General features: G+C 32.0%; 7 protein-coding genes and 2 long non-coding RNA genes across 18 annotated transcripts in view; 5 read left to right on the forward strand and 4 right to left on the reverse strand.

Annotated features, from left to right (window-relative positions):
- Positions 1-6304: 6304 nt before the first annotated feature.
- On the reverse strand, positions 6305-38861 carry LOC134720730 (katanin p80 WD40 repeat-containing subunit B1-like). 3 transcript variants are annotated; one of them, XM_063583191.1, is made up of 21 exons: positions 38674-38861; positions 30317-30447; positions 29612-29729; positions 28927-29027; positions 28054-28095; positions 26400-26483; positions 23486-23601; positions 22929-23000; positions 22441-22591; positions 21966-22019; positions 21466-21521; positions 20815-20877; positions 20037-20209; positions 19309-19359; positions 18885-18932; positions 17676-17797; positions 15367-15525; positions 14962-15038; positions 13472-13546; positions 12433-12549; positions 6305-8613 (listed from the first exon to the last, which is right to left on the reverse strand). In XM_063583191.1, the coding sequence occupies exons 1-21, from the start codon at positions 38702-38704 to the stop codon at positions 8481-8483; spliced, it is 1974 nt and encodes a 657-aa protein (XP_063439261.1). In that variant the 5' UTR covers positions 38705-38861; the 3' UTR covers positions 6305-8480. The 3 variants fall into 3 exon arrangements, with proteins under 3 accessions (XP_063439261.1, XP_063439262.1, XP_063439263.1); XM_063583192.1 differs by lacking the exon at positions 18885-18932; XM_063583193.1 differs by lacking the exons at positions 18885-18932; positions 19309-19359.
- A 57-nt stretch (positions 38862-38918) lies between these two features.
- On the forward strand, positions 38919-41917 carry LOC134720732 (UPF0598 protein CG30010-like). Its single transcript, XM_063583194.1, has 3 exons — positions 38919-39086; positions 40354-40402; positions 41220-41917. The coding sequence occupies exons 1-3, from the start codon at positions 38970-38972 to the stop codon at positions 41666-41668; spliced, it is 615 nt and encodes a 204-aa protein (XP_063439264.1). The 5' UTR covers positions 38919-38969; the 3' UTR covers positions 41669-41917.
- A 1676-nt stretch (positions 41918-43593) lies between these two features.
- LOC134720734 (GPI mannosyltransferase 1-like) lies at positions 43594-78486 on the reverse strand. Of its 2 annotated transcripts, none has more exons than XM_063583197.1 (7): positions 78387-78486; positions 48741-48838; positions 48075-48256; positions 46596-47125; positions 45692-45950; positions 44997-45098; positions 43594-43776 (listed from the first exon to the last, which is right to left on the reverse strand). In XM_063583197.1, exons 3-7 carry the CDS (start codon positions 48237-48239, stop codon positions 43621-43623), a joined length of 1212 nt encoding a protein of 403 aa, XP_063439267.1. In that variant the 5' UTR covers positions 48240-48256; positions 48741-48838; positions 78387-78486; the 3' UTR covers positions 43594-43620. The 2 variants fall into 2 exon arrangements, with proteins under 2 accessions (XP_063439267.1, XP_063439268.1); XM_063583198.1 differs by lacking the exon at positions 78387-78486 and adding an exon at positions 50491-50503.
- LOC134720735 (uncharacterized) lies at positions 50561-58134 on the forward strand. 5 transcript variants are annotated; one of them, XR_010107782.1, is made up of 3 exons: positions 50561-50584; positions 57430-57536; positions 58001-58134. It is a non-coding gene; the product is annotated as an uncharacterized LOC134720735 (long non-coding RNA). The 5 variants fall into 5 exon arrangements; XR_010107784.1 differs by lacking the exon at positions 50561-50584 and adding an exon at positions 53186-53215; XR_010107781.1 differs by lacking the exon at positions 50561-50584 and adding an exon at positions 53332-53459.
- Positions 70706-76688, forward strand: LOC134720733 (protein asteroid homolog 1-like). Its single transcript, XM_063583195.1, has 2 exons — positions 70706-70810; positions 74428-76688. Exon 2 carries the CDS (start codon positions 74448-74450, stop codon positions 76638-76640), a length of 2193 nt encoding a protein of 730 aa, XP_063439265.1. The 5' UTR covers positions 70706-70810; positions 74428-74447; the 3' UTR covers positions 76641-76688.
- A 1676-nt stretch (positions 78487-80162) lies between the features above and the next one.
- On the reverse strand, positions 80163-92620 carry LOC134720736 (zinc finger protein 507-like). The gene is made up of 2 exons (XM_063583199.1): positions 92534-92620; positions 80163-88908 (listed from the first exon to the last, which is right to left on the reverse strand). The coding sequence occupies exon 2, from the start codon at positions 88854-88856 to the stop codon at positions 84699-84701; it is 4158 nt and encodes a 1385-aa protein (XP_063439269.1). The 5' UTR covers positions 88857-88908; positions 92534-92620; the 3' UTR covers positions 80163-84698.
- Positions 92621-98277: 5657 nt separating this feature from the next.
- On the forward strand, positions 98278-99498 carry LOC134720756 (uncharacterized). The gene is made up of 2 exons (XR_010107786.1): positions 98278-98694; positions 99422-99498. It is a non-coding gene; the product is annotated as an uncharacterized LOC134720756 (long non-coding RNA).
- A 6211-nt stretch (positions 99499-105709) lies between these two features.
- LOC134720743 (E3 ubiquitin-protein ligase AMFR-like) lies at positions 105710-132338 on the reverse strand. 3 transcript variants are annotated; one of them, XM_063583214.1, is made up of 18 exons: positions 131926-132337; positions 130457-130549; positions 129376-129540; positions 126967-127119; positions 124242-124282; positions 123437-123569; positions 122644-122777; positions 121591-121701; positions 119838-120028; positions 119103-119218; positions 118391-118516; positions 117525-117590; positions 114537-114674; positions 113265-113334; positions 112397-112494; positions 111792-111916; positions 110856-110978; positions 105710-109965 (listed from the first exon to the last, which is right to left on the reverse strand). In XM_063583214.1, the coding sequence occupies exons 1-18, from the start codon at positions 132247-132249 to the stop codon at positions 109689-109691; spliced, it is 2484 nt and encodes an 827-aa protein (XP_063439284.1). In that variant the 5' UTR covers positions 132250-132337; the 3' UTR covers positions 105710-109688. The 3 variants fall into 3 exon arrangements, with proteins under 3 accessions (XP_063439284.1, XP_063439283.1, XP_063439285.1); XM_063583213.1 differs by having other exon boundaries at positions 112388-112494; XM_063583215.1 differs by lacking the exons at positions 112397-112494; positions 113265-113334; positions 114537-114674 and having other exon boundaries at positions 131926-132338.
- Positions 132339-132663: 325 nt separating this feature from the next.
- The window catches only part of LOC134720749 (epimerase family protein SDR39U1-like), a 13834-nt gene continuing 2318 nt past the window's right edge, over positions 132664-144179 (forward strand). The window contains exons 1-5 of the mRNA XM_063583234.1: positions 132664-132770; positions 137368-137474; positions 138039-138124; positions 139075-139196; positions 140673-140819. Coding sequence (XP_063439304.1) covers positions 132755-132770; positions 137368-137474; positions 138039-138124; positions 139075-139196; positions 140673-140819 — 478 coding nt within the window. The 5' untranslated portion in view covers positions 132664-132754. The remainder of the gene's footprint in view (positions 132771-137367; positions 137475-138038; positions 138125-139074; positions 139197-140672; positions 140820-144179) is intronic.

Genomic DNA, 144179 nt, shown 5'->3' on the forward strand with positions numbered 1-144179 from the left:
AGATAACTCCTATAGAAGGGAGATAATCAGGTTATAATTCATTGTTGAAGTGGTTGATGAATTTAAAATTATAGTCTCTGACTGATGAACTGAAGGACTACTACACATTGTAATGTTTAACTTGTTAATTTTTAAACTTTGTAAAATTGTATAATTAGACGCCAAACAGCACAATTATACTTATGATCACAATAGTATGTGTGCCTGAATGAATAAAATTATATTTTTTGAAAATAAGAGACTTTTGTAGTTCATTCTTCCCAGTTTAACCCCCAATTTAAGGATCATACATGCTATAAAGAACAATGATTATTTAAATCAATGTGGGAGAAGAGGATTTGTACCCTAATCACACAGTCACATAAACAAAATTGTCTTTTCCCTTTCGTACACAGACAAATTGGATTCTTCTTACTACTTTACTGTAATTTGAGTATTTCTATCATATTTTCTTTCCTTTATCAATTTTTCCTGCCTTGAATTATCTGGGTATATTGACACAACACACTTTTAGGGCTAATGCAGGATAACACCTCTTGGGTCACAAACTTGTGTTAAAATATTGCCTCAGGTCACCATAGATATAGGAAGATGTGGTGTGAGTGCCAATGAGACAACTGTCCATCCAAATAACAATTTATAAAAGTAATCCAGTATAGGTCCGTTTGTCAAATCATATTGTCAGCATAGTATGGTCAACACTTCATGTCAGAGTAACTAAATATAAAGACTTACATGGTATCAGAAGAGTAACATTCAACAAATGTTGAGTTACAAATACTCACTAAAAAATGGCCAAAGTTCTATAACTTTTGAAACCAGATGCCCTGCAGGGCGCAGCTTTATGACCGCAGAGGTCGAACTATGAACAGTTGGGGCAAGTATGGACACAACATTCAAGCTTGATACAGCTCTGAATTTGGATTGTGATTAAATAGTTGACACTACATAGGTTTCTGACACAGGATGAATGTGGTGTAAGAACTTAAGCATAAAAACTTAAAAATTTTAAATTTGACATTTACCTATTATGGTCCAATATCCAAAATCTAAATACATGGTTAGATTCAGTATATCAAAGAACCCCAAGAATTCATTTTTTGATGAAATCAGACAAAGTTTAATTTTGGACCCGTTTGGACCCTAATTCCTAAACTGTCGGGACCAAAACTCCCAAAAACAATCCCAACTTTCTTTTTTGTGGTCGTAAACCTTGTGTTAAAATTTCATAGATTTCTATTAATTATACTCAGTTATTGTGCGATAACCAAGATAATTGCTTATTTGGGCCCTTTTTGGCCTCTAATTCTTAAAGTGTCGGGACCAAAACTCCCAAAATCAATCCTAACCTTCCTTTTGTGATCATAAACCTTGTGTTCAAATTTCACAGATTCCTATTTACTTAAACTTAAGTAAGAGTGTGAAAACCAAATGTTTTCGGAAGACGACGACGTCATACCAATATAAGACAAATTTTTTTTAATATTTGCGGTTGTATAAAAATTTCAAAAAATAATGTCAAACAAAAACAATTTCACACTTAGCATACTAGTTGTTCAGTCATATGGTTCCAGGATAGTAGCTTTACAAGGATAAATTGTGCTACAACACCATCTTGGCCATAGCTGTAGAGTGGTCAACTACATATGATGCTTGGCATTCCTACCAAGTTTGAAAGGATTACATTTTAAAACAGTCTAAAAGGAGATCTCCACTAATTCTAACAGGTAGAATAGCAGATGGACAAAGACTTTTATTGTGTCCTATCTCTTTTATATGGTCATAATTGGCATAGGACAAAACAATGAACTCTTCAAACTTTCAACAGTCGGTAAAAATGTTATTACAGTATATATCTAAGCTGCTAAAATGCGCTAAAGTACATCTTTTTATATTTGCCAATACAATATTTTTTCAATGTTTAGGCTTTTTACTTAATTACGGACAAGTTATGCATTTGTCTTAAATTGTGCAACTTGAAAGGTTTTCAGGTAATTTGTGACTTCAGAACTTGCATGTATCGATTCACATATTATAAACCACAAATGACTGAAATAAACCAGACGAACTGAAATGTACAATCATGCACTGCTTTGAATACCAAGGTTACTACAGAACTCTCCTACAACTTTCTAATGTTCTGCCTCAGGATAATTCAAATATAATTGCAGAAAATCGACATCAGATTTCATCCATTTAAGGTTCTTTAAAGGGAAGATTATTTCATCCTCCAGGAAATATGAAGATTTTAAACTCCTACTATAAAGCACTGTTGATTACAGTGCAATATTTATGTTCAACCAACAGCACAAGTGATAACATGACCATAAATAACTTTAAGGGAGCAACCCTTTAACTTGAAGGAGGGGGTATTATGTTTTTTGTCCATTTTGTCAGAAAAAAATATTTGTGAACATTTTTTTTTTAGTTTGTCAACTCTAAGACTATCAATCTAATTATTTTTGTTCAAAATTTAATTAATACTATTAGTTACAGAGAAAATTGCTATTCAGAATAATGTTTTTTTGTCATCTGCTAGATCAATATTTTTTTCCCCATCAAGTTGGGGATCAGAATATTATTATTTATCGGACCACATATGAATTATCACATTGTGATTGGTTAAACGCCGTCACGTGGTGACCCCCTATGAGACCGTATGGGGTTAGTAAGTTTCATATGGGGTTTGTGACGCGTTAATGGCGACATCATCTATTAATGTTGTTGTGTTTCATTGTTTATTTTTTCAACAAAACGCCGCAGAAATAGTCCAGCGTCCGATAAATTCGTTATACTGTTAACTACTGACCCCTACGGGTCCATAGAGGGTGAATAAAATTCATAGGGGACTCGGCCTCCGGCCTCGACCCCTATAGATTTAACTAACCCTCTATGGATCTGTACGGGGTCAGTAGCGAACCATATAACTTATTATAGAAGCTCACCTGAACCGATATGGTTCACTTTGCTGCTCATAACTCGCCAAAGTGTAAAAAATCTCATAAGGCAGGTCAACATGACAAAGGAAAGATTTAGTTTAATTCTCTATTTAAATACATATATATTGGAATCTATTGCTAACCTTATAAGGAGAAACATAAAAATAATATAGATGGTTCAATGAAATAAAAAAAAATTCAAAAGGAGAAGTTTTATCCACTAATAAACATAACTGATCTTTGGTGTTTTTGTGGCGGTCAATGTTTTTTTGGCGGGGAAGTTGGAATGTCCATACAAATAAACATATGTTTTGGTTATTTTATCAACTTATTATTTCATAAGAAAAGAAAAATCACTACAAAACCATATAAGGTATCAAAAAAGTATGTACAGGATGTACGGATCTTAAAACGTGTGTATATCACAGCTTTCATATATAAACCCTGCATGATAGTAGGTGTTAACGTCATGCCTACTGACCACAATCATGTGTTACACATATTAGTTGTACTATTATTTGTTTTATTGGACATAAAAATAAAAATCTGGCATACACGTAAAAGTTCCTGAGCTAAAAATATCATATTGTCGCATGGTGAATCCTTTTTTTGAAGTTTGTTGAAAATGATACAGTATCTTAAAACGTGAATATACCACAGCTTTCATATATAAACCTTACACGATTACATCGTAGGTGTTAATGTCATGACAACTGACCACAAACATAAAGAAGAACAATATTTGTGCGCTATTATTTGTATTCTGTGGACATAGTATGTGAATCTTGCATGCACTATTTAAAAGTTCTTGAGCTAAAAATATCATATTGTCACATGTTGCTTCCTATTTTTAAAGTTTGTTGAAAATGATATGGATTGAGAGGTTTCAAACATTGTAGGTAACAAATCAATAGAAAAACATGCAGAAGGTATTGAAAAGTGTGGGTAGTGAAATTACAAATCAGCACAATATTGGAAATTTACAAATCCTCTTTTACAGTTGTTATACAACATAGAAGGTCATTTAAGTATACACAGTAATACATGAACACATCATCTTATTGTGCATGTATTTTCTTGCACATCTTTTTTTACTGTCCCCTTTCTGTAAACCATTGCTTATATTTCGCTGCTCTTCAGAAAACATATGACGACATTGATAATAATGAGACTTATTAATATTCAAATTCTTCAGTTCCAAAATTTTAGTTCTTGCTGTTTATTTTACTGTTAAGGTCATGTTTCACAATGGCCGATCTAAAATTTTTAAAGTGGGGGCCCATCCCGTCACGCTTCAGTGATTCCAAGTTTTTTTTCTCAAAAGGCCCACTCCCTAAATCCGCCTCTGTGTCAGTTACCACTTTAAATTAAATGTTCAAGTCATCTGTAATAGAAGCACACACAAATAAAACAACTATGAATAATCATGACAACTTCAGTAGGTGAAATTTAGTGCGAGTTTCATGTTCAATAAACAGCCTTGTAAATCCCAACATCCTGTATTCCGTAAAAAGAATTCCCAGATCCTGAAAGGATCAATCACGAAATCCCAAGCTTATACACATCTGATATCCGATCCCAATGTCCTGAAAAAGGTCCTGAAAAAGGTCCTGAAAAAGGTCCTGCTTCCCCTCATATAAAGATCAAACTGGATTTAAGATCAGAATAAAATGACATGTTTTAGTTTGATGTATTTTCCATGTTGTCCATCCGAGGTGATATCAAATTCTTCAATATAAATCTAAATTGAAAGAGGCAATTTGAATTAAATAGTCAGGAGGATTCATTTGTTTTCATGGGTACAAATTTAACGGATCAAGGAAAACTAACATATTTGTGGATATCTAATTTCGTGGTTTTGCAGAAGTCTGCATACAAGCCTTAAGAATATTTGTTATTCGTTGAACATTTAATTTCGTGGTTAACCCAGTACCCATGAAATCCACAAAAATTAGTATCCAACGAATGATAATGAATCCATAGTAATTAGTCAGAAGGATTAATAAAACAACAAAAGCTTTCACTCTTTTATTTCTGTAAGACAAACAAATAATTAATCATACATATTCCAGGCCTTGGTCCATTCAACAGATGCATGATGTTTGTACCCTCTCTCAATTCAATATGTCATTATACAAGACCAAATTAAAGCATGTGATAATAAATATAATTCCCTTAACACCATACTAGGCAACACTACTGAGATTGGTACATGTGCCATTTATAGGACTAACAATTAGGTCAATAAAACTCAAGTTGACATCTGGTAGGGTACCATGAAGTCAACTTTTCAACCTAAGCAATTCTGGTTTAAATACCTGAGCATTATAGCAATCTTAACAGATTTTAATAGGGACGAGAAGATATTAGAGATGAATTATAAGGAACTGGCTAAAGGTTTTTTGAAATTGCAATAACAAATACCTATAAAAGTTAACAATTTGTAAAATATACTAATTTTGTGGTTTAGATGTATGAATGACAAAATCATAAACGATAATAGTCATAGTTTACTTAACAGCAACGCCTACCAAAATATCACTCATGTTATTTTAAGTAAATGAACTCAACTAACCTTTTGATAAAATATCAATAAAGGGGAAATTGTCAAAACAAAAGAATATCAGTTTTGAAAACTGGCTGTCTTATTTTATTTTTAAGCAAATCTTTAATAACGAAAAATAACGAAAAATATAGGATATTCCACTTTAAAATAAGTTGGACCAAGCATATCTTTTCCACTAAACTGGACAAAAACATCTGTAGCAATAAAATGAAAAGATGTGGTGTGATTGTCAGTGTGACAATTATCTATTATATTGGCAATAAAGTGAATGTATCATCATTTAAGCAGCTATAGGTCACCATACATCTTCATAAAGTAGTATTTAGTACAAGTTACACAGAAACTTTGAAGGCTTGCATGTATACAAGTCTTGAAATCGCTCAAAAGTACACTGGACACGTGTAAATATACATATATATAAATATTTATACCACACAGCATGCATAATAATTAATAGATTATTTTCTTATTACCGACTTTAACTCTTAAGAGTATATAATTTTAACTGATAAAATTTCTGTGATTGGACAAGCTGGAACTCAAAAGAAGTAAAATCATTCTTACAAACCAATGCAATTTTGGGGGGAAATTAAATGTTTTATGTTTCTATACAGGATGAAATCATTAGTACAGATTTTTCTAAAGCATGATTTTACTTCTATGGGTTGCTCTTACTTTACTGAGTACCAGAAAGTCCTACCTCAGAGTAGGTAACCTGTTGAAACAATTATCAGTTGTGGATCCAAGGAGAACTTTCCCTTTTAAAAATGGCTGGATCCGCCCCCAACTATATACTCTAGTGTTGAAAGTCTGTAATAGGTTAATAATTATTGTAAGTAAAAATATGGTTTCTCTAGTTGTGTATATTCTGGTGGAATGAAAGACATTGAGCACTTATTTCCACATTGGATTCTACAGCACTGTATAAAATAAAAATTATTTCCAAAATTTCTATAACATGCACATTTTACTTAATAAAATTGTCTATATATTGCTTTGCAATAAATACTTCAAAATATATACATTCGTGTTTCAAAAAAAACATAATACACAACAGTGACAAATACAACCATGTGTACATATATCTTTATATCGTGGAAAAATCTAAATGTTGCTATAACAATTTGTACAAAGTTTGTATCAATTAAACATGGCACATACACATTTAAACATTTACCGTTTGAATAGAATTAACATGAAGTGTTTTTAAAGGTCAGTTTTAATTACAAGAAAACAAAAACTAGATTTCTTAACCATTTTGTAAACAAAGGGAAATTTTGCCCTCAAAATAGACAAAGAGTAATTATAAATAAATCACATCCTTGTATGACCTCTTTGACTCTATAATATCAAATCAAAGGCATAACTTAATATTTCACATCTATTAACAAGATTTGTTCTTCATATTTGTTTATTATTTTGTTGCTTTCAAAATTCGACTTGTAAATTTGATTCATGTTTTCTTGTTATCAAACATGACCATAAAAAAAACATACACAAAGGGAAATAACTGTGCATAGCAATTCGTCAAGCAGTCATTTAGTTTAACAGTTACAAAATAATAAAACAAATATATTCAAATGAATGGTTTGAAATCAACTGAATAGTACAGCAAGCTTGATATGTTTTATACAATGTCTGGAATGAAAGTTGTTTAATTGTAAAAGGATTGGATTTACAGTTATAATTCAAAACAAAACAAAAATCTACAGGAAAATCAAAAAGAAACCCAATTTCTACAAAAATTTACATGAAAAAATGATTACAAAAAACTACAGTAAGTCAAATGTTCTGGTTCATTATTTTGTTAGAGACTATCAAGCAATGTCTTCTAGGTCTGCTATCAATTGTTAGAAAGAAGACACTAAGACATGTTGTTTTCCTTTTGTATTCAAAAGACTAGAAAAGGGTGTACTGTACACACATCAGATAGAAAGTAACAACTTTATATATCAGCAAGAGTTTGGCATTTGATTGGTTGTTAAAATCTATCCTATTATAAGTGTTGGCACTTAAAGCTAATATATATTTCTTTCCTATTGAAGTATAAAAGTAGAGTTCTATCATCTTTTTGCATAAAATAAAATAGCACTAATTGTGTCTGTATAAAGCTTTTAATAAACATAAAAATGGTTTGTAACGATAGCATTTCACCATGCAAGGACATACCAAAGGGTAAAATGTTCAAATAATAAATGTCTGTTACAACTGTCAATAGTTCACTAACTTTTCTACAGAAATTAAGTGCCTTTTGACAGCAATGCTGTCACATTATAATCTATCCAATGAGAAATATACATATTCCAACATTTTCAATCTTCTTCTTGAGGAAATTCAAACCTCTAATGCCCCTCGTCTTTAAAAATTCAAAAGCCATTCAAAAGACACTCAGGGTAATGTGTTGTATTGGAAACTAAATCAAATGATTCCTTTTGGACACCAATCAATATGCAAATCATAACAATAGAAATACATGTATACTAGTAAGCAAAAACTAATGAAAGAGATTCATGGAAACACTTCACCTCCATACATATTTCCTTTAAACATGTTAGTGTCATGTGTCAGAGCTATTTGAGTTCACCAGCTATCAAACTTTTAAATAGTTCTCCTATAATCGAAATATGTCAATTGAAAATATGTATCAGGTTGAAGCATTTGTTGGAATAAGCATCTAGAATTAAAAGAGAAAATTAATGAGATGATTCATTACAAAGCACACAACCATAAATATAGATAAATGTATTGTTCTAATGTTCTCTTTGTTCACTGGCCATACACATTCTTCACTTAATGGATCATGTGATCATAGAATGGTACAACAGTTTTGATTGGATGATCGCTGAAGATAACCATATGAACTGACAATGCCATATCACCTGTGAGACTGTTACCCAACAGTCAAATATGATTGGTCAATACTGAGCTGCCCCACCAATGGCTTTCATACACTATAATTTACCATAATCACTTCTTTAATCCATAGTTGACATCAGGATTTGCACTTCCTTATAAAGATTTCCTAATTTGCCAGATACTGATTGTTTCTTTTCTAATGTTATTCTTATCTCTGACAAAAAATTATAACAAGCATTGCACTTCTGTATTCTGAAAAAGAAAAATCAAATAATATGATTGCTTATATCAGAAGTAAAAACAAAATAATTAACACATCTTTTTAAACTGATAATCTGAAAAAGCAAAGTACACTGCATCTAATCAAACACTACCAAGAACAAAATTCTATCCTTTCAAAATCAAAACATAACAATTTTTGTTCTTCTTAGAATTATTAATTCAGTGCAATCAGCAAGCATTCAATTCAGATTTGCTGTAAAAACTAGATGTGTAAATTAGTCGAAAATTTTCAAAAAGTCCAATCGGAAAGGAGTAAGTTGGGTAAGGGCCATATTTGGCCCCAATTATAAAGTTCATAGTAACAAGACAATACATGTTTTAAGTTGCCTGTAAGACATGTTAGAAAGTTAAACAGAACAGTTTTTGTCAAAGTTTAATTCTAACACGTTGATTTTTACATCCAAAAAAGGTCAAGATAAGGGATTTTGGTGAAATTTGACAAAATCAGCTGGATTTCAACCAAATAAAGGACCAGGAAACATAGAGAGGAGGCGTTGACAAGCTTAAGATTCAAATAAGACATGTGAAATGTCTTCACAAACATTTTTTTTAAAGATCTTTGTTGTCGACGTATGCGCTCTATGGTTCCTGTCCAATAATCTATGGAAATTTAGCCATTTTCATTGATTTTTTCGTGAAAAATCAACATTAGTACAACTTGTGACGTCATAATGAAACGCAGAAACATAAAATTTTCAACAAAATGGTTTATATCGTAGCTAGTCAATGTATTAGCTATACTTTATGTGATATTGGTCGATAAATCCGAAATTGAAATTTACGCTAAAAAAGTGGGCCATTTTAGGACCTTATCGAACATACTCCTTTCTGCAAAGATCAATGGAGTGGAAAGTTGACTTATCATGGTAAACTCACATACTAAAACTAGAGGCTCTCAAGAGCCTGTGTCGCTCACCTGTTACTGTATTTACTGATGTCAGTCATCTTGGTTGGTAGGTTGGGTCATTAGACACTTTTTTTAATAGATACCCTAGTTATGATTGTGGCCAAGTTTGGTTAAAAATGGCCCATAGTTATAGAAAAGAAATTTTTGTACAAGTTACAAAAATGACGAAAAGTTGTTCAATATTGACTATAAAGGGCAATAACTCCTTAAGGGGTCCTCTAACAATTTTGATCATGCTGACTTATTTGTATATCTTATTTTGCTGAACATTATTGCTGTTTACAGTTTATCTCTATCTATAATAGTATTCAAGATAATAACCAAAAACTGCAAAATTTCCTTAAAATTACCAATTTTAGGGCAGCAACCCAACGAGTTGTCAGTTTCATCTGATAATTTGTGAGGGAATAGATCTTATTCTGATGGACATTTACATCTTGAAAGATTTACCCTAAATGGATATAAATCAATCAAAGAGCTGAATAGCTCTGAGGGGAAAGACGGCCCTTGTTTCTATTTAATTATGTTTTTGGAAAGGTGGTGTATCTTTTGATAGTTTTCAAATGAAGAATGAAAAAGAGAACAGCTAGAACATGTAGAAAGGTTGACAATATTGAAATCAATTGTTGTTTATGTAATTTCATTTCCTTAGTTTAGGATTCAATTTGGACCAATGGAAGAGATCTGCATCTTCTAAATCTAAACATTTGATTAAAGTTGATAGCTAATTATCTAAAACTCAACTGAATTCTGTAATTTCACAACAACTACAATATTTTTTGAAATTGTGATTGTGTACCACTGAACTGCAGGCTAGGGCCATTTTCCATTTTTTGTGACAGTACTCTTGGATTTTTAAGTTTTTTCTTTAGAAAGTGTGGACTGAAAAATCTATTCAGTTTTAAATTTCCATTGTTAAAGTTCCGAGTTACAACTCTCATCACAGGGAAACAGGTACTAATAAAAAAACAATATGAGTGATGTAAACTGTGTGAAGCTTGTTTCCAAATCTTAATTTTGAAATATTTGTAAATAATAAATATGTTTAAACTACAAAATGTAAATTTTTTTTTTTTTTTTTTTTTACCATTTCAATGATTATGTAGGTACACAAAAATTTAGTTTTAATAGAAGACTACTAATCCAATGAAATGTCACATTTGAAGTGATTAAATACATTAACTTTTATTTTAGTGGATAATTACTCATCAATTGAGGTGCTCCTGAATTGGAGGAAGATTCTCAGAATGTTTATAGAAAAAAGTGGTCTCACTAATTAGCGACAAGAAGAATTTTAGCGACAAGAAGCGTCAAGAAGAATAATTTTTTCTTGTCGCTAAATAGTCTTTTGACGCTTCTTGTCGCTTTTTGACGCTTCTTGTCTCTAATTAGTGAGACCCGAAAAAAGTAATAAAATTGTTTCTTTCCCCTGTCTCATGTAACCCCACAATCTTTGTTTATTTTGAAAGTTGTTGACCTAAAAATTAAAGTATTGTATGTTGATGTTTAAATCATCTACAGTAAAAAATATTATGTTTAGATTTAACAAATACAAATTTGTTATTAGTGCACGATCTCTAAGAATGATTTAAATAACCAGTGAACTTGTAAAGGATATCCCTGCTTCTTCCAAGAATGACGTCACTATAAAATACAATGTAGGTTGGATATATTTAGAATATCTCGTCATACTAATTTTTCCGGATTGTAAAAATAAACGTTTATAGTGTAAAGGAGAGTTCAAGATACGATAATTTCGTGAGAAACAGAAGGGAAATGTGTAAAAAAGTGTTTAAAGTCAAACTATTCATTTCTAGGTCTCCTTCTCTGCAATCTAAGTAAGATTTGTTGGGGGTTTTCCACACTATAACATGTATAAAAACAAAATGAATGATGTGAGGGAGTGTCACTCTGGTCAACCCCATAGGGGATTGACGGCTTGAAGCCGTTTTTCCCCAAAAACTGCATTTTACCACTATGTTCTAATTTTAGCCATGTCGGCCTTTTTGTTTGGTAGACGGGGTCATCGGACACATTTTTTAAACTAAATACCCCAAGGATGATTGTGACCATGTTTGGTTAAATTTGGCCCAGTAGTTTCAGAGGAGAAGATTTTTGTACAAGTTACAAAAAATGACGAAAAGTGGTTAAAAATTGACTATAAAGGGCAATAACTCCTTAAGGGGTTGACTGACAATTTTGGTCATGTTGACTTATTTGTAGGTCTTTCTTTGCTGAACATTATTGCTGTTTCAGTTTATCTCTATCTATAATAGTATTCAAGATAATAACCAAAAACTGCAAAATTTCCTTAAAATAACCAATTCAGGGGCAGCAACCCAACAACGAGTTGTCAGATTCATCTGAAAATTTCAGGGCAGATAGATCTTGACCTGAACAACAATTTTACCCCTTGTCAAATTGCTCTAAATGCTTTGGTTTTTGAATTCTAAGCCAAAAACTGTATTTTACCCCTTTGTTCTATTTTTAGCCATGGTGGCCATCTTGGTTGCATGACCAAGTTTGGTTAAATTTTGCCCAGTAGTTTCAGAGGAGAAGATTTTTGTAAAAGTTTATGGACGACGGACGCAGGACGATAGACGCCAAGTGATGAGAAAAGCTCACTTGACCTTTCAGGTCAGGTGAGCTAAAAAACAGATCAGTATGAAAAGGCATTTTAAAAAAAAGACTTTATGGTGTTGTGGTAAGCACATTGGATTACTAACACAAAGGTTCCTGGTTCAATCCAAATCCATGAAAATTTCAGGGACTGAACTGCTGTATGTTAAACACTGTTTGCATTTTAGCTTAAATTACACATTTTTTTTCTCTAATATTCAAACTGATATTTATCTATGTTAATGAACATATGTTTATCATACCTTTCTTCTCTTGATAGATCAACACCTATACTTGGCGCTGATGTAATATTTGACTTTATCACAGGTCCAAAGTTTCTAAGTATAATCTTTAAGGCATTACAAGCAGATTCTGCATGGCTTAAAAAATAAAGGAAAATACACAGGTTTAAGCAATTGCATTTAAATGAAAGTGTTTTTCAAGGATTACAAAATGATATATTGATTCTAAAGAAGTATCTTCGAGGATCTACTGCTTTTTGTTTTCTCAGGGGGGAATAGCTGAAGAAGTCAATCTACTGTATCACTGAACAGGTCCTCCTTTTTTCATTAGTATCACTTATCATGGAAAAGTCAATTCTTATTATTTTCTTCTTTTAATTCAAGTTTATTGCATCACAATTGTTTTTTTCCAGATATTTTAAACTAGACACATATTTCTGGCAGAATACTATAGATGAAGTATTTTTAGCAATCAATTACCCAATATATAATTTTAACAAGAATGTGTCCATAGTACACTACTCATACCATAATTTTCTAAGGCTAGTTGGAGTCAAAACTCTAGTTTGGCATTAAAATTAGAAAGATCGTTTCAAAGGGAATTTTCTATGGCTAGTTGGAGTCAAAACTCTAGTTTGGCATTAAAATTAGAAAGATCGTTTCAAAGGGAATTTTCTATGGCTAGTTGGAGTCAAAACTCTAGTTTGGCATTAAAATTAGAAAGATCGTTTCAAAGGGAATTTTCTATGACTAGTTGGAGTCAAAACTCTAGTTTGGCATTAAAATTAGAAAGATCGTTTCAAAGGGAATTTTCTATGGCTAGTTGGAGTCAAAACTCTAGTTTGGCATTAAAATTAGAAAGATCGTTTCAAAGGGGACTTGTGTACTAAGTTTCAAGTTGTTTGGACTTCATCAAAAACTACCTTGACCAAAATTGTTAACCTGAAGCAGGACAGACCATTGAACGGACGGACAGATGGATATACCAACGAACAAAAATGTTTACAGAAGAGATATGGAATTATGGAAATGACCAAGATTTATATCTCATATTTTTTACCTTTCATATTTACTGTTAAGGAGATCTTTAACCTGAGGTAATAAACTGCTACACAGATCTAAATTCCATAATCCCCTAAACAAACAAAAAACAAAAAAATTTATTAATGCAATGTAGATGAATTAATGTTTATATTATCTTAGTAAGAAACAGAACAAAAAACAAAAGTAATATTAAAATAAATAATGTGAAACCTCTGTGTGTGTGGGATTTTTCCCTGTTTTGAAAACCGATTAGGCTGTTTTCTGCAGTTTTTGTTGGGTTGTTGTCTCTTTGACATACCGTATTTGGGCATGTATAGTCCGCACTTTTTTTCCTTAAATATGTAGTTTGTACAAGGGGTGCGGATTATACACAACTGTAGACGGTTTTTCGAAATTTATAAAAAAAAAAAAATTTTTTTTTTTTTTAAATTTCGTTTTTTTCTGCATTAACAATGTATATTGGAGATGTTTATTGTATTTACTTCATTTAATTCTTATTCTTTTTTAACTTTTCTTTTAAAAATTGATTATTAAAAGTAAAGGTGTGACATCCTGCATAGGTAATCAAGAGAGGTAATTAAGGATTATGTATGGGTGTGTAGCAATTAAATAATGATGTCAAGTTTTGACAGGTGTTAAATATTATAATCCCAGGCAATAAAACAACATGATCAATGAAAAGATTATATAAGATTAAATAGTTTTAAAATTTTGATTACTGCTAATCAATTTAGATAAATGTTTGATCTCTGTTTTCTTTTGTTCCATAATATTCAATTTATTTCTGTTATATTATATATCAGCTTGGACATACTTAGACAAATGTTGATTTTAAAATGAATCTTTTGATTAATAACTACTTATATAAAATTATTAAATATTAATTACCTGATGAAAAGTTCTACCATTTCATTTTTTTTATGAAATAAATAAAACATAATTATTTTTTTTATATGAAATACATGGAGAATAGGTCTCTTTCAATGGATTTTTACAGTGAACTAGACTTTACAATATTTTTTTTTTTTTTTTTTTTTAACAAAACTTTTTTTCTCGATTTTAAGGGGATGTAAAGGGGGTGCGGACTATACATAAATGCGTACTATACACGGCCGAATACGGTATTCCACATTTTCTCTCTCAATTTTATAATGTGAAAATGTTTCCAAGCAAGTTATCTTTATTTCATCTTTTTGATATTCTGCACGAGAACCTGGTTTTTCCCCCCTTCTATTATATGTTAAACTATAATGTGTGGTGGCTAGTCTTGGATTTGTCTACAACCATATGAACCACAAAGAATTTCTCATTTATCCACAATGATAGTTGTTTGATCTGACAGTAAATCATTTTCAAAATCAAAGGGGAAAAGACTATGTGGTATGAGCTTTGCTCTTTGTTGAAGGCCGTACAGTAACCTATAGCCGATAATTTCTGTGTTGTGTGAAGAGCTGTCTCAATCGCAATCATACCATATCTTTGTATATTAATGTAATGTATACTTACGTTTTTAAATTAAGAACATTTAATAAGTCTACTATCACAGAAGGGTCTCTCATTGATATTGCTGAGTCTAAGGCTGTCTGAAAATAGAAAAAAAGTCTACCATTAGGGGTTTATATGGGGAGGAAAATGGTTAAAATTTTAACTTCATTCCCATGGACTATCTTAAGTATGTATTACCTTTTAACTACTTTATGTTAGGTTAAGATCAAAATAAAAATAAATTATCAAAATTTAATGAGAATATGCACTGCATATACAAGAAATAGTGAATTGTTGAAGTGACCTGAAGATTAAAAATTTAGTCTTTAAGTCATAAGACAAAATCAAGGACAAAGTTAAAGAGCATTGAGGACCCAAAATTTTGATAGGTTTTCCGAAATAAAATATTGTTCCAGAATACTGTACCTTTGTGTTGCCTGAAGTCCACATGGCTCTAACAATTTGTAAATTTTTACTCCTTGAAGACATGACAGCAGACATTGCATCATGTCCATTTTGAATTGTCTGTAATACACTTTCATCTGTCACAAATGTAGATTTTTTGTTTCCAGGTTGTTCAGATTTCTGTAAATAAATGGATTATTATAGATATTTTTTTTCATGGTTAATTACAAATGAAACCCTTTTGTCAAATTGAATCTAATAACATAGTCTACACAAACTTGTGAATGTTGTTAGTTCACAATTAAATGGGAACCAGTCCAATATTGTGTATTCTTTATTATTCATAGAGAACAAAAATATTTGTAAGTAATGGTAAACTACACATGTGAGCCTTCAACAAAATACAATTTTGTAAATATCTGTTCCAAATCTTATATTGACCTTAATGATTATTCCCATGGTGAAATGTTTATGTTGTACAAAAAAAGATTGCCTATGCTTTTGGCCAAAAACAAGACTTTCGAGTTATGTCCTTCACAGTAAAAGTTCTTCGTATATGCTTGCCTTGATGACGTCATAAACCAGAAAGTGAGGATCGCCTGTATCCCTGCACAATTATAATACAGCAAGCGTGATTATAATTCTGATAGATAAACTAGAAATAATGTTTGTTTTTTAGATACTTAATCTTAATTCCCTAATCAGCTATTGACAGCAGTGCTGATTATCAATTATAAGAATTTAATTTGCCAAATAATTCATGTAATATATCTTCATATTTTTTATTCACTCACTCAACATTGGAAGGAAGTGACAATGCCCCTAAACACATGATCAGGGACTAAAGTTAACGCTCGGCCGGGGCGCCCGAGGCGACCAGATTTTTTTGGCTGGGCGAATATATTTAGTCATCATGGTCGCCCAGCTGGCGACTGTAAAAAAAATGAAGTAAATCCCATTTGTACCCTTTCCCTTGCGATATTAACAAAGACTGTTCCCAAAAGGAAACCTGTTTGTCTTATCAAAGCGATATAGAAATATAGAGTATTTCCGAAAACCAGTAGGTTATTTTTAATAACTGAACCCAGTCGAATAGCTATGTTTTCAATCCGGAGTCACGATGTTGCATATATATACCTTCTTCTTTCCGCATGTTTTCTTAGTTCTGCTAAATTTTCTACGATAATTTCATTATTGAACAGTGTTTTCTATTTTACTGTTCAATAAGCATCGTGAAAGGGATGTTTTCTTATTGTCCTGTGAGTCATTACAAGCCCGTGTTAGACGGTAACTTGTCCCTGAATCGCTTTTTACAAAAATATTTGATAAAAAAACGAAATTTAAAATCTCGTAAATAAAAATCCCAATATCTAGTTTGATATCCAATCTTCATTAAAAACTTATTGAAAAATATATTTTGATCAACACTATTAGAGGATGGCTTGGATTGAGATAATATTTAATGTTTAAAGAAAGAGCCATATTGTCTAAAGGACAACAGGAAGTTGAAAATTTGAAGGGAGATAATTTTTATAGGAAATAACCTAAAATAAATATTGTCAAATCTTATGATACATTTCTGGTGGCAATAATTCAAATATTATAATGGTTACCACAGAAAACATTTTCAAGACTACAAGTAGGATTTCACAATAAGGCTTCATTAGAAAAACTAGTTTGTTTCATACCATGAACATACATTTAAAGAAGAATCAAAGAAGTTTGTATTTGAACATATATGAAGACTACTTCCTGTTTTACTTCTTGTATGAATGATCCTCCTTACGTGGGAGCACTTAACAAATGTACAAGTTTGTAAACATAAACATCAAAATGATTTACTTTGCTTCATGGTATGATAATTTGATAAAAAAAAAAATCTGACTGGAACCAACATCAAGAACATATTAATTTCTGAATAAGGTTTAAATACAACTAATGTTTTCCAGCTGAGCCTATAGCTAGCAATATTCAAGGTAATTTATACAAAGTATCCTTACAATCCCGGTTATTGCCCTAAAGTGCCCTTTCAGAAAACTAGCACCCTTCTGCCCTGAGATTTAAGCTGGAACACTGTTAGTAAGTATATACTAAGTAATTTTCAGTTTTGTTTTATTTTAGTATAAAGATTAGTGGGCTCCTAAAATTTTAAGCGGGCCCCTGAAAAAAATATCTTAGGGGCCCAGCTGGCCCCTAGAGAAAAACAGTTAAGTTTAGTCCCTGATGATTGATGTTTACTTAAACCAAAGTTTTTGATAAATGCAACGAACTTAAAATAAGTCTATTTAAAAACAGAAATGTTATAGCAGTATGATAAAATATATACTTACAGGTAGAAAATCTTGAGCAGATATGGCTGAGTTTTCTGGAGGTTCTCTTGGAGATTTTATCTGTCTTGTCTGTTTAGATACAGCTTTTGGCACTGGTTTAGAGGACTCCGATTCTTTCTTACCTAGAAATGAAATGGTTACTATTAATACAAACAGGACTAAAATTGCCCCAATTCTTCACCTAAGCTGCATTCACTTAATTTGACATCATATCAGCAATATTGGAAAGAAGAATTTGTGAAAAACAATAATAAACTTAAAGAAGAATGTGTCCAGGGGACACAAAATCAAATGGCTCACTTGTAATATCAGCAAATACATCATTATCATTTTTTCAATTTCCAAATGAACAACTGTGAAAATTATGTCACCTCAAAAGTCCATAATTTAGAAACTGGATCAGTGCTTGGTGGTAATAAACATGGTGTACATGTTTCATAATATTTGGTTGAGGCAAAGTAAAACTACAGTGCAGAAACAGCAAAATTCCATAAATTTTCTATTCCTGAATCAACATAACTCTAGAACGATGAAAGTGAAGTAATCAAAATTTGAACTTGAACTGTGTTTAGTGATAATTAACATTGTGTTTAAGTTTTATAACATTTGGTGAAATTATTTTTTCTGAACCAGGGTTAAAACTTAATGCTTACATCGCCTAGAGGCAAACAGAACCTTGCTTCTATTTCTATTCTGTTCTTTAAAAAGAAATATTACTTTGAAATCTGGTAAACATTTAAGAGCTATTCCAAAATTTAACTTGGAAGACAGCAAAAGTTTCAATCTATACAATTGTTATTGAAATGTAAAGTGTTATTGCTTGAAGACATGTTTCAAACCCACTTACGCTTATTTTTTGATAGATCATGACTTCAACCCCCCCACCCCCAAAACACACAGAATTGATTCTGGAATAGCTCCAATACATTTCAGGGCACACAACTAGAAATTCTAGACAGCATCTGTTTTGTTATTCTGTCAACTGTTTTGTTATTCTATCAACAGTTTTGTTATTCTGTCAACTGTTTTGTTATTCTGTCAACAGTTTTGTTATTCTGTTAACAGTTTTGTTATTCTGTCAACAGTTTTGTTATTCTGTTAACAGTTATTCTGTTAACCGTTTTGTTATTCTCTCAACAGTTTTGTTATTCTCTCAACAGTTTTGTTATTCTGTCAACTGTTTTGTTATTCTGTTCATGCTTAACTTACTAGGTGTTTTTTTGACAGGCTGTTTTGGAGCAGGTTCAGGCTCGGGTGCTAAAACAAACATACATATACATAAAGTGCAACCAGAAACATTCAAATTGAATAGATATATCATAGACTTGCATCATTCAGAGGAAAAAATATACAGTCACCAAAAAACAAAATAAGAAACAACCTAAAAACTAAATAAAGAAGGTGTCATTGCAAAACACATGCAAAATGTTTCTACATGCTTTTTCTAGCTTTGTTTATGAACCAATGATTCACTCTTTCAAACTGAGGCTTAGATTTTTATCCTATAGCAAAAAAACTTCAGAAGATCAATACTAACAGTCTTAAATTTTTGTGATCTACAGAAAGTACATTAAGTGTTAAACGACATAAAATAATAATCGTTGGTTTGTTTGTCGTTCTAAGTGTAACTCACTAGTTTTTCTGGCTGGTGGTGGTTTTTTAACTGGTTCTGGTTCACTGGGTACTGAAATTAACATTTTTCACTGTATATAGGTAAGTTTGCTTTGAAAATTTACTTGACTTGTTTTCTATATATTACAAATTGCATAAAATTTATAATGATTTCAATATAAAGCTTATGAATATTTTGATAAGAAGCTTTCTGTTCTCTACTGGACATTCAGATATAAATAAAAAAAGATTTTCAATTTTCTATCTTATTTCAGGAAAAATTAAATGTAATTGAAATTTCTTGTGAATTCTCTTATTTTTACATCAAATCATTTAAGAGAAAAGGGTCTCTGTCCTCAAGAGAGGTCTAATCAATTTCTATATAAAATCTTTTACCTAAGAAAATGACTAATAAACTATAAATAATGTTACACATATTTTTAAGAAAGATTTCCCTAAAGTATCTGGGGAAAATTTATTCCATTAATTCTGCTATTAATCACACAGTATGAACTGGCCAATGCATCACTTACATGCAAATATAGGATTAACTATATCATGCTTAACGAATAATACAAACATATCAAAATATATTAAAATAAGGTCTATTAATTCAGGAAGAATCACCAGGATCCAAATACCATCTTAATCCTATTATTAGAACAAGGAAAACTAATTTTAAGCATGCTTAAACGAAAGAAATAGTAATTCATATTTTTCTACTTGAAATTAAAAGCATATCTTTAGTACCATCTTCAGGAGGTGCTGGGAATGGTTCCACTTTTCGTGTAGGTGACCTTGTGATGCGTGACTTTGGTTGGAAGATTTCTCGGTAGTCCTCTGGATTCTTTATATCAGCAGTAGATGTCTCTTTCTCATCTTCATTATCATGTGTTGGTTCTTCAGCTTCTTCTTTAGGAACACTAAAATTAAAAGAACTATAATTCATTAAAAAAAGTTCAGGATAATTCATTGAAACACTTGCATAAATGTAATCTTATTGGTTGAGCAGGATGTAGCTCCTTATGTATTTTTACCCTCTTTGTGCCTGTTATGAATGCTCTGGAGTTCACGATAAGACATTAAGCACTTGCATATATGTAATCTGATCTGATAGAGCACAATGTAGCTCCTTGTTAAGGTTTTCTCGCTTCATGCCTGTTAATGACAATTAATTGGAATATTGTAAAGTCACACAACTGTAATTTGTCAATTATTTTACTCCAATCTTAATGCTGACGAGAATTATTGGTTTGAATTCTACAGAATCCATAAGATCAAGAATTAGTTTGATGCTTATCCTTTGTATTCTCTTTACACCATTCTGATTTTCATTTGATATAATGCTATTCATTCAAAAACTGACATTTTAAAATTAAATTCATATATTTTAGCAGCTAAGAAGTCAGCAATAGTAAAAATATGAGATTTCCTTCTATACCCCACCTGTTTGGAAGGGAGACAACTATTGTAAAGGAAATGATGAAATAGTGAATTGAAGTACATAGCACCAATCCACACAACTAACCTTGCCTGTCTTGAAGACTGTGTGGGTGGTCTTTCTGTTATAAAACTTTTTCTGTTATGACTACTGTAAACATACATAACATAACATAATAAATAAATGTTTTTATCATTGATGCAAATTTGTGACTTGTGAAAACTAATATTAACTATAGCACAGTAAATACATAATTTAAGAACTCTCATTTCAATTAGCTGGCACTTATACTTAATTCAAATGGTAGTCCCATAAATAATCGATAATGATGACACCATGATAATAAACCATAAATAAACAATGTACAAGGAAGTCACAATGAGTTGGATTTTTAACATGCATAATGACAAATTAGTCTGCAGGAGGATATGTCATCCAACCTGTGTTTGCTATTACACATATATCAGTGTTGTTGAAAATGCAGCAAATAATGATTTAAAAGTCTTTGTTATGAGGCATCCAGAGTTTGGACTCTTGGTGGTTCTCCAATTCTAGACAAGCTTGTTTCTGCTAGACCATTATGGTGGTAACTTCAGTAATATATTCCCTTTTGTCATAAATAAACACTTTACTAATAAACATTGATAAATAATGACTTTTTTGGAATTTAATTCATTCTTTTTCTGCTTTTATTACACTATTTAATCCCTTATGTTAAAAGGTCTTCATATTTTGTACCTGTTAAGTTGCTGTTGTCCTTCCTGGTTAGGCACACCACCAAATGGGTGAACTCTCTAAAATAAAAATATACAAGGTAACATTTTATTACATGTTAACAGTATTACAATAATACAAAACAATATCAGATGAAACACTTTATACTGGAATGTTCCTATTTTTACATAGCTGTGTAACATTTGGATTTAAATCTAACATGTGAGCATGAAGTATAGAGACCACATGAAATACATTTTCTGAAGGCTATTTTCAAAATATTTGTGATACCAGATTTTTTTCTCCTTATTTTTCATTAACAAATACATGAGTGTAAAAGATATTTTGAAACAAAAAAAAATAGGCTGTAGATGCAAGTACTTGAAACGAAATTAACATTTTATCTCATTTCATTTGGCGATTTGAAAGTCTTTACTTTTGTTTCTGAAAAAAAAAAATTTACATTACAAGTAAGCCAACAAGACTTGATTGTGTTTTAAAGTACAGAATATGACGACCCTTACCTGTACATCTACAACATAACATGAGACATTGGTCTGTGAGAAGGAAGCTCCTATCTGCAATTAAATACAATCAGTAAAATAGGAAATCATAAAAAGTAAACAACCAATGCTGAAAAACAAATGACAAGAACAGATACTTATTGTAAAGTCAACTTTATAGGAAATTATTTAGACCAGAATTAGTTTTGGGGAAAGCAAGTTGTAGCAGTGACACAAATATTTATTGTTATACCATAACAATTTTGTTAGAAAATCAGTCTCCTCAATACAATGACACTATGCCATGAGTCAAATCAGATGGCTAGAACTATAGGTGTACGTCAATTTGCGTTAACTTCATATATCTAAATTCTCTTTTGTAAAAACCATATAACAGTACATTACAATGATTTAGAATTTAAAAATTGAAATTATACAGATATATCATTATTGAATCAGGAAATAAATGAAACTTAGACAATATAATCAAACATACTAATTGGTTCTGTGTGAGTGTTATATCTGCCACATCTCCCCAGGATATAGGTATAGAATCGTGACACTCTGATGGCTCCCAGCCATAAACTTTCAACAGATCTTTACCACCACTAAACAAACAGGATCCGTCAGGATGAAATGCCATTGATCTGCAAAGGAAAATAAAAGCACAATGAATACTGTGATTCAGCCAATTTGGTAGCTAGTCTTACATTTTTTCTGATCATACTTTCAAGAATTATTTTGTTATCTTCATTTCCATAATATTTCTGTACTATTTCTATTCTATTGTCAAAAGATGGAGAATTTTGCAATATTGATGTAGTATTTCAATTGAAGTCACTTTAAGATTTTTAACATGTTTTTTAAGAAACGTTAAGTCTGAAATTCAAGGATTTTGACAAGAATGTGTAGCATATTATCATATGCCATTTATAATAACTGGCTTAATAATTTCTTGAAAGAGGCATTTATACCAGTATTTACCTGATTGGTGTAGAGTTACCATCTGTTGATGAGACCATACTAAATGTTTCTAAATCCCAAAATTTTATTGTTCTGCAAAAATAAAGTAACTTATGTTAAGCATAATCACTATATTTAAATTCAGGTATTATTTAGTAAATAATTAAAACTGATTTTACAATGAAAACAAAGAAAGATTACAAATTATCAAGTTCAGTTAGGGAATTGATTCACATTAAAAGTAAGCTTACTAAAAAGAGTAAAAAATATTGTACTTTTGTACATTTCTTTTCTTTTTCTTTTTCTGTAATTTTAATGCCACCTAAGCACTGCTTCTGGGCTAATTCATGATGGCTAGTTTTTATTGGTGGAGGAGTGCCTGTACAATCATAAACTTTCAAAAACATATTTTCAATGTTTAAACTTTATATGCTTGAGTATTCCAAAATTCCTTATAACATTAATAAACAGATAAAGAAACTGCTAAAATACAGTATTAGAAATTTCAAAGAATTGCTCTGTGGCCATTATGAATTATTCTGAATTAATTAACAATGAATATATGTAATCATACTTACTTATCTGAGCTACCTGTGCCAAGTAATAATTCTTTAGGATGGAACTCTACAACATTAACTGGACCACAGTGTAAATTCAGAGTCGTTAATACTTTCCCTGCTGTTAGGTCCCAGATCTATGTAAATATAAAACAAACATATTATGAACATAGATATAGGAAGATGTGGTGTGAGTGCCAATGAGACAACTCTCCATCCAAATAACAATTTAACCAGATGCTCCGCAGGGCGTAGCTTTATACGACCGCAGAGGTTGAACCCTGAACGGTTGGGGCAAGTATGGACACAACATTCAAGCTGGATTCTGCTCTAAATTTGGATTGTGATTAAATAGTTGACACAGCATAGGTTTCTGACACAGAATGAATGTATTCAAATGAACTTAAAATTTTTGTTTTCTCTTAGAGCAATTCACTATGCTGTTGAATATTAATCCTCTCAAAAAAAATGTTTGAAGAAATTTTCTTTTTATTTATGAAATTTCAAATGAGAAAAATTTAACCCAATTTTTTATTCACATCCCCCTTTCCCTTATTCCAAAACTAATTTCAATTAAAATATTCTAATGGAGTTTACAACAATTACTACTCATTTAAATACATGATGTAAAAAAACTGCTTGTTATCACTGAATGGTAAAGATTATTTAAATTTATCAGTTGGTAGTAAAAAGTGAATATACATTGTATATTGTATATAACAAAGATTTAAGTTGATTCTGGACAAAGAAAGATAACTCCAATTAAAAAAATTCTTGCAGATATTTCTTGCTTACTATACTGGACAAAGAAAGATAACTCTTAATTAAAAAAAATTTTGCTATTTCACAATATTGTGAAATTAGATATGTCTTGCCATTGCACAATACTGTGCAATTGAAAAGACTTGCTATTGCACAATACTTAATATAATAATTTAAGATCCTGTTTTGGACCAACTTGAAAACTGGGCTCATAATCAAAAATCTAAGTACATGTTTAGATTCAGCATATCAAAGAGGCCCAAGAATTTAATTTTTGTTAAAATCAAACTTAGTTTAATTTTGGACCCTTTGCACTTTAATTTAGACCAATTTTAAAACTGGACCAAAACTTAAGAATCTACATACACAGTTAGATTTGGCATATCAAAGAACCCCAATTATTCAATTTTTGATGAAATCAAACAATGTTTAATTTTGGACCCCGATTTGGGCCAACTTGAAAACTGGGCCAATAATCAAAAATCTAAGTACATTTTTAGATTCAGCATATCAAAGAACCCCAAGGTTTCAATTTTTGTTAAAATCAAACTAAGTTTAATTTTGGACCCTTTGGACCTTAATGTAGACCAATTTGAAAACGGGACCAAAAATTAAGAATCTACATACACAGTTAGATTCGGCATATTAAAGAACCCCAATTATTCAATTTTGATGAAATCAAACAAAGTTTAATTTTGGACCCTTTGGGCCCCTTTTTCCTTAACTGTTGGGACCAAAACTTCCAAAATCAATACCAACCTTCCTTTTATAGTCATAAACCTTGTGTTTAAATTTCATAGATTTCTATTTACTTATACTAACGCTATGGTGCGAAAACCAAGAAAAATGCTTATTTGGGTCCCTTTTTGGCCCCTAATTCCTAAACTGTTAGGACCGAAACTCCCAAAATCAATACCAACCTTCCTTTTGTGGTCATAAACATTGTGTATAAATTTCATTGATTTCTATTTACTTTAACTAAAGTTATTGTGCGAAAACCAAGAATAATGCTTATTTGGGCCCTTTCTTGGCCCCTAATTCCTAAACTGTTGAAAATAAAACTCCCAAAATCAATCCCAACCTTTATTTTGTGGTTATAAACCCTGTGTCAAAATTTCATAGATTTCTATTAACTTAAACTAAAGTTATAGTGCGAAAATTAAGAAAATGCTTATTTGGGCCCTTTTTGGCCCCTAATTCCTAAAATGTTGGGACCAAAACTCCCAAAATCAATACCAGCCTTCCTTTTATGGTCATAAACCTTGTGCTAAAATTCCATAGATTTCTATTCACTTTTACTAAAGTTAGAGTGCGAAAACTAAAAGTATTCGGATAACGACGACGACGACGACGACGCCAACGTGATAGCAATATACGACGAAAATTTTTTCAAAATTTGCGGTCGTATAAAAAGTAAACCATTATAGGTTAAAGTACGGCCTTCAACACGGAGCCTTGGCTCACACCGAACAACAAGCTATAAAGGGCCCCAAAATTACTAGTGTAAAACCATTCAAACGGGAAAACCAACGGTCTAATCTATATAAACAAAACGAGAAACACGTATATATTACATAAACAAACGACAACTACTGTACATCAGATTCCTGACTTAGGACAGGTGCAAATATCATGAACATGTACATTTAACCTTCCAGACAAAGTACTTTCATTTTCCATTTCAATTCTGTAGTAAAGCACACTCAACTAAAAAGGACAAATGGATATACAATGCATGTTAAAATGTCTTGGTTTAAATAGTGTTGTTTTTGTTCTTATTAAAGGAATTTGGTGTAAATGGTAGTACCTTTGGTAAATTTAATTCATAACTTCATTGCCTATACTTGGAGGGATAAGGAGCTTCACATATTGTTACAAACAATGGTGTAATGTTGCCAACCATAAGTTGACTTCTAGATATACTTTCTTATATTTAATAAATATAAGAACTAATTGGTGTTGGCTTTGCTCATTGTTGATGGTGTCCATAGTGACCTTTAGTTGTTAATCTATGCATCATTTGGTCTTATGTGAAGAGTTGTCTCATAGGATATCATACCACATCTACTCTAATTCATAATAAAGGTAAATAAATAAGAATAACTATACCTAACAATCATATGGACCATTTGCCATTTCTCATCTTTATCAACTAGATTTAATCTTTACTAACCTTCACTAGTCCATCAGCTCCACCAGAGGCTATTAATTTACCATCTGGACTGAATCTTAGGCAATTTACACAATCTGTATGACCCTAGAATAATCATTTTGCCAAATAAAATTAAATTTGAAAATAACTTTCATTTAATAAAATATTGACGCATACAATGAGACAACAATCTCTAACATGCAAATGACTAAATAATAAACATTAAATATGTGGATAATTCCTTTAATTTAAAACTTATTACTCTAAACATGCTTTTCTTCTCGAACTAAAAAGCAAAACTTGAAGTTTAGCTCTGCCAAACCAAATGCATGTACTTAGTCAGGAATGACAGTTGTTTTCCATTCGTTAGCTGTGTTTTCCACTTTTAATTTTGCCATTTTGTAAAGGACTTTCTGTTTTCTGTTCAGTCTTGCAGTTCTGTATTTTTGTTATTTTACTTTTATGCCATATAGCTCTCTACAGTGTAAAGTACAAACTAATAAAAAATACCAATTACATTCTAATAACACAAAAAAAACAAAAAATCTATTATAATAAAATTGTTTTTAGGTGTGGATATAACTGCTACTACATTTTAAAGATAAAGCTGTATGACAATGATGAATGTATTTTAGGCTGATTTTTTACCCAGGAATAAAACACATTAGTAATGCTATATTATTACAGTATTTTGCTGATCAATACACAGTTTAACCTGACAATAACAAAGCACTGCAGACAGTTGTATAATTTTTTTTTTATCATTGACCGACAGTCATTATTAAAGCTTAGTGAGGATACTATAAACATAAAAATTTGTGTTTTGGATAAAAAATAAACATTTCCATGTGAAACTCACCCGTGACGACTCATCCTAAATTTAATTTTATGTAATATACATGTTTTGATTTTAAACTAACACTTTTTATAGTGATATATTAGAAAAAATCTTTGCTTAAAAAATGTTATTCTTTATTTCAGTAAAGTTGTGTACATTATTTTTTTAATTTTAACAGCTTTCTCCTTTTAAGCTCTAAATACTATAAATAATATGCTCAGGGTACATATGACAAACATATCCTAATATTATAGTTTACACTTTTCTATATAAAGAACAAGCTTTTCTATATTTTACATTTGGTACTACTAAACTTCATAAATAACAAGATAACAAAAAGTTGTAATTTGCATTTCATTTTACGTTTTGTTAGTACACTGTATATAGCATTCTCTTTCTATTTTGTTTTCTGTTTTGCTTGTCAGTGCTTATGGTGTACTATGTATAAGATATACTTGTCGCCTGCTATGTATAAGATATGATATTTCATTTTGTTAGGATAAAATCTACATCTTTGATCATCTTTGGTCCATCTTAACAAGGGTCTTTTTTCCATCATGCAGGTTCAATATGCTGTTACAAAATCTAATGCATTCTGGGTAATATTTTCAAAGAAGTACACCAAGTTGTTGTGATTGGTTAAAAACGAACTATGTGGAAATCCATCCAATGGCATTAATTTATTTTCATATTGGTGTACGAAAAATGAAATCACCCAGTCCTTTAGACATCTGGTACCTTTGATTGGCTAGTTCGTAAATGACAGAAGAACTAGTAACTTACCAAAGGAAAATTTCATATAACCTTAATTACTAACCAGTGGTTCAGATAACTTACCTTATAATTATATATACAACCTTTTCTTCTTATATCCCACAACTGAAAAATAACAATACAATTTTGCAGTTATAAATTAAAACTGAATTTCTATCCCAATACATATAACTTGGACAGGTATGTGTATAGAGATGTTAAAAGTATGTATCTTTTCATCAACTCATTTAGTTAAATTGTTTATAACTTCTTGCATTTTTTTAAAATTCATATCTGTCAAAGAAAATGATAAACAATTTATTATTACAATCACAATGAAAAGAAAATAAGAAAATAATAAAGAGAATTCTTCATACATGAAATACATATCTGTTTACCAGTTTTTATTTGTTTTATCATGAATGAAACATCTGTTTTGAAGCTAATATGACTTAAACCTCTAAATCATACTACACAATATCAACTACTTTTTGAATGGATATAGCGGGTTATTTTCATGGGTGTAAAATTTCCAAATTTTCATTAAGTAAGGTATACAAAATATTTTGGCAGTTATTATTTTGGCGGATTCAACCCTTTATCAATACCTTTGCATGTTCACTTAAATTTGATGAAATTTATTTTGGAGATTTTTTTCAATCCGCGAAATAAGCAAAAAGTAAAACCCTGCGAAAATAACCTGCTATACAGTAATGGATATAACTGAGTGTATCCATTGACAGGTAAATCTAATCTGAATTAATGTTTACAATTTGTATAACACAACAGACAGGACATACTTTGACCTTATTATAATGGTTTACTTTTTACAAATTGTGACTTGGATAGAGAGTTGTCTCATTACCACATCTTTTTATATCTATAAATGTATGAAAATAAATCAAATTCATTTCTTTCAAATATTAAGTGTATTACCTAATACAATTCAAAATTTACCTTAATATTGAAGTCTAATGACCCAGAGGCTGCATAATCACCATATGGATGGAAATCTAAACTACGGATACTTGATTTGTGACCAGTTAATGTCCTTATAACTGTAAATACAAATGTTGGTAGTGTAATTAAATGACAGAAATCTTTGTCTGAATATTTACATTGACCCTTTGTCAAAGTTATAAAAAATTCAAAAAAAATTCAACCACATCTTGATCAAAATAATTATAGTAGAATGACACTAATTTTGATCACTGAGAAGCTTAATTTTTTCTTTAACCATATACATGATCAAAATATTCAGTAAATTTTACAGAGTTATCTCCCTGTGGTGTTATGTGTTATCATCTTTACATCCTCAGAAGAATTGTAACTGTATTAAATGGAATAAGCAATGTATTTGTTTGTGTGTATTTTATAGTTTTTTATGCATGTTCTGTGCAATATTTTAAATTTATGTAACAAACAATACTTTTAAACTAATGTACAAATAAAATGCAATACTTTCAACCTCTAGTTCCTGTTTAGTGTGAGTAAAGGCTCTGTGTTGAAGGCTGTATTTTACCTACATTGTGTATAATGTTTGGGTTTTTTTTACAAATTGTGACTTGGATAGGAAGTTGTCTCATTGGCACCCAAACCACATTTTCTATATCTATAATATTGCAGCTTTAAAGAATTTTACTTTTAGCTTGTTCCAGATCCCAGATTTTGAGAGCACCAGACATGGAGCCTGCCATTACCATTTCTTCATCAGGACCAAATCTGACACTCTCCACAGGGGTTGTATGACCTGTCAGGCTCTGTAAAATAAAATATAGATATATATTCAATATAGAAGAAGAAGAAGAAGAAGAAGAAGAAGAAATATTATTCTTTTACAAATATAATAATCAATACAGTATACATAGTTACAAACACAAATAAGAAACAACAGTTTTCAAATCCCTCTCTGGCGTGTAAAATTTATCTCTATTGGCCAATAGAATCTAACTAAAATGTTCATAAAATTTGGCTTCGGGTCTGTAGATTCTAAAGTTTATCATGCACATGATGAAGACTAACCATCTTCTAACAGTGTACTTGAAATTTGCTAGATTAGACAAAACAAATTACAATGCACCTTCAATACTCAAATTAATGTCATTTATATATTTCCCATTTTTGTAGCTATGTCAGAGTTCCCCCTGATAAAAAGAAAATCCACTTTAAATGTTCTGTGCAGATTTAGAGATTTTTTGGCATCTATTAAAAATTTCAATATCAGCCGCTACCAAATTCTTATATTTTAAAGATAAACCCTTAAATCTATTGTCAAATACAAATGTACTAGTCATTTCTTTTAGAGTACTAGCTGAAAGAGTGTTCTGAGTACAATTCACATCATTACCATAATGCAATTTGGCTTTCCAACTGCCCATAGGTTTACTTTACGATCCTCCCCGCCTGTCACCAAAACTCGCCCAGATTTCTGTCCTAATGCTAGGCAATTGACATTGGCACTGTGAGCCACAAACTCTTCTACAAACAAAATTATATGAAAAGTTAAGCAAAGTGTTGTGCATTATGAAAGTTTATTACAAAATCATAACAAGTAAACTGCGAGCTACTGCTCACTGATGATACCCCCGCCGCAAGTGGATAATATTAATAGTGTAAAAATATGCAAGTGTTCGGTAAACAGGAAGTTGTCGAGTGATGAATCTGAAAACGCATCACACGGTAAAGCTGACTTATATAAATCCTGAAACAAAGTTTCAGAAATCCTTGTAATGTATTTCCTGAGAAAAATGTGACGAAAATTTTCAACTTGGCTATCATGTGTAAAATCGTACAAGTGTTCAGTAAACAGGAAGTTGTCAAGTGATCAATATGAAAACGCATCACACGGTATAGCTGACTTAAGATAAACCCTGAAACCAAATTACAGAAATCCTTGTATTGTAGTTCCTGAGAAAAATGTGACGAAAATTTTCAACTTAGCTATCATGTGTAAAATCATACAAGTGTTCAGTAAACAGGAAGTTGTCAAGTGATCAATCTGAAAACGCGTCACACGGTATAGCTGACTTAGATAAACCCTGAAACCAAATTTCAGAAATCCTTGTATTGAAGTTCCTGAGAAAAATGTGACGAAAGTTTCATGGGACGGACTGACTGACGGACGGAAGGACGGACTGACGGACAGACAGAGGTAAAACAGTATACCCCCCCCTTTTTTTTAAGCTGGGGTATAATTATTATTATATACATGTACATGTACTTGATACACATGTAAAAATGCTCAATAACCTTGCATCCTGGCCTTTATTCAATTAGCCTGTTTTCATACACTAATGACATTCCTAACAAAATTCCTGCTTGGTCAGGAAGTAACTGTATGGCTCAGATTATTTTTTTCTTTCTGTTATTTTGTTTAATAATTGTTTTGAAACTAGAACAATCATCAAAGAAAAAATCTTTTCAATTTTTCAGTTTTATTTCTGATTTTTCAGGGAACTGTTTAATTTTAACTTCACAGAAAAAATGTATTACAATCCCCAGAAGAATTCTGAATACAGCATATAAGAAGTTGTGTCCAATTGGTCAACATAACAATCTCCTTTAATAACCCTGCCCTATAAACAGTTTACAGTCTGTACAAATAACCACAAACCCTCTACATGATGTACAACATGTACAACCAAGGCCAGTAAAGAGTTTAAGTTAGGCTAGAATTATTTTCTGAAGTACAAAAACAGCCTCACAAGCCACAACCAGATGCTCTGCAGGGCACAACTTGATACAAATGCAGAGGTCGAACCCTGATGAGTTGGGGCAAGTATGGACACAACATTCAAGCTTGATACAGCACTGAATTTTGATTGTGATTAAAAAGTTCACAGAGAGTAGGTTTCTGACACAGAATGAATGTAGTCTCACCGTCTAAAAACTTCAAAAATTTAAAAAACACATTTTCCAATTATGGTCCAACATCCTAAATCTAAATACATGGTTAGATTCAGCATATCAAAGAAACCCAAGAATTCAATAATTCAAGAAATCAAATAAAGTTAAATTTTTGACACTTTAGAACTCAATGTGGACCAATTTTGATAAAGGGGCTCAAATATCAAAAATTTAAATACATGGTTAGCATATGAAAGAACCCCATAAATTCAAGTTTTGTTGAAATCAAACAAATTGTTGGCATGACACGGGTTATGTTCTTCTCATATATGTTATGATGGTATGATACTAAACCCCTAACGGGAAGGATTGTGCCTGATGTTCATATGATGAAATCATAATCTATCAGTCAGTTTAATTGAAGTCTGGAGCTGGCATGTCAGTTAACTGCTAGTAGTCTGTTGTTATTTATGTATTATTGTCATTTTGTTTATTTTCTTTGGTTACATCTTCTGACATCAGACTCGGACTTCTTTTGAACTGAATTTTAATGTGCGTATTGTTATGCGTTTACTTTTCTACATTGGTTAGAGGTATAGGGGGAGGGTTGAGATCTCACAAACATGTTTAACCCTGCCGCATTTTTGCGCCTGTCCCAAGTCAGGAGCCTCTGGCCTTTGTTAGTCTTGTATTATTTATTAATTTTAGTTTCTTGTGTACACTTTGGAAATTAGTATGGCGTTCATTATCACTGAACTAGTATATATTTGTTTAGGGGCCAGCTGAAGGACGCCTCCGGGTGCGGGAATTTCTCGCTACATTGAAGACCTATTGGTGACCTTCTGCCCTTTTTTTTTTTATTTGGTCGGGTTGTTGTCTCTTTGACACATTCCCCATTTCCATTCTCAATTTTAAAGTTTAATTTTGGACCCTGATTTGGACCAACTTGAAAACTGGGCCTATAATCAAAAATGTGTAAGGGTTCCACAGAACCCAGTGTCTCGCCTACTTTTGCTGAAAATCGCAGGCTCAACAAAAATGAGGAAAAAAATCAATAAAAATATTCCTCTTGATACAATCTTTTGATTGTAAGAAGCTACTGTCCAAGTTTGGTAAAAATCCAGCATAGTTTATAAATCTAATAAATGCTTTAAAAACTTTAACTGCAGACTTTACACATATTTAATGTTAACTGAAAGAAAATCTAAGTCCATTTAAAAGAAAAATATGGAAAAAGTGGATTTTTTTTTTTCAAAATTTATTTCTGGATACTATCTAATGATCATAAATAAGCTTCTGTCCAATTTTGGTACAAACCCACGATTGTTTAAGAAAGTTATTAAAATATCAAAAACTTTAACCACAGAGTGAATGTAATGTTTCCACGCAGAAAAACTAAGTCCATTAAAAAGTAAAATATGGAAAAAATGGATTCATTTTTTTACAAAATTAACTTCTGGACAAATATATCATTTATTCGTCAATTTGTTTTCTCTCTGTTTGTTATGATTTAACAAATATGGCTGCTCATTAAATGTCGTGTTTTGAAGCCGAGTTTTACCGATTGTCACCTTATAGTAAACAAATCACCAAAAGCATGGGTATTGAGCACGTGTTTAACATGTATAATCAGATATTTGTTTATTTCAATGGCAGATCCATGCGTATTGTGGTCACCGGATTTTTACGAGGAGGGTTACACTCAGGTCACTATGCATAGGGAAAATATGTCGGCGAATTGCTTCCTGGAAGCAAGCAATTAAAAATAAGTAAACTTCTTCTAAATGTGAACAAATTAAAGAATTTTCCTCAGAAAAAAGTATATGTACATAAGTTGTATAATGGAAACTATCCATTTAGTTATAAAAAACATATGCATTCTTTTTTTTAATTTGAGGTTTCATATGACTTTAAGAATCTAAATACACAGTTAGATTCGGCATATCCAAGACCCCCATTTATTAAATTTTTGATGAAATCAAACAAAGTTTTTTTAGGACCCTTTTGGCCCCTAATGCCTAAACTGTTGGGACCAAAAATCCCTACCTTCCTGTTGTGGTTATAAACCTTGTGTTTAAATTTAATAATTTCTATTTACTTATACTAAAGTTATTATCTGGAAATCATCCGTCTTCGGACGACGACGTGATTTCAACCAAATTCTTTTAAATTTTTGCAGTCTTAAAAAAATTAAGGAACAAATGATTCAAGCTGGTTAGGGCATGATAAACTTAGGTTAAGCTTCTTGTTTGTCATCTAGAAAACTAATTTTATCCTAGTTTATATAACTTTTGTTATATTACTTTATACAGTTTCACAGGTATAATGCCAAAACTCAACTAAAATGAGAGGAAAAAATAACATCTATTAAAACAATAGATGTTATTTTTTCTACATGTTTATTAGAGTCAGCAAATATTTATAATTGAATGTTAAGGATGAGCTATTTTTTTTCTGTATTAAATTGTTATATAAAATATAACATACTAAATAACTAATGGTATACAGTTAACACCCTTGATTGTTATCTTTTGTATGCTACATTTTTGTTGTCATCATTGTGACAAAGGTAGCAAATTTTCTGCTTCATTAAATATATATTTAACTCAAGGGCTGTAATAAAAATATCTCATAAATTTACGGGTAAAATTAATTTTATCGTTTTAATGGTAAATATAACATTTAACTAGTGTTAAATAAAGGTTAGAACATGACATTTAAATTGAAAACATGAACATTAAACCAAAACAGCTTTGAATATGATGCTTTACACTAGAACAAAAGTACATGTATGTCTCCGCAAATCCATAGAAGATTGACCATCAATTTCCATGAATGAACAATAAAGTGTATCTGGTTTCTTGGAGTAACATGCCTATTTTAAGATACACATCAACAAAATCAGTTATTTTCTAGAAAAAGTGCAGGTATAATTCCACAATTTGTTATGAATAATAATCCAACAATATGCACTTCCACTATAATTAATAGAATATTCTTCAAATAAAAATATTCAATCTTGGAAAAGAGGGAGTTTAGCTAATAAAGTCTATTTGAAAAGTTAGACAAACTTGACTAAGATCAAGTACAATACCATGTCTTTTTAAGATATTTATCAAATAAAACTTTCTGGCTGGAAAACTGTCTTAGGAATGAATAGTAGTTATGAGGAATAACAGTGCACAATAAATGTGCGAATTTATCAAGTTTAATAAAATTGAGAACGGAAAAGGGGAATGTGTCAAAGAGACAACAACCCGACCAAAATAAAAAACAACAGCAGAAGGTCACCAACAGGTCTTCAATGTAGCGAGAAATTCCCGCACCCAGAGGCGTCCTTCAGCTGGCCCCTAAACAAATATATACTAGTTCAGTGATAATGAACGCCATACTAATTTCCAAAGTGTACACAAGAAACTAAAATTAAAATAATACAAGACTAACAAAGGCCAGAGGCTCCTGACTTGGGACAGGCGCAAAAATGTGGCGGGGTTAAACATGTTTGTGAGATCTCAACCCTCCCCCTATACCTCTAACCAATGTAGAAAAATAAACGCATAACAATACGCACATAAAAATTCAGTTCAAGAGAAGTCCGAGTCTGATGTCAGAAGATGTAACCAAAGAAAATAAACAAAATGACAATAATACATAAATAACAACAGACTACTAGCAGTTAACTGACATGCCAACTCCAGACTTCAATTAAACTGACTGAAAGATTATGATTTCATCATATGAACCTCAGGCACAATCCTTCCCGTTCGGGGTTTAGTATCATACCATCATAACATATATGAGAAGAACATAACCCGTGTCATGCCAACAACTGTTTTTAGAATAAATGTCTTTAGTTCCGACGCAAAGACCTTATCAGTGACTCAATATTAACGCCAAAATATGCAATCTTTAATGACTTGACAACAGTATCTTAATTATATCCCTTCTTAATCAGTCTATTTAAAGGTTTTGTAAGTTTCTGAGGTGAATACTGACACCTTTGTGCTTTATAAAGAATATTTCCATAAAAAATTGGATGTGAAATACCTGAACGTATAAAAAGTCTGCATGTTGAGCTATATTTACGATTGATGTCTTTATACCGATGATAAAATTTAGTAAAAGTTTTGACTAGTTTGTGATATCGAAAACCCTGGTGTAATAATTTTTCAGTAAAACATAAATTTCTCTCGTTAAAATCTAAAACATTGTTACAAACACGAGCGAATCGTACAAGTTGAGATATATAAACACCGTAAGATGGTGACAAGGGAACGTCACCATCTAAAAACGGATAATTAAGGATAGGAAATGAAAAATCATCCCTTTTATCATAAATTTTAGTATTCAGCTTTCCGTTAGTGATATAGATATCAAGATCGAGGAAAGGGCAGTGGTCATTATTAGTATTAGCGTTATTTAAAGTAAGTTCAGCAGGATAAATTTCATTAATATACATACTGAAGTCGTCATTATTGAGAGCCAAAATATCATCCAAATATCTAAAAGTATTATTAAATTTGTTTATCAAATGTTGTTTTGATGGGTCTTTGCTTATTTTTGTCATAAATTGTAACTCATAACAATACAAAAAGAGGTCCGCAATAAGTGGTGCACAGTTAGTTCCCATTGGAATTCCGATAATCTGATGATATACGGAATCCCCAAAGCGAACAAAAATGTTATCTAGTAAAAATTCAAGGGCATATATAGTATCAAAGCATGTCCAATTAACATAGTTTTTTTGTTTATAATATGTTCAAACTCTTTTAGGTCATTTTTTTGTAGCAATAAAGTTTATTGCTACAAAAAAATGACCTAAAAGAGTTTGAACATATATATTCACATTCTGATTTTTTGAATGCCCATTTAATTAGGTGTGTGAATTTTTTCTTAATGAGAATGTGGTATACAGGGTAGAAAAATCAAAACTTTGAACAGATTCAAAATCACCAATATGAGCATGCAATTTATCAAGTACTTCCAACGAGTTCTTGACACTCCAAAAGTAATTTATTCCACTATTTTCGAAGGCCTTATTTGAACAATTTATTATAAGGTTTTTAATTGTACCAAGTGTGCTGGTAAGAAGAATAGACAATTTAGTAGTTGAACAATGGCTTGAAGACGAAATAAATCTATATTTGTAAGGGGTTTTGTGTAGCTTTGGAAGCCAATACATAGTTGGGACTTCCATTGTATTTGGCTCTGCTTGTAAAGCGGTGGCTAAAAGTTTATGTTTGTTACAGATTTCGTTTTCTGAAAATGGAGTCAGTTGGAATGTTGGTGAATTGGTGATTTCCTTTTTCAGAACCTCAATGTAAAATGTACGTCAAACAATAATAATATTATTAGCAGCTTTATCGGCCGGGACAAAAACGAATAAATTTTATATTACTGGAATTTCAAAACCAAATATAAATATATTTTTTTGGCCAAAACATCAAGATAGAACGATTATGGTATCCTGTATCAATGGAGAAAATATGGAAAATTCTGAATAAATTGTACTAATTGTTTTCAAAACAAGCACATATTTAGGAGTTTTATAATACTGTTACATTTAAGATGGATTTTAAGAAAAAGTATACTGTTCAGATTATTCTAAACAGATTTTGCAATAAAATAAAACTAAAAAAATGCTTTCGGTTTCTTATGGTTTCCTGTGACGTTTAAAAAAAACTTTAATATAACATTGAAAATAGATTTTAAATATTAACATGAATCAAGTAACACCATGAACACTAGTAATGGTGTTTATTTATGCCTTTTGAATTATATTGTGCAAAATAAAGAAAATAAAGATTGGTTTCCTGTTTGGTTTCCTGTCACGTAAACGGTGAATCAAAATGTATTAATTTTTTCTCGATAAAACTAAATTGTTCCGTTCATACTATTCTAACACCAACACAACCCACAAAATAAAAGTTAAAATTTTAGAACTTATAAAAAAGGATACAAAAAGATTCCAAAGGCCGAATACCAAATTATGGTCCATATGTTTGAATTCTTTTAAATAAGTTTTAATATAATTATACCTATTTATCTTGAAAACTTGTTATAAAAACATTATCAACCAAGTTGTTTTATACTCATCTATTTTTCAAAGGACCTTTTTTTTTTTTTTACCGTAAACCTTTTACATTATAATAAAATTCTTACATATCTATATATATCTTTATTTTTGTTCCTTATAAAAATATTTTTTGGTGGGGCCGGATCGACTTTACATTGGGGCCTGATTGACTTTACATTGGGGCAGGATCGACTTGGGGCCAGATCGACCTGGAAGCTCCTGGGACCTTAAAAGTTTCATAACATTTGATTTAGGGAAACTAAAGTTAAACAGAAAGCACATAATTTCGGCATGAGTGGACAAAAAGGGTAAAATTTAATGCCCCTTCTGCTACAAGGGTGTCTTTAAAGTGCAAGAGATATTGCTCTCTCTCAATACAGGTCAGCTATTTATCGTCCCCTTCCGATGGAATACCTAAGTCTATCTTCTATCATTGTTTCTCAAGACCATTCTCACAAATGATGTCAATGGGGAAATTCAGCCCCTGAAATGTTCTCCACAGAGGATCGTACCAGGAACCTTTATGTTAGATGTCTGATGCACTTCACCACAGCTCTCCTGAAGAACTTGCTTCAGACAGAACAGTACAAATCTGATCATTCATTTCAATCACTTTAATCATCTGAATGTTACGGTTTGGGTCATCAGGGTTAAACTTACACATCGAGCAATGATCTGCTCTAAAAATGTATAATGTATTGAAGTGGATATGTTGAAAATTAACGATGTCATGTGGTAGCAACATAAATGTGTATCTAAAAACAGTTTTACATTAAACTTACGTAGCTTCCATGCTCTTTTAGTGTGAGACATTTTGTTTCTTATTTATGTATGCGATTAGATTACCACGTTTTAAATCTGAAATGTGCAAACAAAACGTTTTAAAAAGAAGAAATCCATGACTGTATTCGGAAATATGGCAATCGTTATTATTGAAGGCTAATATCAACAGACTTTTAATTGGTCTTCGAACAAACAGGAAGCCAAAAATCAGCGAATTGACAATCACGTAACAAATTAAAGTTATACTTCTACGCATGTGTAGTAAAAGTAGAAGCTTCCGATGTAAACACAGAAAATGATTTTTCGAAACATTTCACGTTTAACTTCGAAAAGATGTATCAGTTATATACAGGGTCAATCACCGGAACCAAAGATTCGAGAATACTTTTACTTTATAGATCATCATGGTCAAGTACGATTCATATCTGACAGAAAGAGAAGTCAACCGTTCATATCGATATAAAAGCAACTCTCCCCTCATACTCGCCCCAACTTTGAAATATATTCTACTTCTTAAAATCGAGTGTAAGTCATAGTACTGATGAAAAGAAGTTCAATGATGATGAAACATAAACGATGAAATCACCTACGGGAGAGATTTCAGGTTTTCTTGTCAATTCGCCCCATATTGCCGAATTGGCCAAAATTAGACAACTCGCCCACTTTCTTTGAAAATAAATATAAAAAGGAAAAATGACACAAACATTAACAACAATAGTAACTGTACGGCTTTAAACAATGAGCAAAGCCCATACCGCATAGTCAGCTTTACAAGGCCCTGATATTAAAGACAATGTAAAGGAGAAAACTAACGGCCTTATTTATGTAAAAAAAATGAAAGATGAACAGGTTGGGCTCAAGTCAGGAAAAGTGGGATATTCCCTTTCAGGGTACACCCCAGTTTTCTGGTGTAAAAGCTAAAGCTAATTTACAAGGACCAGTATGTCTTTTCACCTCCGAACCCAACTGAACACCTCAAAAGTTTATTGTTTTGTCTTTTATCGTTATATATGTGACTTAAATATAATATTCAAATTACTAATTCAACAAATCAGATGGTTAATTAAGACTCCAAATATCTACAGAAAACCGAAAGGGAGAGTCTATAACACCCCACTTTTTGAACTCTGCAGACCCCCATAGACACCTCTAATATATTTTTTTTTCATTTTGTTCCCTTCTATTAAATAGTTGTATAAGATAAGAGACAAATATCAAAATCTAACCAAGTACAGAGATCGAGGATACTTGAACTGATTACTAATTATGAATATATTTGAATTTTATTATTTTAATAACACACACAACATGCACAATGTAATCCGAAAGTGATGAATGATTATGAATATGGAGACGTTTTTCATTATATTGATTATCAATTTTAACATAAGAATGATGCCCATAAAAATAAAAAAAATGATTAAATTATATGTAATTTAATTTGTTTTATCGTTTTATTGTATAATATCACAATTTTTCTTAGTGGTTGTTGGTTTTGGAGGTGTTCGGTGGTGAAAAGACCCAGCCTACAGGGACACTCCTTTCTTTTATTAATCTTATACTATATTGTATGAAAGAGTATGTATGTGCTTATAAATATCCTGTAAACTGATTTGAATGTCTGTTTAGGTATTTTAAATATCTGTATATTGCTTAATTTGCTCATTTTCATTTTGTAGCTGTTCCTTGATGACGCTAGAATGAAGAACTTTACATCATGCTTCAAAGGTAATTTAAATAAGGAGAACAGGATTAGGAGTATACAGTCATAAGATAAGGAGATCTGGTATTTATATTGCTGAAGAGAAGACTATAGAGTTCAAATGATGTGTAATTAGCATTCAATCATGACCCACACTGCAGAGCCAGCTTTAGACAACATAAACATGAAGAAATGTGAAAAAAATCGAACAATACCAAACAACCAGTAAAATTCATAAACATATTGCAATGCATATTGAATAATGTGCTGTAAAAACTGTCAACAGAATCAAAAGGTCACCACCAAAAGCATGTAATTTATCTAGAACAAACAAAAAAATGATTACACTCCAAAAATAGTCAATTCCACTATTTTCATTTATTTATACATAAGTTAATGATAAGTTCTTTGATAGTAGTAAAGGAACTTGTTAATTTAGCACTGAAAGGTTGCGTATACTCTCAAACTAGTTTAAAAAAATTCTAAGCATTACACTTATTTTTTTTTGGTTGTCTATATGTCTTGCATGCAACTTATTTTAAAACAACCAAACAAAAATGAGGTGGAATTTTAGATTGTTACATGTGTACACTACAAATGATAATATTCACTAGCTAAGCTAGTATTCATACTATAACCTTTAAATGGTAAAGCAAAGTTTGAAATTTAAATGCATCACACTGTGCAATGTGATTGATTATAGCATGCTAAATTTTGGTTACATTTTGTATGAACTATGCAGTTGGTTTCAAAAATGTCAAAACAAATAATGTTTTTAAGTATTGTTTATATTTTTTTTTGAAAGGGTGAAATATCTAACTTATACTTTTTATATCTTTGCAGAAAAAGATTTTCTAGTGTTTTTCTTTAAAAGACTAAGAATGAATACAACAACCAGATATAAAGAAGATTTTCCTTATCTTTCTCTCTGTGGTCGAGAACGAAACTTTGTACGATGTGATGATCAGCCAATCGTTTACACCCATATCATACCTTCAAATAATGACAGTGAAAACGATCAGTTATCATATGGAGGTGCAGGACCTGCTATGACTGTAGAGTTTGAACCAGAGAAAATATGTATGTTACCGAATACTGGCCGTGTTTATTATCCAGCTATAGAAAAGCTTGGTGGTATTGGTTTGATCAAATCAAGTCTTGCTATTGATTTAAGTAAACATTTTGAATTTGGAAATGATGAGCATAATCCACCAACACATTTTAACTGGAAGAATCAAAAATATACTTTAACAAATGAATTGGTCAAAATGGTAGATTCTGAACAATCATAAATAATTGCTGTGATGTGTTTCTGTAATACAAAATGTACTTATTGATAAAAGTGGAATTACTTGAATCAAACTAGTTCAAGGAATTATTCAGTCTCTCAGTTTCTACAGTGAATGGATGATAAATCTATGTACTGATATGAAACAAGATGTTTGAAGAATGGTTTTTATCTGTGATAAAACTGGATAATATAATTATATGTATATTTATGAATGTTGTATTTTTTTTTCTTGAATAAATTTGAAGGTATACATTTTTTTTTTACATATGTGGATGAAAAAAAACGATCAATCCTGGATATGTTGCTTGTTATACTTGTTGCTAGACATAGGGACAGTTAATGTGGAAACTGTATATTTTAGAAGGTGCAGCACCTGGATGCTTCATACTTTTGTACATAGATGCCCTATGTTATGAAGTTTCCATCATATGTCCTTTGACTTTTCCTTGACCTTATTTTCATGGTTCAGCAACTTCTTGAATTTTTTTTAGATTTTTTGAATGTCACTGTAATTTCTTTCTTATGATTAATGGGATAACTATATCTAGTGTGTGTGTACTTGCAAGAATCTCATGCAAACATGACAGTTTTCATTGGACATCAACCTCATTTCATGGATCAGCAAATTTGCTGAAGATTTTGTGGTCAAGTCCGTATATGAGATACTAGTATATGCAATAGGTCTCCTATATTTGTTGTATGGAATGATTGTAAGGTGTACATGTCCAACTGGCAGTGTCATTTGACCTTGACCTTATTTTCATGTTTTAATAGTTGAGTTTTTGTGTTTTGGTAATTTTTTCTAATACTATATGCACAAGGTCATCTACCATTGTTCTCGTCATTGTATAAGAGTTACATACATTTTGAGGCAGAAAACCTAAATCATGGTTTCAAAAACAAAATAAAACAGACAGTCCAGGGCAACACTTAATTGACATAAACATAAAAGAAAAATATGTCCAGACACAGATGCAACCAATTGTGAATTCATCAATTTTCTATTTATAATGGGACATCACTTTTAAAACCGTAAAATGTTGCCACTCAAACTTGATCTGTGCACTAATATGCATTGTGTAGAAGTTTCATATGATTTAGAACAAACAAACTTCCAAAATAAAATACTTTAATAAACCAATGTCCATCGAACTTCGTCCTAAAGCCTGCATGTGATCATAGAACTTAATCTTCATCTTTTTCAGGTTACTAGAAAATACCTGGGTAAAATTGAGAATGGAAATGGGGAATGTATCAAAGATACAACAACCCGACCATAGAAAAAACAACAGCAGAAGGTCACCAACAGGTCTGCAATGTAACAAGAATTCCCGCATTTGGAAGCGTCCGTCAGCTGGCCCCTAAACAAATGTATACTAGTTCAGTGATAATGAATAGCATTTTTTGGCCTTTTCAATAAATCAAGTATAATTACCAATAAGAACATAAGTAATATATCAAAACAGCAAACAATTGGACATCCAGTTCAGAAACTGAAACAGCAGAACAGCATTTCAGAATGTTCATGTATATTGAATTGGTTTATCGCACCATTAAACATGTAAACAACAGATTTCTGGACGACATAATATGGATACTATGTATTTAAAAAAAAAAATCTGAATTTATCAGATAACATTGTAACCTCCATAGTTAGTAAAAATTGAAATGACATCAAAAACTCTTGACAACTTCCCAGGAAAAGTTTTAAAATGGTTCTCAATGGCGATCACACCACATCTCCCTATTTTTCTATTTGTAAGTTCAATCCACACTACAAATATTTAGCTGTACATAAGGCATGTTTTGAGAAACAATGCACATGAAAATGGAACTGTAGCTCATGTTAATTGATTCAGGCTCACAAATAGGAAACTACATCCGTCTTTTTGTGAGTGATCTTTTAAAATACATACATAAATCATAGGATAAAATATATTTTATTTTATTTTTTTAACGTGATTTATTATGATTAGGTTTGTAACTTTCTATTATGATAGCCATAATCCATATGTTGACCAGGAAGAATAATACACCAGCTATCCAGATATACAGGAATGTTGGTTGACCTTCAAACTCTAGATAGTATGCAAATAGTAACCATAAACCCTGAAAAAATAATTCAAATTGAACATTATAATTTTGTTTATCTTTTTACATTTTTATATTTTTAATGAAACTAGAACACACCCGTGTAATCGCGGGCATATACAGCTTGTGAACTGTTGTAGGATGATATTTTGTAAAAGATATTATGTATGGAGAATTACATAAAAGGTATCTCCCTTTTTCCAATATTTGTGTCCTTTGTGTTAAATTCAATAATATTCGTGTTTCTGGCCTACGACCACAATTCTTCTCCTTTGCAACAATGCTTCTTTTGGTAAAAGTCAAATCAAATTAAAAATTGCACCGTTTCAAACATGAAATAAATGTAACTGCTTATATATATACCCTTATTAGCCTAAAAAATATGCTTCTATGACAACCCATCAGTACTTTTTTTGAGAGCCTTATTAACATGCCAATGGTAGGATTTGAATCATGTATAAATGACTAATACCGACTAAGGCTAATTTGAGGGGTTGTTGATCGGAGGGGTCCTGATGCCGAAATCCCGAGATGCATAATTTAAAGAAATTAATATCCCGAAATCGAAAAATATATTCCCGAATCTCGTAAGGATCAATCCCCAAATCCCGAGCTTAAAAACAGCCGACCCAGACGCCCCGAAAAAGGTCCTGCCTCCCGCTAATCTCTACCTTACTTTCATTTTTGCCAAATCACTATATTCCCTTTTAACAATAAATTTTTATGCCTTAATTATTGGCATTATGTTTTCTAGTCTGTGAATCCCTCTGTTCGTTTTCGTTTGTTCGGTCGTCCATCCGTCCGTCTCGTCCATCTGTCCTACTTTAGGTAAAAGTATTTGGTCGAGGTAGTTTAAGATGAAGTTGAGCATGTTTTATTTATTTCAATATGCAAGTGGTATGACCCCTTAAATAGTAAACATTTCAAAGAAAACATTTCGGGCCAGGTGAGCTAAAAATGTTTCTGATTTATAGTTTTAGTTTCTAAAGGATTTTATAGGATACTCTTTTTGTGCTTATCTCTCTGTATTCATATTTGTGATGATTTATTTTACATTGATGATTTATTTGTTATAAGAAAAATCAAAGTATCACCTATTTACACAGATTTATATTACATTGCATTATACTTAGCTTCTTTGCACAGGTATTTTAAATAAGTCAAGTGCAAAAGATTGTGTTGCTTTTGCTGAACCAGCCCATGAGTCCATTTATTTCAATGTTTTTATTAATTCTTACTTGACTAGATATCCAACAGATAGCTGCAGTGGTAGCCTTTGAGTATGACATATATAGCTTTGGAATTACAACTGGCAAAACACTCAAGTACCATAAAAAATACTAAAATAAAATACAAGAAATACATATATTTTTTTCAAATAAATGAAGAAATAAAAGTATCTAAAATATAATCTATAAGTAGAGCACCATCAGAATTGGCAACAAATAAAAACATGACTTTTCATTACCAACAACTTAATTTATACAGTTTATATATTTATATATAGATTCAAAAGTTCTGACTTTACACCTATATGATCTATAATATCTTCTTTTTAAATTTGTTCTTTTTTATTTTAGAAATATTTGTTTTATGATTAATAGGCTACTGAGGTTCATAACTTTGTTGTTGAGGCTGACATTGAGCCTGCATGTCTGTTTGGATTAACTGGTTTCACAAATCATATTCTTAAGAAAAACAAACACATTTTGTACAAAGTAACCAGTTATCTGCAATGTCTCTCCTTACAAAGACAGAGCATTTTTTATTGCTTTAAACCAGCAAGGTACAAATATTTATGACATGTTCTCACATTGAGTTAAATCCTTCTCTAGCAAAAGCATATAACAAATCTGAAATAACCTCCAGCTGAAAAAACTTATGTTCATATTAAGATATAAACACAGATTCTAATAGGGAAATAAACTATTACCTGTGATGTGCAGACTTTGTTGAAGGTCACAAAGACAAATGTATTGAGGAACCAACATAGTGCCGTCTCCTGTCTGTACTTGATGGAAAACGTCACCATCAATATCAACTGCGGTATAAATGACAAAAGGCCAATTACAAGTGTATGCTCCGTTACCATTGTTAAGTATAACATGTAGAAATATACTGAAAAATTATGTCTTATGTCCCTCCTTGTTAAATGGTAAAAGTAAGTCTCATGTAGAAAATCCCAGCCATACCTACAAATTATAAAAATATCATATTATAGGTAAAGCTTTTACTACATGTTTCTAAGCTATGATAATCCTGTCGCATTTTTCGCAATTATAAAAACATTGCAATAATTTCTGAATTTACAGTATTTCAATATAAATACTGTCATATAAAATTGACAAGATTTCCATTGTAATATAAAAATGAGGAGATGTGGTTAGATTTCCAATGTTGAATATTTAAAACTTTTACATGTATAAATGAAAATCTGATGAAGCTGTAAAGATGTTGGTAAACCTCAAATAGGTCTAACAAAATATATGTAAATGTATGGGTATTTTTTAGAGAGAAAATATCTAGAAGTAGATCCGTCATGAAACTTTTGATAAGGATTAACTCACAAAAGTTGTTTGACTGCTGTATTATTGACATATAATCTATACATGTGTATCTCATTTCAATGTGGTAACATGGTAAAGAAGTTATACTATTATCTTTTTTTCTCATTTTATCAAAGAAATGTACATTCACTTGTTAAGGAAATAAAGCAAGATTCTTTCAAATCAATTACAGTGAGTTTATAAATTGTACCAGTAAAACTTGAGAATGTCAATACTGAAACAATACCCATTTCAATTTATCATGCTTTAATCAAAATGTATTGAACTTACCAGTAATAAAATGTTCCAGTTAATGCTAAAAATGTTCCTCCTGCAACACAGACAAATATGCACTTTCTTTTATTTGGCCATAAATCATCTGTTAACTTTGATACTAAATTTCCACTACCAACTTTGAAGGATTCTGGTTTCAAGTACAAATAAATTTGTAAAGCATACACAGCTGGGTAAATCTTAACATGGACTGATGTAGCATATATAATTGCTGCCATTACAACTTTATTTTCCTGTATTAGTTTCAGTGACAATAAAACAAGAACCGCCATGATAGATTCTGCATTTCCTCTGCTGGACACTGCAGCAGGGACAGGATTAAGAAGCCATAAACAAGAGCAGATAACTGCAACCTTTTCTTGAACTTTTTGTGATTTGCAAAGTAAGTATATCAAATATCCTGATATTATATCACATAAAACAAATATGATCTTTCCAAATAAAGGTGTTAAGGTGATGTTTGGCTGAAGTAACCATGCTAATAGTGGTGTATATCTGTATGTAGGTCGTAAGTAAGGCGACTGGTCCTGGTAAAAGAAAATAATTTATGTAAATTAATGAATCGTCAATATAAGATAATCTTACAATTTCTTAAAAGATAAAGTTTTACCCTTTGCATAACATTATATGGTCATAGCATGTTTACTTAAGAAGTGTATATCAAAAGCTAATGCAATATATGGGTATTGAACAAACCAGTTACTTGCCTAACATAATGTGTTGAACAGATTTTAATAGTGGATACAGTCATTTTCTCCTTTTTTGTGTCAGTCAAGATAATGATTATACAATTAATTTCATATACTAGAAGAGTATTAAAGTTATATTTACTAGCATAAGTAAATTTGTCAAATGATAATTTCTAATCAAGATTTGAATTATCTCCCCTTATAAGTTTTTCCAAAAAAAATACATCCCCTGCAACTCTCAAATTTTGGGATGTTAAAACGCCAAAACATTTTGAGGTTTTAGTGTAATAATTTTTAATAAAAAAATAACTTTTTTTCCAAAAAAACGGAATTCCACTATGCTCAAATGTTAAGTATATGTGCCAGTGTACAAAAGTGGTAAATTGACAATATTTTCAAGATATTGAATAATAAGATTTCTATTTTCTAGGACAATTAATTAAATATATACCTTATTAAAACTATAAAAGAGCAATGAAGTCAATGGAAATTGAAGAAAAAAGAAAATAAGACTTACTTTTATAATTTTTTAAAAATATGAATGACTAGGGGAGATAACTCTAACACCAACAATATTTATTTTGGTGTATAATGTAAATAAACAATGTGAAGGATACATGGTGACCTATTGTTTCCTCCTTCTATCTTATTTGTTCTCTTGCACAGAGTTGCCTAATTGGTAAGAAAACTGGGGTTTTTTTCGGTGTTTTCTGTGTTTCAAATATGTTCAAAATAAAAGATAAATGTATGAATTTTGTTAAAAAGAAGATTTTGTATTTAATTGTACCTTTGTCATAAACTCAGCAGCATCTGTAAAGACATAATAATCTACATCTGTGTATTTAACTATCTGTGTCCTGTCCTGCCACTCCCCGTAGAGAATCAAACATACTCGTAGGAATATTCCAATCACAAGTACAGTTTTTATGCCAACTGATTCAAGGAAACACATTTCATTGCTTTTACAATCTGAAATAAATCAAAATTTTTAAATTCAAAACAGTTGTGTGTTGGGTTGCTGTCTTCGCCTTATACACAATATATGTCATTTATATATATGTGTGCATTTTGTTTCCCTCAGGCTCTACACCATAATTATTGCTCTTTAAACTTCAAATTTTCATAGTCATACAAATAGACATGCTGTTTCTTATTTGGGGTATATTTCTTCCAGTATATTTCATTGTATTTTTCTTTCACTTTCTGACTTTTTTTGTGTTTTCTTGGTAAAGACAAATTTACTTCCAATAGAATACAAGACAAAATTTATGTTTTTTAAATGTTGTAACTGAATACATTGTATATTCCTAAAATTAATTTATATCTTTTCATATTTATACATTGTTAAAGTAACCAATCAGAGGAATCAATAATCATTTCCAAACATAGTTGGATACACATAGGTCCTTCATAAAAATGAATTGTGTATATATAACTTAAAGGCGATACAAACCTTCTTAAATTTAAACAACAGTTAGCCCTTGTGCTGTAATATTAATGTCATCCATGTTTTTGTTGACTTGTTTTTATGAATGTAACAAAATTCAACAGCTGAAAATATAAAAAAGGAAGATTTCTAACATATGGTTAAAGCAAACTGAAGTTAGAGAATGGACATGAATAATTCAGCAATTTTGCATTTAGAAGGGGCATAACTAAAGAAGGGCAAAATTGATGCCACCAAATTAATTTCAATCTTGATCTGTGTTGGCAATAATCATTGTGTATATGATTCATAATATTTGGGCATTTTGGATATACAGACGTAAGGACAAATGAACATAAGGAAAAGGGTAAAACTTAATGTCCCCACCGATACATCATAAAAACATATAAATACAAAAGGAGCAATCAAAAATGATGTGTCAAGTGTCAACGTATATTTGTTCCACCTAACAGAAGTTCCAGTGGAAACTTTATTATAAACAATGTCCTAATACCTGTACCTGATGGGAAAAATATTCTATACTATTTATTCCGTTAGGAACATCTACTGTAATATTTATTCCTGTGGAAGTAATATTCCAGAATATTTTTTCCATTTGGAACTTATATTATGAAGGAACTTCGATTCAGTGACAAAAGGATGTCAGACAACATCATGACAATAGACAAATAAAAACCAAATGCAACTAACAAAAAATGCAAATAGATGAAACACTATGTACACAGATAACAAGTCCAAATAATTATGACCTCTGGCAAGGCTATTTAAATTTTTTTTATTTCTTTCTGGGACGCCTTTGTCATAATTATTTGGACTAACAGTTACCTAAAGATTGACCCCTGACAAAAACAGGAGTGAACTAAGGTGCTCTTGGAACATTATCATGTCAAAATCTTCCTTAACTCACTGGTCATCATGGTCATATACAGGTCGGTACACAGTTATTTCGTAGCGCATTTCTTTGTATGTATGTACGTACGTAGATCCCTCTGTTTACCGAGCACCCCTCGAGAGCTGCGAGGGTACAGTGGAATCCTTGTACACTCCCTATCGGGATTAATGGAGATGTTTCACTAACTTATTTACAATGTTCAATATTTAAAAGGACAATCCCCACCAAACACCAGGGAGTGTTAGGACACCGGGCAGAGTCTGTTATTATGGTGGAGGAAGCGGAAGTACTCAGAGAAAACCAACGGGCTGCTCAGCAGGAACAGACAAACTAAAGAGATACCAGTAGATTGATCTCCAGGTCAAAGTCATCAGCAACTTAGACCAACTGAGGCCCCCGTAGTACCCATTCTAGTTTAAACTCCGGTCTGGGTACCAGAGATGTGTGAGAGGGTGAAAATCGCCTTTTATGATGTACTGATATTTTTAGCACCCCAAGTGAGAATCGAACTCGGGACCTTCAGCACTGTAGCCATCGGTCTTAACCACTAGACCACAAACTCTTTTAGACAATAAATGAAAATTGAAAAAAATTTCACCTGCGCTTTCTCAATAATATTTTCACAATGTGTTGTACTACTTTTGGGATAAATCATATCAAAACTATTGTAAATTTGATCGACTCTAACTCAAAATATTGACAATTTTGTCTTTTCAAAGCTTCTGAAGTGCTAATTTTTTAGATGTATTTTTAGGAACTGATTGTGTGTATTTTCACGGTAGTGTTCATTGTAAATGTTCAAATAACAAAATACACCAGTTATAAATGGAGACAATATAATATGTGTTTGTAAATGTGTAATACCTTTTCCCCCAACTTCGAGAGTGATAATATATATATCAAAACGTGATGAAAACCACTATAAGCACCACCGTTTGATTGGATTATCGTTTTTCTGGTAACCCGTCTTATGGTTGAGACAAGGTCTCAGTCATTTTTTGTTCGATTTATTTCTAGCTTTTAGATTGTTTCGGATCGAAAACTCGTAGTAATAGGGTTACACTAATGTCCTGACAATGTCCTGACAATGACCTGACAATGTCCTGACAGAAATGTAAATGCTTAATACTTTTTTATTATTGGAAGGATTTACTTGAAATTTGGAATCAAGCAAGATGAGAACTTATATTTAATAAATAAAATTAAAAAAAAATTAAAAAATATTTTTAAGAGTTAGAAAACTTGACCTGACCAACTTGACTTTGAAACTACTAATGTCCTGACCGATATGAAACGGCTAAAAAATGTTTTATTATTGACAGGATAGAATTCATATTCGATACCAAGGAAGATTAATACATTTGATACACAAATATAAGAAAAAATAAGAAAAAAAATATTTTCAAGAGTTAGAAAACTTGACCTGACCAACTACGTACTCGCGTGGCTAATGTCCTGTCCGATGTAAAATGCTAATAACTTTTTTGTTCTTTGAAGGTTCGATTTCAAATTTGATGTCAAGGAAGATTCTAACATTGAATACATAGATATAAAAAAAAAATATTAAAAAAACTAATGTGAAGTGTTAGAAAACTTGACCTGACCAACGTCGACTCTGCACTGACTAATGTCCTGATCGATGTAGAAAATGTTAATTGCTTTTTTGTTATTGAAAGAATTGACTTAATTATAGATCCTTACCGAGGGAAATTATAATATTCATAATAAAAGTTTATGAAAAAAAATGTTTGTTATTTTTTTAAATGTAAGAAAACTTGATCATTATATACATCATGATGAATGTCGGTTAAATAACTTTTTTGTTATTGAAAAGGATATAATTAAGTTTAATATCACTGAGAAAAGTGATATGTGATTAGAGATGCTGTAGATATAAGTAAATGCACCTTTTCTACATTTAATATGAAAGGATTATAAAGATGTACAGAATGCAATTAAGTCCAAAGACAGTGACATGAATAATTAAAATTTATTCACACATACATTGATTAAAATTAGCACAAATTGGAGTGTTTACAGAAATACTTAACTATATTTTTCTTATTTATTTCACTCATTTTTTGTTGTTAAGTTAATGAGGGATTAAACATGTCAAATAACATAAACATGATAAATAAGGACAGGAAATGGGCTTCTTTTGATGTCGATATATTGTTTTTATAAGCATTTAAAGTAAAATTATGTTAGAATCACACAGAAATATAATTTTATTATGTGACTGTCTTTTGCCTTTCTTATACACCATGTACACATATATTACGAATAATAAAAAGTGCATACAAGTTCTTTCTTTACTATGTTTAAATAAAAAAAATATCAATATATTTTAAAGAATTAAGTATATTCTGTCTTTAGATAGAGAAAAAAACAGTTTTATAATATTTGTCTTTTCTTCATCAGTCAGGACATTGCAAGACAAGGTAAACATTGGTGAGGTCAAGTTTAAAATATATTTTTACATGCTTATAGTAAGTGTTGTAATCTTCCCTGATACCTAACTTGGTAATATCCCAATAAATAACAAAAAGGTTATTGATATCTTTATAACGGTCGGGACATTTATCATGACAAATATCAAGTTGGTCAGGTCAAGTTTTCTAACATTTCAAAAAAATAAAAAAAACAATTTTTTTTCAGCGTTTTATTTTCTCTCTCATAAATTCCTATATGTATTGCTATCATCTTCCTTGGTAAGGAACTTGAGTCATTTTTTTTTAATAATAAAAAGTTTTCTGCATCGGTCAGGACATTAGTCAAAGCAGAGTCAACGTTGGTCAGGTCAACTTTTTTAACTCTTTAAATTATCTTTTTTAATCTTTTTTCTTGCATCAATAAATTAAGTATTATAATCTACCTTGACATTAAATTTGAAATCCAAACATTAAAGAATAAAAAAGTTTTAGGCATTTTCTACATTGGTCAGGACATTATCATGATTATAGTCATGGGAAAGACGTAGTTGGTCAGGTCAAGTTTTCTAACACTTAAAAATAGTTGTTTAAATATTTTTTCTTATATCTATGTATTCAATGTTAGAATCTTTTTTGACATTAAATTTGAAGTCAAACCTTCAAATAACAAAAAAGTTATTAGCATTTTACATCGGTCAGGACATTAGTCACGGGAGTACGTAGTTGGTCAGGTCAAGTTTTCTAACTCTTGAAAATATTTTTTTTCTTATTTTTTCTTATATTTGTGTATCAAATGTATTAATCTTCCTTGGTATCGAATTTGAAGTCTATCCTGTCAATAATAAAACATTTTTTAGCCATTTCATATCGGTCAGGACATTAGTAGTTTAAAGTCAAGTTGGTCAGGTCAAGTTTTCTAACTCTTAAAAATATCTTTCTTTTTTTTTTAATTTTATTTATTAAATATAAGTTCTCATCTTGCTTTATTCCAAATTTCAAGTAAATCCTTCCAATAATAAAAAAGTATTAGGCATTTACATTTCTGTCAGGACATTGTCAGGACATTAGTGTAACCCGTAGTAATAGCTGCGCATGGTCAATTAAATCAAAACATCCGGTTTGCTTAGTCCACACTGAACTTCACATTTTATAGGCATGTATGGTTGTCTAATTAACTGTTTAGGTTCAGATAATTATTACAAAGTCACCGACGGAATATCTTGTCCAATTTAAAAATCTACCGGAATGTTTTTTCATTGAAAATAGTGTTGAATTTACAGCACCACCAAAAAATGATGTAAGCACCGGATTAGGAACTCAGGAAGCTTCTGTCTGTCTTAAGGTCTTACATCCAGAGCTTGGGGACCAAACTTGTGTTGTCCATTCCAGAGGCCAATTCTGGTATATTATTAAAAAAAATCATATTAGCACAAAAAAAAACCCTTACCACTACAGATGATATAGCTTAAATTCCACCACAATGTCCAATAAACAGGAAGATGGGGTCTACAAAAGTCTTTTGTGGTCTAAGATGGTTTGTTACGCTCATGAGCCCACAGCCACAAATGGTCCAATCTACACAAGTACTGGGGTCTGTTGGTGTATATATCATTAAGAAAAATATAAGCACCACAGAAAAAAAATTTAGCACCACTGGAGGTAGCTTCCCTCCAATTGATTCAACTGAAGTGCACAGGTCTATTGGGGTCTAAGTTGTTTTTTTATGCTCATTAGTCCACAGGCACATATGGTAAAATCTACAAAAGTCCTGGGGTCTGTTGGTGTATATATCATTTAAAAAAATATAAGCACCACAGAAAAAAAACTTAGCACCACGGGAGGTAGCTTTCCTCCAATTGGTCCAACTGACGTGTATAGGGGTCTAAAGCACTCTATTGGGGTCTAAGTTGGTTTGTTATGCTCATTAGTCCACAGGCACATACATTGTATGGTAAAATCTACAAAAGTCCTAGGGTCTGTTGGTGTACAAATGTATATATCATTTAAGAAAAATATAAGCACCACAGAAAAAAAAACTAAGCACCATGGGATGTAGCTTCCCTCCAATTGGTCCAACTGACATGCATAGGGGTCTAAAGCACTCTATTGGGGTCTTAGATTGTTTGTTATGCTCATTAGTCCACAGGCACATATGATAAAATCTACACAAGTCCTAGGGTCTGTTGGTTCAATATCATTTAAGAAAATATAAGCACTACAGAAAAAAAAACTTAGCACCACGGGAGGTAGCTTCCCTCCAGTTGGTCCAACTGACGTGTATAAGGGTCTAAAGCACTTTATTGGGGTCTTAGATGGTTTGTTATGCTCATTAGTCCACAGGCACATATGGTAAAATCTATACAAGTCCTAGGGTCTGTTGGTGTATATATCATTTTAGAAAAATATAAGCACCACAGAAAATAAAACTTAGCACCATGGGAGGTAGCTTCCCTCCAGTTGGTCCAACTGACATGCATAGGGGTCTAAAGCACTCTATTGGTGTCTTAGATGGTTTGTTATGCTCATTAGTCCACAGGCACATATGATAAAATCTACACAAGTCCTAGGGTCTGTTGGTGTATATATCATTAAGAAGAATATAAGCACCACAGAAAAAAAACTTAGCACCACTGGAGGTAGCTTCCCTCCAATTGGTCCAACTGACATGTATTGGGGTCTAAAGCACTCTATTAGGGTCTAAGTTGGTTTGTTATCCTTATTAGTCCACAGGCACATATGGTAAAATCTATACAAGTCCTAGGGTCTGTTGGTGTATATATCATTTAAGAAAAATATAAGCACCACAGAAAAAAAAACTTAGCACCAGGGGAGGTAGCTTGCCTCCAGTTGGTCCAACTGACGTGTATAGGGGTCTAAAGCACTTTATTGGGGTCTTAGATGGTTTGTTATGCTCATTAGTCCACAGGCACATATGATAAAATCTACAAAAGTCCTAGGGTCTGTTGGTGTACAAATGTATATATCATTTAAGAAAAATATAAGCACCACAGAAAATAAAACTTAGCACCATGGGAGGTAGCTTCCCTCCAGTTGGTCCAACTGACATGCATAGGGGTCTAAAGCACTCTATTGGTGTCTTAGATGGTTTGTTATGCTCATTAGTCCACAGGCACATATGATAAAATCTACACAAGTCCTAGGGTCTGTTGGTGTATATATCATTTAAGAAAAATATAAGCACGACAGAAAAAAAAACTTAGCACCACGGGAGGTAGCTTCCCTCCAGTTGGTCCAACTGACGTGTATAGGGGTCTAAAGCACTCTACTGGGGTCTAAGTTGGTTTGTTATGCTCATTAGTCCACAGGCACATATGGTAAAATCTACACAAGTCCTAGGGTCTGTTGGTGTATATATCATTTAAGAAAAATATAAGCACCACAGAAAAAAAACTTAGCACCAGGGGAGGTAGCTTCCCTCCAGTTGGTCCAACTGACATGCATAGGGGTCTAAAGCACTCTATTGGAGTCTTAGATAGTTTGTTATGCTCATTAGTCCACATGCACATATGATAAAATCTACAAAAGTACTAGGGTCTGTTGGAGTACAAATGTATATATCATTTAAGAAAAATATAAGCACCACAGAAAAAAAAAACGTAGCACCACTGGAGGTAGCTTCCCTCCAATTGGTCCAACTGACGTGTATAGGGGTCTTAGGCATTAGATTGGGGTCTAAGTTGGTTTGTTATGCTCATTAATCCACAGGCACAAATGGTCTAATCTACACAAGTACTAGCTGGGTCTGTTGGTGGATATATTATTAAGAAAAATATAAGTACCACGGAAAATGGACTTAGCACCACGGGAGGTAGCTTTCCTGCAATTGGTCCAACTGACGTGTATTGGGGTCTTAGATGGTTTGTTTAGCTCATTTGTCCACAGGCACATACGATCCAAACTACACAAGTCCTGGGGTCTTTTGATGTACATATCATTTAAGAAAAATATAAGCACCACGGAAAATTGACTTAGCACCACAGGAGGTGGTTTGCCATCCATTGGTTCAACAAACGGGTAAAATAATTTTTAATGCTGTTTGGTGTTCTAAGTTGGTTTGTAAGGCTCATTGGTCCACAGACAACTTTGATCCACTCTTCAAGGCAAGGGGTCTTTTATCTTATATTTTATTTGATGAAAATATAAACACCACCAAAAAAAACTTTGCATCTGGAGACGTAGCTTCCCTCCAAATAGTCCAAAGGATTGGTAGTGGGTCTAAAATAGTCTATGGGGTTCTTATTTGCTTTGTTAGGCCTGTTGGTCCAAAATCAACTGTGGTCCAATCTACATTAGTCTAGGGGTCTCTGGTTATATTTCACTGAAGAAAAATATAAGCACCACCAAAAAGAAATGTAGCACCACAGGAGGTTACTTTCCTCAATTTGGTCCAACAGATGGGTATAGGGGTCTAAATACTCTTAGGGGTACTAAGTTGGTTTGTATGGCTCATTGGTCAACAGGAAACTGTGGTCTAATCTTTACGTTAAGGGTTCTCATAGGGTATATTTCATTAAAGAAAAATATAAGCACCAAGAAAAACAAACTAAGCACCATGGGAGGTAGTATCCTCTCGTTGGCCCAACAGACAGATTTAGGGGTCTAACACATTCTTTGGGTCCAAGATGGTTTGAAAAGCACATGTGGGGCGATCTTCTAGTCCAGAGGTCTGTTGTGGTATATTTCATTTAAGAAATATAATTAGCACCACCAAAAATGAACTTAGCACCACCAAAAATGAACTTAGCACCACAGATGATTGCTTCCACCCCCTTGATCCAATAAACAGGTATAGGGATGAAAAAAGCACTTTGTGAGGTCTATCATGATTTATATGGCCCACTGTATGTGTCCAATCTACGAGTCCAGGATTTTATGATATATTTCATTAAAGAAAAACTTGATTTTGCTTTATAGGGCCATTTGGTCTACATGTATGCACAAAATGTTACTGACAGGTTTGTATCCTTAAAGCGGTGTAAATGCAAACAAATGTTGTGAGGAGATTTAAAAGTCAGAAAAATTGTATTTCTTATGATAATTCTCCATTGCTCTTCCTGTCCTCAAGGCAAAAACCCTCTACAGGAGCACATGGAATAGTATGAAATAAGCACCTTAAACATAAAGTAGCTTTGTAAAAAAGAAGAAAAAAAACCAACAAATATGATATTCAGCAATGATAACAGGCTGCTGACTTAGAACAGTCACATATAGAAAATCATAAATAACATGACATGTACATTATAGTTTGATATTTAAAATCATATGCTAAATTATTGATTCTTAATTGTACATCATTTTTATGAAATTGTGTGTCTAACTAGATATCTAAGTCTTGTTTTTCTTTCCGCAGATTATCCAAATTGACATCAAAAGTGTTCAGATATCAGATGTATTACAGCTAAAGAATGAAATTATTTTGATCATTTCACAGCTTTTGCCTACAGTCAACTTTTTATGGTAGGATAATATGCACGTCTTAAGTATTAATAGTGTATACAAATGTAAACACGTAAAATAAATCAATGTATACACACTTTTTATCAATTAATAATTTGTTCATTCATTTTCACATATTTTGATAAATTACATTGCACATAATCTAAATAAATTATCACACATTAAAGTAAACAATAAGTATATGCAATTGGATAAATATAAGTTTCAAGTAGACAATTATTCTATCATATAACAAAGGTGGCAGATGACCTGTAGTTGTTAATCTCTGTATCATTTGGTCTCTTGTAAAGATTTGTCTCATAGGCAAATACATGTACAATCTGTTAGGGAGCTGATTTTACTGATTCATACAATTTATTTCGTTCTATCTTGCTTGATTATGTAGCATTAAACAATTGTCAGTAGGAAACATGTATTTGAATTTCAAGTTATTATTTTAATAGATTAAGGCTTTACTTTTTCAGTGAATCAAAGAATGAAGAGAAATCAACTTATTTATACCCAAGCTGACCAACTGTCAAGAAAGAGAAGACAAGGCAACTCGATCTGAAGGAAATTAAAAAAAAAGATTTTATTGTTAAAAAACAATAGATGTGAAAATGTTATTTTGTCAATCTAAAACACACATAACAAAAACTACACTTAAAAAATATGTGTAAAAGTCTTCCTCTCTCTTTTTTATGAATTTTAAAGATTTTTTATGGTTCAAGAAAGTTTCTTAAAATATCAGTCTTACTATTATTATATACTTGAAGATGTATTGTAAAAGTAAATTTGTTAGATTAAAGTTTTTCAAGGCTTGAATTATCTCCCCTTATTAACCTAACTTTTGCAAGACTATTTGTTTTCCAACTCATAGAATTCTAAATTTTTAAAGTTGAAAACATGTGTCAATATTTGTTTCTTCTTTGTTTACAGCTTTATGATTGGAGTTCAACCTTTTACTAAAAAACAACAACATAAAGGAAATCTACTGTGCACAGATTTAAAAGTCTTCCTCTCTCTTTTTTATGAATTTTAAAGATTTTTTAAGACAGACAATTTAACACTGTATTAGAGAAATTTATGTTGCAGAAATTCAAGATACTTTGTAAAAACAAACAATATGACTTTTTTACTTAAATTAGTTCTTATTTCAAAATCAAATGACTAAGGGAGATAACTCTACTTCTAAATTATTTATCTGAAATTGTAAATTAAAGTGTCTCATTTTAGTATTATCACTGACGGATAGATTTGTCCCTTAATAAAGATTAATGTTCCTATCAATTGATGATAACTTATATCTGCTGATGCAAATTGTCCCTTACTTTTAAATTAAATATATTTTATTTTCAGGAGTTGTGTCCCTTTAATATTTTTTTATTTATCAGAATATGTTTGGTGTATATGTACTCAAGGTGTAATTTTATGCTGATTACATTATCTTTATTTATATTCAAGGTTGTCAAACAATCATGTAGTTGTAGTATTTTGAATTAAGAGATGATCTGTATCAAAATGATTTAAAATTAATTGTTTCTTTTGCACGCCCCTCAATTACATAGTAATGGCTTATTTTTTTTATATCAACCTTGATGGTGAAAGAATTCAGAATTGACGAATTATGAAATTCTGTATTTTAGATCTGTGGTAATAAATGATTTATTTGAATTTGAAACATCATTTAAGTTGACATGTTACTTTTTCAAACATTTACAAATGAACACAATTGTTTTTTTATTTGAAAAGATAATAATTTGAAAAAACTTATTGCATTTAAAATTAATGTATCTCCTACCTACTGATACTTCTAAGAATTTTGTATGCATAGATATTAGATTTATAGAAAGTTAAACTGTAAAAGAAACTTGGATTGCTGTGCATAGTTTATGTTTAATTTGAAATTTTAACAAATTGTAAACTTTTATTTGATTGTACATTGTTGAATGAAGTTAATCTGTATGGATGAAACTTCTGTTTTGAATATTCATTGATTAATAAACTAAATAAGATTATAATGCAATACCTGCCTTTGTATTTTTTATGAATTAATTCAGAACTACCACAATTTAAATCACAAATAAAACATTTGTCTTCTGTTTGAAGTTTCTCTGTATGTCCATTTAATAATTAAACCTGTTAAACTAAGCATAAACATTTTCTTGCTACTGAATGATCAAATCAATAGAATATAAATCATATGTTCCAGAATGCAAGACATAGGGATGCTGATCTCAACTTTTTTCATTTCAGATGGTAGGAGAGTTTGATAAATTATATTTAGATGTCTGTCTTGTGTCTGGTGTCATTGATCTCAGCGTTTTTATCACCTGATTTTGTCAATTATCATGAGTAAAAGGACAATTATATTTGGTATTAAGTCTGCACAAGAGGGAAACATTTCTGTAAGAAGGAGTTCATCTTCTTTTTAATTATTGATTAGTAAGATACTATAGTAATTATGTGTATGAGTATGAAATGATTATAAGATCTACTAGTATGTGTCGGTTTGGCAGAACTCATACTTTTATTTGAATTTTATGATTTCAAACATAAACATTACTTTTACTGTTCTTGTGGATGTATGTTCGTTTATAACATTTTATGCAAGCAGGGGCTTTAACTGTGTTATATGGACACTTCCCAATTTTTTTTACATTGTAGCTATTATCTTGAAAACTATATTAGATAGATAGAAACTCTAAAAATGATCAACAATGCAACATCTACAATTAAGACAAAATGGAAAAAAATAACCAAAGACTCCTTGTTGGAGTAATTGCCCTTAAGGTGGCTCGTGGGTACAAAAATTTTAGCAAAAAATTAAACCTTTATTTTTTTCATTACAAATTTTATTTGTTACACTATTAGTTGTTACTTTATGATATGGTACAAAAACAACCCCAAAAAATGATTTGGTTTGGCCCCAGATGACTTTAAAAATTGAAAAAGCTCCAAATTATCTCCCTTTGGTGTAAAAATGCCATTTTTTTTGCCTTAAATTTGAAATATCTTTTTTAACTCATCGGTGACCTATATTTTTTATTATTGTTTTCAAATAAGCTGTACATAGACTAAATAATTGTAAAATGAAAGCGATTTCTTATATTAGGTTATTATTTTTATTTCGATGTTTCCTCTTTTTCTCCTATTACTTCAACAGAAAAAAAGGACATTAACAAAAATGTATGCTTCTTCCAGAGGCAGATTTTAGCTTAAATGAAAGGTGATCCCATTTTTTTATTTAATTTTTCTTTTAAGTATATGATTAAGTTCATTTATGAAAAAATATAGCTAAATCCTATATTAGAAAAAAAAATAATTATACCCCGGAGCCCCCTTAAATTACGATTTTTAACTTCTTTCTTGTTTGTATATATGTTTGCTTTCAAATGATAAGAATTGTAATAAATAGAAAAATAAAAATCTTAATGGTTTACTTTTATAAATTGTTAATTGGAGGGAGAGTTGACTCATTGGCACTCATACCACATCTTCCTATATCTGAGATCTATTAACAAACTCAAATTTTGAGTACATAGTTAGTAGACTGTCGCCTTTTAAGGAGTGATTGTCCATAAATGAGGATTTTTTTACCCACTTTTTAGGTTTGAAGGACTTTGTTTTTCAACAGACAATTAATATCCTTTTAAAAGCCGCTTTTAGTCCATCGTTTCTTCGTTGAAATAAGACCTTCATGATATTGGAGCTTGTTAAGAAGATATCTTAAAAGCTAGACTAACCCTTGTACTTTCCCTTTCCAAATGGAAAGGATGTTCTTTTTGATAATTACGTTTGGTGACAATGTTGATACCAGTCCTCCCTTCCGATTTTGAAATAAAGGATACCATCAGTACAGCCAATATAAAAAAGAAGATGTGGTATGATTGCCAATGAGACAACTGTCCACAAAAGATTAAAATGACACAAACATTAACAACTATAGGTCACCGTACGGCCTTCAACAATGAGCAACACCCATACCACATAGTCAGCTATAAAAGGGCCCGACATGACAATGTAAAACATTTCAAACGAGAAAACTAACGGCATTATTTATGTAAAAAAATGACTTTCATCTAGCAATTACCAATTAGGGTGGTTTTGCACTAAACATAAAGACAAAAAAAATGATTTCAGCTTTCCTATCTTGAGCTTTCCATTTCTATGTAATAACGTAATTGACAGGACCATCAACTGGACTTATTCCAGTTGATAAGATATTTCATAGTTTCCATACACGAACATGATTACTTTGCAAGATGCTGTTGCTTACAAGGAATATTTGGAATCCGAGATCAGATATTTCAATTGGTAAATTTAAAGTAAGCCCCTGATAAAAGGTTTACGGAAGCTGATATTATTTGGGTTGCCGTTTTAGAATATCTGCCAGACAGATGACCACGGGTGAATTCCAAATTGGGAAAGCCATATTCCTTTTTTATTTTCCTTGACTGAAAAATCGACTTATCACCAGATTTGTAATCGCCATGAGCGTCACGATTGATACCACTAGTGGACCAAGATATGACTACCTTTTAAGAGCTACTGATATAACCAACAGTATTTGGTTGGTCTGTCGTTTTTGTGATTTTGGTGTTTTGTAAAGTATTGCTGAATAGGTAGTCTTTTATCTATTTTCGTTGGATGCCAAACTGTTCCCCGTTTTCAAAAGATGAATGGTATGTTTCGCAACTAATATTAAGATGAACCATGTTTTTATTTGTATTCTTTAAGATTCAGTAACTCTAACCTGCATGGCATTTTGTTCATGACTTGGACACATTCTTCTTCAAAATTTACAAAGGTTTCTTAAAACGCATTTGGTATTTACTGCTAAAAGGGCTTTTGATTTTTGCATTTAAATACAGTGTAGAGATCAATAACTTAGTTCAAAACCTTAATGAAAGTTAATAAAACTTTTGCAAAAAGCTTTCAACTTCAAGACATATAAGGGAGTAATGAAGTCTTAATCTGTGCGCCATAGATGGAAATTCCAGCATTGAAGATATCAAAACTAGCGATATAAAAATCAAGCGATGGTGGTACAGACGAGATAAATGAGAAAAAAAATCTGTAACTGAAAATGTATAGTTTAGCTCTGTAGACATAAAGTTATGCGCTGTACATATAAAGATCAACACACGAAATGTAATGTCTATAGCGCTTAGTATGTTATGTCCAGTAAAAGAAGCTACATATTCAGATCTACCACACTAGACCTTTTATTTTTTGCGGTAGACTTGGCATATTCGGCTTTAATTCTGGATTTTGTATCTTAAGATATGATCATGTCATGAGGAGGGGACACTGATTGATTAAAGGAAGGCTCCAGTCATGCCTCAGTGACTCAATATATAATCAACCAATTCCCCCCCCCCCCCAGATCCCTGGATCCGCCTATAATACCATTCACATAGCATTTGAGCCTAATGCTTAGGACACCGGTGGTTTGTCTCAGACAAAGAGAACAAAAAGTAAAGTTCTAGTTTATAATGTCTTGCGAATTCAGCACTGTAGATGTGAATATTATCGACAGAATTAAAAACAATGCAAAAGAGCAGATATGTTACATCTTACATCCGAGAAAGACAACTTTTAATAATAGAAAAGTTAATATAAAAGGAAAATATGTCTTGCATTGAATATCCAATCACAGTCAGAGGTTATGTATTTCTTTGTATCATTAGGTTATATTCTTTACATTTCAAGCCCAAAGACAGTACTTCTTCAAAAGACAACTATGCCGTTGCAGTGAAAGATTAAGATAAATTTGGTTAATCGTTTAATTCAATCTGGTTTTGCTTAACACCCGAATTGAAACATGACTATACGTAAAGATGTACGACTTCAAATTTCTAGCGCACAAATTTACATATCAGTCATCTTAAGACTTGAAATACATTGCGCTACACTTTGATACTACAGGATTTTACACATCCAGTAAAGGCTTTATGCAGTGAGATCAGCGCCTAGCAGACTATGGCTATTCATATATAATTTTCACGAAGTTATGTCGGCCTCATACTAATGTTGAGTTATGATGAAGTGCTAGAGAAGTAAGGTTGCTGGTTCGATTCCCGTTTGGGATGAAAAATTCAGTAACTCAATTTTCGGCTCTCCCTTGACACCATTTGTGAGTATGGTCTTGAGGAAACGATGATAGTCCGTCGGACGGGGACGATAAATGGCTGACCCGTGTTAAGAGAGAGCCATATCTCTTGCACGTTAAAGACACCCTTGTAGATTTCGAAAAAGAGTAGGCTAATGCCGCTACAAGGCAGCACTCGCACCCGCAAAGTGGAAAGGGATTAATATAAGTTGTAAAACTTGTTTCCCAATCCACTATAAACATATATGTTTAAACTAAACTAGAGAAGTAAAATTAAACAATGCAGATCTATAATCTACGAATAATGTATTAAGGGTTACGGTTACATGACATTACCCTAACCCTACTACCCTAACTCTAACCCTAACTCTAACCCTAATCCTAACTCAACCCTAACGCTAACCCTAACGCTAATCCTAATGCTAACTCTTACCCTAACACTAACCCTAACCCTAACGCCTCATACTAATGTTGAGTTTTGATGAAATGCTAGAGAAGTAAAATTAAACGATGCAGATCTATACTCTACGAATAATGTATTAAAGTAACAGGTTTAGGGTTACGGTTACATGACATAACCCTAACCCTAACCCTAACCCTAACCCTAACCCTAACTCTAACCCTAATCCTAACGCTAACCCTAACGCTTACCCTAATGCTAACTCTAACCCTAACCCTAACCCTAACCATAACTCAATCCTAACGCTAACCCTAACGCTAACCCTAACGCTAACCCTAACGCTAACCATAACGCTAACCCTAACGCTAATCATAACGCTAACCCTAACGCTAACCCTAACGCTAATCCTAATGCTAACCCTAACCCTATCGCGTACCCTAACCCTAACCCTAACTTTAACCCTAACCCTAACCCTAACACTAACCCTTACTATAACCCTAACCCTAACGCTAACGCTAACCCTAACCCTAACCCTAACTCTAACCCTAACCCTAACCCTAACCCTAACCCTAACCCTAACCCTAACCCTTACCCTAACCCTTACTATAACCCTAACCCTAACTTTAACCCTAACCCTAACCTTTACCCTAACCCTTACTATAACCCTAACCCTAACCCTAGCCCTAACCCTTACCCTAATCCTAACCCTTTGAGACCCTATTACCCGTTTGTTGGACCAATAGGAGGGCAGCCAACTCCCGCGGTGCTTATTTCGTTTTTGATGGTGCTTATATTTTTCATAAATGATATAAACACCAAAAGACTCTAGGACTTGTGTAGATTGGACCATATGTGCCTGTGGATTAATGAGCTTAACAAACCATCTTAGACCCCAATTGAGTGCGTTAGACCTCTAAACCCGTCAGTTGGACCAATTGGAGTCAAGCTACCTACCGTGGTGCTAAGTTTTTTTTCCGTGGTGCTTATATTTTCTTAAATGATATAAACACCAAAAGACTCTAGGACTTGTGTAGATTGGACCATATGTGCCTGTGGACTGATGAGCTTAACAAACTATCTTAGACCCCAATAGAGTGCTTTAGACCTCTAAACACGTCAGTTGGACCAATTGGAATCAAACTACCTCCCGTGGTGCTAAGTTTTTTCCCGTGGTGCTTATATTTTTCTTAAATGTAATATACACCAAAAGACTCTAGGACTTGTGTCGAGTGGACCATATGTGCCTGTGAACTAATGAGCTTAACAAACCATCTTAGACCCCAAAAGAGTGCGTTAGACCCCGAAACACGTCAGTTGGACCAATTGGAGTCAAGTTACCTCCCGTGGTGCTAAGTTTTTTTTCTGTGGTGCTTAAATTTTCTTAATGACATATAAACCAAAAGTCCCCAGTACTTGTGTAGATTGGACCACATGTGCCTGTGGACTGATGAGCATAAAAAATCAGCTTACACCCTTATAGAGTGTTTTAGACCCCTATACACGTCGGTTGGAACAATGGAAGGGAAGCTAACCCCCGTGGTGCTAAGGTTTTTTTCTGTGGTGCTTATATTTTCTTAAATGACATATACACCAAAAGAACCCAGTACTTGTGTAGATTGGACCATATGTGCATGTGGACTTATGAGAATAAGAAACCAACGTAGACCCCAATAGAGTGATTTAAACCCCTATACACGTCGGTTGAACCAATAGGAGGGAAGCTACCTCTCGTGGTGCTAATTTTTTTTCTTTCTGTGGTGCTTGTATTTTTCTTAAATGATATATACACCAACAGACACCAGGACTGATATAGATTGGAACATATGTGCCTGTGTACTAATGAGCATAACAAATCGATTGAGACCCCAATAGAGTACGTTAGACCTCTATACAAATCGGTTGGACCATTGTAAGGGAAGCTAACCCCCGTGGTGCTAAGTTTTTTTTTCTGTGGTGCTAATATTTTTCTTAAATGATATATACACCAAAAGATCTTAGTTCTTTTGTAGATTGGACCATATGTGCCTGTGGACTAATGAGCATAACAAACCAACGTAGACCCCAATAGAGTACGTTAGACCCCTAAACACATCGGTCGGACCAATTGAAGGGAAGTTAACCCCCGTGGTGCTAAGTTTTTTTTCTGTGGTGCTTATATTTTTCATAAATGATATAAACACCAAAAGACTCTAGGACTTGTGTCGATTGGACCATATGTGCCTGTGGACTAATGAGCTTAACAAACTATCTTAGACCCCAATAGAGTGCGTTAGACCTCTAAACACGTCAGTTGGACCAATTGGAGTCAAACTACCTCCCGTGGTGCTAAGTTTTTTCCCGTGGTGCTTATATTTTTCTTAAATGTAATATACACCAAAAGACTCTAGGACTTGTGTAGATTGGACCATATATGCCTGTGGACTAATGAGCTTAACAAACTATCTTAGACCCCAATGGAGTGCGTTAGACCTCTAAACACGTCAGTTGGACCAATTGGAATCAAACTACCTCCCGTGGTGCTAAGTTTTTTCCCGTGGTGCTTATATTTTTCTTAAATGTAATATACACCAAAAGACTCTAGGACTTGTGTCGAGTGGACCATATGTGCCTGTGAACTAATGAGCTTAACAAACCATCTTAGACCCCAAAAGAGTGCGTTAGACCCCGAAACACGTCAGTTGGACCAATTGGAGTCAAGTTACCTCCCGTGGTGCTAAGTTTTTTTTCTGTGGTGCTTAAATTTTCTTAATGACATATAAACCAAAAGTCCCCAGTACTTGTGTAGATTGGACCACATGTGCCTGTGGACTGATGAGCATAAAAAATCAGCTTACACCCTTATAGAGTGTTTTAGACCCCTATACACGTCGGTTGGAACAATGGAAGGGAAGCTAACCCCCGTGGTGCTAAGGTTTTTTTCTGTGGTGCTTATATTTTCTTAAATGACATATACACCAAAAGAACCCAGTACTTGTGTAGATTGGACCATATGTGCATGTGGACTTATGAGAATAAGAAACCAACGTAGACCCCAATAGAGTGATTTAAACCCCTATACACGTCGGTTGAACCAATAGGAGGGAAGCTACCTCTCGTGGTGCTAATTTTTTTGTTTCTGTGGTGCTTGTATTTTTCTTAAATGATATATACACCAACAGACACCAGGACTGATATAGATTGGAACATATGTGCCTGTGTACTAATGAGCATAACAAATCGATTAAGACCCCAATAGAGTACGTTAGACCTCTATACAAATCGGTTGGACCATTGTAAGGGAAGCTAACCCCCGTGGTGCTAAGTTTTTTTTTCTGTGGTGCTAATATTTTTCTTAAATGATATATACACCAAAAGATCTTAGTTCTTTTGTAGATTGGACCATATGTGCCTGTGGACTAATGAGCATAACAAACCAACGTAGACCCCAATAGAGTACGTTAGACCCCTAAACACATCGGTCGGACCAATTGAAGGGAAGTTAACCCCCGTGGTGCTAAGTTTTTTTTCTGTGGTGCTTATATTTTTCATAAATGATATAAACACCAAAAGACTCTAGGACTTGTGTAGATTGGACCATATGTGCCTGTAGACTGATAAGCATAACAAATCAGCTTAGACCCCAATAGAGTGCGTTAGACCCCTAAACACGTCGGTTGAACCAATGGAAGGGAAGCTAACCCCCGTGGTGCTAAGTTTTTTTCTGTGGTGCTTATATTTTTCTTAAATGACATAAACACCAAAAGACTCTAGGACTTGTGTAGATTGGACCATATGTGCCTGTGGACTGATGAGCATATTAACAAATCATCTTAGACCCCAATAGAGTGCGTTAGACCCCTAAACACGTCGGTTGGACCAATTGAAGGGAAGCTAACCCCCATGGTGCTAAGGTTTTTTTCTGTGGTGCTTATATTTTTCATAAATGATATAAACACCAAAAGACTCTAGGACTTGTGTAATTTGGACCATTTGGCCTGTGGACTAATGAGCTTAACAAACCATCTTAGACCCCAATAGAGTGCGTTAGACCCCGAAACATGTCAGTTGGACCAATTGGAGTCAAGCTACCTCCCGTGGTGCTAAGTTTTTTTTTCTGTGGTGCTTATATTTTTCATAAATGATATAAACACCAAAAGACTCTAGGACTTGTGTAGATTGGACCATATGTGCCTGTGGACTGATGAGCATAACAAATCAGCTTAGACCCTTATAGAGTGTTTTAGACCCCTATACACGTCGGTTGGAACAATGGAAGGGAAGCTTACCCCCGTGGTGCTAAGGTTTTTTTCTGTGGTGCTTATATTTTCTTAAATGACATATACACCAAAAGACCCCAGTACTTGTGTAGATTGGACCATATGTGCATGTGGACTTATGAGAATAAGAAACCAACGTAGACCCCAATAGAGTGATTTAAACCCCTATACACGTCGGTTGAACCAATAGGAGGGAAGCTACCTCTCGTGGTGCTAAGTTTTTTTTCTGTGGTGCTTGTATTTTTCTTAAATGATATATACACCAACAGACACCAGGACTGATATAGATTGGAACATATGTGCCTGTGTACTAATGAGCATAACAAATCGATTAAGACCCCAATAGAGTACGTTAGACCTCTATACAAATCGGTTGGACCATTGTAAGGGAAGCTAACCCCCGTGGTGCTAAGTTTTTTTTCTGTGGTGCTAATATTTTTCTTAAATGATATATACACCAAAAGATCCCAGTTCTTTTGTAGCTTGGACCATATGTGCCTGTGGACTAATGAGATTTACAAACCATATGTATAGAGTTCTTAAGACCCATATACATGTCAGTTGAAGCAATTGTAGGAAAGCTACCTCCCGTGGTGCTAATTTTTTTCGGTGGTGCTTATATTTTTCTTAATTATATATACGCTAAAGGACCCCATGGACTTGTAGATTGGACCCAAGGTGCATCTGGACCAATGAGCATTACAAGCCAACTAAGGCTCACAAAGAGTGTTATACACTAATATTCTTGTCTGTTGGACTAATGGGAGGGAAGCCACCTCCCGTGGTGCTAAGTCCGTTTTCGGTGGTGCTTATATTTTTCTTTAATGGAATATACCCTAAAAGACCCCATGAACTTATAGATTGAACCGCAGGTGCATATTGACCAATGGACCTTACAAACTATGTTAGACCCCCAAAGGGTAATTTAGACTCTTTTGTCCGTTTGTTGGAGTGATGGGAGGGAAGCCACCTCCCGTGGTGCTTAGTTCATTTTTGATGGTTTTTATATGTATTTAAATGTTTTTGATATAATATACCCTAAAGCGCCATATCATATGGACTTTGGAGCTGAACCACAGGTTCCTATGGACAAAAGAGCATTACAAACTAACTTAGAATCCAAAGATCTGCTTTAAACCCTTTTATCTGTCTATTGGACCGAAAGCAGGGAGGCTACCTTCCGTGGTGTTTAGTTTGTTTTTGGTGGTGCTTTTAAAAATCTGTATTTGATTAAATATATCCCAAAAGACCCATTGGGCTTTAATTTGACCACATGTGCTTGTGAACCAATAGGCCTTTCAAACTAACTAAGACTCCAAGAGAGAGTTTTAGACCCCTAAAGCCGTCTGTTGGACCATTGGGAGGGAAATTACGTCCCGTGGTGTTAAGTTTGTTTTTTGGTGGTGCTTAATTTCTGGATTAGTCCATATAAAAAAAAACTCGATTTAAATTTTTTTTTTTTTTTTATTTAATGACTATTTGATGTATCTTAATCTCTACGTATACATTATATAACTCATAGATGACCAAATGTATTTATTTTATTGATTAAAGTCCGTGGTGCTTATCGTGGTTCTTCGTGGTAGAATCGGGGGATATTCTAACTCCAACTTTAGTTCGGGTACCACGATTTCCCGAGAACTACGAGAACAACATAATATCCCGAAAACAAGATTATATATCCCGAGAACAAGATTTTTTATGGTGTTATATGTGTTGTTTGCTTAAATAAGTGTAACAGCATACAATGATTAAGGTTTATGGCGTTCATAATTAATAAAAGTACACGCAATCTTCAGAAAATAGATTTGTATGAGGCAAATTCCTTATTCCTTAAAACAATATGGCGGACGTTATATTTTGTCAGTTTTTATATGAATTTTTAACATTTTTTTAATAAAATCTATTCTTTCAGTGCATTTGATACTTTTCTTTTCTGTCAGTTCTTCTAAGATCTTCTAATACTTTGATTTTCTTAAGTTGTCTACCATAAGAATGTCCGCCATATTGTGTTCAACAAGGATTTTGCATACAAGACATAGAAATCGAATTTTTGACCTCAAATTGCATTTTTATTGAATAAAAACGAGTATTATCTCTTATTAGTATTCTTTATTATTGTAAAAAGTAGTAAAAACACAATAAAAACACCTATAACACAATTAAAAATCTTGTTCTCGGGATACATAATCTTGTTTTTGGGATATTATGTTGTTCTCGTAGTTCTCGAGGGTTCTCGGGAAATCGTGGTACCGCTTTAGTTCAAGATAGACGACAAAACAAGGGAGACAACATCGCAAGTTCAAGGGAGATAATACACCCATGCCGAATCAATCGGAACAACTCGGCCTTTCTGGTTGCACGAAGAAATAACTAGCTATTGTACTGCGTAGCGAGAATGGCCGAGTAGTTACGATTGATGCCGAATGTGGACAAGCACCTGTTTAGATTTCAACCAAGATGTAACAATAGCTACATGTAACAACAATTTAATTATATATTCTACTACACCTAGGATCATACGGTAAACTACTAGTCAATATATGAAATATGGAATTGTTGACACTTTCTACAGAAGTGTTCTACAAACAAAAAGGGGGAGGGACATCCAAAAATATAATTTTCTAAAAAAATAAATCAGAATCAGTGGCAGAATAAAATTATTTTTTATACAGTTTACACAATATTCATCAATGTTACTCAAAAATAGAAGAAGAAAAAATAAGAACAATACCACTACCAGAATATAAAACAAATGATTTCCTTGTACTAAAAAGGGGAAGGAGATTCATCCTGACATCCTGAACTTTGAAAAGAGAAATCCTGAGCTTAAAAGCACCCTATATCAACGTCCCGAGGCTAAAAATCTTGCTGCCCCTCATAAATGGCTATGGCATCAAATAAAAGACAAACTAAATAGACAATAGTGCATTGAATTAATTGACATATCAACAATATAAGGATGAGGCTTAGAAATAGGGAAATGGGAGGTTTTGTCGAGCTATTTTCCAGTTTCAGGCAGAATCCTTATATCCTTGATTATAAATGATATGTTAAGTCAATGCGCTATTATTGTCTTTATACTGCAATCTAAAAAAAAACATTTTCAATTGTTGTTAAATGTGTTAATGTTCATGATGTTATTTATCATGTTTATTTGATTTAGATATTGGGGAAAATCTCCCTTAAAAAATACCTCATATCATGCAGTCGAAAGAAATATACAGCACAATGAAATGTACAATTTACCTGTTGAAACCCACAATCCATGATTGAGGGGGGGATAGGACCTTTATCGGGACTCCGGGATCGGGTGTTTTTAAGCTTGGGATTTCAGGATTTACCCTTTCGGGATCTGGGATTTTTTTTTTTAGAATTTCGGGACCTCGTAATTTCATGTTTTTAAGCACAGGATTTTAGGATCAGGACCCCTCCTACCCTCTCTCCAGAGTTCGTGAAAAGTGTCAGTCCTCAGGATATCACCAAAATTTTGCGTAGGACTGACACAATTTTAGTATTTTTCAAAAGCATTATTAGTAAGGACCAGTAGATTTTCTTTTAGGACCACCAGGGGAAAAAATATTTCGGGAACTCTGTCACTCATGATTGATGGTGATTGAATACATTTGAGTATTGACTAAAACATCAACAATAAGCATAATACATACATGACATAAGAGTTATAGGTTGCAAACAAAAATATTAACGAATGAAACATGTTTTTCAAAGAATTGTAAAAGAAACCAACTTGAGTCATTTCACTCATTGGTGTATACATTGGAAACAAGAATATGTTGCAGAGGTCGTATGAATAATTTAATATAATTTCAGCAATTTCTAATTAAATATTCATGCGGAAAATTGATGTCTGGTTAGTGACTGTATACATGACATAGAAATATACAGTCAAGCTTTTTGACCTGTCAAATAGAACGAGTGCAGCATATAATTACATATATACAATGAAGGAGAGACAGTGGAGAATTATGAGAAATATATATATAAATAAAAGAGAAGAATATACATGATATAGATTATTACAGAAATCAAGTACATTTTAATAAGACAGGGGCTATCTTGCTGGCTCCAGCAAAATAGCCTCTTTATGGGCTATTTTACCGCCTCTGGTCTGGCAAAATAGCCTCCTTGGGGCTATTTTGCAGGCTCCTGCAAATTAGCGATTCATTTAGAGTTTTGCTATTTTGACGGTTTTATTTCAGATGTATAGTCAAGAATCTATGAAGTATATATTTTTAAGGAGACTATCGGCTCAAATGATATACATAATATATAAAGCAAGATGTCAATAACCTTTTTGTTCGCCTTGCAGGCTTCCTAGTCATTCAATTTTGATAAACTGCACTCATTTAATTATTAAATATACTGTGTTTTTTTTCATTGGGGCCATTTATAGATGACTATGGGGTATGGGCTTTGCTCATTGAAGGTCATAAGATGAGATACATTTTTAATTTCTGTGTCATTTGTTCTCTTTGTCTCAATGGCAATCATACCACATTTTCTTTTTTATACATACATGACATACGTTTATTTCTGTTGAACTTAATTTTCAACTGATATAAAGAGTTGCAGCCAGTTTTAGGGTACTTTGCCATGAAACCAGACTAAACTTAAACAGAAATCTACAGTCTATGGTGCAATAAAAAAAATTAAAGTTTAAATCAGAATGTTGATATTTATATGGGTTCCTATGCTTTGCTGTTATGCTTATTATATATTTTTTCAAAAGATTTTTTTTAAACCTTCTATTAAAGAAAAATAAAGTACAAGTATCAATTTTAATATTCTATTTTTTAAAAGATTTTAAAAAGACATGTTTTAGAGACTGTAAAAAATATCAATTTTAATATACAGGTTTTGTAAATGTTTAACCCTTTCCTCCATAATGACGCCTTTTGATGCCACCCCTTTACTCCATAATGACACCTGTGTAGTACCTCAGTTGAAACAATTTGACTACAAAGTGTCTGCATCAGACTTAATAAAATTTGTATCGAAAATGAAAAGGATATTCATCATGTTCATAAGAATATTTGACTAAAATTTATTTGATTAAATATTTGTTTTTATTATATTATATTAACACTTCAAAGTATATTTTCGATATTTTGTTGAAATACCCTATGCAAATGAAGTATGCAAAGCAAAAATTTCAATGAAGGAAAGGTTAAAGAAGACATAGTTGTATAAAGATTTCTTATTGCAAAACTCTATATAAATCGCTATTTTGCCAGCTGACAAGGAGTCTATTTTGCCAAAAATCCTGCAAAATAACCACTGCCTTTTAATAATGAGTTTCACACCATGTATGTCTATATGCATGATTGATACATGTGATGTATATGCATAACAAACATACATAATTGATTGTTTTATGGTAACAAGTTAAAGATCAAGTTTGAATTTTGTTATGGTGTGATGATTTTTGAAGAGTTATGGTCCTTTGACTAAGAAAATACACTAAAACAATCAGTTTTTACACTTTTTGTCATGCTTGAAGAAACTGACTTGACTTGATACTAATGTTTTATAGTTAATTACAAGTTACAGATCAAGTTAGAATTTTGTTCTGATATCATGAAAACAACGAATTTTCATCTGGTTGAGGACTATGTATTACCATGCTATACTTACACAATTATTGGTATTATTCATACATCTGAAATTAATTTCAATTTTGAAATTAATTTCAATTTTGAAATTTTACATTATTAATTTGGTTATCTGGTTGATTTGCTTCAACTTTTTTTTTTTTATCATAAATCAATCATAAATTGTAATCTCATTATATATATGATAATAGGATTGCACAATGATTCATATTCTATCACATCCTTTAAGGCATGATTTCTTGTTAAAAAATGTACTCAATCTTTCCAAAATTTTGGAACTTAATTGATAAGAAATGTAGGACTTGTTGAGGTTTAGTATTTTTAGATTTGGTAACTAAGAATCATGTTCAGGTTAGTTTCACTAATATTTCAGTATGATCTAACTGACACACTTAACCATCCAAAATTTGTTTCAGTTCTCATGAAATATTTCTCCATATCCAAATAGAGCATACATGAACATGATGAATAAAAACTCTTATTGATATCTTTCCATTTTTCATTTCAGATGATATAGTAACAAGCACCATGGGCATCCCAGGTCTGACAACTTTGATAGATGATAACTTGCAGCTTCTACAAGACTATCAGCTTCATCATTCTAAAGTTATAATCGATGGTAACAATCTCTACCATCTACTCTTCTATAGTTACAATGTTGGTTTCACACACGGAGGTGATTACGATAAATTTTCAAGAAAAATTAAAGAATTTTTCGACATTTTAAAATCATGTGATATAGAACCTTACATTATCCTTGATGGTGGGTATGAGCCAGATGATCGAAAACTGAAAACAACATTAGAGAGAGCTACTAAAAGGATACTCTTATCAGGAGCAATAATAAACTCTGACCGGGGAAAGATTCTTCCTATCCTGTCATATGAAGTGTTTATGACTGCACTAGAGGAACTTGGTATTCCTCATGTAACATGTGACTTTGAAGCAGACAACCAGATAGCAATATTAGCAAATGATTTCAAATGTCCAGTTATTTCCTTTGACAGCGACTTTTATGTTCTTAATCTAACCGATGGGTTTATTCCATTTGATAGCGTCAACTTTGAAGTCCAGCCAACAGTAACAGACAGTGATGGCAAAGAATTTAAATATCTTCCTGTCAAAAGGTATTTCACACAAAACTTTATTTCATGTTTTCCAGAACTTGATAAGGAAGTTTTGCCTCTAATGGCAACAGTGCTTGGAAATGATTACGTAAATATTCACACCTTTGAAGAATTTTATTCGGCTTTAAAAATTCCTAAACATGCTCCGTTAGGCATTACTGTTACTAGAACACATACCAAAATGATGAAGATAATGAACTGGCTGGAAAGTTTGAAAAGTATTGAAAGTGGAGTAAACAGGCTTATATTGTCAGTTAAACCTGAAAGACGAGATGGTGTGAAAGAATTAATTAAAAAATCAATGGATGCATATACTAACATTACCACATACCGTTCATTCAGTTTGTATGATTTCTTCACCAATAAAAAAGAAGATTCATCAATGAGTTATCAGACATTAAGTTATAATAAAAACACCATTCCATCTTGGTTCATAGATTTTCACAGGCAAGGGAAGATGCCACCTTTCATGCAGAATACATTGGTTCTTCATAGAAATATCTTACAATGTCAAGTGGAGGAAATAAAAATGCCTTCATCGTACAGTTGTTCTACATACTTACGTCAAGTTTTGTACAGCATATTATTGAGAGACGAATTAAAAAAATTTGCATGTACGGAAATGTCAAAAAAATGTTGCGTTGAGGAGTATGATCGACAAGATGGACAGAAAAATGTAAAGAAAAATCTAATTGAAATCATTCCTTCAGTGGAAGGATATGGTGACCTCCCAGGGCTAGGTGAGATAGAGGATATAAAATGTAGCAGAAAGCGAGAACTATTGTGCAAGGTTTTTAATCTAAACTTTGATCAAAGTAACAAGGAAATTATCAGTGATGACATAGTTTTGTTTATAATGGCAGTCGTTTTCTGGATAAGAAATGCAGACCCTAAAACAAATTTACATTCTGTAAAAACACTTCTGGTCTGTTGGGTTGCTTTGTCAGCAAGAACAATTACTGAAGAAGAGGATAAAAACGATTCCACAATAAATGCAGCATTTACAAAATCTACTTTAGACCAGAGAGAAAAACTGAAAAAGAATTTAGAAAAGTTTTTTCATGCACCTCAACATACTATGAAGCATCCTATTGATATAAGTATCATTCATGGATTTGCTCAGTTTCAGTCATGTTTTTTGTCAACTACACATTTGAATCAAATATTGGGTTTTCCATTCCCACCTGTTAATCCGTCAGCAATCTTCTGTGGAAGTTTTCTGTACAATTTTTGTAAGGATCTGCAAACAAGATCAATTCCCGATCTTTTTATATCAGAAATGTTAGTAAAGCAGTCCCCTGCTCTTTCTTTGTTTCAAAATCTGATGTCATTTATTTTGTCCACAGTTGATGAAGATCAATGTTTAAAAACTGTCACATCATCAAATAAAAGGTCCAGAAATAGAAAGAAAAAGAAGGCGGCTACTCCAGTAGACAAAAAAATTGACAGTGAAGATGATGAACTTTTAATTACCAATGAGACCATTGATAAGAGTACTGTTATAAAAGTGAAAACAAATCTCAAAGCTGCTTGTGAACTGACAAATAGATTTAATTTTCTAGATATTAACGATTCTGATGATACTGATAGTTAATATCTTACAAAGTATAAACTTGTTTAATTAAAAATGAAAGAATAGAAATGATTGTCTTTGCTTTTAAAAAAGTTAGTTTCATTATAGTTCAATGTAGTTTGGCATATCTTGTATGTAGGTATAAATGGGTACAAATAATTGCAGAACTAGGCATGCCCATGAAGATATTTTGACATCAGACTTAAAAAACATGCATAATTCTTCAAGGTTTATTTGTACTGAACACAATTAGAAAAAAGCTGCATAATTCCTTTTGCAACATTAATAGACTTTTAATGATTTAGATTTAAGTGCACAGTTTTGCACGTTTTTGCATGATTATGCAAGGATTTCACTCCTGTCTACAGTTTTGTAATTATTTTCATAATTTACATAATTCTGCAATGATTTCATTCAAGTATTAAAATAAGGAGATGTTGTATGATTGCCAATGAGACAATGTTCCACCAAAATTTAAATGCAGTGGATGTAAACAATGAAAGGCAACTGTATGCCGATGGCCTTCAACAGTGAGAAAAACCACTCATTCCACTCTTCATATCATACATGTAATATCATCTCAATAAAAGATTAAAATGCATTTTTATTACAACATGCATGGCCATATCCAAGAAAAGGAAATTAGCAAAATGTTGAAGCATTACACTTTTGTCAGGTCTCAAATGGAACAAACATATAAATCAATCAGTAGCAAAACCAAATTGATCTTTTATAAGATGAAATCTAAGAATTAATATAGGAAAGAGCCAATCAAACTATATAAAGACCAAACTTTGAATATTGCTACACAGTTTGGGATCCACACACTTCAGAAAAAATCCATACAGACTGGAAGAGCTGCAACAGATATCGGAGCAACGTCAGTGTATTTGAAATCCTACTTAATCTAAACAGCCAAACCTAACAAGATGCAGGTTAAAAACCAGACCTATAATATTCCACAAAGTCATTAACAATGAAATTATAATACCATTGCAAGATATTCATGTACATTGTTTGTACTCTTTATAAAAAGACTGTTTAAAACAAGATCTACCCACAAATAAACAAACATACAAATTTAATGCAACAAAGACAGTTATTCACATACTGTAGCCAAACAAAATGATAGAGCTCATGAAAAAAACTGTTGAAAAATATTTATAAATTTGATACATTTTGCAATGCTCAAAAATATATATATAACTTGATTTGCTTGAAAAATGATAAAACAAATTATTTAGAAAAAAATGTTGAAATTCCAAGATTCAGAAAAAAAGTAAATGGATTCCTAAACATATTGACAAAATTTAATACAAGGTGATCACGTGTCCACTGCCACTTCTTAAAATATATGGCTGTGCAGTTGCAGACAACATAATATTAAAACAAGCAGAAAAAGGTATTGCTCTTGTTGTCATGGACAAATGTAATAACATTTAGGAGGCATAATGTCAACTTTCTGATGACAGATTTTTACAGAAATTAAGCCTCATCCAATTTTCCAATTCAACAGCGGTCAGCCTTGAAATCATGATTAAACAGGGTCAGAAAGATGAAGACATACTTGAATTAGACAGTCTTAAAAAACAATAGTAAGGGTATGTGTTGTGACAATGAAACAAGAAAGATACTTTGGGTTTGAACTCAGGGCATTCAGATATAATTGCTTTAAAATTGATTGAAATTTAGGCTGAAACTATGCATTCAAAACCAAAATGATAATTTTTCCATCCCATTGTTTTAATATATTTTGGCTTTACACACTTCTTGTTTTGCATGTTCTGAGCAGTGATTCCTGAAATAAAACTGTTTAAAGGCGCAAGTAATACTTGTAGCTGCACTTTGCAGTTTTTTTGTAGAGCCTACAACTTCTGTCGCAGAAAACTTGACAGAGATAAAGATCTGGCAGCGGGTCCAAGGACACAGTTATCGTCCTTTGGTTTTCGTTGTGTACGAATATAGTCCCTAGTGGAAACAGTGTATAACTTGCATGTTTTATTTGATACACTTTCCCAATTTATTTCTTGATATTAAATGCATGAAATATTAAGAAGGGGGATGTAATTACATGTCAAAAAAATTTGGGCACCAAATCTTTATGTTAAGTTCTAAAAGGTCAAATTTTATCACGTCTGAAGCTGTCAAACTAAATTTTACAACCCTTCAACACAGAATTGTCAATATTTTGAGTTAGAGCTGGTAGAAGTTTCTATAATTTTGATATTATTTGTCTCACGGGTAGTACACTACACTGTTAAAATCTTTTTGAGAAAGAGCAGGTGCGTTTTTTTTAATTTGAGTTTATTGTCTAAAAGTAATGCAATACGAAATAACTGTGTTCTGGGGCCAGCGGTGGCATTAGGTTACTACTCAAAAGCTTTACATTTTTAGAAGGTGGGAGACCTGGATTGTTCATACTTTGTATATTGATGCATTATGCTTTGAAGTTTATGTCTGTCATATATCCATTGTCCTTGACTTCATTTTCATGGTTCAATGACTACTTGAAAATAGTTGAAATTTTTTGTAATGTCAATTTCTCTATTATTCTAAGTAATAGGATTACTATATTTAGTATGTACCTTGCGAAGTCCTCATGTCTGTCAGACAGTTTTTATCTTACCTCATTTCATGGATCAGTGAACAAGGTTAATTGTTTGTGGCCAAGTCCATATATATCAGATGTGATAAGCAATAGGTCTATTATATTTGTTGTATGGAATGATTATAAGGTGTACTTGTCAAACTAGCAGATTTTCATGGTTCATTGCTCAGTGTTAAGTTTTCATGTTTTGGTCTTATTTTTTTTTTAAATATTAGCAATAGGTCAACTTACTCAACTATGTTTGGTGTGTGAAATGATTGTTTGGTGTATATGTCTGTCTGGCATTGTCATCGGATATTTGCCTCATTTTTATGGTTCATTAGTCAATTATATGGAGGAGTCTGTAGTTGGATGGTTGATGTGATTAATTGTACTTTCCACCATTTATGCTGATTCTTATTGTCTATTTTATGCATTATTGACCCTGGCTCAATACTGAATTGCCAAGTTTGACTCCATTCAGCATTTTAAAATCTGATGCATCCTGGGAAATATGTTTTTAAAAGCATACACACAACACATATATTGGATTACAGTGGATATTTTACCAATGGAACACCTGTATTTTCAGTTTGGTAAACAAACAATAAAATTACTTACATCTTTGATTGTAAATTAGAGACTAGCAAAGAAGTTCCTTGAAAAACCTTATATATAAAAATATATGTATTTTTATGTATTGTGTTTTCAATAAGGCTTTCTCAGAAGATAAACTGTTTTACCATGTTCCTGTTGAGACCTTTTTATAGCTAAGTGAGTAATACAGTTTGTTGAAAGATCTACAGTGAACTATAATTGTTTTTCGTCAGTTGAACTCAGATGGATAGTTGTCTCATTGACAATCTGACCACATCTGCTTATATTTTATTAAAGTTTGAAACAGACAAACATGAACAACCCGACTCAAAAATCATCAAATGATAAAATACACATGAAACACGAAACATACTTTAATACTATTAAACTTTAACAAACACATGGCTATGACTATAGGACAATAAATACAGCATGGCAGAAATAACAATCAGATCCTATTTCTTCCAATATACCGGGTAACCTCTTTGAAAATTTTAGTCAAAAGAAATAAAAACATCTAACCAGTGGATTTTTTTAAGAATTGTGTAATACAAATATCTACTTAAAATGTTAATAAAAAAAAATAATAATTTGTTTTAATAGAAAAATAAAGCTAATTAATTCTACCATAATGGTAGAATATATATATACCTAACTATATCAGATTCAACATTTCCAACTTAAAAAATCTTTGTTATTGTTATAATCCTTCCTCTTGTTATTTTTAAATGCATAATATTAAGAGTACAATTTTACAAATGTAAATCTAGATCGTCATTTATGAACATTGTACCACAATTAGACGAGATGTCAACAAAAATTATTAACGAAACTTTTTATTCTCCTAGGCCTTGAGTCATTCAGATCACTTCGATTTCGTTATAACCAAAAGAATTTTTTCCAACTTGAAAAAGTGTCAACTCTTGTAAAATGATTCTTTACTTTAAATTGTGATCTCTTATGTTATAATTCATGTACTGTAAATTTACAAATGAAATGTAATGCCCATCTCTTTTTTACCATAAAATACAATATTAAAAGATGATTTTTTTAATATAAAAAAAATAATCTTGTGAACTTAGTACCAAAGATTTTATGAAACAAAATTCAAATAATATCACTGTCAGATACAAAAATAACAGAATATAATACAAATGTATTCACTTATACATATGGTTACACGTTTTAACTGTGCATGACGCTCATAAGCCAAAAAATATACATGTATATGTAATATACAAAACTAAATTAAAAGATATATAACATCTGGAAATGATACTATAGTTAAAATCATTGAAGATAAGGTCCTAATATAAATTAATTCATTAAATGTAAAATTGAAGATATTACAAATAGATTAATCAGATAATGTTGGTAGAATCCGAGGAAAAATTAATAAAAACGTTAGCCTGCTGCCTTTTTTAGATGTTTATAATCGTTATAATCAATATAATGTCAAACTAAAAAGAATGGATAACAGATTTATAGAGTTGTCACAAATATATTCTTTTGTTACTTATAAGTCTTAAAGATTTTTTAAACCCTAAATTACAAAAGTATATGATAGTTACTGATTTTTGTTCAAATCAGGGCAGGTCACTTGCTTACTTACTTACTGCCCATTACGCCCATTGGCGTGTGGGGCAAGGTCACTTTCAATAGTTGATTAAACGATCAGTTATTTTAAATGTTTAAATTCCTTTGCAGTGATTTGATGGAGGATATACATTTATTGATTGATATTAAATAAAGTTTGGTTCTGTTAATGAAAAATATTTAAATACAAAAAAGAAATTTATTGCCTTTTCATACAAAAGACAACTTAAAATTTCAACAACAATTCTGTGTCCTCTACCATCCCTTAACTTTAATTCATTAACAACAAAAAACATTACGAGTAAAAATACTTGTAAGTATTGATCATTTCAGTAAAACTATAAATTTTAGTCGTAAAGAGCCCCAGATAATTTATAGTCTGTACAGCCTGTAAATCATTTTTCAACAAATAAAATGATTCTATCTACCTACTTGCCCTATCAGAAGGCAATGACAAATTTATTTTGCCTAATAATAAACATCATAAAAAGTCTCCTATATAAATGTAGTTCTTCTATTTTTCAGATCAAATTCAAATATACACTTGTGGGAGTACAAGAAATTGTTAACAAAAAAGTTTATAACTTTGAAATGAGCCAGATCGAATAATTCTTCAGTATGAAAAGGTTCTTCAGAATAGTTCTAAGTATGAGATTTCATAACAAGACAAATAAGACAAACAAAAATACAAGCAAATATAAAAAATAGCACTAAATACAAAATGGTTACAGATATATATATAAACAAAAACTAAAACAAACCAGATCTTCTAAATTCAGACCTATTCATAAGCGGATCCAGGTGGGGATATAAGGAATCACTGAAGCATGTCTGGAGTTCCATTAGGTCAGTCAGCAGGCCCCCTCCCCCTTATGAAAAGTTCTGGATCCGCCACTGCTATTTGGTAATAGAAGCTACAATTTATAAACTGTATAAGTCATGTGCAATAAGTTTCCAAATAAGTGCAATTTCATACATTTTCATTTATAGCTTCATGTTTTTTTCTTATAAGTAAATAAAAGAAATTATACTGATTCAAATCCAATTCAAAGTGCCCTTTTTAAGACATCTACTCCTCAAGGGAGAAAACTAGGACAATATTTTTCAAATATTATGACATGTCATCAAAATACATATTTTCTTAAAAATGTTGAATGATACTGCCATTTAAAGTGTAAATTGTCATTAAACCTAACAATGTATTTGAAAAGCTATTGCAAATGTTACATTAAAAAAAGAACATTCCTTTTCTATATGATATTGTATACATCATAAAATAAATATTTACAAAAATCTCTGCTTACATACTTTATGCTTGTTTCTTATCAAACAAATAAATGAAATAAATAATATATGTATGCAAAAAGTTTGATTGTGTACTGTTGACAGCTTTCTCTATGTAACTTCTTTAAAATACATTTTTCTAAGCCATATCTTAGTTCTCAGAATATAAAGACAAGGAAAAAATTTAAATTGAGATCAACTTACTAATATGTATAAAGTTTAATCACAACCATAAATTATAAACAGTAACGGACCAAATTTAGAAAGATATCCAATTAAAATTCAACAAACTTCATAGACTTAAAATAATTGGTAATTCTGTCTAGAAAACTGAGATTTCTTTGGACCTATAACCTACGTCTTCAGAGGCAGATTTACGGGAGGGGTTAGTGGTCCTGGCAACCCCTTTTGAGGAGAAATTTGGTTGCTTAAATAGGGAATCACTGAAGCATGACTGGAGCGGGCCCCTCTCTGGCAGTCAGTGGGCTCCTTGTGAAAATTTCTGGATCAGCCCCTGGTTTTCATGATAACCAAAACACCAATCCTCAGAAACTGAGGGTTATTCTGATAATAATAATAATACTGGATTATCTGCAAGTTAATTTTCATATTGGTCTTTACTCCCTCATGTATAGAAATAAAATGCTTTAAGACTGCCAATGAGACAGCTTTACAACTTTTGGAAATTTCAAAACAGATAAACAGACAAAAGAAACATAAATTCATAATATCTTTATACATGTTATACCTCATAATATGAAAAATTTGTTAAATTCCAAAATATCTAAAAACTTTTTGATAAAGGGGAGATAATTTGTATAATTTCTTCAAATAACATTTTTGTTTTACCATCAGATCTAACTATAATATTTTTAATAACCTTTATATTAAAAAATATATATGAAGTGCAAATGATTTCATCTAGCTCTGCTACTAAACTTGTAGTCTTAACATAAATGTCAATATAACATATTAAAAGAACAAAAATATAAATGGTGGTCACAAAAATATATAACAAATTTAAAGCTTTCTGGCTCAAAATATACAAATAGAAATGTGTATTACACATCTTTATTACACTGGCAAGCAAAAACATTCTCAGTTTTAGTAATTCCTGTATTAACTCACCATAAATTTTACTGATCTGAATGATCATTTACAAATGTTAATAATGAGTTAAGGCTTTAAACAATTATTCAAATAAGTCAGAGCTCTCAAACATAAAAATGAACTGTAACATTGTTTGGCAATGCTTGCTTTATATTATATATATTCATATTGATGTTAAACTTGGAATTAATTCATTCTTAACTTTAGTCCACAATCTGCCTTATGTGAAAATTGCACAATATTTTACAGATAAAAAATAGTCATACATTGTACATGTTGTACATGTACAAAAAGATATAATACATTATCTTTTTCAAAACTTAGCAGCTAGTAACATAAAACACCAATGCTGATTTAATCTTAATTCTCTCAAGTTTCTGCAAAAATATTCATTGCCTAATTCATTCAATTGCAATCATCAAAAGTTTAAAAAAAACATATGGAAAATAAAAAGTCTTTTTTACTGGCAGTTTGAAAACATCTTAACTAAGTATATAAACAAAAACTAATAGTACTTTACATTGGTTGTTGTAGACCCGAATATTCTAAAACAATAGCAGAAACTTGTAAAAACCATAATACACAATTCTTAAAATACCCGAAAAACTCTTGTAACTCAAACCTAGCATGCTAAGCATTTGCTAAGAGGACCTTATCACCTTTAGATAAAGAAGGAAAAACACTTTTCTTAAAAGAAATATCAAAATTATCTTGTCTAAATTCTTTTTCATAGATAAAGCCCAAAGAATTCATTTCAATTTAAAAAAAAAAAAAACATACTGAACTCAAATAATGAATGGGTTAAAAAAAACTTGGTTGATTTTTTTGAATTTGGAGTATTGAAAGTTTAAGCTATGAAAGTTCCGTGAAATTTTGATTTTTTCATCAATTTACATTTATGTACATTACAACTTTTCTTTCTTCTGTTTATCATTCACTTGCAGTGTCCATTTAATAATATCAGAATGACTTTTCATATGTACATTCAGTTCTGCTTTGTTAATGGTCTCAAATCCACATTGACAACACCTAAAAGTTACCCAGCAAGCAGCAGATTGTGGATCAACATTAGCAGCATTCATACCTTCCAAACGATCTTTTAACTTTTGCCGAATGGTTTGGAAAAAGGCTCTAATATCATCCTTCTGACATTCAAAAGTATCAAGTCTACTATCATAATCTATAGCTGCATTAATAACTTCATTTGTAAACTCATAGCTGTAATTCTGATCACTGGCATGTCGCCACATGTGGGATTTTAACGATGGCAGATGGTGGCATACATAACCACAGATATTACATTTATACTGCTCCAACGGCTGTTGTACAAACCGCTGATCGTTGATATGTCGCTTCATGTGAGATTTCAGACTCCTATTGGATACTGCTGGGAAGTCACATAGCTCACATTTTAATGTTTTTGGTTCATCATGAATTTTAGCATGATTTTCAAACCGAGTAATGCTGGTAGTATTATATTCACATTTGGCACATTTGAACTCTTTGTTATGAATTTTCGCATGCTGCTTTTGTTCTTGAGGTCCAATTGCAACAAAATCACACTCATCGCACTGAAAAGATTTCTGATAGCTACACAATTGTTTCTTGTGATTTTTCAGTTCATATTTCGAAATAAATTTCCGATCACAAACCTCACATTTGTATTGTTTCTTTTCATTGTGACCCCGAACATGATTACGGTAACTCACTGGGTTTGTTGTCTCATAGTCACAATCGTCACAAACAAAAACCTCTTTTTCTGTATGAGCTCTCATGTGAGCTCTCAGCTGACTTTTGTAATTAAAAGCTGATGTACATAACTTGCACTGATATGTACGAACTTTACAATGCTGAATCATGTGATCCTGAAGTGACTCACTTGAGGTAGCAATAAAATCGCAAAGTGAACATTCAAATGGCTGTTTAGTTTTGTGTAATCTCATATGCTGCTTGATAACAAATGTGCTAAGATTTGAATAATGACACAACTTACAACGATATCTGACTTCACCTTCTTCCTCCATTCGTTCTACATTTCCCATATTTTCAATTTCTGTTAAATCCTCCAATAACTCTCGTTTCATACGTTTCTTGCTAGTTTTTTTAACCCCTGGAACTTCTTCGAGTTCAGCTTCTGTTTTAGATCTTTCCCTTAGTTGCTCAATAACAGCAAGTAATGATGACGAAATACCTTGTTTAGGTTTGTCCTCTGTTTCTGTTTCTATGTTAGTATCTGACGGGGAGAATTCTGATTTTAAACTTGTAGGACAAGCTGGATTTTCATTTGGTCCTTTTTTCAAAAGTGAAAGTAGAGTAACAGCTGATTCTGTCATTGAAGTTGATGGTATACGTTTACGTTTCCTTGTATTTTCTTCTTCCTGTACGATCTCCATGTCACTTTCGTTACTTGACGTTTCATCGTCAGTGTCAATCACTTCCTCTATTTTGTCATATTCAACAGACGATACTGTAACCTCTGTCCCAAAATCTTGAAAAATTGTGCTTTCTTTTAAGTCTTCTTCAGATCTAGGAAGAGTTTCTATTATTAGCTTATCCACAGTTGATGCTATAACAGTATTTGTATCAGATCCTACACCAGAATCACTTAATTCTGATTGGCTGACTTCAGACACTGCACGAGGACTGTTTTGTTGACTTTTTATACTAGTGTAGCTGATAAGATTTGTATTATCCACTGATTCAACCACGACATTTTTTCTGTCTTCTGTTGAATATATTTTCGGGGTTTCAAGGTTCTCTGGTTGTCGTTTTAAAATTACTGTTTCAACTTCAACATTTTGTTGAATAGCTTCAGACTGGTTCATGTAAGTCTCACTTTCTTGGCAGTCTGCAACAGTAACAGTTTGCACAGAACTAGGAGCCAATTGTCCTGTGGTGACCTTTGAACTCATCAGTCCTTGGTCTGGTAACATAAATACTACCTTCTCAGCAGGATTCTGTGGTAAAGATGTGATCCCTTTTTCATAAGTATTCACAGTGTCCAAAAATACTGAAATGACAGTTGTTCCTGTTGAAGTTTGTGTAGGGATCAAAATCTCTTGGATACTATCAGATGTTGACGATGGCTGGTTGAAGGAAGGTAAATTGTCACTTTCTCCATTTGTATCCTTTTGTTTGGCTCTCATTGCTAACATATTTGCCAGAAAAGGAGCTACTGGGCTAACAGAAGACATCTTGTTAATTTCCTGAGCTTTCTCAAAAACTACTGTTTTAGTGTTATACATAGGAAGATTTCCTCCTTGGCTCTCGGCTGATGGTACTGCTGTTGCTACAAACGTTTTTTCTCCTTCTACTCCTGGTGGAAGTAATACTTCTTCATAAATACTCAAGGGCCCATTCTGAAACATAGGATAATCAATATCTTTATTACCTGAATGTTTCCAGATATGAGCTTTGATTGTTCGCTGATAGTCACATGTATAACCACAAATAGTACATCTAAATTTAGCATTTGATGTGTTATATACAAAAGGCAAGCTTTCTGTACCCTGATTTGTATCATTTGCTGCTGGATTACATGGTTCTGACTTTCCATCAACCTGCTTTTCATCCTGGTAATTGACAATAGGTATTTTATCAGCATCTTGTGTTGGTTTAAGAATCTTCTGTAGTTTTATAGTCTTGGGCAACATGGGCATCTTTTGATCTAGTTTCTTCTGCTGCACAACCATCTCATTCATGATTTGAGGCTGTGTTTGATTAAGTTTTGGTTGTTCAGGATATTCCAGTGACTTGTCTGTGTGAATCTGTAAATCTGGTCTATGTGTCAGCATGTGAACTACAAATACATAGGCTTCACTACAAGAGAATTCACATTCTACACATTTATATTCTGCTTTGCCTTCAGGTGTTGTGTTCTGAGGTGGCTGCTTTGTATTTTCTGCAACTTCTTTTGAGGTTGGAGGTGTTTTTTCACTAGACTCTTCCTGTTCAATGTGGACTAGCATGTGCTCTTTCATCTTCAAAATATCACCAGATACAAACCCACACTCGGAACATTTCATCATTTTTCTTTCAATGGGTATATTTTGAACTGGTTCATTTTTCATGTTTTCCACAGTTTCTGCTTTCTTCTGAGCCTCTATACTCTCGCGGTGTGTTTCAGCATGTGCACAAAAATGTTCAAAACTCTTACTCCTGTGATTACACATTTCACACACATACATTTGTGAGCACTGAGTCTTGTGTAATTTTAGATGTTCTTCAATCTCTGTTTTATTAACAGCCATGTAACTACACACATCACACACATACAGTTTATCAACATTGTGAACAGACTTCATGTGTGGTTCAACATCTGGCTGATAAATGGAAACCTTGCATATAGGGCAGGCCACCATCTTCTGATGAAGTTTAACATGATTGGTTAAATGTCCTTTCTTACGAAATGTGGCATTACAATGAGTACAAACGAAAGGCCTCTCATTTGAATGAACCATCAGATGTTCTCGTAAAGAGTGGCTACGCTTCCCAGCATAATTACAAAAGGGACATTTATATGGTCGGCTAGCACAATGGACCAGATCTACGTGTTGTTTTAGGTAATGTTTGTTATGGCTAGAGTAATCACATTCTTCACATTTATGTACTTCCTGACTTGTCAATAAAGACGATTGTGAAGTTTGGGCAGACGATTCTGGAGTTGGCATGGATACATATAAGTTTGGTGGTGACTGTGATGTTGATGTAGTAGGTGTTGTCATGGAAGAAGCAGATGTAACTTTAGAAATATTTTCTACTATAATGATTGGACTGTTCATGAATCCTTTCTCTTTAGCAAGTTGTTCCACCAGTTTCTGAGGCGACTGGACATTTTTGGATGTATATAGGGTAATAACAGGGTCGGACATCTTAACCTCTAGGGAACTGTCATGGTTTTGAGATTTCTGTACTTGATTTACTACTGCCTGTAACGGACTGAGATTCTGACCACTTGTAAATTGTTGAGATTCTGAATTATTATCAGATAGCACAGACGGCTGGACAATTCCTGTCAAGGAATTAACAGCTTGAAAATGATTAGCACTGACAGAGGACATCATTCAAATTGAATTAAGATCTTTATAAAAACTTTTACAGCTTACAATCTGCCACCTGAAAAAAAAAAAAAATAGTTGATATATGAGATTTGAGTTTGATTTATTGTGAAGCCTATCATAGTTTTCCACAGATTCACCTGCAAGTTACCTGTCGATTTAAACTTTTGTAAGTTCTATTGTCCCATCTAACAGATACAACAGGTTACGTTCTCTGTATAGTTTATTCACTGGGACCTTTAAATTTCTTCTAGGAGAAATATATCATGCATTGATTAATTTACCTGAACAAAAAATTGAACTGACAATGCTGGAAATATATGTACAAATAAGTCATTATAAAACTGCATGTGATGTTGTATTTATTCAATCAATAACACATTTTCAATTTGTTTGATAGAAAAATTGATTTAAAAATTAAAAGTTGATTTCTGATCAAATTTCAACATTTTACCTATTAAAATTTGCTATTTTTTAGTCTGTTCACAAATAAAAACTTAAAATGAAAATGTTTAAATAAAGGTCTTCATAAATGTATTCTTTATAACTGAAGAACCATGAAAAACATGCAGATTCTTTGAAACATAAATGCATGCAGTACTTAAAAAAAATCAGAAATAAACTTTTGATAATTTAATCAGTGCTTATATTGAACAGATTGAATATATATTACTGATATTGAATAAAAACTGTATCACATGCAGTTTATGTGAGTTTATACATGTATTTCAATCAACAAAGAAGATATTTTTTTGGTCAAGCAAATTAATCAATGAGTGATAGATTTCTCCTAGAAGAAATTTAAATGTCCAAGTGAATAAATTTCACCAAGAACAATAGCTATTGTATTGATTCAATGGGACAGGTAAACTTGCAAAAGTTTAAATACCTTGGTAAAGAGCAGACGACTCTGTGGAAAACTTTCATTTGGTTCGCTATAACAATCTTTATGGGAGTAAAGACTTTGACCTTCTATTTAATTAACAAGACACCTTGTGAAATTAACTTCTTTACTGTTTTACAGGAATCTCTCATACTTGGTAAGATTGTTTGCTGTATATCTATCATGTATTTTGCATTGCCATTTTGTCAGGCGGACCTTGACCAATTTTATTTTTTTGGATTGCCACAAAATTTTGTAAATGGAACTCCTCCGATGCTGTTTAACATACTTGGCCATAGTCGCCATACCATTTTGAAAAGTGACCATATTACAGGTTTTTTTTATTCAAACATTTGGAATTGTTATCGTACGGATTTTATTGGACATTCTTTTAGTATTGTGACAATTATACTCTGTACTACATTTATAGAAAGCTGTACATGTCACAATTGGTAGAATGTTTCAGTTTGTCATCATGACATGATGTTTAGTTGCCCATATTTTAGTTTATTTATCCATTCATTTCATAGGAGTTATGGGACATTGCCAATGAGATCCACTCAAGTTCAAATGAAGTGTATACAAACAATCATACGGCCTTCAACAATTAGAAACACATACTGTTTAGTCCGCTATAAAAGGCCCTAACATGAAAAAAACAGAAAAATATTAAACAATACATAAATTAAGAATACTCATTTTGAAAAACTTTTGGCAGCTCATCAAGTGGTACATGTCGGAAACTATGCCCTGATAGTCCCCTGGACCCATAGATTTACCCAAAGTCCCCCTGACTAAGATGAAAACATACAAATATAGTTACAGTGACAGTAGACCTATTATTCTTAATTTCTTCATCATTTGTGGAGAGTTTTTACTTTGGCAATTATGCCACATCATCCCTTTATATTATATTAGCTGTCACTTCAAGTATGACTATCTAGAAAATTTGTGCTGATCTTTCTTATCTTAATATACAAGCTATTATCTTGATTGTTTAAACAAAATGAAATTATGCAATATTTTTGTATTTTCAATTTTACACGAGTTTGATGTATGATCACTAAGTAGCAGAAAAAAACATTACATGAAGTTTATGCATGTGGTCAATTTTTTATGTGCAAAATGCATATGGGCCCACAATTTGATATCAATTACAAACAATTTAGTAAATTGACTATTTAATGATTGAAATAATTAAGAAAAACACATTGCATTGATTAAAGACTATTTCTTACTTATTTTTTATTTGTGTTTTCTGGTCATGTTGAGTAAATCTATTGACTGTTAATGATAGATGACAATATAATCTATACACTTAAGCCCCTTACCAAACTAAAATCATGGAACCAACAGTGTTTCAGCTTAAAACTAAGAACAGAAGTATGCTAACTAGTGGAAAATTATTGTGTGTCCAAAGTCAAGAGCCTGTAATTCAGGGGTTATTGTTTGTTGCATATATATTATTTTGTTTTTCGTTCATTTTTTTTGTACATCAATTTGGCTGTCAATTTCTATGTTTGAATGATTTTACGTTTTTCATTTCAGGGTTTAGAGCTGACTACATTGTATGAACTATGCTCATTGTTGAAGGCTGTATAATGTATATTGACCTGTACATGTAGTTCATAATTTCGGGTCATTTGGAATCAGAGCAATTCAAATCACCCAAATTTGTGGTGGGTGTTGCTTAGTATTTAGTTTTATATGTTGTACATGTGTCTTCTGTACTTTTATTTGTCCGTTTGTCTTTTTATTTTTAGCTATGTAAACATTTGTATTTTAATTGCCAAAATTTATAATGGCGGCATACACTGTACATCATTTTATGTACATGTTAACGGAGTATATATCTACCAATGAATTGATACGATATTCCCAAACTTGTGTATCCTATCATGATTTCCTTGATAGAGGATTGCTGCTCACAAGGAAGCTATTAACCAAGAGTTCCAAATATTGAAGTTGAAATTTTACGGATGCCATCAGGTTAACCACCGACGATATAAGATATGTACCTTTTGTCATAACTACAATACCCTTCCCTTTTCATAAATTTGACCTACCCAATAAGACTTTATACAGAAATTGTATAACATAAGCAAGACAATGGGTGCCACATGTGGAGCAGGATCTGCTTAACCTTCCAGAGCACCTGAGATCACCCCCAGTTTTTGGTGAGATTTGTGTTGCTTAGTCTTTAGTTTTCTAAGTTGTGTCTTCTGTTCTATTATTTGTCTGTCTTTTTATTTTTAGCCATGGCATTGTCAGTTTATTATTATTATCTAATGTATTAGTTAGACTGTCCTTCTGGTATCTTTTGTCCCTCTTTTTTAAGCCAAAAAACATAAACTTGCAACTAAACCCTCCAGGAGTTCATCAGGTAGCACCTGCCTCATGTTTATTGACAGTAGTCAGTACATTTATTGAATAATCAACATGGTATTATTTATACCATGTTGATCATTCAATAAATGTACATTATTTATATGGTCATGTTTCTCACTATAAAGTTGATAAACCAATACACCATCAAACTTTTGTTTATTGTAAGTCAAATAGAAGCAGTACAGATTAAAATAATTGTCTATTTCCCATTTAATATCTTTACCCTGTCCCTCCAAAACAGTATTTGTGTCATACCGACCGCATACACTTTCAAAAACGTGGTTTGCAAATAGTCATTGTTTTCCATCTTAGATTACTGCAATATAGTGAAAAATGATTGAATATTTTTAAAACTAGGCCCACGAATAGTGCAAAATCAACCCTTCTTCAGATTTATGTGGTGAACTCTTACATTGTAAGCAGAAAATTCAAGGATTCAGGTTAATGAATGTCCATGATGGCGATCAAAATAGTCACGTGATCTGGTCGTACGCCAGAGAAAGTCACATGGCATTTTCTCTCGCAATGACATGGAAACGAGAGATGTGGTATAATATTGATATGATTTTCAAAATATTGAATAATTTTATATTTAATTTGAAAACAGATAAGACAGGCGTACTCAAACTTAAAATTATTTCAAAAATTAAAAAAAAGTATCAAGATGAACTGGAATCCGCTTGTATATCACGCTACGCTCAAAGTGTAGTATTAAGCAGAAAACCAGCTTGGGATTCTATACTACAAATCTGTTTCGGATTTATTCCGGAGTTGCATATAATAGGAAAGCCTTTGATTGATTGATTGATTGATTGGTTGGTTGAAGCATGGAAGTAATATTCAATATTACTTCCATGGTTGAAGCAAGGATTTGTATAGTTATATACAAATCCTTGGTTGAAGGTTCTTTTTTTCTGTTGAACTAATGAGGGAGGATAGGAGCTAGGGGTCCTGATCCCGAAATCCCGAGCCTAAAAACACGAATCCCGAAATCGCGGGCTTAAAAACAACATAATCCCGAGGTCCCGAAATTCGAATAAAGAATTCCCGGATCCCGAAAGGGTCAATCCCGAAATCCCGAGCTTAAAAACACCCGTTCCCGGAGTCCCGATAAAGGTCCTATCTCCCCTCACCAATAGGAGAAAAAAAGGGTTCAAGACCGAGAGTTAAAATCATTCCTCAGTAAAGGACCTAAATATCGTCCCCCGTCAATTATTAATTGGAATGAGTGTCGAAATAGCATCCACGACTCACTCCATACTTACTGTATGAAATGGATAAAACGGGAAAAAGCTGACAAACAATCTTTGGACTCTTTTTTTAATTCAGTAATGAGGAAAGTTGATATACGTATTCAACATTTTAAAGAACATTTTACTATCAATAATATCACAATAAACCTATTTCTCGTATCAAACATAAACTAAAATAACTAGCCAAGGAATTTCAACTTTTTGTCCCGGCCGATAAAGCTGCTAATAATATTATAATTGTTTTCACGTAAATTTTACATTGAGGTTCTGAAAAAGGAAACCACCAATTCACCAACATTCCAACTGACTCCATTTTCAGAAAACGAAATCTGTAACAAACATAAACTTTTAGCCACCGCTAAAAAAATACTAGCAGAGCCAAATACAATGAAAGTCACAACCATGTATTGGTTTCCGAAAGCTACACAAAACCCCTTACAAATATAGATTATTTCGTCTTCAAGTCATTGTTCAACTACTAAATTGTCTATTCTTCTTACCAGCACACTTGGTACAATTAAAAACCTTATAATAAATTGTTCAAATAAGGTCTTCGAAAATAGTGGAATAAATTACTTTTGGAGTGTCAAGAACTCGTTGGAAGTACTTGATAAATTGCATGCTTATATTGGTGATTTTGAATCTGTTCAAAGTTTTGATTGTTCTACCCTGTATACCACATTGCCTCACATATTCATTAAGAAAAAATTCACACACCTAATTAAATGGGCATTCCGCTGAAAAAATCAGAATGTGAATACATATGTTCAAACTCTTTTAGGTCATTTTTAGTAGCAATAAACAAAAAAAACTATGTTTATTGGACATGCTTTGATACTATATATGCCCTTGAATTTTTACTAGATAACATTTGTGTTCGCTTTGGGAATTCCGTATATCGTCAGATTATCGGAATTCCAATGGGGACTAACTGTGCATCACTTATTGCGGACCACTTTTTGTATTGTTATGAGTTATAATTTATGACAAAAATAAGCAAAGACCCATCGAAACAACATCTGATAAACAAATTTAATAATACTTTTAGATATTTGGATGATATTTTTGGCTCTCAATAATGACGACTTCAGTATGTATATTAATGAAATTTATCCTGCTGAACTTACTTTAGATAAAGCTAATACTAACAATGACTACTGCCCTTTCCTCGATCTTGATATCTATATCACTAACGTAAAGCTGAATTTAGATGGTGACTTTCCCTTGTCACCATCTTACGGTGTTTATATATCTCAACTTGTACGATTCGCTCGTGTATGTAACAATGTTTTAGATTTTAATGAGAGAAATTTATGTATTACTGAAAAATTATTACACCAGGGTTTTCGTTATCACAAACTAGTCAAAACATTTACTAAATTTTATCATCGGTATAAAGACATCATTCGTAAATATACCTCAACATGCAGACTTCTTATACGTTCAGGTATTTCACATCCATTTTTTTATGGAAATATTCTTTATAAAGCACAAAGGTGTCAGTATTCACCTCAGAAACTTACAAAACCTTTGAATAGACTGATTAAGAAGGGATATAATTACGATACTGTTGTCAAGTCATTAAAGATTGCATATTTTGGCGTTAATATTGAGTCACTGATAAGGTCTTTGCGTCGGAACTAAACACAATTATTCTAAAAACAGTTGTTGGCATGACACGGGTAATGTTCTTATCTATAATACTAAAATTACGAGGTCCAATTTGTCAGCCGTCATCACGTTAAAACGACGAATCAAAGAATTCAACTTTATATATAGTACAAAGGTGTAGATTAAAAATTACACCACTCCAGGCCCTTTTGTTTTCCATGTAATTAATAATGCCAATAATTAAGAAGTTCCGGGTCGAGTCCGATACCGATACCAATAGTATATTCACCTGTTTCCTATTACCTTATCTGTACGTTCCGCATCTGACAGGAGCACCACCAAACGGTGTATTCAGGATTAATATGCTATATACACGGGTCATAATCACACGGTTGACACTACTAAATTGTCAAATTGTTACCTTTTGTAGTATTTTAATCAGTAAGTCAGTTAACTGCTAGTAGTCTGTTGTTATTTATGTATTATTGTCATTTTGTTTATTTTCTTTGGTTACATCTTCAGACTTCTGACATCAGACTCGGACTTCTCTTGAACTGTATTTTAATGTGCGGATTGTTATGCGCTTACTTTTCTACATTGGTTAGAGGTATAGGGGGAGGGTTGAGATCTCACAAACATGTTTAACCCCGCCGCAAGTTAGGAGCCTCTGGCCTTTGTTAGTCTTGTCTTATTTTAATTTTAGTTTCTTGTGTACAATTTGGAAATTAGTATGGCGTTCATTATCACTGAACTAGTATATATTTGTTAAGGGGCCAGCGGAAGGACGCCTCCGGGTGCGGGAATTTCTCGCTACATCGAAGACTGGCCTGTTGGTGACCTTCTGCTGTTGTTTTTTTTATTTGGTCGGGTTGTTGTCTCTTTAACACATTCCCCATTTCCATTCTCATTTTTATTATATCAAAATAATTAACGAACAAAAGTACAGAAATCGCTTAAATTTTAAAATAGTTTAGTTTGAGTACAGCTTAATTTGTTAAAAATAATAATTAAAAAAAAATAGCACCGTCCCTTGGTGCTTCTTCTTCTTCTTCTTCTTCTTCTTCTTCTTCTTCTTCTTCTTCTTCTTCTTCTTCTTCTTCTTCTTCTTCTTCTTCTTCTTCTTCTTCTTCTTCTTCTTCTTCTTCTTCTTCTTCTTCTTCTTCTTCTTCTTCTTCTTCTTCTTCTTCTTCTTCTTCTTCTTCTTCTTCTTCTTCTTCTTCTTCTTCTTCTTCTTCTTCTTCTTCTTCTTCTTCTTCTTCTTTCATTAACCTGATTTTTGGGTTAATATGACGACTGTTAATAATCATGAATTGTTGAAGAAAAAAATCACGAGGTGGTGCACTCAAGTTCTTTTTTGCTACCTAGCCCTGAGACTACTATAACACATATAAGTCTCAGCCTAGCCCAATTTTGATGAATTTTCCCATGAATCGTCCATTTTTGCGCTATTATCGTAAGAGAAAAATCACAGTCCCACAATTACACTTTTTTTCATACTTTCAATCAAGATAAATTTGACCCCTCTGAACAATTTAACTTGCTTTTTCGTGTTAAATTTACCAGGCTGTCAGTTTGTAAATTTTTACCTTTTCTCTCTTTCAAGAACACATTCATATTATTTCAATTTCTTGGTTATAAATGATTGAAAAAATACACATATCTTAGAAATAAGAAAAGAAAAAGGTGATATGGGATGCACATGTTTTTGGCAGAGACATGATATATGTCTCTGTTTCTGGTTAAATCATTTCTTGTACCCCTCATCCCGGCATTTTCTCAAAATTTTGCAAAAAGGACTGACTTGATTGGTAATAGAATTAGAAATTTTTACTTCTCAAAAACCAATTTAATATTGTAAATACACATTTTTTTTCACAGAGTAAATTTGATTATAATATTTCTTCTTCTTCTTCTTCTTCTTCTTCTTCTTCTTCGTTTTCTTACTTACAACACCTTTTAAAAAATAGATTATATTTAAGAAAAGTTTTCAGAGGCGGATTTAGGGGACCGGTCCCCGGCCCTTTTTGGGGAAAAATTTGGTTGCTTATATAGGGAATCAGTCACTGAAGAGTGAATGGAGCGGGCGCTGCACTTAGGCAGCCCCCACATATGATCTAATTCTTTTTAAAATTGTCATTTAGTTCTCTTTTGGTCACACAACTCATCTTGCGTTCAGGTAATTATACTGCTATACCGTGACGTCTATATGCAAGGCAAACTTGACATTGGCGGATCCAGCCATTTTTTAAAAGTGGGTTTCCAACTACATGCTTCCATTCAAATGCATTGATCGTCCGAAAAAAGGGGGTTTCCAACCCCCGGACCCCCTCCCTCTCCCCTCCCCTCCACCTGGATCCGCCACTACTTGGTAGTTCGTGATGAAAGTAATCATTCCAGAAATATTATAATCAAATTTACTCTGTGAAAAAAAAATGTGTATTTACAATATTAAATTGGTTTTTGAGATGTAAAAATTTCTAATTCTATTACCAATCAAGTCAGTCCTTTTTGCAAAATTTTGAGAAAATGCCGGGATGAGGGGTACAAGAAATGATTTAACCAGAAACAGAGACATATATCATGTCTCTGCCAAAAACATGTGCATCCCATATCACTTTTTTCTTTTCTTATTTCTAAGATATGTGTATTTTTTCAATCATTTATAACCAAGAAATTGAAATAATATGAATGTGTTCTTGAAAGAGAGAAAAGGTAAAAATTTACAAACTGACAGCCTGGTAAATTTAACACGAAAAAGCAAGTTAAATTGTTCAGAGGGGTCAAATTTATCTTGATTGAAAGTATGAAAAAAAGTGTAATTGTGGGACTGTGATTTTTCTCTTACGATAATAGCGCAAAAATGGACGATTCATGGGAAAATTCATCAAAATTGGGCTAGGCTGAGACTTATATGTGTTATAGTAGTCTCAGGGCTAGGTAGCAAAAAAGAACTTGAGTGCACCACCTCGTGATTTTTTTCTTCAACAATTCATGATTATTAACAGTCGTCATATTAACCCAAAAATCAGGTTAATGAAAAAACGTTTAATTCTAGAAATGTATGTATCCTCAGAGATGTACATTGTTATACCTGGGTAAAATAGTCCCTGGAACTATTATACTAAAAATAGTACTATTATACTAATAATCCCAGCTTAAACCAGAGACATATAATACAATTGTATTATATGTCTCTGCTTAAACATTGAACGTTTTAAAAGGTTTTCCCTAAGTTCCTGTTTTCAGTTTAACTTGTAGTTTTGTTTATGATATTATGTATACGTATAGCACATAGGATTCTTGGAAGTTTTGCACTCTCATGCTCTCCTTCAATGATCTATTATATAGATGATAAGTTATTTGGAAGAAACCAAAAATTCGTACAGGTGATTTCGGAATATGATTACCGATATTGACTCGAATATTAATAAAACCGCTTCCGGTGTTTTCTTCCTCGCACTTGTCTGCCACGTCGAATTTACAACTAAATTTATTGAAATGCCTGAGAAACTGACGTCCGTTTTGTCGAAATTCTATGATGAATACGTTAACAACACACCAAAGCGTTTGAAACTTGTAGATGCATATTTATTGTACATAGTATTGACAGGTGTTTTCCAGTTTATTTACTGTGCACTTGTTGGAACATTCCCTTTCAACTCCTTTTTGTCAGGATTCATCTCCAGTGTAGGATCATTTGTTCTTGCAGGTAATTCTAAGATGAAACATGCATATTTCAATTGGGTTGAAATATAAATAATCTTATAGTCCTCATTCCTGTTGTATTTACAGCTGATGATATGAGAATTACCCTTCAAGCCAACAAGGCATCATGTCATAAATATTATTGTGCAAAATCAAGAACCTCAGGGGCATACACAAAAGCTGACAGTAACAAAACATAAAATGTATGAGCACAAACACAGAAAAAGGTGCGGGTGATGATAATTAGAAGTAAAGTGGATACTATATTTGTTTATTCTAATAAAAGTATATAGATTAGGTTTATCATTTTTTATGCTGTAGTCAGTATTATGTAATATCAGGATTAGTAGAGGTGTACAGATTTTCATCTAGCCTAGCTTTATTTAAGAAAAGAAGATGCAGTATGATTGCCAATGAGACAGCTCTCCACAAGAGACCAAAATGAGAGACATTAACAACTACATGTACATGTACATGATGTATAGGTCACAGTACAGCCTATAGTAAGAAAACAATAATAAAGGTATTCATGCCAATCTTCAGACAATGTGGCATGGTCATACATGTAACTGTTGGACAGAATACCTGCAAGACTTATGATTTCTGATGATTATGATATCAGAAAATGGAAAGGTACAAAAAATGTAGTGTACAATAACACTAGTGTAAATTTGGAAAAAGTATAAAAACTATGATAGAAAAGTCATGGAGATTTTTTAATTTTATTTCAGTATGTTTGAGACTGCAAGTGAATGCACAGAATAAAAATGAATTCACAGGAATAAGTCCAGAAAGAGCCTTTGCAGATTTTATATTTGCCAGTGTCATACTGCATTTAGTTGTGATGAATTTCATCGGATAAAGGATTTCAGGTACAAATCTACTATAACAGACAACGAAAGAACTTTCAGTTTAGTAAATTATTATTATATTGTAACATTCCCTCTGCATTAAAGTTTGGCTAAAGCAGCAGAATAATTTTGACGTCTTTGCTTTGACCAAATGAGGGAATGCATTTTCATAATTGACATGATTCATTTTTTTCGTAGAAGCAAGACAAAAGGATTCTATATTCCTAAAACATAAGGTTTAGCATGTAGTTCAACATTTTAAAGGTGAAGAAAACACAACTATGATGATATTATTCAGAGAATCTACTATTTATTGAAATAATAATAAAACATCTCACTTTGGTGAAAAAAAATGTCAGAAGGCAATTATTTTGGTTTGTTTTAATAAAAGAAAATGAATTTCAAGTTGCAAGCTTTCTCAATTTTGTTACTTGTACCATTTTGTTTCCATTCATCATCAGTATAAACACAACTTGCATATTTATCTATTTGGAAAAAAAAATGCAGTTATAATAGAAAATCTAAATCAGTGATGAATACAGGGGTTAGTTCCTAATTTGAATGTGAAAATATTAGACAGAGGAAATTCACTATCTTATACAAACTATTGTCTTAGGTTGTTTTCTTTTTTTATTAAGTTTTATTTATCCATCATTTAGATTGTTGAACTTTCACAGAAATTTATGAAACATTCTTTAGGATTAAAATACATATGATATTAAAGTAACTATGTCAAAATTATAAGAATATTATGAAACTTTGTACTAAACTGATAAATGATTTTATAAACTATTTTATTTTATTTTCAGATGTTTTTGTAGTACCAATGGTGTCTTCATTGAATGGAGAGAATACAAAAAGGACATCTTATCATCAGACTTTAAATCCAATCATTAATATATTTGTTGTAAATTTGATAGAATAAAACAGAATAAAAGTTGTACATGTATAGCTTGATTTTAATTAACAGCATTCAAACTTTAATTTAAATTGAGAATGGAAATGGGGAATGTTACAGAGGGACCACAACCTGACCAAAGAGCAGAAAACAGCCAAAGGCCACCGATGGGTCTTCATAATAGCAAACAAATCCCACACCCAGAGGTGTGCTTCAGCTGGCCCCTAAAGACACCTTTTTTCATTTTCATCTGTATTATAATCAAGAATGCACACGCTGAAATGTCTCGCCTTCTTAACTAATCATTGAAATTATGTTGATAGTCCTAAGTATAAAGCTTTATTAAAAACTGTCACATAAACTTAACATTAACCAAGATAACTAAACAAAGACCAATGAACCATGAAAATGAGGTCAAGGTCAGATGAACCATGTCAGGCAGACATGTACAGCTAACAATGCTTCCATACAATAAATATAGTTGACTTATTACTTATAGTTTAAGAAAAATAGACAAAACACAAAAACTTAACACTGAGCAATGAACCGTGAAAATGAGATCAAGGTCAAATAAAACCTTCGCGACTGACAGATCATAAAATATTTCCTTACACCAAATACAGTTGACCTATGGCATATAGTATTAGATAAAAAGACCAAAACTCAAAAACTTAAACTTTGACCACTCAACCATGAAAATGAGGTCAAGGTCAGATGACATCTGCCCGCTAAACATGTACACCTTACAATCATTCCAGACAACAAATATAGTAGATCTATTGCAAAAAGTATGAGAAAAACAGACCAAAACACAAAAACTTAACTATAACCACTGAACCATGAAAATGAGGTCAAGGTAGATGACACCTGTCAGTTGGACATGTACACCTTACAGTCCTCCCATACACCATGCTGATAGTATCTGAGATATGGACTTGACCACCAAAAATAAACCTTGTTCACTGAGTCATGAAATGAGGTTGAGGTAAAGTGAAAACTGTCTGAGGGGCATGAGGATCTTGCAAGGTACACACATACCAAATATAATTATCCTATTACTTATAAGAGAGAATTCAACATTACAAAAAATCTGAACTTTTTTTTCAAGTGGTCAATGAACCATGAAAATGAGGTCAAGGACATTTGACATGTGACTGACGGAAACTTCGTAACATGAGGCATCTATATACAAAGTATGAAGCATCCAGGTCTTCCACCTTCTAAAATATAAAGCTTTTAAAAAGTAAGCTAACGCCGCCGCCACCCCCACCGGATCACTATCCCTATGTCGAGCTTTCTGCAACAAAAGTTGCAGGCTCGACAAAATAGGATTTCAGCTGGTTTTGTCTTGACTGTAACACAGTTTTCAAAGCTAAAGTTAGGGTGTTCAATTTTTTTGTCATTGGTGTTGTCAACTATTTGTCATGTCAGTTTAAGAGTAAACAAATTATAGCAAGTCAATAATTGATGTGTAGAAATCAGTTGGCTCCTCAAACTCAGTCATGGTCCATTGATGGTAGAAATCAGTTGTCTCCTCAAACTCAGTCATGGTCCATTGTATTTAACTTTAACAGGTTTGCATAGCATTATTACATTTTTACCCTTTTAAATTTTACTTCTTCATTATAATTTAAACAAGAGTGCACCCCCTGAAATGTCTCACATTCTCTAATAACCATTGGTTCATTGATATTTCGATAGTCCTAAATAGAATATAAAAAAGAAGATGTGGTATGATTGCCAATGAGACAACTATCCACAAAAGACCAAAATGACACAAACATTAACAACTATAGGTCACGGTATGGCCTTCAACAATGAGCAAAGCCCATACCGCATAGTCAGCTATAAAAGGCCCCGATAAGACAATGTAAAACAATTCAAATGAGAAAATTAACAGCCTTATTTATGTAAAAAAATGAACGAAAAATAATTATGTAACACATAAACAAACGACAACCACTGAATTACAGGCAAATACATAGATAATGTGGCGGTGTTAAACTTGTTAGCGGGATCCTAACCTGGGACAGTGGTATAACAGTACAACATAAGAACGTAAGCTTTTCTACAACTGTACCATTAATTTAACATGATCCAAAACTATGACGTAAAGGTCAGATAAACAAAACAAGAAATACATCTACACCTTTCAATCATTCAATAAACCAATCAAAGTTGACCTATTGCTTATAGTTTCGAAGCTACAGACTTAACCAAGAAAACTACACATTGACCAATTAACAATAAAAACATTGTCGAGGTCAGATAAACCATGCCATGCAGTCATGTACCCCAAACAATGAATCTGCATTAAATATAGTTGACTTATTGCTTATGGTATCTTAAGAAACAAACTCAACCATGAAAACTTAACATTGACCAAAGAACCACCAAAATGAGGTCAATGTCAATTAAAAACTGAAACTGACATGTGCATCATAAAATATTTCCATACAGCTGACTGCTTGAAATAAAAAGTAACATTTGTTGTAATGATTATTTCATCATACAGTTTTATTTGACCGTGACCTTATTTTATGAATTGGTGATCAAGGTTAAGATTTCATGGTAAAGTCCATATCATAGACACTATAAGCAATAGGTCTAGTATATTTGGTGTAAGTAAGGAAGGGTTGTAAGGTGTACATGTCCAACTGGTAGGTGTCATCTGACCTAGACCTCATTTTGCATGTTTCAGTGGTTAAGTAATTTTTTGTGTGTTTTGCTCTGTTTTTCTGATACTTAAGCAATAGGTCAATTACATGTTCATTTGGTGTATGAAATTACTTTTACATTCTACATGTCAGGCCAGAATTTAGAATTTTACATTGACATTTATAATTCTCATAGTCTATACTTCATATGATGAATACATAATCTTTCAATCAGTTTTAATTGAGGTCTGGAGCTGGCATGTCAATAACTGCTAGTAGTTCTTAGTTAATTTTCATTTTGTTTAGTTTCTTTTGTCACCTATTCTGACATCAGACTTCTTTTAAACTGGAATCACTGTGCGGATTGTGTGTTTGATTTTTTCTACATTGGCTGGAGATATAGGACTATAGGTGGAAGGTCTAGTTTTCAAAAAACATATTTAACCCTGCCACATGTTGCACCTGTCCCAAGTCAGGAGCCTCTGGCTATTGTTAGTCTTGTATGTTGTGTTTTTTTTTATTCATTTCAGAAATAAGTACATGTATGACATCCATTATCATTGTACTAGTGTACAATTTTGTTTAGGGACAAGCTGTAGCACACCTCTAGGTGCAGAATTTTCTCGCTGCATTGAATACCCATTGGTGGCCTTCAACTGTCATCTGCTCTTTGGTTGAATTGTTGTCTCTTTGACATATTTCTCATTTCCATTCTCAATTTTGTTCAAGGCAGTAGCGCATGTTTCTGAGCCTTTTTTTAGGGGGGTTCGGGTGCCTGAAACGGGAGAAGTTAGCTCATTTCAGCATTACTATTTATAATAATACATGCATGTATATATTTATGTCCAGTAGCAAGTTATAAGCTTCTAGAAGACGAGAACATGTTATAAGCTTCTTATAAGCATTCTCTGTAAACAATCCGCTGGAAGACATGTCAACCTACCTGGACACATTATTCTACCAATTTTCAAGTCTTTGGTTTGACCTACCAGGGTTCAAACCAACGACCTACCACACTAGAATCAACGGCACACGCTAGCATACAACCAGACAACGCTGACCATAATCAGAAAAAGAAACACGAAAGAAATATTTTCAAACGATACCAAAAATATATTTCATACTTTTATTAAAGATTGAAATAAAAATCATGAATTGCCTTATACATCAAAGACTTCCATAGAAAAGACGCTTCATGATTTTGTCTAAATTAATTATGAATAATTATTAGTTTTGGTCAATGAATTATTTTATCAATTATAATTTGTTGTTCAGTGAGTTGATGGTGTAAACATAGGAAGCTATAGCGTTATCGATTCAAAAATAAACCAAGGAAAGTAATAAGCCAGAATAGGGGTGTTATAGACTTGCTTCAATTCCCTTTCTATTATTTTTCTCTTACTAATTTATATGTTTACTGATAAGTGCCAGCCTACGGATTGCCCTTGGAGAACCTTCCTCCTGCAGATGTCAGTATAATTGTAATCTCCATTAGTTAAAGCAGTAAAATTATTAAAGGGGCAAAATTGAAAAAGAAAAAACATAATTAGGAAGGGACATGTAGCAAGTATAGGGGTGTAAATACTCATGTCTTGAACCAGTTTTGTAACGACATTAAGATTTGTTTCAATTTTTTTTTATTTTGATTTGTATTCGGAACTATTTTACCGTCACCACTATGATAAAAGCTGCAATTGCTGCTGCAGAGTGGACACACTGTATGTAGTGTGCCGGTAGATAATTTGAAACTCGAAACTCGCATATTGATAAATTGATGTAAAATACATAAGTAAAAAAAAGACACTTCGAAAGTTTGGTCGTCGTTTCAAAAGTGAGGCATTTGCCTCATTTGCCTCCATTATGCTACGGCCCTGTTGTTTATATTTAGTCTTTGCTTTTTTGGTCTGATTTTCTAATACTCTAACATTGCAGAGTTCATGAACTTTATCAGTTGAAAAATTATTGAAAACTGTTCAGTTGGCCAGAGGTGTATCATGCACTCATGGGTCAGAATTTCATTGGCCAAAGCGTTGATAGTTTAGTTTCCGATGTTTGAGTTTGAATTTTCCTTTGATATGTTTTGCCTCTCTTTCAAAGAATATAAAATAATATTTCTTAATACTTCACACATGCTTTGATGATATCCATGTCTGGCATTGTATTTAATATTTCAGTTTATCTGTCATGATGAGTAAGGTGGGTTATTGCCATAGTTTTGAATCCATTAATAAATCACATTTTCATCAATTTGTCTTGTGTGTTATGATCAACATAAACCAAATTAAACACAAATATTCGATCTTGTTTTGCCTTGTGGTCTTCCAATGCACCTTATTGCTATTTGGAAATCTGTTCCGCTTCACCAGAGAATCTGTGCCAGTAAAACTTTTAAAGTTTTACAACCATCACTATTCCATTGAGGCGTCAGATATTTTCTATTGTAACATCAAAATGTTTTGGGAACCTTTGCAATGTCCAGTAATGGAGGACAAATAGCTATAAGGAGTATAGTCCTACTTTACTTCAAAAGAGCAAACTAAAAGACAGCTGCCAAGTTTACAATAGGCAAAATGATTCATGATAAAAGATAACAGAAAAAACAACAACAAGGGATGGAAAAAACAGTTCTTTATTTGACCTGATTTTCAAGATAATCAATACATGTAAATTGTGAATTCAAACATTTTTTGGATTTTCTATGGTAAATTCTGTCCAAATTACTTTCTAGAAGACAAATCATTAAACTCTAAATTATAATTTATAATGCACACTAAACTGGTTTGTAAACCCAAAATGTATTTCTTTTGATGGAAATGTTAATAAAAAAATTCATGAATAGAAGTCTTGGTATTAAATTTTAAGTTTTACAAAAGCCAAGAGATCGCAAGCAGTGTAGGAAGATAAACAGGAAATTTCGGTTTATCATTGTATAGAATTTGATATTTTGGTAATGCAACCTTTATTTTTTATTCTTGATAATAATAATTTTTATTATGTTATAAAATATTTGACATCCAACTAAACAAGTTTATACTACCATGTTCATTGAATTAACAGCATACAACTTGAACAACTTAAAACATATTGTACTTTATCATTAGCATGGTTTAAAAAAAAACTACATCGATAATCATACTTATTTTAATAATTTGTTGTGGTTTTAATCATAACTAACGTTTACTATAATAACAAACACTTATTAATTTGAAACAAAACACCTGTTTTTGTTTAAACTGAAACTTTAATTAAGATTTGAGGTTTAGTATGGCATCCATTATCACTGAACTAGTATAAATATTGTTAAATTGGGAATGTGTAAAAGAGACAACAGCTGAAGACGCCATGGGTGCGTTAATTTCTTGCTGCATTGAAGACCTGTAGGTGACCTTCTGCTGTTGTCTGTTCTATGGTCAGATTGTTGTCTCTTTTACACATTCCCTATTTCCATTCTCAATTGTTTATACTTATTTTAAATTTGCAGTACTCATATGATACATGTACATCAGTTAAAACTTCACATGCTTTTTAAATCTTTTTTGTACAAATTTTACTTTGAGAACATTTTAAATCATGTTTTAAAGTCTGCTTACAATTTTTATTCTGCTTGCAAAAGTTTCAAATTACAAGCAACTTCATTTGTGTCTTAACAGCATAAAATTTTACTTATTATTATTCATTGATACGTAATGCATCAATTTGTCAACTGTTTATAAGTAGCATTTCTAAATTTAAAAAATAAAACTGTTGTATTAAAAACCTTGGTTAATATAATAAAATGTTATACTAATTTTAAAACACACACAATCATTTGTTTATATTATGCATAATTTACCAACAAAAATGATTGTAGAAAATATAAAACTTTTTGTTTAACATTTCAGTTAAGACAATTTTCAATTGAAACCTTTTGAACAAGAGTTACCTCCCTTCTATTGCCATTTTGAAGGTCTTTGAACAGAATTTTTAAATAAATCAACTACACTAAAAAACGATATACTGACAACTAGAATTTAAAACAGTCTTTTACAGAAAGTTTTCATTTCTTCTAGTCTTGTTTTATTCATCACTAGGATCTAGGAAGGATCACTTATCAAAATTGATTGTACCATTGATATCAGTTTGGTAAGTCAAATAAGATAAATAGGGAATGTGCCCATGGGAAACAGATTATGCACTCCCTTGAATACAACATTATAAAGGGACATAACTCAAGAACAGTAATAGTGACCCTACCCAAATTCATTCTTGAACTGTGTTTAGTACTAATATACATTGTGTATAATTTCATAACCTTTGGATGAAGCAAACTAAAGTTAGAGAACAGACAAAACAATCTGCATTTTTTATTGTAAAGGGGCATAACTCTACAATGATAAAAGTGATGCCACCAAAATTAAAACTTCATCTGAGTTTGTGTTTAAGTTTCATAACAAACTAAAGTCAAAGAATTGAGACTAATTTTGGGACATACAGCCAGACAAGGGTAACAATTAATGGCACCCTCTGCCACAGAATAGGCATAAAAAGCATTTTACAGTTATAGTTTTATGAATATTTTTTGTATGTAAAATGATAGTTTAATAATCATAGAGTTGTAAGAACAACAAAATATAAAGTATGTTGGTATGACATATTAAATTTACATACATTTTATTTATGTACAACTGAAACAAATTACTTGGTTAAAATGTTTATAATTTATATCAAAATTATTTTATAGTGAAAAGGCACTTTCTAACAAAGGATTTTCAAGCACATGAACAACAAAAGCAGAATCTGAGAATTTAAAAAAAATGTTATTTTGTAGATTATCATTTATGTATGATTAAAAATGCCTATGCTTTTAATGTTAAAATTATGTACATTTACAATATCACAGAGTATTTCACAAACATAAGTGTATGTACATACAGCCACAGACTATTTACAAAAAACTTAACTGAAATATATTTAAGGTTTTCAATAGACCACTTTCGAGTTCATCCATCACCGGAAAAAACTCGTCAATTATACGTGCCTTTATGACATCATTTACCAGATAGAGGGGGTCGCCTGTATCCCTGCACTATTTACGTTCATCAAGCGTCTTAGCGATGGTCATTGTGCATATATATATATTAGATATAATGGTTAATGGTTAATGACAATTCCCTAATGACAGCAATGCTGATTGTCAATTTTGATAATTCAATTTGTCGAATAATTCCTCCAATATAGATTATAGTTTTCTGACCACATTGGAACGGAAGTGACGACGCCCCTAAACGCACAAATGACGTTCACTAAAACCAAAGTTTTTGACAGAAATGCATCAAACTCGAAAGTTGTCTATTGTATTATTTTTCTACTGTACTTTGCAAAAAGCTCATACTAATTCATAAGAAGTAATAAATTGTTATCTTATCTTTCAAATTTTACAATACATATGATCCATTTGAGTAAACATCCCACAATCCCTGATGATTCTGTATTATACAAGGAAACACATCAACACGGAGTTGGATATTCAGAAACAATCAGTACTGTCTCTTTTTCGCTCTCTTATTGCCTGTTTACCAGCTCTCTTTGATTGTGTATTGAGATTTATCATAAATATATGCATGCTTCATATCATAAAATACAGAAACGCATATCATATACATATGTGGCTTATATAGTAAACATAAAGATTGAACACAAGGAAATGTTCACCGGTGAAGAGTACAAATATAATAAATTTACAATATACATATATAATAAAACTTAATTTACGGCTAATTTTCAAATGCATGTAAAGCAAGACTTTGGTTACCTTTTTTGCTTTGTTTGTATAATGGTACAATTGTAATTGGAATTAAGTCCAATCTAATTTAAATACAATATATACAGGTTAACTTTCCTATATATATTGTTTGAAGATGTCAATCTTTAATGTTAAGCTTGAATTAACATTTATACAAACAAAGCAAGCAAGCCTACCAAATTTTCACTCTACAAACATTAGGAAATTAGCTGTAATAACTATTTTCTACTGATATCGATAAACATGAAAAAAAAAACGTTTGAATTGGATTTTTATTTCAATTTATTGAGATACATTTTATTTTACTTTTCCCTTCTTAAACACCTTATCACTATCTATTCAAATCAGGATAAGTTCTAAAATTACATAATCTTTTCATTAAATTGAAACTATCTGGGCCCTGTTTAAACAATGTATTATGCATCAATATTTTCAAAAAGAAATGTTCAAACCATCATAAACACTTTAGTCAAAGTATTTTTATTACTTAAACTTGTGTTTACAAAAAGTAAATCATAATCTATCAAAGTTTAAAAATGTGTTTTAAACTTATTCTTTCCTTTAATAGCTTGTTACTGATGATATTTTTTGCAACACTTGATATTTATATAGATTTTCTATTTTTAATTTATATTCTGCAGACCATTTCTACATTTGCAAAAAATTTGCATTTAGGGACTGTTTTTGAAAGGAAGCATAAACAATTTTTTATTGATGAAAAAAATATAACCACAGGAAAATATCACATTTCAAACCCATATTTTAAAAATTTAATTACATTAACAAATAATATACATCATTTTTAATAATTTACAATTGAGTTTCTCCATTAAATCTTTTTTGTGCTGCCTTATAATGTAATTCTCTCCTTCTGAGGGGATCTTCTGTTGATGTGTGTGCATAATCTCTAAGAGAGTCTTCTGTTTGTGTATAGTCTCTAAGAGAGTCCTCTGTGTGTGTATGTGTATAATCTGGCCTTCTAAGATATTCTTCTGTTGATGTTTGTGTGTGTAAAATGTTTTTAATTCCACTTTCTTCTTCACAATTCAGATCACCTTGGTTTGTACTAGTTTTGCCTAAATATTTCCTATAAATATACAATAACAGCATTTTTTATAATTAATTTATATAAGCATCATAGACCATTTCAAGATAACTTGTCCATTTATTGAAGCAATGGTGGAGTAATAACATTATTCATGTATTAAAAAACCTGTTTTTGGAGCATTTCTAAAAACAAGAATGTGTCCTCAGTACACGAATGCCCCACTCGCACTATCATTTTCTATGTTCAGTGGACCGTGAAATTCGGGTAAAATCTCTAATTTGGCATTAAAATAAGAAAGATTATATCATAAGGAACATGTGTACTTCAACTTCATCAAAAACTACCTTGACCAAAAACTTTAACCTGAAGAGGGACTGACGGACAAACGGATGCACAGACCAGACAACATAATGCCCCTCTACTATCGTAGGTGGGGCATAATAACTGTCTTAACAAGCTAATATGAGTAAATAATCCTGCATGTGGTAGGTGCGCTGGACTAAAATCTTAATAGACTAGGATTTTGAGTTTTCCTTCTGAAATTCATGGTTCTCTTTGGCTTCCTCCACCAATTAAAACTTACCACCACAAAATAGGACAAAAGATATAGCACTCAAAGTGGCGTTACACACTAATCAATCAATTTAATAAAATTACAAACGATACGGAAATGTTTTTTTCAATTACTCTTCTTTCTAAAGTAAATTACTATAAAAGCTAAAGGAAGCAAACCGTTTTTTTTTTTATATTCACTCTGCCTATATCCTCTGGTATTTTATTATACATTTCTCTAGTTTGCTAAAACTTCTTTCACATGTATAAAGATAATCTTTGCCATTTTATCATAAGCGTTATCAACTGGGACATCTTTCTAAAATAAATTTTCTTTTGACAATATAATTCAACTAAGTTCTATTACATTAACTTACTTTCTAGCCATTTCTAACATAGAATTTTTTCTGTCGCTTAACATTTCTTCCCTCTCATTTGTTGATTTTGAGAATCTCCCTCCAAAAGTTGAAGGACCTGCAACTGGTTCCCTTATTTCTTGTCTAGTAAAAAAAAATATTGTAATTTACATGTTGCTAAGCATGAAAAATAAAACAACATTTTCTGTAAGCTTGCAGTATGATTTGCAACTGCCATACTTCTCATTTTACTTTTGCTTTTCTGTTTATATTTGATTTAGTTGTTTTGGTAATCTCTGCATATTAAACCTATAGAAAATTTGTAATTCATTGGACATATGTATATATATATATATATATATATATATATATATAAGAAGATGTGGTATGTATGCAAATGTGACAATTCTCAATCCAAGTCACAATTTATTAAAATAAATCATTATAGGTCAAAGGTCTTCAACACAGAGCCTTGGCTTGAATTTATAGTTCTCTTGTACCCATGAAACCCACAAAAAATTGGTATCCAACATTCCCAAGTAAATATAAATAATGTTCTTGGGCTAAGGGAGACAATTATGTTTTCGTGGCATAATAGTATAATAGAGATGTGATTCAGTGTATGTTGAATATAACTTTCAACAACTATATTTTGTTTGAACTTAATACGATAACATGAAAACCCTAAAACAGCATCTCTGACTCCTTTTTCAAATTTGCAAGATTCTGGATTGAACTTGTTTATAAACTTTTTGAAGTTGTGATGAAGTAAAAAGTATAACTAAATAGCCTATACTTCAGTGGTTGTTGTTGGTTTATGTATGCCATATTTGTTTTTCTCATTGTCAAACTGTAAAGTTGCTATAAATGCTTACATCCACTTCATTTGAACTTTGATGGATAGTTGTTGTATTGGCAATCATACCACATTTTCTTATTTTTATACAAATGTTGTACCTGTTTTCCTCTAACAAAGGAATATTATCATCAATATATGTTTGTCTGTCATTCTGTTCTTGGTATAAATTTTCAGCTAACGCCATTGCTCCTGTCTGTGATATGACCGAAGGAAGCAACAATTGCTAGAATTAAAATAAATTTTCATTCAACTTTATGAATAACTATAAAGTCCTATAAGGTTAATACATGCACTTGCTTTTAAGTTTGTTTTTTTTTAAGATTTAAAATAAATTTTAAAAAAAACCAGATGCTCCGCAGGGCGTAGCTTTATACGACCGCAGAGGTTAAACCCTGAACGGTTGGGCAAGTATGGACACAACATTCAAGCTGGATTCAGCTCTAAATTTGGATTGTGATTAAATAGTTGACACAGCATAGGTTTCTGACACAGAATGAATGTGTTCTAATGAACTTAAAATTTTTGTTTTCTCTTAGAGCAATTCACTATGCTGTTGAATATTAATCCTCTCAAAAAAATGTTTGAAGAAATTTTCTTTTTATTTATGAAATTTCAAATGAGAAAAATTTAACCCAATTTTTTTAATCACATCCCCCTTTCCCTTATTCCAAAACTAATCTCAAGCAGCAGTTACTTCTTTAACCTTCTCAACAATCTTGTCTGCAGTCAACTTTTCCTCAACAGTTTCTGTTTTCCTTCCTCCTTTCTTTTTTCCTCCTTTCACTAAGGTTGTCCATCCATCTGCATATATTACATATAGCAAAATTATTTCACTGAAGTATGAAAAACTGAACCAACTTGTCACCAAAATATAAAACGTATCTATACATAAATTTGTTTAAAGCAGTCTTTTGTTCCAATCCAAATGCATGCTATTTTTTTGTATCTCATGTATTTCTCTTAAGCTTTCTTATATTTCCAATTATTTATTAATTGCTGTTACAATTTTTGATGGTATGCATGGTATTTTCTCACATTCTTCGTTCTTTCTTAAGATTTATAAGGTGGGTGATAACATCCTCCGGTTTTAAAAATTTCTGCATTCCTGTTAAATTTCATATGTAGCTTTAGTTTATATTATGAATTATTAACTGTATCATCAGGAACAGGTACATTCTTATGTAGCTTTAGTAAATATTGTGAATTATTACCTGTATCATCAGGAACAGGTACATTCTTATGTAGCTTTAGTAAATATTGTGAATTATTACCTGTATCATCAGGAACAGGTACATTCTTATGCAGCTTTAGTAAATATTGTGAATTATTGCCTGTATCATCAGGAACAGGTACATTCTTATGTAGCTTTAGTAAATATTGTGAATTATTACCTGTATCATCAGGAACAGGTACATTCTTATGTAGCTTTAGTAAATATTGTGAATTATTACCTGTATCATCAGGAACAGGTACATTCTTATGTAGCTTTAGTAAATATTGTGAATTATTACCTGTATCATCAGGAACAGGTACATTCTTATGTAGCTTTAGTAAATATTATGAATTATTACCTGTATCATCAGGAACAGGTACATTCTTAACATTTTTCTTTTCTTCCTCAGCTTCCTTCAAAACTTTCTTCTGCAAATAAACATTCAATTATGTTTTAAACTTTTTCTGTATCAACAATCTGGTATATATTCAAATGAGCTGCAAAGTACTTATGAAATATGCATATTTCAATATTCATTCAACCATAAAGTCAGGGTCAAAATCATAATTTAGTCTTTGGTATCTAAAATTATAAGTTCCCATCAAAATGAACATGTTAAGGCCGTTAGTTTTCTTGTTTAAATTGTTTTACATTGTCATATGGGGCCTTTTATAGCTGCCTATGCAGTATGGGCTTTGCTCATTGTTGAATGCCGTACAGTAACCTATAGTTGTTAATGTCTGTGTCATTTTGGTCTCTTGTGGACTGTTGTCTCATTGGCAATCATACCACATCTTCTTTTTTATATGTGTACATGAATCCAGATTCAAATTGATGTGATCACAACTTTATGGTCATAACTTCATTAGCATGATTAGCCAAAAACTTTGATCTATCATGTCTATTATACTGTAGGCTGACTGGTCCTAATGTTTTTTAACCTAAGTAAAACAATGCACTGGGTGCACAGATATGCACATGTGCAAGATAAAATTGAGAAAGGAAATGGTAAAAATGTCAAAGCGACAACCACCCAACCATAGAGCAGATAACAGCCGAAGGCAACCAATGGGTCTTCAATGTAGCGAGAATTCCCGCACCTGTAGGTGTCCTTCAGCTGGCCCCTAAAAATATGCATAATAGTACAGTGATAATGGACGTCATACTAAACTCCGAATTATACACAAGAAACTAAAATTTAAAATCATACAAGACTAACAAAGGCCAGAGGCTCCTGACTTGGGACAGGCGCAAAATTGTGGCGGGGTTAAACATGTTTATGAGATCTCAACCCTCCCCTATACCTCTTGCCAATGTAGAAAAGTAAAAGAATAACAATACACACATTAAAATTCAGTTCAAGAGAAGTCCGAGTCCGATGTCAAAAGATGTAACAAAAGAAAATAAATAAAATGACAATAATACATAAATAACAACAGACTACTAGCAGTTAACTGACATGCCAGCTCCAGACACTGCTTTCTCACACAAGAGTTACAATGTATGAAGATATTGATCAATATCATGAATATGATGTTATATTCAGTTAGGTGCTAGTATATTTACACATTTGGTCTAATGACAAATTTATTCTTTTTTGTACCTTTTAAATGACAACATATTAAAATACCTTTTTAGCAGGTTCTTGTTTGGTTGGTTTGGCAGGCTTTGGTGTGGTCTGTTTCTTTTGCTTTGGAGAAGATTCAGTTTTGATTGGTTGGGTCTCTGGTTCAGTTACAGCATGACCATTTATCTGACCTTTAGTTTGCTATAAATAGAAGAAAATTTACCTTAGATGTATTTGGCAAAACTTTTAGGAATTTTGGTCCTCAATGCTCTTCAACTTCGTACTTTATTTGGCCTTTTTAACTTTTTTGGATTCGAGCGTCACTAATGAGTCTTTTGTAGACGAAACGCATGTCTGGCGTATACTAAATTTAGTCCTGGTATCTATGATGAGTTTATTAGTAACCTAATTTATATATCATGTTTATAGATATATGAAAGGAAATTCTAAATTCTGAAGCTATTGTGTGTCCTGCAAATCAAATATCATTATTATTTATTCCACATAAAAAAAAAGAATATTATATTTTAATCATACCAGTGCAAATAAATTACAATGTGTACATATTGTTCAAATATTTAGAACTGCTTCTTGAAAGTATACTTTATTGCCATTACCTTTATTTACGTGTATATTGATAATGATCAATATATTTACTTCACAAAAGTTACAACACTTGAATACAAACCAGATGCTCCGCAGGGCATAGCTTTATACGACCGCAGAGGTTGAACCCTGAACGGTTGGGGCAAGTATGGACACAACATTCAAGCTTGATTCAGCTCTAAATTTGGATTGTGATTAAATAGTTGACACAGCATAGGTTTCTGACACAGAATGAATGTGTTCTAATGAACTTAAAATTTTTGTTTTCTCTTAGAGCAATTCACTTTGCTGTTGAATATTAATCCTCTCAAAAAAATGTTTGAAGAAATTTTCCTTTTATTTATGAAATTTCAAATGAGAAAAATTTAACCCAATTTTTTTAATAACATCCCCCTTTCCCTTATTCCAAAAGTAATCTCAATTAAAATTTCTAATTGAGTTTGCAACAATAACTACTCATTTAAATACATCATAAAATATTAAGATGTAAAAAAACTGCTTGTTATCACTGAATGGTAAAGATTATTTTAATTTATCAGTTGGTAGTAAAAAGTGAATATACATTGTATATTGTATATAAAGATTTAAGTTGATTCTAGACAAAGAAAGATAACTCCAATTAAAAAAAAATCTTGCTATTGCACAATATTGTGCAATTAGATATTTCTTGCTTACTATTCTGGACAAAGAAAGATAACTCTAATTAAATTTTTTTTTGCTATTTCACAATATTGTGCAATTAGATATTTCTTGCCATTGCGCAATACTGTGCAATTGAAAAGACTTGCTATTGCACAATACTTAATATAATAATTTTAGATCCTGATTTGGACCAACTTGAAAACTGGGCCCATAATCAAAAATCTAAGTACATGTTTGGACTCAGCATATCAAAGAACCCAAAGATTTCAATTTTTGTTACAGCTAATACATTAATGCTAGCCCCGCCTATCTTAATTGCCATGCTTGAGCAAACATTGATACAAGCAAAACAAGCAAGTCAAACAAAGATTTGTCTTGCTAGCATTAATGTAAAAGCTGTAAAATCAAACTAAGTTTAATTTTGGACCCTTTGGACTTTAATGTAGACCAATTTGAAAACAGGACCAAAAATGAAGAATCTACATACACAGTAGTTTTGGCGTATCAAAGAACCCCATTTATTCAATTTTTGATGAAATCAAACAAAGTTTAATTTTGGACCCCGATTTGGACCAACTTGAAAACTGGGCTAATAATCAAGAAACTTAGTACATTTTTAGATTCAGCATATCAAAGAACCCAACCGATTCATTTTTTGTCAAAATCAAACTAAGTTTAATTTTGGACCCTTTGGACCTTAATGTAGACCAATTTGAAAACGAGACCAAAAGTTAAGAATCTACATACACAATTAGATTTGGCATATCAAAGAACCCCAATTATTCAATTTTGATGAAATCAAACAAAGTTTAATTTTGGACCCTTTGGGCCCCTTATTCCTAAACTGTTGGGACCAAAACTCCCAAAATCAATAGCAACCTTCCTTTTATGGTCATAAACCTTGTGTTTAAATTTTATAGATTTCTATTTACTTAAACTAAAGTTATTGTGCGAAAACAAAGAATAATGCTTATTTGGGCCCTTATTTGGCCCTGATTCCTAAACTGTTGAAAACAAAACTCCGAAAATCAATCCCAACCTTTCTTTTGTGGTCATAAACCTTGTGTCAAAATTTCATAGATTTCTATTTACTTAAACTAAAGTTATAGTGCGAAAACCAAGAAAATGCTTATTTGGGCCCTTTTTGGCCCCTAATTCCTAAGATGTTGGGACCAAAACCAACCTTCCTTTTGTGGTCATAAACCTTGTGTTAAAATTTCATAGATTTCTATTCACTTTTACTAAAGTTAGAGTGCGAAAACTAAAAGTATTCAGATGATGACGACAACGCCAACGTGATAGCAATATACGACGAAATTTTTTTCAAATATTGCGGTCGTATATTAAGACATTACTGAAAGATATCTGTACTCAAGTTATTGATTCTATAGACAATACAATGATTCTAGTTTCAGCCTTGTAAATTCATATCAATCTTTTTTTTACAAGACATGGAGATGAAATATAACACACCGAAATGTTACCGTGGAAATTTGGTATTCCTAGGATATTTCGCTACTTATATCTCAAATTCTCAATACAGTGATTCCAATTATTCATTGTATAAATACATCAAAATTTGCAAAGGTTTAAGATTTACATCCCTTTATATCTAAAAAGTCACATAAAGTCAATGCATTAAGTCACCTTTTTTTAACTCCAGGAAAAAACTTAAATCCTCACATCCCAGGCTCCAATGTATGAGACAACAATAAATGGAAGTTTTTAACGACCTTGACTGGCTATACAGCCCTTGACGGTCGGTAATGTATAAGTAGTTCTTAATGTAATCTATATACAAACCTGGTTTTCTGGTTCTTCCTCTGATTCACTATCTCCCATTGCTGCTCTTGTAACCAAGGTACCAGGCTAAATAATTTAAATAAAAGTTCTTAAAATTGCTATACTTTAAAGAGATACTTTGCCGTTTATGGGATTAATTTTGACAAATATTTAAAAATAAAACAGTAAATGCAGCACTATTATTTAAACATTACAATAAAGTATTTCCATAGCCAAACAGTATTTTTTGTAAGATAAATACATGTTACTCCTGAAACTACTTGAGATTTTTTGCATACTATACTATAGCATAAGTTTTATACAAGAATTGTACCTGTAAGTGCGCTAGTGAGGCCATTTTCAATAAATTTAATATTTGCAAGAGGCACAACTCTTTTAAAATAGTCGATCCGCCACTATTATATTACTTGTCAGAAATATTGCTGATATCAACTTTAGTATAACTTTTATTGAAACTGGGCAAGAGTTTTACAGTTTTTCTGGTCTGTGCCTTTGTTTGTTTGTTTGTTTGTTTGTTTGTTTGTTACCACATTCGTTTGTTCGTTTGTTCGTTCGTTGAGGTAGTTTTTGATGAAGTTGAAGTCCAATCAACTTGAAACTTAGGTAATATAATCCCTATGATTTGATCTTTCTAATTTTAATGCCAAGTTAAGAGATTTTATCCCATTTTCATGGTCCATTGAACATAGAAAATGATAGTGTGGATGGGGCATGCATGTACTTGGGACACTTTGTTGTGTTGTTTCTTTTGTATTGTCAGGTTGTCACATCTCGTTTAATTTATATAGAAAAGTTTGTTTATTCCTATCATACTTTGAAGCTACCAAAATACAATAGAAGAATGTTTAGGTAACAATATTACTTACAGGAGGAGCCTCTAGTCGTCCTTCTAAAATATTTTCTATAGTAAAATCTACTGATCTTGTATTTCTTAGATCTTCTGTTACTAAATTCAATGGCATATGTGGGAACACAGATAAAACCTGTCGTGCCTACGAAAGAAAATACAAAATATTCAAAAGCTGCTTCTGCATATAAATTAGGTATATCAAAGGCATTATATTACAAATGTAATGTCGATCCAGAATGCAAATTATAATATAGAGAATGCAGTTTTCCATACCAAAATAGGTAACAATCAATTGTTATTTTTACTAATAAATCTAGTACATTTTCAGAAAATTGACATTGCCAATATGAATGTGAAGTGACAATCTTCAAAGATTATTAATTCTTATCAGCATAAATTTTAAAAGCCTTATTTTCATGTTCTCTTTGGGATCTCAAAAGGCATTATGGAATTTTATTTAAATATTTCAATCATTTCAATATTCATGTAAACTTTACTCAAGACATAAAGCTCTTTTGAATTTAAATTTACAAAATGATTTACAGTTACCTCAATTTTCGATTCCCTTTCCATTCCTTTTCTGAAAATATCCTAAATTCACTTTTTTTTCAAAAGATAATATTTATATAAAGCTGTTGTTTATCTTATGTTTTACACCTTTAATAAATTGACATTCTCTTCAACACAATAATGTGACTTCAATTGATAAAATTAAGGAGATATTTTACCATGTTATCTAGCTGTGATGTCTGTAAGGCTGGTAATCTGGCTCCACCATGTGGTAATAACTGTGTATGTGTTACTTCTACAGAAAAACTGGGTAGCCAGCTCACATACCGGGATCCTGAAAATTATTAAAAGAAATTTATAAAATCAAATAATTATATACACAATAGTAAAATACCCTGGATTGGAAATCTATATTTAAACTGGGAAAATGATGAGTAAGTCCAATGTTTTCTTGTTGTGAGTGGTTGTACTTATATGTGAAAAAAAAAAAAAACTTGACCAGAAAAAAATAAGGTAGATAATACATATATAGATATAGGAAGATGTGGTGTGAGTGCCAATGAGACAACTCTCCATCCAAATAACAATTTAAAAATTAAACCATTATAGGTTAAAGTACGGCCTTCAACACAGAGCCTTGGCTCACACCGAACAACAAGCTATAAAGCTATATAGTATATTAAACAATTTTCTTGTTCGCATTTCTTCTATAAGTTACATATAAAATGATTCTGGTCTAACAGTGTTTAACCCAAGAATTCCTATAAATGTGTTAGGGTAGGCACAGAAATTTACACTAGGAGAGGCTAAACACACAGCTATATATTTCTTTGGATTAATCATCATCAGAGTGGAATAAATGGTTGGCTGAGGAAGAAAGTAGTTTTCCACAATCAAGTTAGATGTTAGTAAACGGTTGGTAGCCTGAGGATTTGGTTTTATGTTTAACTCACCATCAAAGTGGAAGAAATGGTTGGTAGTCGTGGGGTTTGCAGGGGGATGAGGTGGGTGTGGCACGTTAGGTCTGGCATCCCCTGTTTCATCTGGAACATTTCCATTTGGATCACCTTGGGGTCCTTCACTTAGTGACATCCGACAAGTGGGACATGATGTGTCCTGCTCTAACCATGACAACAAACAAGCACTGAAAACAAAACAGAGATGATCAGCTTTTATGATATTTTTTTATAACTAGCAGAGATCCACTAAGATTGTAACTTGTTATCCTATTTTCTCAGTAAATAGACCATTACAGTGTCTGTACCTGAGTAACATGGTGCTGTGTTGCCTTCAGCTCACAATTTAATTGGAAAATTCTAAAGTGTAAACATTTTTTCAATTATCAAATGTGTGTGTAAACATTTTTTCAATTATCAAATGTGTAACCAATTAAAATTTATGAATATTGTAGTTCAATGGTTCTTAAGTAAATTTCCGACTTCCAAATTATATATAACCATTAGCATGATTTATTACAGCAAGATTTGAATATTTTGTAAGGGTATGTTGGAATGGGGCATAAATTTTGCCCTACAAGGTGCTCATAGGTATAAAAAATGAGGTGCTATCACTGCACAAGACATCAGAATTAAAGTCCACATATCCACCAAACATGGCTGCATATTTATTTATTCTGCACAACCAAACAGATGCCCCACTTTTGCAAAGGTTTTACTGAGAAAAGTCCAGGGATGACCTTATTTCTATATCCCAAGTCAACCCAAATGGTCTCTACAATCTGAATTTGATAACTTATATATAAACTGTGCAAAATTCAATAAATGCTACCCATTGGTTGCCTTCGGCTGTTGTCTGCTCTATGGTCGGGTGGTTGTCGCTTTGACATATTCACCATTTCCTATCTCAATTTTAGACATATAAAAAAGATGTGGTATGATGGCCAATGAGACAACTCTCCACAAGAGACCAAAATGACACATAAATTAACAATTATGGGTAACCTTACGACCTTCATCAATGACCAAAGCCAATATTGCATAGTCAGCTATAGAATGCCCAGAAATAACATGTAAAACAATTCAAACAAAAAAACTTATGGCCTAATTTATGTACAAAAAAATAAACTAAAAACAAATATGTGACACAGCAACAAACTACAAACAGTGTAGGCTACTGTCAATTAAAAATAGGCACCCCTGTGTGTTTATGACAGATGAAGACAATGAGTTACTATACCTGATTGTCACAGAGGTATTTAGATTATACCATGTCATGCAATCTTACTTTGCATTTTTTATATTTACTTCCATAGTCCTTCAATAACAAAACTATTATGACTATGAGATTTACTAGCAATAGTATTGTCCATAAAACTATATATATATACATGTATAATAAGTTTTGTCTAATCCATTATATGATAGCCTCCAATATGCAAGTTGTAAAGATGGATTTGATTTGATTTTTTGTGTTTTAACACCACTTTTTAGCACTGCATGTGGGCTATTTCTTTGCAGCTAATTTATATGATGGAAGAATACAGAGTGCCTGGAGAAAACCACTGACCTCTGATAGGAAAACTGACAATACTAGTCAGTTAAGATTAGAGTCAAGTGCAACCGCAAGAAGAAGGTCCAAATTCACACCCTCAGTGTTGACTGGCTAGGGATTACAGTAGTAACAACTTAGACCACTCAGCCACAGAGGCCCCTTGATATGATGGAAACCTATATTCCTTAAACTTACTTGTGAAAGAGATGACCACATGGTAATTTTCTGGATGATTCCATTCTCTCCCAACAAACAGCACAATTGTCATTATGGTCTTTGATTTCTTCTTCTGTTGCCTTTGGAAACCTATTCAGATCAAAGTGTTATATTGTATGAGCACATAAGGAAAATTTAGGGTTTAATTTAAGATTTAAATTATTTAATTAGCAAAACAGTGAAATTTATATTTTACACCTCAGTAATCACACTGGTTCAAACTAGATTTTCATTAGTATAAACTCTTGCATTAAATTTACTCACTATATTATTTCGCTCTTTTTATTGGATATAAACTTTTCCTTTGTTGTTAATTGTTTATTTATACTATTGCAAAGTGTTTTCTTTACATTTTTGAATTTGATATTACGTTGAAATTACCCACCCTCCCTCCCTTGTTAAATTTTTTTCCCCCGTTTATAAATTCATAGTGGCGGATGTTTGCCAAAAAATTTGGTTATATATCTATGTTTATGTATTTTCATTTGTGTATTTAATTATTTATGATATATTGTATTTGTAATATATTGAAAAAATATTTATATCAGGCAATACAAATTATACCTACTGACTTCCTTTTATTTCACCCACTTGATAATTTGAAGAAAAATATTTTTGTTTCTTATGGAAGACACAAACATAACATTTATCAGACTAATCAAAGCTTCTTTCTTTTCATGATATGGTTCCAATAGTGAAAGATACAGAACTAGCATTTACTTATTACTAAAATCAATATAGAGAATAATACAGCAAATGCAGGAACTATTATAAGGTTTTATTTACCTGAATTACGACCCCTTGGGTGTTGCAATACTCAGATCTCACATTCTGATTTTCATATGTTTGTGTTTTGGTCTATTTTTTTTGCCATGGTGTTGTCAGTAACTTATAAGTTTACTACAAAGGGCCCCAAAATGACTAGTGAAAAACAATTCAAACAGGACAATCTAATCAAGATATAGATATAAGAACACTGTGTTCCTATCAAACAAACCTAATTCCCACTTTTGTTCATTGTTTACTCCTTACCTAGCTTCAATATTCTTCACAACTCTTCTGTAATTCTGATGACGATTCAATCTTCTTTTAAATTCATAAAACAGAAATCTTAACTGCATACAGATAACTAAACTAGCCATACTCAGGAAAATGTTACCCCATAACTGAAAATAAAATAGATTGTGTTGGAATTTCATACAATTAGCACATTATAAACTGTACCGTATATCAAAATATAAACATATTGTAAATAGACTTTCTTTACATCTTCTGACATCAAACTCGGGCTTCTCTGGAACTGAATTTTAATGTGTGTATTGTTATGTTTTTACTTTCCTACATTGGCTAGAGGTATAGGGGAAGGTTCAGATCTCATAAACATGTTCAACCTCACGGCATTTTTGCACCTGTCTCAAGTCAGGAGCCTCTGGCCTTTGTTAGTCTTGTATTATTTTTAATTTAGTATCTTGTGCATAGTATGTTGTTTAGTATGGCGTCCATTATCACTGAACTAGTATATATATCAATTTAGGGGCCAGCTGAAGGACGCCTCCAGGTGCGGGAATTTTTCGCTGCATTGAAGACTTATTGGTGACCTTCTGCTGTTGTCTGTTATATGGTCGGGTTGTTGTCTCTTTGACACGTTCCATTTTTCCATTCTCAATTTTATTTCTTTAACTTTGTTCCACATGAAACCACATGTTCCCTTTTTAAGGTTGTTATTATTTTTTAATTCTATAATTAAAATCAGACCACTTAGTTATTTTAATAAAGATACTCAATATAACGTCCATTTACTGGAGAACTAAATAGTAAAACTTACAAGCATATGAAGATGATGACCAAAGTCTATTGATATGGCTGATAGCTCAAATATTAATTCAGTGTAATAAATATATATAGATCTATTTTCCCATACTCCATCTACATTCATCTCATACAGGTGAATCAAATATCTAAAATTAGAAAGAAAAATATCTCATATTAGAGATTTTCTCATGTATAAAATGTATAAAAGTATAATTTTGTGTTACTTTCTTTTTCATTTGAATTTCCATGAGAACATGTGCTATTTTTTCTAGATTGTAATTAATGTATAATTTGCAAAAACATTCAACTGCTGAGGAAAATAAAATTATACAGAAGAATATGATAAAATATTTTAATTTGGTAGGTTTTTTATTGTAATATGCAAGCATGTCAAGAAGCAGCTACAGAGAGCCAAATGATACAGTCTACAAAGATAACTTAATCAACATTCCTTTAATTATTTGTAAACAATTGCAGTTTTCTATCTGTAACATCCTGTGGACATTCTGCTAGGATGACAGTAAAGGATAAAAGTTGTAAAAATCTAAATAATATTGTAGATTTTTTTGATTTTTTTTCGTAGCTATAATTTTTCGTTGATAGTAAACAGTTTTTTGGTGGATACTTGATTTCATTGTCATGTCAAAGACTTCTATAAAGCCAATAGGAAAATATGTCCTTTTTTAACACCTAAATTTATGCTTCAAGTCTATCCACGAATTCAAAGAAAATCGGTATCCCACAAATAATAATAAATATACAGTACATGTATCAAATTAAGAGATGGTTTAAGAAACTGTAAATGTGATAATTATTACCTTCCTAAGACATGCAGACATCTAATTGCTAGGATAAGGCACTACAAATAGAAAAAGATATATTGAATTAACATGGCATATCAAATCAAAGTGCTTGAGAGCACCATCATGACTATAGGATGAAGATTGCAATCATTTTGAAGAGGAAACTTAAAAGTTAAACATCGAAGTATATAAGCAACTGTGGAAGTCATTCTCTTGAATTAGATATATCTTATTTTTTCAATGATTGTAGTTGGTTCAAAGTATCCAAGTATATATTTCATTTTAAAAATTGCTCTGAAAGACACATGGTAAAATATGAAGAATATGTACATCAATGTACTATGTTTTTGTTCTATAGCTTTCAATCCAGTCTCATATATTGATCACCTTCACTTGTTTTCTCCTACTTTATTTATATTCTGCAATGACGAACAAACATATTCAACCACTTAAGTTGTATTAATTTTAACTGCATGTGTTTGCACCTTTCTGAAGTGAAGAAACTGTTGTCGTTTGTTGATGTGGTTCATTAGTGTGTTGTTGTTTTTTACATAGATTAGACCGTTGATTTTCCTGTTTGAATGGGTTTACACTAGTCATTTTTGGGGCCTTTATCAGCATGCTGTTCAGTGTAAGTCAAATAAACTATTGAAGACCGTACTTGGACATTTAATGGTTTACTTTTTACAAATTATGACTTGGATGGAGAGTTGTCTCATTGGCACTCATACCAAATCTTCTTCTTATATCTATCATGAGGTTTGGAAACTAGAGCTATGAAGCCTATCTCATTATGTTATAATTAGCAACTATAATCCCTTCACTTGTTTTTTCTTCTTTATTTAAATGCTGCGTAATTCAAAATGATGATCCAACATTTAAAACCACTCAAGTTATTTTGGTTTTTATCACCAAATAACAAAAACCAGATGCTCCGCAGGGCGCAGCGTTATACGACCGCAGAGGTTGAACCCTGAACGGTTGAGGAAAGTATGGACACAACATTCAAGCTGGATATAGCTCTTAATTTGGATTGTGATTAAATAGTTGACACAGCATAGGTTTCTGTCACAGAATGAATGTGGTCTAATGAACTTTAAAAAAAAATATTGCCTTTTAGCAATTCACTATACTGTTGAATAATAATCCTCTCAAAAAAATATTTGAAGAAATTTTATTTTTATTTATGAAATTTCAAATGAGAAAAACTTTCCCTTATTCCAAAACTGATCTCAATTCAAATTTCTAATGGAGTTTGCAACAATAACTGCTCATTTAAATACATCATAAAATATTAAAATGTAAAAAAAAAAGTGCTTGTTATCACTGAATGGTAAAGATTGTTTTTTATTTATCAGTTGGTAGTAATGGTGAAAATACATTGATTATTGTATAAAACAATGATTTAAGTTGATTCAACTACTATTCTGGACAAAGAAAGATAACTCAAATTTACAAAGAATATTGAAAATATCTTGCTATTGCACAAATATCTATTCTGGTTAAAGAAAGATAACTCCAATTGAAAATTGATTGCTATTGCACAATATTGTGAAATTAGATATTTCTTGCTATTGCGCAATACTGTCAATTGAAAATATCTTGCTATGGCAAAAATATCTATTCTGGACAAAGAAAGATAACTCCAATTGAAAATTGATTACTATTGCACAATATTGTGAAATTAGATATTTCTTGCTATTGCGCAATACTGTCAATTGAAGATTTCTTGCTATTGAACAATACTGTGCAATTGAAAATTTCTTGCTATTGCACAATTCTGTACAATTGAAGATTTCTTGCTTCTGCTGAATACTGTGCAATTGAACATTTCTTGCTATTGCACAATACTTAATAATTTTGAATCCTGATTTGGACCAACTTGAAAACTTTGCCCATAATAAAAAATCTAAGTACATGTTTAGATTCAGCATATCAAAGAAGCCCAAGAATTTAATTTTTGTTAAAATCAAACTTAGTTTAATTTTGGACCCTTTGAGCCTTAATGAAAACCAATTTGAAAATGGGACCAAAAATTAAGAATCTACATACACAGTTAGATTCCGCATATCAAAGAACCCCAATTATTCAATTTTTGATGAAATCAAACAAAGTTTAGTTTTGGACCCTTTGGGCCCCTTATTCCCAAACTGTTGGGACCAAAACTCCTAAAATCAATCCCAACCTTCCTTTTGTGTTCATAAACCTTGTATTTAAATTTCATTGATTTCTATTCACTTATACTAAAGTTATTGTGCAAAAACCAAGAATAATGCTTATTTGGGCCCTTTTTTGGTCCCTCATTCCTAAACAGTTAGAACAAAAACTCCCAAAATCAATCCCAACCTTCCTTTTTGTGGTCATAAACCTTGTGTCAAAATTTCATAGATTTCTATTTACTTAAACTAAAGTTATAGTGCGAAAACCAAGAAAATGCTTATTTGGGCCCTTTTTGGCCCCTAATTCCTAAAATATTGGAACCAAAACTCCCAAAATCAATCCCAGCCTTCCTTTTGTGGTCATAAACCTTGTTTTATAATTTCATAGATTTCTATTCACTTTTACTTAAGTTAGAGTACAAAAACTAAAAGTATTCGGACGACGCCGACGACGCCAACATGATAGCAATATACGACGAAAAAAATTTCAAATTTTGCGGTCGTATAAAAACAAAAGCTTAACTTGTCTCTTTTTCACATTGACATCTAAACTGTTACTTATTTAGTCTTTTATACTATACCTCTGCAGCCATAAAAGCAAAGATTGTGATTCCAGCGTGTAATCCAATGTAGGTGCATGCACATAACAATACCATACAACTAAATAGTATAAATCCTAATAAACTCAGCAGCTTCATGTGCATCAATCTTGGTGTGGTTGGAGAAAATGACAACTGAAATTGAATACAGTTTTTTGTAATATAATACATCTGGCCGTATTAAAGATGCACAGCTTTCATATAAAGACACATACATCCAAAGTACCCAACATTATACTTATCTTGGCGTAACTTTTAGTGCATCTGGCAGCTTTTCAGAAGCCAAAAACATGTTATATAAAAAAGGCTTAAAAGCATTCTTTAAATATACAAAATATTTTACTAATTATAAACCTAATATCTCCACTCTAATGCACATTTTTGATCACACAGTGAAACCTGTATTATTATATGGTTCAGAAATATGGGGCTGTTTTAATTCAAAAAAGTTAAATAATGACACAGAACTTAATTATTTCTATAGATTATGTAAAGATCTAAAAAATGAAAAAGTGCATCTAAAATTCTGCAGAATTACATTAGGAGTGAATAAGCACGCAACAAATTTAGCCATATTTGGCGAATTAGGTCGTTATCCTCTAATGATAGATATTTTAACAAACATGATTAAATATTGGAAAAGAATTCATATTAAAAATAATATTTTATTAACAAATGCATACTCTCTCTCACATACATTATCTAAAGCTGGGAAGAATTGTTGGGCTAGTAGTATTGATGCTATCTTAAAATTACTTGATTTAAAAGAGTATCAGGTGCTCTCATCTAAAATAAACATTAGAAATATGGTGAAAAAGAAATTATATTTTAAGTATTGCAGCATATGGAAGAAAGAATTATTTAATGATAAAAGACAAAATAAGACCTCTGGAAATAAACTTAGAACTTATCGATTATTTAAACCAAATTTTAATTTTGAGCCTTACTTATTGAAATTACCATATATTCAAAGATGTGTTTTAACAAGATTTAGAATTGGAGCTCACAAACTTGAAATAGAAAAAGGTCGTTATTTTAATATTAAACTAGAAAATAGAATATGCAAACTCTGTAATGAGGAAATAGAAGATGAGATGCATTTTCTTTTAACATGTAAAACTCTGGATAATGTTAGAAATCCCTTTTTAAGCAAAATATATAGTAAAAATAAAAATATTTCAAAACTTGATAACAAATCTCTTTTTATTTGGCTAATGGGAAATGAAGATAAAAACATTTTGATAATAATTTGTCAGTTATTAGAGGTTTTAAATATAAACAGAAATACAATTTTAAATTAGATTTCTCTATATAAAATTATGCATGATCAAATATGCATTTACATAAGTTATTTCTTTTACATTAGATAAATTATTAGTATATACTACGAGGTGTGCTGTCCAATAAAGGGACCAGAATAACAGACTATTGGTCATATTGTATTATATATGTTTATTATTTACAAATTGCCTACTTCATTTTCTTTAATATTATATCAATCAACTAAATCAAAATCAATCATATTATGTACTTTGTTTAACCTATTTTGAATTTACTTTACATTATGTTTGAAAATTGTATTATAATTATTCTGCTCATTCTGGGCGCCGTGATTGGCAAATAAAATATTTGTTTGTTTGTTTGTTTGTTGTATGCATTTAAAGTGGTACCCAACACCTTGACGAAAAATAATTTGGCTTGTTGAATTTTCATAAATTATGAAAAAATATTCACTTTGACACTATGAAAAAAATATAAAAATTTCTAAAAACTTGAACCAATCACTTTCTTGTAGAAAAATGGTTGGATATACAGCAATTTGACAAACACTAATTTTGGAGAAGCCTAATATTTCCTTAACAATACAATGTGATTAAAATGTTCAGCAAATTTTACAAAGTTTTCTCCATGTAGTGTTAGATACCACCTTAAAATGAAATTACTTAAAAAATCTGTAAATACTTTGTGGTTTTTTTTTTAAAGTCATATAAATTTTGAAAAGAACATATTTTAAATAAAAGAGGACAGGTCATGACGTAACTTGAAAATACAATATTCACCAGTATATAATTTAGAAAAAAAGCTATTTGAAGGAATTTCAATTAGTAAATGACAGGGCACAAAGAACAAGATTGTAGTTGTACTATATTTTTGGTGAATGTCAAAGTATTGAAGTTTTTCATCAGAACACAACAGTGGTGGCCTTCAAATGATATTTTTTTGTCTTTTTCATGTTTTAAATTAATCTCTCATGAAAATAAGTTGGTTTACACATGTTTAAGTAATATGTGTATGACAAGAATAAGCTTTGATATAAATTTCAAGTCTCTATACTAATAAAATTTAAATATTCAAAACTATCTTTAGACAGCTGAGACTAATAAAACTTACATATTCAAACCTATCTTTTGACAGCTGAGTCAACAGATGGAAAAATCCCAGGAAGGTGAACCAAGCAACCCATACAAAGACTTCTTCCATTGTCTGAACGTTCATCACTCCAAAGATGAAAATGAACTTATAAAACAAAAAGTTCCAGAACTTATCCCTCAGATGCTACAAGAAAGAAACATAGTTAATAACTATGTTCCCGCAATGAGAAAGATGGGCAAAGAATTTATAACTTATAAATTCTTTGCCCATCTTTTACCTAAAAACAGAAATTTCATAGTTAAGTTTCACTTTAGACCTACAAAAATCTTATAAAATCTTTGAAAAAGTTTACAAATAGAGACGATCTAAGAGAACTAAGTCACTACAACTTGATGCTTATATCATTTGCTACATGTATGTTTAATTACATTTACAATTATAATTTCTTTGACAGTGCCATGACTGGTAGTGTTGCTGTCCAACTCTTGCAACTAATTCAATATTCTGACCAAATTGCAATTTGTTTTATAAAACCAAACTGTTCAACTGGTCGCAATTTTGAACAAACTGTTGAGTCAAAATGTGAAAGTGCAAGTTGATGAAATAAAATGCTATTTGGTCAGAATTTGGAATAAGTTGCAATAGGTGGACAGCAACACTATCAGTCAAGTCACAGTAAGAAACACTCTGATTGTTCTTCAGAAATATACTGAAAGTAAAATTATATACTTCAATTTGTTGAATAATTTTTTCATGTTTATTTTTAAACCATTATCATGATTTTGGAACTTTTTTCCTTTGATTTTCACATTAAAACTTTGAATGTGAAAATCAAAGGAAATAATTTTATATGATAAATAACATATACAATTCATTAATTTGATTAAAGCATGAACCTAGAAAAAGTGCAAGACAATGTAAACATGATTTAAAATGTTGAAGATGTACATTTGTATTTCTTCAACATTTATTTACAAGGCAGACAATAATAGACCCTTCTGCTTGTTTGCAACTATTTAAATTGACTTACTGTTAAGAAATTTAATTGTGTAATCCTTATCAATCAGTCAAAATACACAAAACAGTATATAAACATTACCTGCTTTTCTACAACTCTTAACTCTCCAAATACAGCTTTCTGAATCAACTTGGCAAGAAGAATAAGACAGCAATATGCTGTGTTTACAACAGTCTGTAAAAAAAATATGTATAACTTATAGGAAATGTTGAAATAAATCCAAATATCAGAACAAAACACAAAGTTACACATTCATGCATGTACCCACTTAATTGCAGTATACAGTATATAAAGAAATAAAAAAAATCATCATGCCACATGTCTTTAAATCTTTAAAAGTTTTCAAAAAAATTTGCTCATTGTTGAAGACCTATAAAGAGTATATATCTGTGTCCTTTTACTATTTTCGCTTAGTTGTCTCATTGACTAACATTTTTTTCATATGTAACAAATGGAAAGATTTAAAAAGGTTACTAATCACAGTGTCTGTACTCACAAATGCACCACAACAGGTGCCATATCTTGCCCTTATGTGGAGCAGGATCTGTTTATTTACCTTTCTGGAGCACCTGCAGAGATCTCGCTTATTTTTGATTGAGGTTCATGTTGCTATGTTTTTATTTTTTCTATGCTGTGTTTATATAAATACATTGTATTCTAGTATTCTACTATGCAAATCCAATATTGAATGGCGATTTTTCAACAAACTGTACAACACTCAGTTCAAATAATAAACATTATATGGTTCATCATAACAAACGGACAAATATGGCTGTATTTACATGACAGAAACTACAATGTACTCTGAGGACAGACTTACCTGTCCAGTTGGAAAAGTTTTAATGCCTGGTATCCACTAGATATATAAAAGTTATTTAAATTCATTTTGTGGTTCAAATAAGTAAAATCTCTTTTGATTTTTTCCTTCATGAATAAGGTGTGAAAATTAACTAAGTTGTGGTACAACTTTGAAATGCATCCTCAGGTAAAAACTGGTTTGTATTGTATTGATTGTCCTTAATTGACATGGACAATAGGTATCTTCATAACTTTAGATGAGTTAAAGAGTTTATCTGAGTGGACATTATCAAAGTAATGTAGGTGTTTATTTAAATTTACACCTTCTGCAGAAAGGGGAAAAAATGCCCATCAAAAACCAAAAACAGATTTCATCTTTTTTAAACACAAAATGCAGTTAACTTTTATTTATCTAGTGGACGCTAGGACTTAAAACTTTCCAAACAGTACAGGTAAGCGTGTACACTAGTTTTTGAGGTGAAAATACAGCCATATTTGCCCATTTGTTATGATGAACCTTATGACAACAATTAAAAAATAGAAATCAGGAACAATGGACCCTGGGCGAACATGAATCAGGGCAAACATGAATGAGGCCGAACTTGAAATCATGGTGAACAGACAGAGATTCAAAGTGAAACTTGAATTAGGACGAACATGAATCAGGGTGAACAAACAGGGATTCAAAGTGAAACCTGAATCAGGATGAACATGAATCTGGGTAAACTGACAGGGATTCGAAGTGTACCTACCCAAATGCACCATATTTCTGAAGTTAAAACATAGACTACATTCCACCAAAAACTCTCATATGGCAGCTGAATGTCAAATTCACTTGGTAATGGTTCTTTTACTACATCTGGATCATTCAATATGTCACTGATTTCTTTTGAACCACCGATGTTAACATTATGTTCGATTCCGGCTCCATTCAGATCAGAATTATGTGGGTTTGTTTGGAAAGCAAGAACACATTGATAGGCATAAAACACAGCACATGACAACAATACAACAGAGAGACTAGTGTATGCACGAAGACTAGGCAGCGGTATCCGGTCTAGAAGTATCACAGGCATTATGGTTTATTTGTGTTTTAGGAAAAGATAACAAATCATTCTTGTGTGGCGATCTGTCAAATTATTGCGTCACACTCGACTTGAAATTTCGGCAGTGTTCTGATCGTTTCTTTCATAAAACATAGCAAAATAGAGAATTTTAAATTAATTAATTCAATAAATAGATGATTAAAATATAAAGAAGTAAAGAAGATACCATCTTTTTGAAAAAAAAATCCCCAAAAATAATAGAATCAAAATTTTAAGAAATCGAGCGCACCTGTTGCATGAATCGCCACTGTTTCGTAGAAGCTCACACCCTCAATAAAAAAACAAAATACATTGTTAAGCTTTTTAATCAGTGGTGAAAATATTTCAAGTGAAATACTTTTGAAGTTTTAATAAACATATTTTGACATACGAAACTATAATTTCTAAAAAGTTGTGATTACGCAACGTTTTGTTTTGACTGTTCGCCGGCTAAACGACCGAAGCAGTTGTCAGCTTATACATTGATTCACACAGAATGAGGGCCTTAATAGGTGCTACATTAATCTTAGGAGTAAAGGAGATGGTTAAATATGTGTCAATGAGACATTAAAAGAACAACTAAAATAATCAAATGACATTTAGAGGACAATTTCATCAGTTTATATATAATATGTTGCAAAGGGGGGAGGGGGTATCAGGTCTGTCCGCACTTAATGCACTTAATACACTTTAGTGCCCTATACTTTCGACCCTACACGTTTGCACCCAAGGTCCGTTCGCATTCTCCACGTTCAGGCCCATTTTTGTTGAGCCTGCAACCAAAAGAAAGATTGACATAGGGATAGTGATGCTTAGTCCGAGATTACTCTGACGTCCAACAGCTGTTATGCCAGACAAGCTGGGGCGGCCCCACCTTTTCTGGCATAACAGCCGTTGGACGTCAGAGTAATCTCGGACTAAGTGATGCTGTGGCGTTAGCTAACTTTTTAAAAGCTTTATATTCTAGAAGGTGGAAGACCTGGATGTTTCATACTTTGTATTTAGAGGCCTCATGTTACGAAGTTTTCGTCAGTCACATGTCAAATGTTCTTGACCTCATTTTCAGGGACCACTTGAAAAAAATGTTCAGATTTTTTGTAATGTTTAATTCTCTCTTATTTTAAATAATAGAATAATAATATTTGGTATATGCATACCTTGCAAGGTCCTCATGCCTATCAGACAGTTTTCACTTGACCTTGACCTCATTTCATGGATCAGTGAACAAGGTTAAGTTTTGGTGGTCAAGTCCATATCTCAGATACTATAAGCAATAGGGCTAGTATATATGGTGTATGGAATGATTGTAAGGTGTACATGTCTAGCGGGCAGATTTCATCTGACCTTGACCTCATTTTCATGGTTGAGTGGTCAAAGTTAAGTTTTTGAGTTTTGGTCTGTTTTATCTAATACTATATGCCATAGGTCAACTTTATTTGGTGTATGGAAATATTTTATGACCTATATGTCAGTCGTACATGTTTTATTTGACCTTGAGCTCATTTTCACAGTTCATGGCTCAGTGTTAAGTTTTTGTGTTTTGGTCTATTTTTCTAAAACTATAAGTAATAGGTCAAAAGTATTTGTTGTAAAGAAGCATTGTTAGCTGTACATGTCTGTCTGGCATGGTTCATCTTACCTTGACCTCATTTTCATGGTTCATTGGTCTTTGATTAGTTATCTTGGTAAATGTTAAGTTTATGTGACAGTTTTTAATAAAGCTTTATACTTAGGACTATCAACATAATATCAATGATTAGTAAAGAAGGCGAGACATTTCAGCATGTGCACTCTTGTTAATGCATTTATAGCTTGGCATGCGTATACACAATCCCTTCCTCACAAATGTTTAATTTCTTCATCTATCAATATAATAATAAAAACTACACAATCCCTTCCTCTTAAATGTTTAATTTCTTCATCTACCAATATAATGATAAAAATTATCAATTCATTGCCTGTATATGAAAAAAGACTAAATGCATATTTTTAATATTTATTTGGAAAAAGTAATTTAAATAAAAAAATGTTTTCTTGTTGCTTCTCGTCTCTAAAATTATTCTTCTTGTCGCTTCTTGACGCTTCTTGTGGCTAATTAGTGAAACCTGTAAAACATTGAAGATTTTGAATGAAAAACACAAGATAATTGTTTTCAACATTCAACACACAAAAGAAAACGTAGTCAGTATCTCACTTCATTTTGAAACAAGTCTATGAAACAAAGTTATAGCAATACACTAACCAAAACATGATTAAGAGTTATTCAACACAATATTTAGAAAGGATTTTTATATTTTTAACAATTATTAAATACACTATCCAAAACATGATTAAGATTTTAGATTAAAAAAAAAATGCGGTCTCACTTATAATGACAACAATTATACCTATAAGAATACACTTTCCAAAACTTAATTACAAAGTTATTAAACACAAAACCAATTAAAATTGGGAGCAAACATGTAGGGTGCGAAAGTGAAAGGGGGCGAACATGAGTGGATTCGGAGGAGGGGAGGGGTGGTGGTAGCAGGCATCCTGATTCAGAAATTCTGGGCTTAAAACATGAAATCCTGACATCTTGAAAATCGAAAAAAGAATTCCGAGATCCTAAAAGCATCAATCCTGAAATCCCAAGCTTAAAAACAACCTTAATAAAGGTCCTATCCCCCCTCTTGCATCCCAGACATCTATTTCCCGCCTCTTGCATCTGAGACATCTATTTCTTTGAGAAAAGGAAATGCCCTTTACTTTCAGGTGTCGAATGGTCATTTTCAGCTACCATCAAATTGATAAAAATCTTACCTTAAAGCTTTAAAATATCCTTATGGTTCGTTAGAGGTCTCAAATAATTATTGTTACCGTCTTTCCTGGATAAAATTAAATGTGATTTTTCTAAATCAGTCAATTGTTTTGGAGGTCTAAATGAAAGTGTACATTTTATCACCCAAAAGCACTGTTCATATCATTTGGCATGAACTTTTCCAGTTTTTTGTCAGGAATGTACCACAGCATGACCAAGCGGTAACTACCCTTGAGGCAAGTGAGACAAATGCCTCACTAAAATTTGACACTGATTCATTTGTTGTTCTGTCTCAACCTTAATTTCTATAACTTGTCATCATTCCTTTTAAACTATTCTTCCTGGTCAGCATCTCAACGGGTGACGTTTCTTGATAACTTTTACCTATAATCATTATGGATTTTTAGTTAAAAACAGGCTCTTGCAGAAAAAGGAAAAGCTACATTGAAGGTAAAGAAGGAATAATTGTAGTGAACTAGTTTTTTGTGAGCAGAGATTAAATATCGCATACAACTTCAATAGGATAAGTCGACTGACAAATCAAGTACTGGTTTTCGGAAGGGGACAGTCCTGTCTGCGTATTTTTTCACGAACTTTAATCTTTCTCTTTATAAATAAATAAAATATAATTAATTTGAAACATGAATGCATGGATTAGCTTTTATCCATGATGATATTTCTGTAACCTTAAAAATTGAAAGAATATTCCATATTCCAATTTGATATTATTGAGGAATGGTAGAACCTTTAACACAGGATTTTGTCTTTACTTATTCAGGACAACAGAATTTCGTTTCTTTATAATCGGGGATTCGGAATCGGACACCCCTAACCCCTAAATTTATAGATTCTGGAACTAAAATACCACCAACTATTTCCAGAAATAATTTGAAATTACGGAACTTCATATAAACGTCAAAAACTCCATTCCAATTCCCCTGTTCCCATATCATGTATACTTACTCTTTGGATAGAATCATATACATGTATCTTATCTCATTCTATCCCTAGTTTGTCTACTCTTTGTCAACATAAAAGCGAGTTTAATATTTTGTAACTGCGACTGATGGTGCTTACAGAAAGCTTAATTATCTTTTGCAAATAAAACTGTTACTACAGATGCTGCTCCCGAATTGCTGATGGAGAAGGAATTGGAAGAAGACATTGATCATTGTGTTGATGATAATGTGCTACCTATAGAAACACAGACTGCCCTGAAACGACGGAAAACTTGGAAAAGAGAATGCATGAGTGACGAGAGATTGTGCGGTCTTGTCATGCTCCATGTTCATCGTGATAAGGATATCAGCAGACCAAATTATGATTCGAAAACGATTTGACTGAACCAGCCATAGAAAAATTTGGCAAACTCTACTGAACCGATGTTTGTTCTATGTTCTAGCAGCAGACTCAAATCAGTCATATTTGGATGATTATTTTACTCATAAATTTAAAAAAGTTGTTAAAAATTTTGTGTTAGTAATTAAAAGTCTTAAAATATGAAAAATTAATATAAAAAGTGTCCTAATTCAAAACATTATCAAGCTCTCTAAAAATGCCTAGAATGCAGGATTTTGCACCATTCATTTCATACCCTCAAAAAAATAATTTGCCTCACCAAAATAAGATGCCTAGTTACGGCCTTGAATGACCCTCATCTACCCTTTCTTTTAAAATAACAAAGTCCAAAATTTGGTTAGCAGGCATGACTTAAGAACAACAAACTTTATATACCAGTATAAATAATATCGCATAATAGTGTTGATTAAAGATTCAATCATTCTAGACCCCTTTGTTTTCCTCCTAGATAATATGACTAATGAGCAACAAGTTTGGGGTTGAAAACGATTCAGATACATATATATATATAATACATTTAGATGTCATTATTAAACCGTTACCTTAGCTGGTGCATCATCAAACAGTGCATTTAGGATTTGCTATTTATAGGGGTCATAACCTCACCTGAACTTTGTCATTATACAGGTATTGACACTTTTAAATTAAATCATTGACCAAAAAATATATATCTCTACAAATATCCAGTTGTAGAAGGAAAACAATATGAAAAATATGAAACATTTCAATGAAGATTACTATTAAATGGCCCAATTTAAAACAAACAATTTAAGAAATTGTCCACTTTTCAATATTTTAATGATTTAAACAAGGTCATTGACGAGACAAAGATTTAACGGCTTTCTAGGACTCATTTGAACAAAATTTATGTGCATATAATTTGACATATGTCATGTATGTTAACAAGTATGTTAAAAACAAATAAAGATTAATTTATATATCTATTTTAGGTGGAGGTACTGGTTTTGTGGGCCGTCATTTAACTAAAGCTTTACAAGAAAATGGTTATAAAGTAACAAAAGTTTCCAGAAAGACAGGACCAGACACTATTACCTGGGTAAAGAATATGAGCTTTATTAGTTGTGGTTCAAACTTTATAATCAAAGCATTTCAATGAAGAGTTCCAAATTTTAATATATTGCTGTACGTATATATTTGCCTGATTCTATCTATCCTCCATTGGACAATGAGCATAACCCAAACTGTAGGTAACAATCTATGTTATTGACATGTGTACGAACATTATTAACCATAAATCTCAACATGAAGCTATACAACACCTTATGACTGATCTTCTAATGGTACATATGCATTTTTCACTTGTAAACATATACAGGTGTTTTTACCTACATGACTTACTGTGGAATTTAATTAATGTTGATAATCCTGGTCATGGGTTACCAATTTTGCATTGCTTTCATTTGAAATGGGAGAACCAAGAATTTAAACACTTGATGAAATATAACTTTTAAGTTGCCTTGCAAAAGGCTAATGCTAAAACCACAAAAATAAAATACTCTAGGAATAGCAATTTTTTTCTACAACTACTTCAATTGATACATGTACCAATGAAAATAAAGAAACCCACAGAATCTTAATTTAGATATTGTATTTTTTTTAGAAAGATATAAATAAAAATGGAATACCAGATGATGTGACAGCTGTAGTGAATTTAGCTGGAGCTAATATACTTAATCCTCTAAAAAGGTTAGACATACAATTTCCCTTCAGAGATAGTAATGTCTCTAGTTTTTGCGACTTGTTTCTCAAAAAACTTATGATCAAAATTGATTGTAAATCATTTATGATAAAATGGGTTTTTTTGTGAAAAGAGTAGCTGAGATATACAATTTTACCTATTTATATTAATCTGTTATATATAGATAATAATATTTCTGCAGCCCCTCACTTTAATACAATTCTCCAAACCCATTCCTCTTTAAAAAAAAAAGTAGATAAGGATATTTTCAAAGCTAAAGCCATAGAGAATAACTAACTTTAATAAAGTAGATACATTTTGAAGAGGAGGGTGCGTTGCTGAAGATTGTGCACTTAAATTTTTAGAGGCTACAATTCAAACAAATATGTATTTATGAACTTAATTTTGAAACACAACTTAAAAATATCAAATGTATCACAAATGATAAAACAAAACTGTTATATGTGGTTAGACAGAACAAGTACTCATATCTATTTTCCCAAAAATATCACACACATATCCCCAATTTTATAAAGGTAATTATACTTATATAGTTTGAACATATTTTATTGATTAAAAGGACAAGTGGATCAGACACAATTTTTTATATTCCTTTTATAAAGGTATGTCAAAATTTGTTGAAAGTGTAGAAATAGATATCAAAACAACCGTCTACTAACCAGTTCAACCATAATGGGGATAATGGAACCTACTGGATTTATGAAAAATTTACTTAGATTAAGTTAATTTAGTTTAGTGAGCTTCTGAAAAGGATCCCTAGGCTCTTTTCACAAAATATTTAATGAGTAAAATTGATTAAAAGAAATACTGAAATGTACAGGACTTATAATTTTTTTCTCTCATAAGATCTATCATGAAATCAGTCGCTGACTTTTATTTGGCACTTAGTTATTATTTGACATATATATTTGATTTGATTGAGACTTTATTTCTTCAGGTGGAATCAAGCTTATAAAGATGAGGTGGTCAGTAGTAGAGTAGAAACAACAAAAACCTTAGCTAATGCAATAATATCAGCTAAGATCCCTCCTAAAGTATTTGCTACAATTTCTGGTGTTGGTAGGTATATCTAGTGTTGTGTTTATACAACTGATATTTCTATATGTTTATTTTGTATAAAAAGAGATCATGTGTGAAAGTCAACCAAACATCTATCCATTATTTCAATTTTGATAAGTATCAAAGAAACCTCAGGAGACATTACTGTAAATTTAGAGTTATTGTGTATAATGCACTGGGTGAGTATCGCAATAAAAGGAAATTGCATTCTGAATATATGATACATATATACAGTATGAAGGTTTTCTGGAATTTGCAATAAGTATAAGAATAATAAATGCATGCAATAATTTCTTAATTCACAGTGCTTCACAGACCCTTTTCATGAAACATTAAAATTAGATACTGGACATAGTCACACAACAATTAGCAATTAAGTTTGATTGGGGATTCAAATTAAAAAAAAAGCAACATTTGTTCAATACTTTGCCAAAAATCATTTATTTAATGTTAATTCCAATAATAATTAAGTTATCTCCCTTTATGGCTCATCTATATGATAAAAATTAATCACCCAAAAGGTATTCTGTATTGGTAAAAACAATTGTAATAATAAGATAAGATTTATTTTTATTAAGAAAAAAAATCTTACAAATGAATTTCATTCTCCTCAAACAACACTGAAAACACCTATAACATGTGTTGTAATGAAGGATTCTAATGCAACAACGTTTGTAACGTTCATTTTGATTGGTTAACGTCACTTTCTTACATGGCATCAATTGACAATTGATGCTATGGGACGTACGCGCAAGCGCAGACGGCATATGACATATTTTAAATACATATTTTAACGTTGTTTTCTGTCAGTTTCATTAGAATGGAGATAACAATATTGTATTTTTAGCTCCGACGGTATCAATTTTGGATTTGATGGTCGCAAATACCCGTTTACTGTCTCCGCAAACGCGTCGCCAGTAAACTTAATTTGCGACCATCAAATCCCCAATTGATGCCGTCGGAGCTTAAAATACAATACAGTTATCTCTTATTATACAGATGACACATAAGTAATAATGCCACCAATTGTATCATATGCATTTCGAATGTTTAGAAACATATTCATCAAAATTTCTACAAAAATAAAGAGGGTAAATGTACATGGCAAATGAAAACTTCAACTGGGAGTGCGCTCACTAAATGTGCTAAAGGATTTCCATGTCCCTCATTTTATAATTTTCAGTTAAAATGAATGATGGGTATCATATTCATTCCTGATATCCTACAGCTGTGTAATATTTCATCAATATCTGTTAAGCTGTTAAGAATGAGTTGTGTTTACAATAAATGCTTGTTAATTGAGTTTGATTATATAAATACTTGTAGGTAATTTTTTTTATCTAATGAGGCAGGCAATTCTTAATAAGTTTATTAATGAATAATTATTTTCATTGTGATTATGACCAGTTACAAGTCCAAATCATGTGAATAAAGAGTTAAGCAATATCAAAGCTCAAAGTTGAATTTCATTTACAGCAATATACAAACCAAACCCCACATTGGAATACACAGAGGACAGTGATGTAGAACCATACGATTTCCTATCACAGTTAGTGGTAGATTGGGAACATGCAGCCAAATTACCTGAATCTCATAGCTGTAGACAAGTTACAGTTAGATCAGGTAATTTATACTTTGATAACTGTAGACTCGGAACAATCAGCCAAATTACCTGAATCTCATAGCTGTAGACAAGTTACAGTTAGATCAGGTAATTTATACTTTGATAACTGTAGACTCAGAACTATCAGCCAAATTACCTGAATCTCATAGCTGTAGACAAGTTACAGTTAGATCAGGTAATTTATACTTTGATAACTGTAGACTCGGAACAATCAGCCAAATTACCTGAATCTCATAGCTGTAGACAAGTTACTGTTAGATCAGGTAATTTATACTTTGATAACTGTAGACTCGGAACAATCAGCCAAATTACCTGAATCTCATAGCTGTAGACAAGTTACAGTTAGATCAGGTAATTTATACTTTGATAACTGTAGACTCAGAACTATCAGCCAAATTACCAGAATCTCATAGCTGTAGACAAGTTACAGTTAGATCAGGTAATTTATACTTTGATAACTGTAGACTCGGAACAATCAGCCAAATTACCTGAATCTCATAGCTGTAGACAAGTTACAGTTAGATCAGGTAATTTAAACTTTGATAACTGTAGACTCGGAACAATCAGCCAAATTACCAGAATCTCATAGCTGTAGACAAGTTACAGTTAGATCAGGTAATTTATACTTTGATAACTGTAGACTCGGAACAATCAGCCAAATTACCTGAATCTCATAGCTGTAGACAAGTTACAGTTAGATCAGGTAATTTATACTTTGATAACTGTAGACTCAGAACTATCAGCCAAATTACCTGAATCTCATAGATGTAGACAAGTTACAGTTAGATCAGGTAATTTATACTTTGATAACTGTAGACTCGGAACAATCAGCCAAATTACCTGAATCTCATAGCTGTAGACAAGTTACTGTTAGATCAGGTAATTTATACTTTGATAACTGTAGACTCAGAACAATCAGCCAAATTACCAGAATCTCATAGCTGTAGACAAGTTACAGTTAGATCAGGTAATTTATACTTTGATAACTGTAGACTCGGAACAATCAGCCAAATTACCAGAATCTCATAGCTGTAGACAAGTTACAGTTAGATCAGGTAATTTATACTTTGATAACTGTAGACTCAGAACTATCAGCCAAATTACCTGAATCTCATAGCTGTAGACAAGTTACTGTTAGATCAGGTAATTTATACTTTGATAACTGTAGACTCAGAACAATCAGCCAAATTACCAGAATCTCATAGCTGTAGACAAGTTACAGTTAGATCAGGTAATTTATACTTTGATAACTGTAGACTCGGAACAATCAGCCAAATTACCAGAATCTCATAGCTGTAGACAAGTTACAGTTAGATCAGGTAATTTATACTTTGATAACTGTAGACTCAGAACAATCAGACAAATTACCAGAATCTCATAGCTGTAGACAAGTTACAGTTAGATCAGGTAATTTATACTTTGATAACTGTAGATTCGGAACAATCAGACAAATTACCAGAATCTCATAGCTGTAGACAAGTTACAGTTAGATCAGGTCATTTATACTTTGATAACTGTAGATTCCGAACAATCAGACAAATTACCAGAATCTCATAGCTGTAGACAAGTTACAGTTAGATCAGGTAATTTATACTTTGATAACTGTAGACTCGGAACAATCAGACAAATTACCAGAATCTCATAGCTGTAGACAAGTTACAGTTAGATCAGGTAATTTATACTTTGATAACTGTAGACTCAGAACAATCAGCCAAATTACCAGAATCTCATAGCTGTAGACAAGTTACTGTTAGATCAGGTAATTTATACTTTGATAACTGTAGACTCGGAACAATCAGCCAAATTACCAAAATCTCATAGCTGTAGACAAGTTACTGTTAGATCAGGTAATTTATACTTTGATAACTGTAGACTAGGAACAATCAGGGAAATTACCAGAATCTCATAGCTGTAGACAAGTTACAGTTAGATCAGGTAATTTATACTTTGATAACTGTAGACTCGGAACAATCAGCCAAATTACCTGAATCTCATAGCTGTAGACAAGTTACAGTTAGATCAGGTAATTTATACTTTGATAACTGTAGACTCAGAACTATCAGCCAAATTACCAGAATCTCATAGCTGTAGACAAGTTACAGTTAGATCAGGTAATTTATACTTTGATAACTGTAGACTCGGAACAATCAACCAAATTACCTGAATCTCATAGCTGTAGACAAGTTACAGTTAGATCAGGTAATTTATACTTTGATAACTGTAGACTCAGAACTATCAGCCAAATTACCTGAATCTCATAGATGTAGACAAGTTACAGTTAGATCAGGTAATTTATACTTTGATAACTGTAGACTCGGAACAATCAGCCAAATTACCTGAATCTCATAGCTGTAGACAAGTTACTGTTAGATCAGGTAATTTATACTTTGATAACTGTAGACTCAGAACTATCAGCCAAATTACCTGAATCTCATAGCTGTAGACAAGTTACTGTTAGATCAGGTAATTTATACTTTGATAACTGTAGACTCAGAACAATCAGCCAAATTACCAGAATCTCATAGCTGTAGACAAGTTACAGTTAGATCAGGTAATTTATACTTTGATAACTGTAGACTCGGAACAATCAGCCAAATTACCAGAATCTCATAGCTGTAGACAAGTTACAGTTAGTTTCAGGTAATTTATACTTTGATAACTGTAGACTCAGAACAATCAGACAAATTACCAGAATCTCATAGCTGTAGACAAGTTACAGTTAGATCAGGTAATTTATACTTTGATAACTGTAGACTCGGAACAATCAGCCAAATTACCAGAATCTCATAGCTGTAGACAAGTTACAGTTAGATCAGGTAATTTATACTTTGATAACTGTAGACTCGGAACAATCAGCCAAATTACCAGAATCTCATAGCTGTAGACAAGTTACAGTTAGATCAGGTAATTTATACTTTGATAACTGTAGACTCAGAACAATCAGACAAATTACCAGAATCTCATAGCTGTAGACAAGTTACAGTTAGATCAGGTCATTTATACTTTGATAACTGTAGATTCGGAACAATCAGACAAATTACCAGAATCTCATAGCTGTAGACAAGTTACAGTTAGATCAGGTAATTTATACTTTGATAACTGTAGACTCGGAACAATCAGACAAATTACCAGAATCTCATAGCTGTAGACAAGTTACAGTTAGATCAGGTAATTTATACTTTGATAACTGTAGACTCAGAACAATCAGCCAAATTACCAGAATCTCATAGCTGTAGACAAGTTACTGTTAGATCAGGTAATTTATACTTTGATAACTGTAGACTCGGAACAATCAGCCAAATTACCAGAATCTCATAGCTGTAGACAAGTTACTGTTAGATCAGGTAATTTATACTTTG

The sequence above is a fragment of the Mytilus trossulus genome, chromosome 6 (assembly GCF_036588685.1).
Source record: "Mytilus trossulus isolate FHL-02 chromosome 6, PNRI_Mtr1.1.1.hap1, whole genome shotgun sequence".
Lineage (NCBI taxonomy): Eukaryota > Metazoa > Mollusca > Bivalvia > Mytilida > Mytilidae > Mytilus > Mytilus trossulus.

What these genes read in the sequence shown, in the direction of transcription:
- LOC134720730 (XM_063583191.1), bottom strand. Translation starts at nt 38,704, where the DNA reads ATGTCTCACACTAAAAGAGCATGGAAGCTAC. An exon ending in GGACTTCAGGCAACACAAAG is followed by an intron (nt 15,039 to 15,366) that starts GTACAGTATTCT and finishes TTCTATTTTCAG; the next exon opens with ACAGCCTTAGACTCAGCAAT. An exon ending in AATGTTCTTAATTTAAAAAC is followed by an intron (nt 13,547 to 14,961) that starts GTAAGTATACAT and finishes TTGTTTGTTTAG; the next exon opens with GGGATTATGGAATTTAGATC.
- LOC134720732 (XM_063583194.1), top strand. Translation starts at nt 38,970, where the DNA reads ATGATTTTTCGAAACATTTCACGTTTAACTTCGAAAAGATGTATCAGT. An exon ending in TTATAGATCATCATGGTCAA is followed by an intron (nt 39,087 to 40,353) that starts GTACGATTCATA and finishes TTCATTTTGTAG; the next exon opens with CTGTTCCTTGATGACGCTAG. An exon ending in CTTTACATCATGCTTCAAAG is followed by an intron (nt 40,403 to 41,219) that starts GTAATTTAAATA and finishes ATATCTTTGCAG; the next exon opens with AAAAAGATTTTCTAGTGTTT.
- LOC134720734 (XM_063583197.1), bottom strand. Translation starts at nt 48,239, where the DNA reads ATGTGTTTCCTTGAATCAGTTGGCATAAAAACTGTACTTGTGATTGGA. An exon ending in CTGCTGAGTTTATGACAAAG is followed by an intron (nt 47,126 to 48,074) that starts GTACAATTAAAT and finishes TTCTTTTACCAG; the next exon opens with GACCAGTCGCCTTACTTACG. An exon ending in ACAAAGTCTGCACATCACAG is followed by an intron (nt 45,099 to 45,691) that starts GTAATAGTTTAT and finishes ATTTTATTTTAG; the next exon opens with TATTTTTTATGGTACTTGAG.
- LOC134720733 (XM_063583195.1), top strand. Translation starts at nt 74,448, where the DNA reads ATGGGCATCCCAGGTCTGACAACTTTGATAGATGATAACTTGCAGCTT.
- LOC134720736 (XM_063583199.1), bottom strand. Translation starts at nt 88,856, where the DNA reads ATGATGTCCTCTGTCAGTGCTAATCATTTTCAAGCTGTTAATTCCTTG.
- LOC134720743 (XM_063583213.1), bottom strand. Translation starts at nt 132,249, where the DNA reads ATGCCTGTGATACTTCTAGACCGGATACCGCTGCCTAGTCTTCGTGCA. An exon ending in CCTTTGTTAGAGGAAAACAG is followed by an intron (nt 110,979 to 111,791) that starts GTACAACATTTG and finishes TTTTTTTACTAG; the next exon opens with ACAAGAAATAAGGGAACCAG. An exon ending in ATGTTAGAAATGGCTAGAAA is followed by an intron (nt 109,966 to 110,855) that starts GTAAGTTAATGT and finishes GTATATTTATAG; the next exon opens with GAAATATTTAGGCAAAACTA.